This window comes from Scyliorhinus torazame, chromosome 8 (genome assembly GCF_047496885.1).
Source record: "Scyliorhinus torazame isolate Kashiwa2021f chromosome 8, sScyTor2.1, whole genome shotgun sequence".
Classification (NCBI taxonomy): Eukaryota; Metazoa; Chordata; class Chondrichthyes; order Carcharhiniformes; family Scyliorhinidae; genus Scyliorhinus; species Scyliorhinus torazame.
The window spans coordinates 140,793,448-140,935,539 of NC_092714.1; positions in this window are offsets into that span (position 1 = coordinate 140,793,448).

Genomic DNA, 142,092 nt, shown 5'->3' on the forward strand with positions numbered 1-142,092 from the left:
GGTGGTCTGTGACCATCAGCTGTGCATCATACACCTCTGTGCTTAATACACGGGCAGTGTGCATCATTCCGTCATCCTGGCACACTCGGTGATCCCTGACATGTTCAAGGGGCACCCCCCCGCCGGCTGAGGGGTTGGCCCCTGGATAACAGGGGTTAGTCCCTGCGGCCGTGGCTGATGACACCGATCCGGAGGCAACAGACCAATGCCGAGACTCGCTACAACGTTGCCCATACAGCGACCAGGAGTGTGATCGAGCGGTGCTTCGGCCTCCTGATGATTAACTTCAGGTATTGGACTGCTCTGGAGGGACCCTTCAGTACGAGGCTGAGAGGGGTACCCGCATTGTGCCGGCCTGCTGCATTCTCCATAACATCGCACAGCAGAGGGTCGATGTGCTGTCCTCCAGGAGGAAGAGGAAGTATGTCAGGCCTCGTCCGACGAGGAGGATGCGGAGGAGGGGATCGATGAGCAGGACATGGGATCCGGGCTGGCAGGGGAGGCTGCACGACGCTATTGCCAGGGCCAACGCACACAGGACGCTCTGATCGCCTCCAGGATCACCGACTAGGAGGGGGGGCTTCTAGCCAGGGGTACGGACACCACATCCCAGACCCACAACCCCCTTGTGGTAGTCACCACTGTTGTATTATATTGTATATACTGCACTGCATACAAAGGTATTACGGTAAGGCCCCTGTACTACGGTATGGGGGTAGATCCCTGCCTGCTGGATGTGCCCAGTAGGTGGAGTATAAACGTGTGTGCTCTCCGAACGGCAGCCATTTCGGCAGCAGCTGTAGGAGGCCACACATCTCTGTGTAATCAAGCCGGATCGCCTGCAGCTGCATCCTCAAGCAGACAACGCCAAAAAGGACTTCGCACATTGGCTAGCTTGCTTTGAAGCATACATCGGATCTGCGACAGACCCAATCCCAGAAGCACAGAAGCTCCAGATTCTGTACACGCGGCTGAGCTCCGATGTCCTTCCCCTCATCCAGGACGCGCCTACCTACGCAGAGGCCATGGCGCTACTGAAGGAGAACTACGCTCAGCAGACCAACAAGATCTACGCCAGGCACCTCCTGTCCACGCGTCACCAACTTCCCAGTGAGTCTGTGGAAGATGTCTGGTGTGCTCTGCTCGCCCTGGTGAGTGACTGTGATTGCCAGGCCATTTCAGTCGCTGAACATTCTGACCTGCAAATGAGAGACACGTTCGTTACGGGCATAGGGTCGGCCTACATCCGCCAGCGCCTCTTAGAAGGGGCTACGCTTGACCTCGCGGCGACCAAGAAACTAGCGCTCTTGCTCACAGTCGCCTCATGCAACGTACATGTGTATGCCCCCGACCGCACAGCCCACCCCTCCTGGGCAACGTGGACCCCGCCAGCAGCCACCTCATCGTGGACCCCATCAGAGACCGCCCCCAGCCAACTCCACGCCTACGGCGCGCGGCAGCCAGCCAGCCCCGGGAGACCCAAGTGCTACGTCTGTGGACAGACAAAACACCCCCGGCAGCGCTGCCCGACGTGGAGCGCGCTCTGCAAGGCCTGACGCAAGAAAGGACATTTTGTTGCAATATGCGAGGCCCACTCAATCGCCGCTATTGTCCCTGCACCCTCCGCGTGCGGCCAGTGGGCGCCGCCATCTTCCTCGCCACAGACCTTATGCGGCCCGTGGGCGCCGCCATCTTGCTCCCCTCACGACACATGCGGCCCATGGGCGCCGCCACCTTGGTTGCCTCACAACTAATGGGCGGAGCCATCTTGCCTGCCCCAGGACACGTGCGGCCCGAGGGCGCTGCCATCTTGCCTACCTCAGGACATGTGCGGCCCGTGGGCGCTGCCATCTTCCCCACCTCATGACCCCTCACCTCATCGGGCCGCTCATCGCCTGCAACCGCCGTTGATCAGGCGCGTCTCGCCTCCGTCACGATCGACCAGTCCCGACCGCACAACATCGCAACCGCGTCGACAAAGGTGAAGGTCGATGGGCATGAGATATCCTGCCTTCTGGACTCCGGGAGCACTGAGAGCTTCATCCACCCCGATACGGTAAGGCGCTGCTCCCTCACGGTACATCTCATTAACCAAAGAATCTCCCTGGCCTCTGGATCCCACTTTGTGGCGATCCGGGTGTACTGCATCGCCACCCTCACCATCCAGGGCGTAGAGTTCAGCGGCTTCCGGCTTTACGTCCTCCACGACCTCTGCGCTGCCTTGCTACTCGGCCTAGACTTCCAGTGCAACTTCCAGAGCCTAACCCTGAAATTTGGCGGACCCCTACCGCCCCTTACTGTATGCGGCCTCACGACACTTAAGGTCGACCTGCCTTCTCTGTTTGCAAACCCAACCCCGGATTGCAAACCCGTCGCCACCAGGAGCAGACAGTACAGCGCCCAGGACAGGACCTACATCAGGTCTGAGGTCCAGCGGCTGCTGCGGGAAGGTATCATCGAGGCCAGCAACAGCCCCTGGAGAGCCCAAGTGGTAGTTGTGAAAACTGGGGAGAAAAACAGGATGGTCGTTGACTACAGTCAGACCATCAATCGGTACACGCAGCTCGACGTGTACCCCCTCCCATGGACAATCAGATTGCACAGTACCGGGTCTTCTCGACAGTGGACCTGAAATCTGCCTACCACCAGCTCCCCATCCGCAAGGCGGACCGCCCGCACACCGCGTTTGAAGCGGACGGCCGCCTTTACCATTTCCTTGGGGTTCCCTTCGGCGTCACTAACGGGGTCTTGGTCTTCCAACGGGAGATGGATCGAATGGTTGACCGGTACGGACTGCGGGCCACTTTCCCGTACCTGGATAACGTCACCATCTGCGGCCACGACCAGCAGGACCACGACGCTAACCTTTCCAAATTTCTCCGCACCGCCAAACTCCTCAACCTAACCTCCCTCTGGGACTGGGCCAACTCCCTCTGGGACTGGGCCACCTCCCTCTGGGACTGGGCCACCTCCCTCTGTGCCTGCGCAACACTGGCCAGTGCCTGGGCAATGCCACCTACGTTCCCAGCCATGGCCTGCTGTGACTGGGCCATGCTGAGGAGCGCCGCTGAAATGTCCAGGTTGCTCTGGCATATGGCTGCCTGTGAGAGGACAGCCCTGTCCTGGGCCTCGGCCACCGCCTGCAGAAAATGCCCCAGGCCTTGGACATGCTGATCCATAACTGAAACCGTTGACACCAATGCCTCCATCGCAGACGCCAACTGTGCGGTGTCGGCCTAGGTGGCACGCATGGCCAGTACCACACCCTGCTGCTACACGTGGTTAGACTCCTCCACCTGCGCCTGCTCCCCTGGCTGTCTGACTGCATCTGTACTGTGGCTGGGACTGGATGTTCCAGAAGCCCAGGACCCATCTGGGTGGCAGCTGGTTCCTGGGGCTGGCCTGCCCTCCGACCGTCCGGCCCCTCAGCTGCTCCTACCTCCACCTGCTGTACCGGATGTGATTTGCGGTGCGCACCAGATAGTGTCCCAGGAGCCGCTTCACTAATGTGCCGAACCGAGGTGATAGTCTCTGGGATGGTGGAGGGTGTAGGGGACGGCTGGAACGGAAAGTCAGTGTCATCCTTCAACCCGCGCTCCAGGGTGTCCTGAGTCTCGGGCTGGGTATGGTGTCCGGGCTGCTCTCTCCGTCAGTGCTCGGCTGTCTGGGGGGCACCAGCTCTGGCACTGGCTAGGGGCGGGGGACTCCGGATGGACCGGTACCTTCTCCGGCAGGTTCTGTGAGACACAAGACGACATGTATGATGGACAGCGGGCGGGGGAGGGGGGGGGGAGGTGAGGTGGGGGGGGGGAGGGGTGGTGAGGTGGGGGTGGTGAGGTGGAGGGGTGGTGAGGGAGGGGTAATGGGATGAGGTGGGGGGGTGAGGTGGGAGTTTGAGGGAGGGGTGAGGCAGGGGGGTGAGGGGGGTGGCTGCTCACACATGTGCCATGGGCAACCGCAACCACAACTCAGCGGGGTCTCACCTGCTCGTCCGTGACCGCACTCCACCCCGGCGACATCCCTTTCCTCTGGGTCACCGGCCACGTTCAGGGCCCTCTGCTCGGGCATGGTGAGGGGCCGCAGGTCTGGTGGTCGCCCTCCGATCTTCTCCCGCTCCCGGCGGTTGTACCATTGCAGTAAGACCTCATTACTCTTAAACTCCAGTCTCTTTCTAATAAAGACTAATGCACCATTTGCTTTCCAATTGTTAGCTGTGCCAGCACTTTCTATGATCTATGTACAAGACACCCATGTCCCTCTCTCTGAATGGCAACATTTTCCAGTCTCTCATTATTTAAACAATATTCTGCTTTTCTATTTTTCCTTCCAGGGCAGATCATTTCACACTATATTACATCTGGAACCTCCTGTCTACTCATTTAGCCTATTTAGAACCTTTACCAGCATAGTTGTGTACTCCCATCAGCTTACATCTAATGTGACAGGTACGTATGCTTGTAGAAGATACACCGCGTCTGGACTCAATACCAGCAACAAGTTTCACATTAAGTTTTTAAAAATCTGTTTATTGCTGAAAAGAGTGACATGTTGCCAAAGCTTTTGTCTTGCATTAATCATCAGGACAGATGCAAGAATGCCAAATTTCAATTGTTCAAAACAATTTATACTGCCAATTTATTTTTTTATGAATATATATTTATTCTCCTCATTTTCCACTTTTTCATCAAATATACACCTAACAAAAGATAACCAATAATGACAAATACAATAGCAATCCCCAACCAGCATCCCCTTCAATATACAAACTCAAACCTCCCCCTACATCCCATGTAGAAAACAAGAAAGCCTAAGAGAATCCCCTATATGGTAAACAATAAAAATACACTCAGCCCCCCCCCCCCCCCCCCCCATTGTTCGGTGGCCTCCAATTCTTGAAAGTGCAGGATAAAAATGCCCAGGAATTGTGGAACCCTTCCACCCTCCCCCTCAACTCAAACTTCACCTTCCTGAGCGTCAAAAATTCCAGTAGATCTCCCTGCCAAGCCGAGGCACAGGACGAAGAAGCTGACCTCCACCCCAACAGGACTCGCCTTTGGGCAATCAGCAAGGCGAAGGCTAAGATATCTGCCCACGCAGCCGCCTGCAGCCCCGGCTGGTCTGACACCCCGATGGCTTCTAGGGGCCCTGGTTCGAACCTCACATGCACCACCCCCGAGATGGCCTTAAAGACCTCCTTCCAATACCCCTCCAGTTTTGGACAGGAGCAAAACATTTCAACATGGTTTGCGGGGCTCATCCCACAGCACTCATACTCCCTCAAAGAGTAGGCCCATCCTCACCCTCATGAGGTGCGCTCAGTAAGCCTGCATGGAAGTTCCATCCAAGACTATATTTGGAACTGTACATAGTTAAGGCCTACCAATAAAAGTGTTGATGTTTAAACACACAACCTTCAAGTTCTTATCAATCAGCCATCACCACTGCAAAATTAAAAACCCATTTTAAGTACATAATATGACGTGGTGTCATTATATGAAACTTCAGTAGTAGATCAAGTTGGATGTCCGGAATTATCGTCTCTAAGATCAGACCCCTGTCGTACCAAGTGGACATGGAGGGACGGGCTGTTCATAAACATGTGGATCACTTGAGGAGTAGAGAGACGCTCCAGCAGTCAATCTTTCCAACAATAAATGTTTTAAAACCCATAAGCATCAAGTACCTGATCAACTTGTTCTAGACATAACTAATGTCTCCATGGAAGCAAGTAGTAATGTAGCTGCTGTGCCAGAAGAGGTACCCATTATTACAGTTTCTGTCAATGTCGATCCTGTGGGAAGCATCTCAGACTATAGAATTACGCCGCTCTACAAGAAACAGAAAAAACCCTCAAGGACTCGTCCAATTGTCCAACTCATGGATGTAGTGTTTAGTTAGAATTTGGGACTGAGTAACTTAGTTATTGAAGATTGTATAAAGGAGATAAAGGAGAGGATGTGGTGATTTGTGGTGAATGTCCCTTTAAGGACAATACAACAGAGTAACGGTCACCTGGTTTGGGGGACCAATTGGGGCTCAGAGTGGGTTATTACTGAGGGCGGGGGGTCCTCTTAGGCAGGAGACATGTCGGGAGCGAGGTGCAGCCATGAGGTTGTTGCTTTCTTATTAAATAAATCATTTTTCTATTCACAAATGAAGTCTGTGAAAATGCATCATTACTGGGAGAGAGGACTTTTTTGGCTTGTGCAGTAATCGCCAAGCCAGGCAATAGCTTCCTCTGTGGCGAAATGGAGTTTCTCTGAGCCCTCCACTGAATTTTGTCAGGGGGCAGTCTCCATTGATTGGGGTGCACCACAGCTGCAGTCTGGGTTCCCGGCAAGGCCCCATTTGTGCTGATATGCTGCAAGGTTTGTGCCAATTTTGAACTGATTGTTCCTTCGAGACAAACTGAGGACTCAGCTAACTGGAGATGACTGCCAAATGGAAAGCCTAAGCAAGCAGCTTGAGAGAGCAAAAAAATCAGCAAAGTAAACAAGATGCTTTGAAACAAAAACTTGTGAATCTGTTGATCTTTCCATTTCCTGATGCAGTATTGGTTTTGTCGGAGGCAACGCCTGTGGCATGGACTGTAAGAGAAATGAGATGGTCCCTGCATCTCCAGCTATCACTTCCCACACAGCAAGTGGGTGCTTCAAGTTGCCATCATATTTTGGAAGCAGGGGGGAGTAATTTACAGGGGATGAATGTGGAGTATAGGTAACATCAGCACTATAGGGCTATGAAGCATGTCGCCAGCATTAATACGCCATTTATTATGTATATCTGGGGGACTTACAGTGATGGGAATGTGCTGCGAAGTTGCACATCAGTTGGCTCTCCTCCCACAAACCTGGAAAATAGACACTTTTTGCCCCAAGAACACCTGCTGACATCAAACAAAACAGCCCCACACCTCTACCATAACACGGCAGAGTAAAATGCAAAACAGCAACCAATCCAGAGGCATAGATGTTTACAGCATGGAAACAGGCCCTTCAGCCTAGCTTGTCCATGCCGCCCAGTTTCTATTACTAAGCTAGTCCCACTTTTGGCCCCTGTCCCTCTATACCCACTGATGCGACCATCTATTCACTCAAAGACACATGGAGAAGTAAACCGTGGTTTTAATCAGCTTAGAACTGAGCCTGCCTGTGACCGGTACAACACTGAAGGCGGCCCCGCAGGTCAGCAGCTCTTATATTTCCTGTAAAGGGTGTGGAGCCATGGGCGGAGCCCGTACATGCCCCAACATATCCCCTGTGGGTGAAGCCACACAATGGCCCATAGGTAGAGCCCACAGGGTTAATAACATAACACAGTGCACTGGTGAATTATCAGTAATTATACATTCACCACGTTCACCCCTGTTTAAAAATGAAGTCCGGCGGGGGTGGCGGGCTCATAGATTCAGTCGGTCCGGTGCCCGGATCGTACGTTGCGACCGCCGAAGCACTGGTGTTGCAGCCACTTCGGGTGGCTGTGGCAGTGGGTCCGGAGCAGGCACGGACGTGGACTCCGGGAGCGGCTCTTCCGGAGCTTCATTCCTGTGGACCGGTGCGGCAGGTGGGAGGGAGCACGGGAACCATATAGGGGTGGGGGCGCTGAACATGGGAGGTTGGACGGGGCATAGTGTGGGGGATGCAGTAGTGGGAGTGGTGTTGGAGCCTACGGGCGCCTGGTCCTGGAGGGAGACGGTATCTTGTCGGCCATCGGGGTGTTCGACGTACGCATAGTGTGGGTTGGAGTGCAGGAGCTGGACCCTCTCTACCAGTAAGGGCGTGGAATGCCCTGCCTGCAACAGTAGTGGACTCGCCAACACTAAGGACATTCAAATGGTCATTGGATAGCCATATGGACATTGTAGTGCACAATGACTTACGAGAGAGACGAGTAGTGATGAAGTCGATGAGGCTTTATTATGCGAGACTTGTCCCCAGCAGTTCAGCAACAGAATGAAGCGGCGGGGAGAAGCTCGGGTTCTTATACTCCGCCTTCAGGGTGGAGCCAGGAGTCAACAGCCAACCAGGACCCGGGATCTGTCAGCCAATAGCATCACGGCTTCACAGTCCCACATGGCCCCTAATACATACCACCACATTCACCCCTTGTTAAAAAGGAACCCGGCGGGGTGGTGGTTCGCATGGTGGTAGGGGTTTACAAGGCTGGTCCTGGGAGGAAAATTTTGGGCATGTTACTACAGTTTTAGCCCTACACTGGGCTATGTACAAAATTTGTGAAACTATTTACAATATTAGTAAGAGAAAATTTTTTTTTTTTGTTACAATCCAACAACATTCTTGGTGTCACGCCGATGCCACGAGTCGAGCGGGCGGTCTGGTCTTCCTCGTTGATCGCCTCAGCCCCGGTGGTGGTGCAGGTGCTTGTTCAGGCGTTGTCGTCTCCGGGAGCGTTTCGGTGTTCGTTCCTGTTTCACTCCTGGGCGGGCACGGGAGGAGGACCGATCCTCCCGGGAAGGGGGTCGCGGGGTGCGCCGGTGGTAGGGAGGGGATGATCGGTGTCGGGGGGGTGTGCGTGTTGCCGGCGGGCGCCAGGTCCCGCAGGGAGACTGTGTCCTGTCGGCCGTCGGGGTACGCCACGTAGGCGTACTGCGGGTTCGCGTGGAGAAGGTGAACCCTCTCGACCAACGGGTCCGATTTGTGCGCCCGCACATGTTTCCGGAGCAAGATGGGTCCTGGGGCCGACAGCCAGGTCGGCAGCGACGTTCCGGAGGCGGACTTCCTGGGGAAGACAAGGAGGCGCTCATGAGGCGTTTGGTTAGTGGTGGTACACAGCAGCGACCGGATGGAGTGGAGAGCGTCCGGGAGGACCTCCTGCCACCGGGAAACTGGGAGATCCCTGGACCGTAGGGCCAGTAGGACAGTCTTCCAGACTGTGCCGCTCTCCCTCTCTACTTGCCCGTTCCCCCAGGGGTTGTAGCTGGTCGTCCTGCTCGAGGCTACGCCCTTGCTGAGCAGGAACTGGCGCAGCTCGTCACTCATGAAGGAGGACCCCCTGTCACAATGGATATATGCGGGGCAACCGAACAGTGTGAATATGGTGCCAAGGGCTTTAATGACTCTGGCCGCTGTCATGTCGGGGCAGGGGATGGCGAAGGGGGAACGGGAGTACTCGTCCACCATGTTCAGGAAGTATGCGTTGCGGTCGGTGGAGGGGAGGGGCCCTTTGAAATCCAGACTGAGGCGTTCAAAGGGGCAGGAAGCCTTGATCAGGTGCGCTCTATCCGGCCTGAAAAAGTGCGGTTTGCACTCCGCGCAGAGGTGGCAGTTCCTGGTGACTGTACGGACCTCCTCCACAGAGTAGGGGAGGTTGCAGGACTTTATGAAATGGTAGAACCGAGTGACCCCCGGGTGGCAGAGGTCCTCGTGGAGGGCTTGGAGACGGTCTATTTGTGCGTTGGCACATGTGCCGTGGGATAGGGCATCGGACGGCTCGTTCAGCTTTCCGGGACGGTACAAGATCTCGTAGTTGAAGGTGGAGAGCTCGATCCTCCACCTTAAGATCTTGTCATTTTTAATTTTGCCCCGCTGTGCATTATCGAACATGAAGGCTACCGACCGTTGGTTGGTGAGGAGAGTGAATCTCCTGCCGGCCAGGTAATGCCTCCAATGTCGCACAGCTTCCATTTCCACTGAGGAGTGGCGGATTTCTGAGGCGTGGAGGGTTCGGGAGAAAAAGGCCACGTGTCTGCCCGCTTGGTTAAGGGTGGCCAAGAGAGCTTGGTTAAGAGAGCTACGTCGGATGCGTCGCTCTCGACCTGGAAGGGGAGGGACTCGTCGATGACGCGCATCGTGGCCTTTGCGATATCTGCTTTGATGCGGCTGAAGGCCTGGCGAGCCTTTGTCGACAGGGGGAAGGTAGTGGTCTGTATTAGCGGGCGGGCCTTGTCTGCATACTGGGGGACCCACTGGGCGTAATATGAAAAGAACCCCAGGCAACGTTTCAGGGCTTTGGAGCAGTGGGGGAGGGGAAATTCCATAAGGGGGCGCATGCGTTCGGGGTCGGGACCTATTATCCCATTGCGCACTACGTATCCCAGGATGGCCAACCGGTTTGTGCTAAAAACGCACTTTTCCTCGTTGTATGTGAGGTTCAAGGCGTTAGCGGTCTGGAGGAATTTTTGGAGGTTGGCGTCGTGGTCCTGCTGATCGTGGCCGCAGATGGTTACGTTGTCGAGATACGGGAATGTGGCCTGCAACCCATGCTGGTCAACCATTCGGTCCATCTCCTGTCGGAAGACCGAGACCCCGTTCGTGACACCAAATGGGACCCTTAGGAAGTGGTATAGATGCCCGTCTGCCTCGAAGGCTGTGTACTTGCGGTCACCTGGGCGGATGGGGAGCTGGTGGTAGGCGGACTTGAGGTCCACGGTGGAGAAAACCTTATACTGGGCAATCCGATTCACCATGTCGGATATGTGGGGGAGAGGGTACGCATCTAGCTGTGTGTACCTGTTGATGGTCTGGCTATAGTCTATGACCATCCTTTGCTTCTCCCCAGTCTTTACTACTACCACCTGGGCTCTCCAGGGACTATTGCTGGCCTGGATTATGCCTTCCTTCAGCAACCGCTGGACTTCAGACCGAATAAATATCCGGTCCTGGGCGCTGTACCGTCTGCTCCTAGTGGCGACGGGTTTGCAATCCGGGGTGAGGTTTGCAAACAAGGACGGCGGTTCAACCTTGAGAGTTGCGAGGCCGCAGATAGCGAGTGGGGGTATTGGGCCGCCGAATTGAAATGTTAGGCTCTGCAGGTTACACTGGAAATCTAATCCCAGTAATGTGGGCGCGCTGTGTTGGGGAAGGACGTAGAGCCTGTAGTTTTTAAACTCCCTCCCTTGCACCGTTAGGTTCGCGATGCAGAACCCTTTGATCTCTACGGAGTGGGATCCTGCAGCTAGGGAAATCTTTTGCGTACTTGGATGGATGGTCAGAAAACAGCGTCTTACCGTGTCTGGGTGAATGAAATTTTCGGTGCTCCCGGAGTCGATCAAGCATGATGTCTCGTGTCCGTTGATCAGCACCGTTGTTGTCGTCGTCTGGAGCATCCCGGGCCGTGATTGATCCAGAGTAACCGAAGCCAGTCGTGGTCGTAGTGTCGCGGCGTCTTCTTCTTCGGACCCCGTGGAGCCGTCGATGCTGGGGTCCTTTGTTGTCATCCAAGATGGCGGCGTCCATGAATCGCACGCGGCTGGGGGTGGACAAAATGGCCGCCCCCATGGATCGCACGTGGTCGGGGGTGGACAAAATGGCCGCCCCCATGAATCGCACGTGGCTGGGGGGGTCACAAGATGGCGGCGCCCATCCTCCCCTCGTGGTGCCCGGGACCCAAAATGGCGGCGCCTGGGGGTCGCACATGGGGCGCTGGGGGGGGGGGTTGGGGAGCGTTTGGGCTATGCTGGGCTCGTTCTTCTCCGGGGATTGCGGCGACCCCCCGGGACCGGCACACAGCCGCGTAATGGCCCTTCTTGCCGCAGCTTTTACAAATAGCTGCGCGGGCCGGGCAGCGCTGCCGGGGGTGTTTCGTTTGCCCGCAGAAATAGCAGCGGGCCCCCCCGGGATGGTCTGGCGCTTTAACCGCGCAAGCATGTGAGGGGGGGGGTTTGTCGCGACGGGGGTCCACGGAGCCCAAGGGGCTGCCGCGCGGTTGGGGCCGTAGGCGCGGGCGTTTTGCGAGGCCACATCGAGGGAAGCTCCAATGGCCCGTGCCTCTGAGAGTCCTAGCGACTCTCTTTCTAAAAGTCTTTGGCGGATTTGGGGAGAGTTCATACCTGCCACAAACGCATCGCGAATTAGCATGTCCGTGTGTTCGATCGCGTTCACCGGCGGGCAGCTGTAGCCCCGTCCCAAAATTAGCAGCGCGGCGTAGAATTCTTCTAGCGATTCTCCGGGACTTTGCCGTCTCGTTGCGAGTTGGTAGCGCGCGTAGACCTGGTTCACGGGGCGAACGTAGATGCTCTTCAGTAATGCGAGCGTCGTCGGGAAATCCTCTGCGTCTTCTATGAGAGGGTAAATTTCCGGGCTTACCCTCGATTGCAGGACCTGCATTTTCTGGTCTTCTGTGATCCGGCCGGGGGCCGTTCGGAGGTAGCCTTCAAAACATGCTTGCCAGTGTTTAAATACTGCTGCCGAGTTCGCTGCGTGGGGTCTGATCCGCAGGCAATCCGGGGCGATCCGGAGCTCCATAGTCCTTTAAGCTCGCTTAATAAATTGTAGCGCACAATGACTTACGAGAGAGACGAGTAGTGATGAAGTCGATGAGGCTTTATTAAGCGAGACTTGTCCCCAGCAGTTCAGCAACAGAATGAAGCGGCGGGGAGAAGCTCGGGTTCTTATACTCCGCCTTCAGGGCGGAGCCAGGAGTCAACAGCCAACCAGGACCCGGAATCTGTCAGCCAATAGCATCACGGCTTCACAGTCCCACATGACCCCTAATACATACCACCACAAGAGCCCACAGGGTTAATAACATAACACAGTGCACTGGTGAATTATCAGTAATAATACATTCACCACGTTCACCCCCTGTTTAAAAATGAAGTCCGGCGGGGGTGGCGGGCTCATAGATTCAGTCGGTCCGGTGCCCGGATCGTACGTTGCGACCGCCGAAGCACTGGTGTTGCAGCCGCTTCGGGTGGCTGTGGAAGTGGGTCCGGAGCAGGCACAGGCATGGACTCCGGGAGCGGCTCTTCCGGAGCTTCATTCCTGTGGACTGGTGCGGCAGGTGGGAGGGAGCACGGGAACCATATAGGGGTGGGGGCGCTGAACATGGGAGGTTGGACGGGGCATAGTGTGGGGGATGCAGTAGTGGGAGTGGTGTTGGAGCCTGCGGGCGCCAGGTCCTGGAGGGAGACGGTATCTTGTCGGCCATCGGGGTGTTCGACGTACGCATAGTGTGGGTTGGAGTGCAGGAGCTGGACCCTCTCTACCAGTAAGGGCGTGGAATGCCCTGCCTGCAACAGTAGTGGACTCGCCAACACTAAGGACATTCAAATGGTCATTGGATAGACATATGGACAATAAGGGAATAGTGTAGATGGGCTTTAGAGTGGTTTCACAGGTCGGCGCAACATCGAGGGCCGAAGGGCCTGTACTGCGCTGTAATGTTCTATGTTCTACCAGGTGGTCGGTCTTATGGCTCCGAACATGTTTTCGGAGGAGGACTGGACCCGGTGTCATCAGCCAGGGCGGAAGCAAGGCCCCTGAGGTAGCTCCCCTAGGGAAAACAAACAAACGGTCATGAGGAGTCTGGTTTGTGGCTGTGCAAAGGAGGGACCTAATAGAGTGGAGCGCATCGGGGAGGACCTCCTGCCAGTGAGAAACTGGGAGATTCCTGGACCGCAGGCTCAGTAGGACGGTCTTCCAGACCGTCGCGTTCTCTCTCTCCACCTGCCCGTTTCCCCTGGGGTTATAACTGGTAGTCCTGCTCGAGGCGGTGCCCTTACTGAGCAGGTACTGACGCAGTTCGTTGCTCATGAACGACGAGCCCCTGTCGCTGTGGACAGAACTGGGGAAACCAAACAGGATGAAGACACTATGCAGGGCTTTAATTACATTGGGGTGGTCATATCAGGGCAGGGAATGGCAAACGGGAAGCGGGAGAACTCATCTATGATGTTAAGGAAGTACGTGTTGCAGTTATTGGAGGGGATGGGCCCTTTGAAATCGATTCTGAGGCGTTCAAAGGGCCGGGATGCCTTCACCAGGTGGGCCTTATCCAGTTGATAGAAGTGCGGTTTACACTCCACCCAGATTTGGCAGTCTCTGGTTATAGCTGTGACCTCCTCGGTGAAATAGGGCAGGTTGCGGGCCTTGATGTAATGGGCGAGCCGGGTGACCTCCGGGTGGCAGAGGTCATTGTGGATAGCCCGTAGTCGGTCACCTTGCGGGCTGGCGTATGTGCCGCGGAACAGGGCATCTGGGGGCTCATTGAGCTTCCCAGGACAATACACTATATCGTAGTTATAGGTGGAGAGTTTGATTCTCCACCTCAAGATCTTATCATTCTTGATCTTGCCCCTCTGCGTATTGTCAAACATGAAGGCAACCGATCATTGGTCGGTGACGAGGATAAACCTCCTACCAGCGAGGTAGTGCCTCCAGTGCCGCACGGCTTCCACGATGGCTTGGGCTTCTTTTTCGACCGAGGAGTGTCGAATTTCAGAGGTGGTGAGGGTGCGTGAAAAAAACGCTACCGGTCTGCCTGCTTGGTTGAGGGTGGCGGCGAGAGCGACCTCTGAGGCGTCGCTCTCCACCTGGAAGGGGACGGACTCGTCCACCGCGTGCATCGCAGCTTTGGCGATGTCTGCATGGATGCAGATGAAGGCCTGGCGAGCCTCGGCTGCCAGTAGAAAGAGGGTGGCCTTAAATAGTGGGTGGGCTTTGTCCGCATACTGGGGGACCCACTGGGCGTAATAGGAGAAAAATCCAAGCCACCTCTTCAGGGCCTTGGGACAGTGAAGGGATAGGGAGTTGTAGGAGGGGGCGCATACGGTCAGGGTCGGGCCCTAGGACCCCGTTTTCCACGACGTAGCCGAGGATGGCTAGCCTGGTTGTGCGGAAAACGCATTTCTCCTTGTTGTAGGTGAGGTTGAGTTTTTGGGCGGTTTGGAGAAATCGGTGGAGGTTGGCGTCGTGGTCCTGCTGATCATGGACGCAGATGGTGACATTGTCCAAGTACGGAAAGTGGCCCGCAGCCCATACTGGTCCACCATTCGGTCCATCGCTCGTTGGAACACCAAAACCCCGTTCGTGACGCCAAAGGGGACCTGGAGGAAATGGAAAAGGTGACTGTCTGCCTCAAACGCCGTGTAGTGGCGGTCCTCCGGGCGGATTGGGAGCTGGTGGTATGCAGACTTCAGATCCACCGTGGAGAACACGCGGTAGTGCGCGATCTGATTTACCATGTCTGCAATCCGGGGAAGTGGGTACGTATTGAGTTGGATAAACCGGTTAATGGTCTGGCTGTAATCACTCACCATCCGGAACTTTTCCCCAGTCTTGACGACCACCACCTGAGCTCTCCAGGGGCTATTGCTGGCTTCTATAACCCTCTCCCGCAAGAGACGCTGGACCTCGGACCTAATGAACGTCCTGTCCTGCATGCTAGACCGTCTGCTTCTGGTGGCTACTGGCTTGCAATCGGCGGTGAGGTTTGCGAAGGGGGGGGGTCGATTTTTAGGGTCGCGAGGTTACATATGGTGAGCGGGGGCAGGGGCCCCCCGAACTTAAGAGTTAGGCTCCTGAGGTTGCACTGGAAGTCGAGTCCCAAAAGGAGAGGAGCGCAGAGGTCTGGGAGTACATATAGTTGTAAATTAGCGTACTCAGCGCCCTGTATCGCTAGGGTTGCAGTAGTGCACCCTTGGATTTGCACCGAGTGCAACCCAGAGGCGAGGGATATGGTTTGTTGCGTCAGGAATATTGGGAGCGAGCAACGTCTTACCATGTCCTGGTGAATGAAGCTTTCTGTGCTCCCGGAGTCGAAAAGGCAAGGTGTCTCGTACCCGTTAACCCGGACGGCCATCATAGAGCTCCGGAGGTGCTTGGGTCGTGACTGGTCCAGGGTGACCGCACTGAGGTGTGGGTAGCCGGCGGCGTGATCGGAGGTGCTGAGGCGGCCCCGCGATGGCTGTCCGTGTAGGTCGTACGCGTCGAGCGGCGTAGCAGATGGCGGGCAAGATGGCGGCCCCCGTTGTTCGAGCGTGGTGGGCGGTGAGGAAGATGGCGTCCAAGATGGCGGCCCCCATGGATCGCACGTGGCCGGCCGCGTGTGGTAGGATGGCCAAGATGGCGGCCCCATGAGTCGCACATGTTATGCGGAGGCGGAAGCGGCAGACACGCTGCCACCTTGCGGGGTCTGCGGGCCTGTGAGTCTGTGGATCGGGTCTGTGAGTTCGAGTTCTTAGGCCTGGCCAGGCAGACCTTGGCGAAGTGTCCTTTTCACTCGCAGCTGCTGCAGTTCGTGTTGCGGGCCGGGCAGTGCAGTCGGGGGTGTTGGGACTGGCCGCGAAAGTAGCAGGGTAGCCCCCCATAATGGGCGGGCGGCCGCGCAGCACAGGCCTGGGGTAGTCTCGGGTTGGGGGCCCACGAGGGGGTCGCGTGATCAGCCGGGAACGCAGTAAGGCCCTGAAAAGCGGCCTCTAGAGAGGTAGCCAGTTTTACCGTGTCGTCCATGTCCTGGGCCCCTTTTTTGAGCAGGCCCTGTCTCACATAGTTCCATCGGACCCCCGCCACGTAAAAGTCTCGGACGGCGATCTCCATGTGCTGAGTGGCCGTAACGGCCTGGTAGTTACAGTTGCGCGCGAGGGCTTTGAGGTCGCGTAGGTAATCATCTAGCGACTCCCCGGGGCGCTGGTGGCGAGTGGTGAAGACGTGTCGCGCGTATACCTCGTTCACAGGTCGCACATAGAGGCGTTCGAGTAGTGCGAGGGCCTCTGTATAGGAAGCGGCTTCGTCGAGCTGGACAGAAATGCGATGGCTCACCCGTGCGTGGAGGAGGCTCAGCTTCTGTTCGTCAGTGACAGATGGCATAGACGACGTGGCGAGATAGGCCTTGAAGCATCGAAGCCAATGTGAAAACATTTCTTTCGCCTCCGCGGCCTCGAGTGGATCGAGTTCCAGTCTGTCAGGTTTGAGGGCTGATTCCATAGTAGTATTTTAAGCTGATTAAATTGATGCGACCATCAATTCACTCGAAGAGACGTGGAGAAGTAAACTGTGCTTTTAATCAGCTTAGAACTGAGCCTGCCTGTGACCGGTACAGTACTGAAGGCGGCCCCGCAGGTCAGCAGCTCTTATACGTCCTGTAAAGGGGGTGGAGCCATGGGTGGAGCCCGCACATGCCCCAACATATCCCCTGTGGGTGAAGCCACACAATGGCCCATAGGTAGAGCCCACAGGGTTAATAACATAACACAGTGCACTGGTGAATTATCAGTAATTATACATTCACCCTGCCCATGTAACTGTCTGACTGTTTTTTGAATGATAAAATTGTACCCGCCTCTACCACTGCCTCTGGCAGCTCGTTCCAGATGCTCACCACCCTCTGTGTGAAAACCTCTGGTCTCTTTTGTATCTCTCCCCTCTCACCTTAAACTTGTGCCCTCTAGTTCTAGACTCCTCTACCTTTGGGAAAAGATGTCGACTATCTGACTTATCTATGCTCCTCATTATTTTGTAGACCTCTATAAGATCACCCCTAAGCCAGAGGACAAGTGTCAACCAGGAGCGGAAAAAGCCTGGATAAGCAAATGACCAAACCGGCCGACGCACGAGGTGGCGAGACTCGGGCTTCACCAGAGAGAGAGGGACCAGCCCACCACACGAGACCCCCCCCCCCCCCCCCCCCACACACCAGGGGATGAGAGGAGGATGTTTCTTTGAAGAGAATTGAGAGAGCATTGGGACATTCAAGCTGCGGTGGCAACCATGCAGGTGGCCCTGGATTAGGCGGAGAGGTGACTGGAAGCCCAGGAGGAAACCATCAAGGAGCTGGAAAGGGTGCAACAGACCAGGGCGACCTGGAGAAGGAGGTGGCAAAGCTGGTCACGACTCAGGGGAATCGAAAAGGGAAAATCGAGGACCAGGTGAACCGGTTGAGGTGGTAAAACCTCCGAAGCATGGGCATACTGGAAGGGATCGAAGTAAGAACCCAACAGACTATGTGGCCTAAATACTGGGCAACCTGGTGGGAAGGGATAGTTTCCCCAACCCACCAGAAATCGACAGAGCGTACCGGTCACTTCGCCCAAAGCCGGGGACCAGCCGAGGGTGATAATCGCCAAAATGCACCGATACCAGGGCCAGGAACGAATCCTGCGCTGTGGCCGGGATTCTCCTGGACTCGGCGGGGCGGCCCGTGCCGGCGCCAAAGAGCGGCGTGAACCACTCAGGCGTCGGACTGCCCGGAAGTTGCGGAATCCTCCGCACTTCCAGGGGTTAGGCCGGCGCTGGAGGGGTTGGCGCTGTGCCAACTGATGCTGAAGGGCTTCCGCTGGCCGATGCGAGTTGGCGCATGCGCAGGACCGCTGGCATGTTTCTTCTCCGCGCTGGCCGTGGCGGAGCCTTACACAGGCCGGCAGGGAGGGAAAGGGCCTGCCCCGGCTGGATACCAGCGTGCCCCCTCCGAGGGCCCCACTAGCCGCCCTCCAAGCCATGGACCATTTCTAATCCACGCCTGCGGGACTGGCCAAAAACGGGCAGCCTCAGCCCATCAGGGCCCGGAGAATTACCGGGGGGGGGGGGGGGGGGCGCTGCCAACGGCCTCCAACCGGCGCGCTGTGATCCCAGCAGTCGGCGTCGGAGCGGCGGGGCGGGATTCACGCTGCCCCCCCCCGGCGATTCTCCGACGCGGCAGAGGGTCGGAGAATCCCGCCCTGTAACTGGGAAGGCCACTGGATTCGGATTTATCAGGCCATTGGAGCCGACCTGGCCAAGCGCCAGGTAGAATTTAATAGAGCAACGGCCGTGCTGTACAAAAATGGCGTTCGGTTTGGGATGCTGTACCCAACCAAGCTCTGGGTCACGTTCCAAGGCAGGGAGCACTTCTTCAAGGCCCCTGTGGATGCGGACAAGTTCGTCACGGAGAACGGACTAGAGAAGCCGCAGCAGGGGCAGCAATGAAGAGACTCTTAGTGCTCAATGTTTATTTTTTACCTTCTGTACAGCCAACTGTGAACTCTCGCCACATCGCCACATCGACTACTTTGTGCGGGAGTGTGCAGCCTCGTTCTGGGGACGAGAGTGGAAAGAGAGGGAGAAATGAATGAGTGCAACAAATTGTAGAAGGTGAGGGGAACGGTGGACTGGGAGCCCAAGGATTGGGCGATGGGGGGACACACAACCAGCCCTGGGAGGAGGCCACTACATTAGCGAGGTAGCTAGCACCGGGAAGCAAGCAGGAGAGAGGCGCTGCAGCGCATCTCCTGCAAGGGGGAAAGCACCTGGCAAGGGGGGTGGGCAGACCTCGGGAATAGGAGGACAGCTAGGGGAAGAAGCAGGGGGAAGGGAGAAGGGGGGGGGCAGCTATAGGGTATGGGGGGGAAGAAGATAGGAGGAGGGAGACAAAGTCACAGGGGAGAGATGGGTAAAGAAAGACTGAGGGCATCAGTCTGGCTACAACAGGACACCCGTGGCGTCTTGGAACAAAATGGTGCTGTAAGCAACCACTTTGGAGGGTCCCCGAACAAAGCGAAACCCCGGAGTGCAGGAGTCTGACCTCAAGGGAGGAACAGTGCCCAGGCCATTTTGGACTGCCCCCTAAGAAAGGGAAACCAGGTAAGTATGGTTGATCCCACAGGAGCGGGGGGGACAAAAACCCCCATCAGGATAGTCAGCTGGAACATCAGGGGACTTAATGGCCCAATGAAAAGATCCAGAGTCTTCGCCCAGCTGAAGGGAATGGAAGTCGACATAGTCTTCCTCCAAGAGCCGCACCTGAGGGAGAAGGGCTGACTGCGGGTAAGGAAGGGCTGGGTAGGACAGATCTACCACTCCTGCTTTGGGACGAGTGCCAGGAGAGTAGCCATGCTGCTAAATAAGAGGACGATGTTTACTGCGATAAGGACAGTTACGGACCCAGAGAGATGGTAGATCCTAGTCAGCGGTATCCTGGATGGGGCACCGGTGGTCCTGGTGAATGTGTACGGTCCCAACTGGGGTGGCATGGAGTTTGTAAAGAAGACCGTGATGGAAATCCCCCACGTCGACACACACCGACTGCTCATGGGTAAGGAGATTTGAATTGTACAGGACCCATGGACGGACAGGTTGAATCCCAAAACGGGAAAGACCTCCAACATGGCGAAAGAACATTCATGCAACAGATGGGGGTGATGGACCCATGACGATCCACTCACCTAGGGGAGAAGGAGTTCTCCTTCTTCTCCCAAGTACATAATGTCTGTTCTTTAATTTCTTTGTGGGAGAAAAAAAATCGATGCTTCCATAGCTAGTAAGAGCGGAATATTCCGCGATCGTAATCTCTGACCAGCTCCACATTACGTGGATACGAGGTTGGAGACGAGCTGTGCCCAACGACCCCCATGGAGGTTTGACACGGCCCTCCTGGCCGATAAGGCTTTCTGCAAGAAAATATCACAGGCCATAGACGAGTATATTACTAACAATCAGAATGAGGAGGTTTCACCCTTCGCATTCTGGGAGACATTGAAGGCTGTGATCAGGGCTGAAATTATAGTTTACAAAACACGGAGAGATAGGGAAGAGGGGGTGGCTGGGCAACAGCTCGTCGACTCCATACTGCAGGTAGACCGGCAATACTCCGAGGACCCGACCGTTGAGCTCCTGGCGGAGAGGAAAAAGCTATAAATGGACTTTGACCTGCTCTCCAGGAGGAGAGAAGTGCACCGGCTCCGCCAGGCACGAGGGACCCTGTACAAGCACGGAGACAAAGCCAGCCGCCTGCTGGCTCACCAGCTGAGAAAGCAGGCAGCCACGCGGGAAATAGCCCAGATTAGGGACAGCAAAGGCAAACTATTAGCCGAGCTGCAAAAAGTCAACAAAGCATTAGAGACCTTGTACTGGAGGCTGTACACCTCCCAGCCCTCCGCAGGGGACTTTAGCAGTTCCTCGATGGACTGGACATGCCAGTCGTGGGGGAGGTTAGGAGACGGGTACTGGAAGCACCGCTAGAACTGGAGATGTCATGGAGAGTATCAGCTCCACGCAGGCGGGGAAGGCACCAGGACCGGACGGTTTCCCGGCGGACTTCTACAAAAAATTTGCGACAGCTCTGGCCCCGCACCTGCGGGAGATGTTCGCAAACTCACTGGCGAGGGGCACACTGCCATCTACGCTGGCACAAGCTTCAGTCTTGCTGATACCTAAGAAAGACAAAGGCCCAACATAATGCGGTTCCTCCAGACCCATCTCGTTGCTGAACGCAGACATGAAAATACTGGCTAAGATCCTAGCCAAAAGGCTGGAGGACTGCGTACCAGAGGTAGTAGCAGAAGACCAGACGGCTTTGTCAAGAGTAGGCAGCTGACATCTAACATCAGGCGACTGCTGGACGTGTTCATGACCCCATCCGGGGAGAGAATACCTGAGGAGACGGCCTCATCCAGGGAGAGGAAAGGCCTTCGACAGAGTCGAATGGAAGTACCACATAGAGGTACTGGAGTGGTTCAGGCTTGGAACACGGTTCACCGACTGGGTGAAACTCTTGTACAATGCTCCCATGGCGAGATTACAAATACCACCAGCTCTAAGTACTTTCAGCTGCACAAAGGCACAAGGCAGGAATGCCTGTTATCCTGGCTGCTGTTCGCCCTGGCAATTGAACCACTGGGTATCACGCTTAGGGTGGCAAAAAAATCTCCAGAGAGGAGACAGAGAGCACAGAGTCTCGCCCTATGCAAATGACCTGCTCCTATGCATCTCGGACCCACAAAGCAGCATGGAAGGAATCATGGCGCTCTTGAGAGAGTTTGGAGCCTTCTCGGGCTACAAACTTAACCTGAGCAAAAGCGAGACCTTCCCGGGGATACCGCAAGGGGGAGGGACAGAGCTGGAGGAGCTGCCGTTTAAACAAGCCCAATACAAATTCTGCTACTCGGGGATCCACAAGTGGAACCTGACCAGTCTGACGGAGGAAATAAAAATGGACGTTGCAAAGATGAAACACACTCCCACTCTCCCTGGCGGGGAGGGTGCAGACAATCAAAATGAACGTACTGCCCAGGTACCTCTTCCCGTTCAGATCCATTCCGATCTACATCCCCAAGGCCTTCTTCAATTCACCAGACAAACTGATTATGGCGTTTGTATGTTGGGGGTTAGGAGGGGGGGCGGGATTGAGAACACAAGGACCTCAAAGAAAGTACTGCAGAGAATGAGATCCATGGGTGGCTTAGCCCTCCCAAACTTGCATTATTATCACTGGGCGGTGTTGTGTTGGGCGCTCTGGATCCGTGGAACACATACAGGCCACCAACACTTAAAATAGTGCAACACTATTTTATTAAGTCAGAAACTGTTTAACATACTTTCACTGTGGGTTAACACGATATTAGATTGAACTAAAGACCTGTGCCTTGTCCTAACTAGTCTATGCACTCAGCACATGGTGAATATCTGTGCTGCAGGCTGTGAGCTCTGTCCTACTAGGAAGCTATAGCTCGAATGAGCGGGAACTCTGATGCCTCCTGTCTTTATAGTGCGTGTGCTCTCACTGGTGATTGGCTGCGGTGTGTGTGTGTTGATTGGTCCCGTTGTGTGTCCATCAGTGTGTGCATCTGCACCATGATATACTGGTGTATATGATGACAGGCGGCAACTGCGGAGAGGGTAAAGGGGTGGATAAAGGAGCCAGAGGCCGAGTGGGTGCTCATGAAGGAGGGCTCCTGCAGAAGGACCTCCCTCTGGACCCTAGCTACTGCGGCACTCCCATCCCCACCGAACAAATATTCAATGTGTCCAGTGGTGGTAGCAACACTCTGGTCGTGGAACCAAGTGCAACAGCATTTCGGGCTAACTGAGTTGTCCGACAAAGCCCCAATCAGCAACAACCACAGGTTCACCCCGGCGACCATGGACGCCACCTTCAAAAGGTGGAGACAGGATGGGGGACGCTGACAGTTAGGGACTTTTACACCAACAACAGGTTAACAATGCTCGAAGAGCTGACAGAAAGATTCCAGCTGACGGGAAGAAACAAACTTAGGTACCTACAACTCAAAAACTTTATACGAAGGGAAACAAATACGTACCCATGACCACCACAACATTCATTCCGAGAGGACCTGCTGGATGCGGACATCATAGGCAAAGGGAACTGTGGTGATAAGTACGGGAGACTGCTAAAGGGGGGCCAACACCCAACTGGACGAGACAAGGGAGAAGTGGTAGGAGGACTTGGGGTTTAAAATAGGGTGGGGACTCTGGACCCTACACAGGGTCAACTCCACCTCCACATATGTAAGGCTAAGCCGGATGCAGCTAAAAGTGGTACACAGAGCCCACTTAATCAGAACCCGAATCAGCAGGTTCTTCCTGGAGGTGGATGACAAATGCGAACAATGCCAAGGAGGCCCGGCCAACCACGCCCACATGTTCTAGTCTTGCCCCAGACTTGTTGGATTCTGGGCAGCCTTCTTTGAGGCAACGTCTAAAGTGATGGGAATGAGGATGGAGCCATGCCCAAGAGTGGCAGTCTGTGGGGTTTCAGAACAGCCAGATCTCTTCATGGGGAGGAGGGCCGGCGTCCTTGCCTTTGCCTCCCTAGTGGCCCACTGGAGAATCCTGTTCGGCTGGTGGTCAGCAGCACCACCCAAAGCTGCAGACTGGTTGTCCGACCTGTCGGTTCGGAATTCCTGCAGATGAAGAAAATTAAATTCACCATTCAAGGGTTGGAAGAAGGCTTCCACAAAACGTGGGAGTCATTCACTCGGTTGTTCCAAGACCTGTTTGTAGCCAACTACTAGGAAGCCAAAGAACAGGAAGGGGTAGCCATGACACAATATGGAGGGGGGTGGGAGGAAAGGGGAGGGGGGGGGGGCAGGGAACATGGAACCCAACCATGTCCGATAAAGGAAGCATGGCAGGGGAGGGGTGGGGGGTGGCAAGAAAAGAGAAAAAAGGGGAGGGGATGGCAGGGGCAACAGCCAGACCCACAAAACCAGTGGGGAACAAAAAACAGGAAACCACAACCGCCATATAATGCAAGAGAAAGAACAACAATGTATGTTTTGTTTTATAAAGCAGTTGAAACCGACCGATACGTAAACATTTTTCTTTTTTTTTCCTCTGTCTCCTACTGTTTGGCCATACTTAACTTGTTTTGTAGACCACAAAAATCTCAACAAAAACATTTAAAATATATATTACACATCTGGCCTGGGAACATCTTCCTCTGTTCCTTGCATTTAGTAGACGTGTAACTTTCATTTCACACATTAGCTAAGAGCTTAATACAAAAGGAAAATACTGCAGATGCTGGGTTTTGTAAGGGCCACGAATAATCCAGCACGAGTTTTAAGGATACAAAGTAATAACATTTATTTACTATAACATATATACATAACAGTAGCAGTAACTTCCCTTGCTACATACTCCTTTCTGCTGGTTCCTGAACTGGCCAGTTTTATTTATACTAGGAGTTTACTAGTGGTTTCTCCGCCCCCCTCATTGGGGAAGCTCATACTCCCACAGGATTGTGGGATAGTCATTAGTCCCCAGCCAATGGTAAGTAGGCAGGTTATAACATCCCTCCCCCCCAAAGTCCAAGGAATCCACCGAAGACCCTGGCGAAGGAGGGCGTTGGACTCGTTTGGCCGCAGGCCGGACACCATTTGCACGCGGCGCTGGATCAGGCGGCGTGTAACGAGACGGAGACCGGCGCTTCCGTGATGAACGGCGCGGTTGTACATCCACGGCCCGTGGACCCGAGGATTCCCCCTCTGATGCATCCTGTGTCTCCATCTCGGAGTCAGAGTCTGCTGCCTCCGTCATGTCAGCGTCTCTATCTCCATTCGGTCCCGTCACGACCTGCGCAGGCTTCGAGTGAGGCACCAGTGGAAGATTGTGAGGACTACCTTCCCTTGTCTCTGGTCTCTGCAGCTGTTGAAATGAGCTCCGGGGGCGGGGAATCTTTTGAGGGGATGGTCTTCTGGACCGAACGTGGTCTACATGTTTTCGCTGGAGACGACCCTGGGCTTGCACTTGGTAAGATATAGGGCCCGTTTGGCGAAAGATTACACCAGGAACCCATTGGGCACCACCAGCAAAATTCCGAACGAACACTGGGTCACCGGGTGCAAACTGCCTTATCGGCCGATGCCGAGAAAATCCCTGTCCCTGCCGTTCTTGTGTGCGGCGTACTTTTGCGCCAATGTCCGGGAAAACCATACTAAGGCGGGTGCGAAGTCTCCGGCCCATTAGGAGTTCTGCGGGAGCTACTCCAGTCACTGCATGGGGGGTGGTCCTGTACGTAAACAAAAAGCGAGCCAGTCTCGTGTCCATTGATCCGGAAGACTGCTTCTTTAGGCCTCTTTTGAATGTCTGCACTGCGCGCTCTGCCAACCCATTTGAAGCCGGGTGGTAAGGGGCAGTGCGGACATGGCAGATGCCGTTCATCTTCGTGAACCTCGCAAACTCCTCACTCGTGAATGGAGTGCCGTTATCCGTAACCAGCACCTCGGGGAGGCCATGCGTACTAAACGATAAACGCATCTTTTCAATTGTTGCGTAGGACGTTGTCCCCTGCATCTTATGCACCTCTAGCCATTTGGACTGGGCGTCAATTAGTAGAAGGAACATGGATCCTTGAAAAGGGCCTGCGAAGTCTGCATGCAAGCGTGCCCAAGGCCGCCCTGGCCATTCCCAGTGATGTAGGGGCGCGGCTGGCGGAAGCTTCTGATGCTCCTGGCAAATGGAGCAGTTTTGGGCCACCTTCTCAATGTCGGTGTCAAGGCCTGGCCACCAGACATAACTCCGGGCCAACATTTTCATTTTCGTCACGCCTGGATGCCCATTGTGCAAGTCTGATAGTATCAGCTCCTGGCCTTTTTCCGGGACAATCACACGCGTCCCCCACAAGAGGATGCAGTCTTCCACGCTGAATTCTGACAGCTTGGAGGAAAATGCCCGCAACTCGCCTGGGAGCTGTCTATGCTGCCCACCAAACAGGACTATGTGCCGAACCTTTGACAGGACTGGCTCCGTCTGGGTCCACTCACGGATCTGTGATGCCGTGACAGGCAAGGTGTCCATAAAATTTAGGGTTGCAACCACCTCACCGGTCATGGGGGTCGACATGGGGCCGGTCGATAAAGGCAATCGGCTCAGTGCGACAGCATTTGCTATCTGCGTACCTGGTTTGTGCTCCAGAGAATACTCGTATGCAGCAAGCAACAAAGCCCAGCGCTGGATCCGTGCAGAAGCAATGGGCGGTATTGGCTTATCCTCTCTGAATAGCCCCAGCAGGGGCTTATGATCAGTCACGATAGTGAAATGGCGGCCATACACGTACTGGTGGAAGCGTTTCACCGCAAAAACCACTGCCAGGCCCTCCTTCTCGATCTGCGCGTACTTTTTCTCCGCTGCAGTCAATGTGCGGGAGGCGAAAGCTATCGGTCGTTCGGCCCCGTTCTCCATCTTGTGGGACAGGATGGCCCCAATACCATACGGGGATGCATCACATGTGACGAGCAAAGGCTTTCCAGGATCATAGTGGGTTAGTAACCCAGACGACGACAATTGTTGCTTTACCCGCCGGAAAGCGGTTTCTTGCGGCTCACCCCAAACCCAGGTGTGATTTTTCTTTAGCAGAAGGTGCAAAGGGGCCAGCGTAGTTGCCAGATTGGGGAGGAACTTCCCGTAATAGTTTACGAGACCGAGAAAAGAATGAAGATGCGAAGTGTCAGTCGGGGCGGGGGCATGTTGAATTGCACGCACCTTCTCTGCGACGGGGTGCAGACCTTCGCGGTCCACCCGATAACCTAGGTAGACTACTTCCTTTGCCTGAAATACGCACTTTGTGCGACGTAAACGGACTCCAGCCTCCGAAAGGCGTCTAAGGACAGCCTCCAGATTTTCCAAATGTTCCTGCTCCGACGTCCCTGTAATCAAAACGTCATCTAGGTAGACAGCCACACGTGGCAAACCTCTCAAAATGCCCTCCATAACACGTTGAAAAATTGCGCAGGCAGAGGATACTCCAAAGGGCAACCGTGTATATTCATACAGGCCCCGGTGTGTATTAATCGTTACATATGGTTGGGAGGCAGGGTCCAGCTCCAACTGCAGGTAGGCGTGACTCATATCTAATTTTGTGAACGAGAGTCCACCTGCAAGTTTCGCGTAGAGATTCTCTATGCGAGGCATTGGATATCGGTCGAGTCAGGAAACCGTATTCACTGTAAGTTTATAGTCGCCACACAAGCGAACTGTGGCATCTGGCTTCATTACAGGTACAATTGGTGCTGCCCAGTCAGCAAAATGGACGGGCCTGATAATACCCAAACTCTACAAACGAGTGAGCTCCCCTTCTACCTTCTCGAGCAAAGCGTAAGGCACTGGGCGTGCCCGGAAATAGCGCGGCGTGGCTCCTGGTTCAACTTGGATACGGGCTACGGCCCCTTTTATTTTCCCCAAACCAGGCTGGAATACATCTGGGTATCGTCCTAGTACCTCAGTCAACCCTTCAGAAACTGTTTGGAGGATGTGCTGCCATTGCAACCGCAAATGGCGCAACCAGTCCCGACCCAACAGGCTGGGCCCATGGCCGCGCACCACGATAAGTGGGAAACGCCCCTCCTGGCGTCCATAGACAACAGGGGTCATTGTAGTTCCTGCAATGTCCAGTGGTTCCCCCGTGTAGGTGGCCAACCTGGCCTGTGAGTCGGTTAATGTAAGGGTCTGTATACCCTGCTTGATGCGGTCGAATGTCCTCTGGGCGATCACGGAGACCGCTGCGCCAGTATCCAACTCCATCTCAAGCGGGTGGCCATTGACCCGTACTGTCACCTTAATGGGGGCCACACGGGGAGCTGCCACACAATGCAGCTGCAGGCAGTTGTCCTCCGTCTCCACGTCCTCAGGATTAGTTAAAGCTATTCACTTTAACCTTCGTCGCCAGTTTTGTAAGGGCCGCGAATAATCCAGCACGAGTTTTAAGGATACAAAGTAATAACATTTATTTACTATAACATATATACATAACAGTAGCAGTAACTTCCCTTGCTACATACTCCTTCCTGCTGGTTCCTGAACTGGCCAGCTTTATTTATACTAGGAGTTTACTAGTGGTTTCTCCGCCCCCCTCATTCCTTTTTAAAAAAATATTTTTATTCTCCTCCTTTTTCACATTTTCTCCCAAATTTGCACCCAGCAACAATAAACAATAAGCAGTAACGAATATAATGTCAATCCCCATATCAACAACAACATTCCCTTCCTCACACCAACCCTCAAACAACTGCCTGCATGTTAACATAAACAAATAACAAAAAGGAATCAGGAATCACCCATAGTCACCATTAACACATACAGTCCCACTCCCCCCAACCCTCCCAACCCTGCCCCCCACCAACTAATGTTCGATGTTATCCAATTCTTGAAAGTGCATAATGAATAATGCACATGAATTGTAGAACCCAACCATCCTTCCCCTCAGTTCAAACGTAACCTTCTCAAGAGTCAGGAATTCCAGCAGGTCCCCCCACCACGCCACGCCACTGGTTGGAGAGGTCGCCCTCCATCCCAACAGGATCCACCTTCGGGCGATCAATGAGGCGAAGGTTACAACATCTGCCTCCGCACCCGTTCCCAACCCTGGTTGATCCGACACCCCGAATATGGTCTCCCGGGGGCCTGGGTACAGTTTCACGTGCACCACTTTAGAGATTACCCTAAAAACCACCTTCCATAATCCTCTAGCTTTGGACAGGACCAAAACATATGAACTTGATTTGTGGCCCCCCCCACAACGTTCACACACACTTCTACCACCTCAAAGAGCTGGCTCATCCTCGCCCTTGTGAGGTGTGCTCTTTCCACCATCTTCAGCTATATCAGCCCCAACCTCGCGCACGAGGTGGAGGTGTTCAATCTCCGAGCATCTCACACCAGAACCCCTACTCCATACCCTCTCCCAACTCTTCCTCCCACTTTGCTTTGATCACTTCCAGTGGTGCCTTCTCCTCTTCCAAAGTAGCCCCGTAAACCGCTGACACTACCCCCTTCTCCAGTCCCCCTGTCGTCAGCACCTCCTCCAGCAATGTGGAGGCCGGCTCTACCGGGAAGCTCTGCAGCTCCTTTCTGGCAAAATCTCAAACCTGCATGTATCTGAACATTTCCCCCTGCTCCAGCCCATGCTTCGCTCCCAGCTCCTTCAATCCTGCAAACTGACCCCAAGAAACAAATCTTTTAGTGTCTTAATCCCCTTCTCCTCCCATTTCCGAAAATTTCCGTCCCACTTCCCTGGCTCAAATCTGTTGTTCCCTCGAATCTGCATTTCCCTGGCCCTGCCCCCAACCCAAAGTGTTGGCGAAACTGCCTCCAAATTCTCAATGAAGCTATTATTACCGGACTCCCCGAGTATTTCCCTGGGGCTATCGGGAGCGGCGCTGTTGCTAGCGCCTTCAATCCCGACCCCCTACACAAACTCCCCTCCATTCTGACCCACTGGGAATCAACCCTTCTGACCCAGCTCCGCACCTTCTCCACATTTGCTGCCCAGGAATAATACATCAGGTTCGGAAGACCCAAACCCCCTGCCTGCCTTCCCCTCTGGAGCAGCACCTTTCTAACTCGGGGCCACCTTCCTTCCCCATATGAATGAGGTAATCATCCCTTCAATCTGTCTGAAAAATGCCTTTGGCAGGAAAATCGGCAGGCATTGGAAAATAAACTGAAATCGCTGCAACACGTTCATTTTAACCTCCTGTAACCAACCCGCCAGTGACAGAGGGAGACCATCCCACCTTGCCAGATCAGCTTTCACTCTCCTCACCAAACTAGAAATGTTGTACCTGCGGAGCCCCCCCCCCCCACTCCCGGGCAACCTGCACCCCCAGGTACCTAAAGTGAGTCCCTGCCCTACGGAATGGCAGCCCACCCCACCCCTGCCCCCACCCCCGGCTGAGACACCACAAAATACTCACTCTTGTCTAGATTTGATTTGTACCACGGGAAAGACCCAAACACCCGAAGCAGCTCCGATATTCCCCCTATTGACACACTCGGTTCCGACACAAGTCATCAGCATATAAGGACATCCTATCCTCTGTCCCCCCCCCCCCCCCCCCCGCACTATCCCTTTCCATACCCCCGAACTTCTTAACGCGATGGCCAACGGCTCAATCGTGAGTGCAAACAGCAGGGGGGGACACAGGACATCCCTGCCTAGTCCCACGGTGGAGAGAAAAGTATCTCGAGATGATGGTATTTGTGCGGACACTCGCCCTCGGCTCCTTATATAGTAGCTTTACCCAGTCCACAAATATTGGTCCAATCCCAAACCGCTCCAGAACTGCCATCAAGTACCATCATTCTACCCGGTCAAACGCTTTCTCGGCGTCCAATGTCACAACCACCTCTGTTTCCTTCCCCTCTGCCGGTGCCATAACCACGTTCAATACCCTTCTAATTTGAAAAGAGCTGCCTCTCTCTCACAAACCCCGTCTGATCTTCACCTATCACCTTCGGGAGGCACTCCTCTAGCCTACCTGCCAGTACCTTCACCAATACTTTTGCGTCCATGTTTAAAAGTGATATGGGCCTATACGACCCACACTCCGTTGGATCCTTATCTTTTTTAAGCAACAGGGAAATCGATGCCTGCCCCAAAGTTTGTGGTAACACCTCCTTCCCTATCACCTCCCCAAACATCCCCACCATCAGGGGTGCCAGCTTATCCTTGAATTTTTTATAATATTCCACCGGAAACCCATCCGGCCCTGCCACCTTCCCCGACTGCATCCTCCCAATCGCATCCTTTATCTCCTGCTCCACTATCGCTCTTTCTAATGTAGCCTAGTCCCCCTCCCCTAACCTCGGGTACTCCAACCCATCTAGAAATTCCTGCATCCCACGGTCTCCCCCAGGTGGCTCGGACCTGTACAGCCTCTCATAAAATTCCTCAAAAACCTTGTTAATCAGATCCGGAGCACCACCAACTTCCCTGCCCTGTCCCTCACCTGAACAATTTCCCTTACCGCTGCCTCCCTCCGAAGCTGACCCGCTAACATACTTTAACCTTCTCTCAATGCTCGTAAACTGCACACCTTGCTCGCCTCAGTTGGTGCACCGCCTTCCTGGTAGTCAGTCAAAGCTCGCCTGTAGTTCCTTCCTCTTTTCCAACTTCGCTGGGTCCCCATCTTCTGCATTCATCCTATCTACCTCCAGCATCTCATCTATTACCCTCTGCCACTCCAAACTCTCCTCATTGTCCACCCTGGCCTTAAACGAGATCACCTCACTCCTCACCACCGCCTTTAGAGCCTCCCTGATGCACGATCAGTAACTCCAGAAGCGAGATTGGAGACAATTGAAGGCTTTAATACGCTAGATGTTTCCCCCAGCAGCGCAGGTACAGAAGAAAGCTGCTGGGACGGCACGGGCTCTTATACCCCGCCGTGCAGGGCGGAGCTAACATACAGGCTTAACCAATGGGAACAAGTACATTCTCCACCAATGGTATTCCGGCATTACCAGGTACCGTAATCCTTCTAACACAGACTACCACATTCACTCCCTGTTAAAAAAGAGTCCGGCGGGGGTGGTGGCTTCGTATTACAACGTGGTAAAGAGGTAGAAGTTACAGTTATGAAGGTACTGTAATAACTCTGTACAGCGTTTTGCCTTATTACATCTGAACTATTTACAACAGTAATGTACATTTCAAAATGAAGCAATTAGTCGATCGGGGACCCTGGTCGTCCTCTGCGATCGTCGTAGCTTTGGTGGTGATGCCAGTGGAGGTTCGGGCGCCTGTGACTCCGGGAGCATGGTTTTGGCTTCTGTGGCAGCTTCATCAGCCCTAAACGGGGCCGATGGAAGGACCGGCTGACCTGGGAAGGGGGCGGCTGTGGGGTGCACCGGTGGGCGGGAGGGCCTAGACGGGGCCGGTGGAAGAACTGATTCACCTGGGAAGGGGGCGGCGGTGGGGTGCGCCGGTGGGAGGGAGGGTGGGACTGGTGGCGGGGGGGGGGATCCAGCAGGCGCCAGGTCCCGTAGGGAGACCATATCCTGTCGGCCGTCGGGGTACGCCACGTAGGCATACTGAGGGTGGGCATGGTGGAGATGGACCCTCTCGACCAATGGGTCCAATTTGTGCGCCCACACGTGTTTTCGGAGCAGGATGGGTCTGGGAGCTGCCAGCCAGGTCGGGAGCCAACCGGCGCGCCGCGATTCCTTCCCCCGCCGAATATCCGGTGCCGGAGACTTCGGCAACCGGCGGGGGCTGGATTCACGCCAGCCCCCGGCGATTCTCCGACCCGGCAGGGGGGTCGGAGAATGTCGCCCCCAGGTTCCCATCCCCCTGCCACATTAGTTTAAAACCTCCGCAACAGTGTTAGCAAAAGCACCCCCTAGGACATTGGTTCCAGTCCTGCCCAGGTGTAGACCATCCGATTTGTAATGGTCCCACCGCCTACAGAACCGGTTCCAATGTCCCAAAAATCTGAACCCCTCCCTCCTGCACCATCTCTCAAGCCACGTATTCATTCTGACTATTCTTGAATTTCTACTCTAACTGTCTCGTGGCACTGGCAGCAATCCTGAGATTACTACCTTTGAGGTCCTACTTTTTAACTTATCTCCTAATTCCCTAAATTCTGATTGTAGGACCTCATCCTGTTTTTTACCTATATTGTTGGTGCCTTTCTGCACCACGACAACTGGCTGTTAACCCTCCCCCTTCAGTATGTCCTGCAGCCAATCTGAGACATCCCTGACCCGTGCACCCTGGAGGCAACATATCATTCGGGACTCTCGACAGAAACACCTGTCTACTCCCCTTATGATTGAATCCCCTATGATTATAGCCCTGCCAGTCTTTTTCCCGCCCTTCTGTGCAGCAGAGCCAGCCACGGTGCCTTGAGCCTGGCTACAACTGCCTTCCCCTGGTGAGTCATCTCCCCCAAATGTATCCAAAACGGTATACCTGTTTTGGAGGGAGATGGCCGCAGGGGACACCTGCACTGCCTTCCTGCTCTTTCTCTGCCTTTTGGTCACCCATTCCCTGCCTCCCTCACCAATCCTAATCTGCGGTGTGACCAACTCACTGAACGTGCTATCCACGACCTCCACAGCATCGCGGATGCTCCAAAGTGAGACCATTCACAGCTCCAGAGCCGTCAGGCGGTCTAACAGGAGCTGCAGCTAGACACACGTCCCGCACATGAAGGAGTCAGGGGCATCGGCCACATCCCCGAACTCCCACATTGAGCACGAGGAGCATAACACGGGTCTGGGATATCCTGCCATTTTTACACTTTACCTTAACTGATTACAAATATATCAAACAATGAAAAAATGAAAGGAATAAAGATTTTACTTACCAATCACAATACTTACCAACACACGAAGAGTTAAATTTCTCCCAGCTACTGCTAATTGGAGCACATTCCTTACCAGCCAATCAGGTCACTGCTTTGCTGTGATGTCACTCTTCCCGACAGACCCCTGGCCACTGCTCCCGCCGAAAATCTAAAGGACACTTCTCCGGCAGCTGTGTCCCCACCACCCTTCTCGCGCTCTTTCACTGTGTCCCCGCCGCTCTACTCGCGCTCTTTCACCCTGTGTCCCTGTCGCTCTCCTCACGCTCTTTTATCCTGTGTCCCGCCACTCTCCTCGCGCTCTTTCACTGTGTCCCCGCCGCTCTCCTCGCACTCTTTTATCCTGTGTCCCCGGCCCTCTCCTCTCGCTCTTTCACTGTGTCCCCGCCGCACTTCTTGCGCTCTTTCACTGTGTACCCGCCGCTCTCCTCGCGCTCTTTCACTGTGTCCCCGTCGCTCTCCTCGCGCTCTTTCACTGTGTCCCCATCGCTCTCCTCGCGCTCTTTCACTGTGTCCCCATCGCTCTCCTCGCGCTCTTTCACTGAGTCCCCATCGCTCTCCTCGAGCTCTTTCACTGTGTCCCCGTCGCTCTCCTCGCACTCTTTCACAGTGTCCTCGCCGCTCTCCTCGCGCTCTTTTATCCTGTGTCCCCGCCGCTCTCCTCGTGCTCTTTCACTGTGTCCCCACCGCTCTCCTTGCGCTATTTTACTGTGTCCCCGCCGCTCTCCTCGCGCTCTTTCACCCAGTGTCCCCGTCGCTCTCCCTGCGCTCTTTCACCCAGTGTCCCCGTCGCTCTCCAAGCGCTCTTTCACTGTGTCCCCACCGCTCTACTTGCGCTATTTCACTGTGTCCTCGCCGCTCTCCTCGCGCTCTTTCATCCTGTGTCCCCGTCGCTCTCCTCGCACTCTTTCACTGTATCCCCGTCGCTCTCCTCGCGCTCTTTCACTGTGTCCCCGTCGCTCTCCTCGCGCTTTTTCACAGAGTCCCCGTCACTCTCCTCGCACTCTTTCACTGTGTCCCCGTCGCTTTCCTCGCACTCTTTCACTGTGTCCCCGCCGCTCTACTCGCGCTCTTTCACCCTGTGTCCCTGTCGGTCTCCTCACGCTCTTTTATCCTGTGTCCCGCCACTCTCCTCGCGCTCTTTCACTGTGTCCCCGCCGCTCTCCTCGCACTCTTTTATCCTGTGTCCCCGGCCCTCTCCTCTCGCTCTTTCACTGTGTCCCCGCCGCACTTCTTGCGCTCTTTCACTGTATCTCCGCCGCTCTCCTCGCGCTCTTTCACTGTGTCCCCGTCGCTCTCCTCGCGCTCTTTCACTGTGTCCCCATCGCTCTCCTCGCGCTCTTTCACTGTGTCCCCATCGCTCTCCTCGAGCTCTTTCACTGTGTCCCCGTCGCTCTCCTCGCGCTCTTTCACTGTGTCCCCATCGCTCTCCTCGCGCTCTTTCACTGTGTCCCCATCGCTCTCCTCGAGCTCTTTCACTGTGTCCCCGTCGCTCTCCTCGCACTCTTTCACAGTGTCCTCGCCGCTCTCCTCGCGCTCTTTTATCCTGTGTCCCCGCCGCTCTCCTCGTGCTCTTTCACTGTGTCCCCACCGCTCTCCTTGCGCTATTTTACTGTGTCCCCGCTGCTCTCCTCGCGCTCTTTCACTGTGTCCCCATCGCTCTCCTCGCGCTCTTTCACTGTGTCCCTGTCGCTCTCCTCGCACTCTTTCACTGTGTCCTCGCCACTCTCCTCGCGCTCTTTCATCCTGTGTCCCCGCCGCTCTCCTCGTGCTCTTTTACTGTGTCCCCACCGCTCTCCTCGCGCTCTTTCACTGTGTCCCTGTCATTCTCCTCGCGCTCTTTCACCGTGTCCTCGCCGCTTTCCTTGCGCTCTTTCATCCTGTGTCCCCGCTGCTCTCCTCGCGCTCTTTCACTGTGTCCCCATCGCTCTCCTCGCGCTCTTTCACTGTGTCCCCGTCGCTCTCCTCGCACTCTTTCACTGTATCCCCGTCGCTCTCCTCGCGCTCTTTCACTGTGTCCCCGTCGCTCTCCTCGCGCTTTTTCACAGTGTCCCTGTCACTCTCCTCGCGCTCTTTCACTGTGTCCCCGTCGCTTTCCTCGCACTCTTTCACTGTGTCCCCGCCACTCTACTCGCGCTCTTTCACCCTGTGTCCCTGTCGCTCTCCTCACGCTCTTTTATCCTGTGTCCCGCCACTCTCCTCGCGCTCTTTCACTGTGTCCCCGCCGCTCTCCTCGCACTCTTTTATCCTGTGTCCCCGGCCCTCTCCTCTCGCTCTTTCACTGTGTCCCCGCCGCACTTCTTGCGCTCTTTCACTGTGTCTCCGCCGCTCTCCTCGCGCTCTTTCACTGTGTCCCCGTCGCTCGCCTCGCGCTCTTTCACTGTGTCCCCATCGCTCTCCTCGCGCTCTTTCACTGTGTCCCCATCGCTCTCCTCGCGCTCTTTCACAGAGTCCCCATCGCTCTCCTCGAGCTCTTTCACTGTGTCCCCGTCGCTCTCCTCGCACTCTTTCACAGTGTCCTCGCCGCTCTCCTCGCGCTCTTTTATCCTGTGTCCCGCCGCTCTCCTCGTGCTCTTTCACTGTGTCCCCACCGCTCTCCTTGCGCTATTTTACTGTGTCCCCGCTGCTCTCCTCGCGCTCTTTCACCCAGTGTCCCCGTCGCTCTCCTTGCGCTCTTTCACCCAGTGTCCCCGTCGCTCTCCAAGCGCTCTTTCACTGTGTCCCCACCGCTCTACTTGCGCTATTTCACTGTGTCCCCGTCGCTCTCATCACGCTCTTTCACTGTGACCCCACCGCCCTCCTCCCGCTATTTTACTGTGTCCCCGCCGCTCTCCTCGCGCTCTTTCACCCAATGTCCCCGTTGCTCTCCTCGCGCTCTCTTATCCTGTGCCCCCACCACTCTCCTCGCGCTCTTTTATCCTGTGTCCCCGCCGCTCTCCTCACGCTCTTTCACTGTGTCCCCGCCGCCCTCCTCGCGCTCTTTTATCCTGTGTCCCCGTCGCTCTCCTCGCGCTCTTTCACTGTGCCCCCGCTGCTCTCCTCGCGCTCTTTCACAGTGTCCCCGCCGCACTCCTCGCGCTTTTTCACAGTGTCCCCGTCGCTCTCCTCACGCTCTTTCACTGTGACCCCACCGCCCTCCTCCCGCTCTTTCACTGTGTCCCCGTCGTTCTCCTCGCGCTCTTTCACTGTGTCCCCGCCCCTCTCCTCGTGCTCTTTCATCCTGTGTCCCTGTCGCTCTCCTCACGCTCTTTTATCCTGTGTCCCCGCCACTCTCCTCGCGCTCTTTCACTGTGTCCCCGCCGTTCTCCTCGTGCTCTTTTATCACGTGTCCCCGGCCCTCTCCTCTCGCTATTTCACTGTGTCCCCGCCGCTCTTCTTGCGCTCTTTCACTGTGACCCCGCCGCTTTCCTCGCGCTCTTTCACTGTGTCCCCGTCGCTCTCCTCGCGCTCTTTCACTGTGTCCCCATCGCTCTCCTCGCGCTCTTTCACTGTGTCCCTGTCGCTCTCCTCGCATTCTTTCACTGTGTCCTCGCCGCTCTCCACGCGCTCTTTCATCCTGTGTCCCCGCCGCTCTCCTCGTACTCTTTCACTGTGTCCCCATCGCTCTCCTCGCGCTCTTTCACTGTGTCCCTGTCGCTCTCCTCGCACTCTTTCACTGTGTCCTCGCCGCTCTCCACGCGCTCTTTCATCCTGTGTCCCCGCCGCTCTCCTCGTACTCTTTCACTGTATCCCCGTCGCTCTCCTCGCGCTCTTTCACCGTGTCCTCGCCGCCTTCCTCGCGCTCTTTCACTGTGTCCCCGTCGCTCTCCTCGCACTCTTTCACTGTATCCCCGTCGCTCTCCTCGCACTCTTTCACAGTGTCCTCGCCGCTCTCCTCGCGCTCTTTTATCCTGTGTCCCGCCGCTCTCCTCGTGCTCTTTCACTGTGTCCCCACCGCTCTCCTTGCGCTATTTTACTGTGTCCCCGCTGCTCTCCTCGCGCTCTTTCACCCAGTGTCCCCGTCGCTCTCCTTGCGCTCTTTCACCCAGTGTCCCCGTCGCTCTCCAAGCGCTCTTTCACTGTGTCCCCACCGCTCTACTTGCGCTATTTCACTGTGTCCCCGTCGCTCTCCTCACGCTCTTTCACTGTGACCCCACCGCCCTCCTCCCGCTATTTTACTGTGTCCCCGCCGCTCTCCTCGCGCTCTTTCACCCAGTGTCCCCGTTGCTCTCCTCGCGCTCTCTTATCCTGTGCCCCCACCACTCTCCTCGCGCTCTTTTATCCTGTGTCCCCGCCGCTCTCCTCACGCTCTTTCACTGTGTCCCCGCCGCCCTCCTCGTGCTCTTTTATCCTGTGTCCCCGTCGCTCTCCTCGCGCTCTTTCACTGTGCCCCCGCTGCTCTCCTCGCGCTCTTTCACAGTGTCCCCGCCGCTCTCCTCGCGCTATTTCACTGTGTCCCCGTCGCTCTCCTCGCTCTCTTTCACTCTGTCCCCGTCGCACTCCTCGCGCTTTTTCACAGTGTCCCCGTCACTCTCCTCGCACTCTTTCACTGTGTCCCCGTCGCTCTCCTCGCGCTCTTTCACTGTGTCCCCGTCGTTCTCCTCGCGCTCTTTCACTGTGTCCCCGCCCCTCTCCTCGTGCTCTTTCATCCTGTGTCCCTGTCGCTCTCCTCACGCTCTTTTATCCTGTGTCCCCGCCAATCTCCTCGCGCTCTTTCACTGTGTCCCCGCCGTTCTCCTCGTGCTCTTTTATCACGTGTCCCCGGCCCTCTCCTCTCGCTATTTCACTGTGTCCCCGCCGCTCTTCTTGCGCTCTTTCACTGTGACCCCGCCGCTTTCCTCGCGCTCTTTCACTGTGTCCCCGTCGCTCTCCTCGCGCTCTTTCACTGTGTCCCCATCGCTCTCCTCGCGCTCTTTCACTGTGTCCCTGTCGCTCTCCTCGCACTCTTTCACTGTGTCCTCGCCGCTCTCCACGCGCTCTTTCATCCTGTGTCCCCGCCGCTCTCCTCGTACTCTTTCACTGTGTCCCCACCGCTCTCCTCGCGCTCTTTCACTGTGTCCCTGTCGTTCTCCTCGCGCTCTTTCACCGTGTCCTCGCCGCCTTCCTCGCGCTCTTTCACTGTGTCCCCGTCGCTCTCCTCGCACTCTTTCACTGTATCCCCGTCGCTCTCCTCGCGCTCTTTCACTGTGTCCCCGTCGCTTTCCTCGCACTCTTTCACTGTGTCCCCGCCGCTCTACTCGCGCTCTTTCACCCAGTGTCCCCGTTGCTCTCCTCGCGCTCTCTTATCCTGTGCCCCCACCACTCTCCTCGCGCTCTTTTATCCTGTGTCCCCGCCGCTCTCCTCACGCTCTTTCACTGTGTCCCCGCCGCCCTCCTCGCGCTCTTTTATCCTGTGTCCCCGTCGCTCTCCTCGCGCTCTTTCACTGTGTCCCCGCTGCTCTCCTCGCGCTCTTTCACAGTGTCCCTGTCGCTCTCCTCACGCTCTTTTATCCTGTGTCCCGCCACTCTCCTCGCGCTCTTTCACTGTGTCCCCGCCGCTCTCCTCGCACTCTTTTATCCTGTGTCCCCGGCCCTCTCCTCTCGCTCTTTCACTGTGTCCCCGCCGCACTTCTTGCGCTCTTTCACTGTGTACCCGCCGCTCTCCTCGCGCTCTTTCACTGTGTCCCCGTCGCTCTCCTCGCGCTCTTTCACTGTGTCCCCATCGCTCTCCTCACGCTCTTTCACTGTGTCCCCATCGCTCTCCTCGCGCCCTTTCACTGAGTCCCCATCGCTCTCCTCGAGCTCTTTCACTGTGTCCCCGTCGCTCTCCTCGCACTCTTTCACAGTGTCCTCGCCGCTCTCCTCGCGCTCTTTTATCCTGTGTCCCCGCCGCTCTCCTCGTGCTCTTTCACTGTGTCCCCACCGCTCTCCTTGCGCTATTTTACTGTGTCCCCGCCGCTCTCCTCGCGCTCTTTCACCCAGTGTCCCCGTCGCTCTCCTTGCGCTCTTTCACCCAGTGTCCCCGTCGCTCTCCAAGCGCTCTTTCACTGTGTCCCCACCGCTCTACTTGCGCTATTTCACTGTGTCCTCGCCGCTCTCCTCGCGCTCTTTCATCCTCTGTCCCCGTCGCTCTCCTCGCACTCTTTCACTGTATCCCCGTCGCTCTCCTCGCGCTCTTTCACTGTGTCCCCGTCGCTCTCCTCGCGCTTTTTCACAGTGTCCCCGTCACTCTCCTCGCGCTCTTTCACTGTGTCCCCGTCGCTTTCCTCGCACTCTTTCACTGTGTCCCCGCCGCTCTACTCGCGCTCTTTCACCCTGTGTCCCTGTCGGTCTCCTCACGCTCTTTTATCCTGTGTCCCGCCACTCTCCTCGCGCTCTTTCACCGTGTCCTCGCCGCCTTCCTCGCGCTCTTTCACTGTGTCCCCGTCGCTCTCCTCGCACTCTTTCACTGTATCCCCGTCGCTCTCCTCGCGCTCTTTCACTGTGTCCCCGTCGCTTTCCTCGCACTCTTTCACTGTGTCCCCGCCGCTCTACTCGCGCTCTTTCACCCAGTGTCCCCGTTGCTCTCCTCGCGCTCTCTTATCCTGTGCCCCCACCACTCTCCTCGCGCTCTTTTATCCTGTGTCCCCGCCGCTCTCCTCACGCTCTTTCACTGTGTCCCCGCCGCCCTCCTCGCGCTCTTTTATCCTGTGTCCCCGTCGCTCTCCTCGCGCTCTTTCACTGTGTCCCCGCTGCTCTCCTCGCGCTCTTTCACAGTGTCCCTGTCGCTCTCCTCACGCTCTTTTATCCTGTGTCCCGCCACTCTCCTCGCGCTCTTTCACTGTGTCCCCGCCGCTCTCCTCGCACTCTTTTATCCTGTGTCCCCGGCCCTCTCCTCTCGCTCTTTCACTGTGTCCCCGCCGCACTTCTTGCGCTCTTTCACTGTGTACCCGCCGCTCTCCTCGCGCTCTTTCACTGTGTCCCCGTCGCTCTCCTCGCGCTCTTTCACTGTGTCCCCATCGCTCTCCTCACGCTCTTTCACTGTGTCCCCATCGCTCTCCTCGCGCCCTTTCACTGAGTCCCCATCGCTCTCCTCGAGCTCTTTCACTGTGTCCCCGTCGCTCTCCTCGCACTCTTTCACAGTGTCCTCGCCGCTCTCCTCGCGCTCTTTTATCCTGTGTCCCCGCCGCTCTCCTCGTGCTCTTTCACTGTGTCCCCACCGCTCTCCTTGCGCTATTTTACTGTGTCCCCGCCGCTCTCCTCGCGCTCTTTCACCCAGTGTCCCCGTCGCTCTCCTTGCGCTCTTTCACCCAGTGTCCCCGTCGCTCTCCAAGCGCTCTTTCACTGTGTCCCCACCGCTCTACTTGCGCTATTTCACTGTGTCCTCGCCGCTCTCCTCGCGCTCTTTCATCCTGTGTCCCCGTCGCTCTCCTCGCACTCTTTCACTGTATCCCCGTCGCTCTCCTCGCGCTCTTTCACTGTGTCCCCGTCGCTCTCCTCGCGCTTTTTCACAGTGTCCCCGTCACTCTCCTCGCGCTCTTTCACTGTGTCCCCGTCGCTTTCCTCGCACTCTTTCACTGTGTCCCCGCCGCTCTACTCGCGCTCTTTCACCCTGTGTCCCTGTCGGTCTCCTCACGCTCTTTTATCCTGTGTCCCGCCACTCTCCTCGCGCTCTTTCACTGTGTCCCCGCCGCTCTCCTCGCACTCTTTTATCCTGTGTCCCCGGCCCTCTCCTCTCGCTCTTTCACTGTGTCCCCGCCGCACTTCTTGCGCTCTTTCACTGTATCTCCGCCGCTCTCCTCGCGCTCTTTCACTGTGTCCCCGTCGCTCTCCTCGCGCTCTTTCACTGTGTCCCCGTCGCTCTCCTCGCACTCTTTCACTGTATCCCCGTCGCTCTCCTCGCGCTCTTTCACTGTGTCCCCGTCGCTTTCCTCGCACTCTTTCACTGTGTCCCCGCCGCTCTACTCGCGCTCTTTCACCCAGTGTCCCCGTTGCTCTCCTCGCGCTCTCTTATCCTGTGCCCCCACCACTCTCCTCGCGCTCTTTTATCCTGTGTCCCCGCCGCTCTCCTCACGCTCTTTCACTGTGTCCCCGCCGCCCTCCTCGCGCTCTTTTATCCTGTGTCCCCGTCGCTCTCCTCGCGCTCTTTCACTGTGTCCCCGCTGCTCTCCTCGCGCTCTTTCACAGTGTCCCTGTCGCTCTCCTCACGCTCTTTTATCCTGTGTCCCGCCACTCTCCTCGCGCTCTTTCACTGTGTCCCCGCCGCTCTCCTCGCACTCTTTTATCCTGTGTCCCCGGCCCTCTCCTCTCGCTCTTTCACTGTGTCCCCGCCGCACTTCTTGCGCTCTTTCACTGTGTACCCGCCGCTCTCCTCGCGCTCTTTCACTGTGTCCCCGTCGCTCTCCTCGCGCTCTTTCACTGTGTCCCCATCGCTCTCCTCGCGCTCTTTCACTGTGTCCCCATCGCTCTCCTCGCGCTCTTTCACTGAGTCCCCATCGCTCTCCTCGAGCTCTTTCACTGTGTCCCCGTCGCTCTCCTCGCACTCTTTCACAGTGTCCTCGCCGCTCTCCTCGCGCTCTTTTATCCTGTGTCCCCGCCGCTCTCCTCGTGCTCTTTCACTGTGTCCCCACCGCTCTCCTTGCGCTATTTTACTGTGTCCCCGCCGCTCTCCTCGCGCTCTTTCACCCAGTGTCCCCGTCGCTCTCCTTGCGCTCTTTCACCCAGTGTCCCCGTCGCTCTCCAAGCGCTCTTTCACTGTGTCCCCACCGCTCTACTTGCGCTATTTCACTGTGTCCTCGCCGCTCTCCTCGCGCTCTTTCATCCTGTGTCCCCGTCGCTCTCCTCGCACTCTTTCACTGTATCCCCGTCGCTCTCCTCGCGCTCTTTCACTGTGTCCCCGTCGCTCTCCTCGCGCTTTTTCACAGTGTCCCCGTCACTCTCCTCGCGCTCTTTCACTGTGTCCCCGTCGCTTTCCTCGCACTCTTTCACTGTGTCCCCGCCGCTCTACTCGCGCTCTTTCACCCTGTGTCCCTGTCGGTCTCCTCACGCTCTTTTATCCTGTGTCCCGCCACTCTCCTCGCGCTCTTTCACTGTGTCCCCGCCGCTCTCCTCGCACTCTTTTATCCTGTGTCCCCGGCCCTCTCCTCTCGCTCTTTCACTGTGTCCCCGCCGCACTTCTTGCGCTCTTTCACTGTATCTCCGCCGCTCTCCTCGCGCTCTTTCACTGTGTCCCCGTCGCTCTCCTCGCGCTCTTTCACTGTGTCCCCATCGCTCTCCTCGCGCTCTTTCACTGTGTCCCCATCGCTCTCCTCGAGCTCTTTCACTGTGTCCCCGTCGCTCTCCTCGCGCTCTTTCACTGTGTCCCCATCGCTCTCCTCGCGCTCTTTCACTGTGTCCCCATCGCTCCCCTCGAGCTCTTTCACTGTGTCCCCGTCGCTCTCCTCGCACTCTTTCACAGTGTCCTCGCCGCTCTCCTCGCGCTCTTTTATCCTGTGTCCCCGCCGCTCTCCTCGTGCTCTTTCACTGTGTCCCCACCGCTCTCCTTGCGCTATTTTACTGTGTCCCCGCTGCTCTCCTCGCGCTCTTTCACTGTGTCCCCATCGCTCTCCTCGCGCTCTTTCACTGTGTCCCTGTCGCTCTCCTCGCACTCTTTCACTGTGTCCTCGCCACTCTCCTCGCGCTCTTTCATCCTGTGTCCCCGCCGCTCTCCTCGTGCTCTTTCACTGTGTCCCCACCGCTCTCCTCGCGCTCTTTCACTGTGTCCCTGTCGTTCTCCTCGCGCTCTTTCACCGTGTCCTCGCCGATTTCCTTGCGCTCTTTCATCCTGTGTCCCCGCTGCTCTCCTCGCGCTCTTTCACTGTGTCCCCATCGCTCTCCTCGCGCTCTTTCACTGTGTCCCCGTCGCTCTCCTCGCACTCTTTCACTGTATCCCCGTCGCTCTCCTCGCGCTCTTTCACTGTGTCCCCGTCGCTCTCCTCGCGCTTTTTCACAGTGTCCCTGTCACTCTCCTCGCGCTCTTTCACTGTGTCCCCTTCGCTTTCCTCGCACTCTTTCACTGTGTCCCCGCCACTCTACTCGCGCTCTTTCACCCTGTGTCCCTGTCGCTCTCCTCACGCTCTTTTATCCTGTGTCCCGCCACTCTCCTCGCGCTCTTTATCTGTGTCCCCACCGCTCTCCTCGCACTCTTTTATCCTGTGTCCCCGGCCCTCTCCTCTCGCTCTTTCACTGTGTCCCCGCCGCACTTCTTGCGCTCTTTCACTGTGTCTCCGCCGCTCTCCTCGCGCTCTTTCACTGTGTCCCCGTCGCTCGCCTCGCGCTCTTTCACTGTGTCCCCATCGCTCTCCTCGCGCTCTTTCACTGTGTCCCCATCGCTCTCCTCGCGCTCTTTCACTGAGTCCCCATCGCTCTCCTCGAGCTCTTTCACTGTGTCCCCGTCGCTCTCCTCGCACTCTTTCACAGTGTCCCCACTGCTCTCATTGCGCTATTTTACTGTGTCCCCGCTGCTCTCCTCGCGCTCTTTCACCCAGTGTCCCTGTCGCTCTCCTTGCGCTCTTTCACCCAGTGTCCCCGTCGCTCTCCAAGCGCTCTTTCACTGTGTCCCCACCGCTCTACTTGCGCTATTTCACTGTGTCCCCGTCGCTCTCCTCACGCTCTTTCACTGTGACCCCACCGCCCTCCTCCCGCTATTTTACTGTGTCCCCGCCGCTCTCCTCGCGCTCTTTCACCCAGTGTCCCCGTTGCTCTCCTCGCGCTCTCTTATCCTGTGCCCCCACCACTCTCCTCGCGCTCTTTTATCCTGTGTCCCCGCCGCTCTCCTCACGCTCTTTCACTGTGTCCCCGCCGCCCTCCTCGTGCTCTTTTATCCTGTGTCCCCGTCGCTCTCCTCGCGCTCTTTCACTGTGCCCCCGCTGCTCTCCTCGCGCTCTTTCACAGTGTCCCCGCCGCTCTCCTCGCGCTATTTCACTGTGTCCCCGTCGCTCTCCTCGCTCTCTTTCACTCTGTCCCCGTCGCACTCCTCGCGCTTTTTCACAGTGTCCCCGTCACTCTCCTCGCACTCTTTCACTGTGTCCCCGTCGCTCTCCTCGCGCTCTTTCACTGTGTCCCCGTCGTTCTCCTCGCGCTCTTTCACTGTGTCCCCGCCCCTCTCCTCGTGCTCTTTCATCCTGTGTCCCTGTCGCTCTCCTCACGCTCTTTTATCCTGTGTCCCCGCCACTCTCCTCGCGCTCTTTCACTGTGTCCCCGCCGTTCTCCTCGTGCTCTTTTATCACGTGTCCCCGGCCCTCTCCTCTCGCTATTTCACTGTGTCCCCGCCGCTCTTCTTGCGCTCTTTCACTGTGACCCCGCCGCTTTCCTCGCGCTCTTTCACTGTGTCCCCGTCGCTCTCCTCGCGCTCTTTCACTGTGTCCCCATCGCTCTCCTCGCGCTCTTTCACTGTGTCCCTGTCGCTCTCCTCGCACTCTTTCACTGTGTCCTCGCCGCTCTCCACGCGCTCTTTCATCCTGTGTCCCCGCCGCTCTCCTCGTACTCTTTCACTGTGTCCCCACCGCTCTCCTTGCGCTCTTTCACTGTGTCCCTGTCGTTCTCCTCGCGCTCTTTCACCGTGTCCTCGCCGCCTTCCTCGCGCTCTTTCACTGTGTCCCCGTCGCTCTCCTCGCACTCTTTCACTGTATCCCCGTCGCTCTCCTCGCGCTCTTTCACCGTGTCCTCGCCGCCTTCCTCGCGCTCTTTCACTGTGTCCCCGTCGCTCTCCTCGCACTCTTTCACTGTATCCCCGTCGCTCTCCTCGCACTCTTTCACAGTGTCCTCGCCGCTCTCCTCGCGCTCTTTTATCCTGTGTCCCGCCGCTCTCCTCGTGCTCTTTCACTGTGTCCCCACCGCTCTCCTTGCGCTATTTTACTGTGTCCCCGCTGCTCTCCTCGCGCTCTTTCACCCAGTGTCCCCGTCGCTCTCCTTGCGCTCTTTCACCCAGTGTCCCCGTCGCTCTCCAAGCGCTCTTTCACTGTGTCCCCACCGCTCTACTTGCGCTATTTCACTGTGTCCCCGTCGCTCTCCTCACGCTCTTTCACTGTGACCCCACCGCCCTCCTCGCGCTCTTTTATCCTGTGTCCCCGTCGCTCTCCTCGCGCTCTTTCACTGTGCCCCCGCTGCTCTCCTCGCGCTCTTTCACAGTGTCCCCGCCGCACTCCTCGCGCTTTTTCACAGTGTCCCCGTCACTCTCCTCGCACTCTTTCACTGTGTCCCCGTCGCTCTCCTCGCGCTCTTTCACTGTGTCCCCGTCGTTCTCCTCGCGCTCTTTCACTGTGTCCCCGCCCCTCTCCTCGTGCTCTTTCATCCTGTGTCCCTGTCGCTCTCCTCACGCTCTTTTATCCTGTGTCCCCGCCACTCTCCTCGCGCTCTTTCACTGTGTCCCCGCCGTTCTCCTCGTGCTCTTTTATCACGTGTCCCCGGCCCTCTCCTCTCGCTATTTCACTGTGTCCCCGCCGCTCTTCATGCGCTCTTTCACTGTGACCCCGCCGCTTTCCTCGCGCTCTTTCACTGTGTCCCCGTCGCTCTCCTCGCGCTCTTTCACTGTGTCCCCATCGCTCTCCTCGCGCTCTTTCACTGTGTCCCTGTCGCTCTCCTCGCATTCTTTCACTGTGTCCTCGCCGCTCTCCACGCGCTCTTTCATCCTGTGCCCCCGCCGCTCTCCTCGTACTCTTTCACTGTGTCCCCATCGCTCTCCTCGCGCTCTTTCACTGTGTCCCTGTCGCTCTCCTCGCACTCTTTCACTGTGTCCTCGCCGCTCTCCACGCGCTCTTTCATCCTGTGTCCCCGCCGCTCTCCTCGTACTCTTTCACTGTATCCCCGTCGCTCTCCTCGCGCTCTTTCACCGTGTCCTCGCCGCCTTCCTCGCGCTCTTTCACTGTGTCCCCGTCGCTCTCCTCGCACTCTTTCACTGTATCCCCGTCGCTCTCCTCGCACTCTTTCACAGTGTCCTCGCCGCTCTCCTCGCGCTCTTTTATCCTGTGTCCCGCCGCTCTCCTCGTGCTCTTTCACTGTGTCCCCACCGCTCTCTTTGCGCTATTTTACTGTGTCCCCGCTGCTCTCCTCGCGCTCTTTCACCCAGTGTCCCTGTCGCTCTCCTTGCGCTCTTTCACCCAGTGTCCCCGTCGCTCTCCAAGCGCTCTTTCACTGTGTCCCCACCGCTCTACTTGCGCTATTTCACTGTGTCCCCGTCGCTCTCCTCACGCTCTTTCACTGTGACCCCACCGCCCTCCTCCCGCTATTTTACTGTGTCCCCGCCGCTCTCCTCGCGCTCTTTCACCCAGTGTCCCTGTTGCTCTCCTCGCGCTCTCTTATCCTGTGCCCCCACCACTCTCCTCGCGCTCTTTTATCCTGTGTCCCCGCCGCTCTCCTCACGCTCTTTCACTGTGTCCCCGCCGCCCTCCTCGCGCTCTTTTATCCTGTGTCCCCGTCGCTCTCCTCGCGCTCTTTCACTGTGCCCCCGCTGCTCTCCTCGCGCTCTTTCACAGTGTCCCCGCCGCTCTCCTCGCGCTATTTCACTGTGTCCCCGTCGCTCTCCTCGCTCTCTTTCACTCTGTCCCCGTCGCACTCCTCGCGCTTTTTCACAGTGTCCCCGTCACTCTCCTCGCACTCTTTCACTGTGTCCCCGTCGCTCTCCTCGCGCTCTTTCACTGTGTCCCCGTCGTTCTCCTCGCGCTCTTTCACTGTGTCCCCGCCCCTCTCCTCGTGCTCTTTCATCCTGTGTCCCTGTCGCTCTCCTCACGCTCTTTTATCCTGTGTCCCCGCCACTCTCCTCGCGCTCTTTCACTGTGTCCCCGCCGTTCTCCTCGTGCTCTTTTATCACGTGTCCCCGGCCCTCTCCTCTCGCTATTTCACTGTGTCCCCGCCGCTCTTCTTGCGCTCTTTCACTGTGACCCCGCCGCTTTCCTCGTGCTCTTTCACTGTGTCCCCGTCGCTCTCCTCGCGCTCTTTCACTGTGTCCCCATCGCTCTCCTCGCGCTCTTTCACTGTGTCCCTGTCGCTCTCCTCGCACTCTTTCACTGTGTCCTCGCCGCTCTCCACGCGCTCTTTCATCCTGTGTCCCCGCCGCTCTCCTCGTACTCTTTCACTGTGTCCCCACCGCTCTCCTCGCGCTCTTTCACTGTGTCCCTGTCGTTCTCCTCGCGCTCTTTCACCGTGTCCTCGCCGCCTTCCTCGCGCTCTTTCACTGTGTCCCCGTCGCTCTCCTCGCACTCTTTCACTGTATCCCCGTCGCTCTCCTCGCGCTCTTTCACTGTGTCCCCGTCGCTTTCCTCGCACTCTTTCACTGTGTCCCCGCCGCTCTACTCGCGCTCTTTCACCCAGTGTCCCCGTTGCTCTCCTCGCGCTCTCTTATCCTGTGCCCCCACCACTCTCCTCGCGCTCTTTTATCCTGTGTCCCCGCCGCTCTCCTCACGCTCTTTCACTGTGTCCCCGCCGCCCTCCTCGCGCTCTTTTATCCTGTGTCCCCGTCGCTCTCCTCGCGCTCTTTCACTGTGTCCCCGCTGCTCTCCTCGCGCTCTTTCACAGTGTCCCTGTCACTCTCCTCACGCTCTTTTATCCTGTGTCCCGCCACTCTCCTCGCGCTCTTTCACTGTGTCCCCGCCGCTCTCCTCGCACTCTTTTATCCTGTGTCCCCGGCCCTCTCCTCTCGCTCTTTCACTGTGTCCCCGCCGCACTTCTTGCGCTCTTTCACTGTGTACCCGCCGCTCTCCTCGCGCTCTTTCACTGTGTCCCCGTCGCTCTCCTCGCGCTCTTTCACTGTGTCCCCATCGCTCTCCTCGCGCTCTTTCACTGTGTCCCCATCGCTCTCCTCGCGCTCTTTCACTGAGTCCCCATCGCTCTCCTCGAGCTCTTTCACTGTGTCCCCGTCGCTCTCCTCGCACTCTTTCACAGTGTCCTCGCCGCTCTCCTCGCGCTCTTTTATCCTGTGTCCCCGCCGCTCTCCTCGTGCTCTTTCACTGTGTCCCCACCGCTCTCCTTGCGCTATTTTACTGTGTCCCCGCCGCTCTCCTCGCGCTCTTTCACCCAGTGTCCCCGTCGCTCTCCTTGCGCTCTTTCACCCAGTGTCCCCGTCGCTCTCCTCGCGCTCTTTCACTGTGTCCCCGTCGCTTTCCTCGCACTCTTTCACTGTGTCCCCGCCGCTCTACTCGCGCTCTTTCACCCAGTGTCCCCGTTGCTCTCCTCGCGCTCTCTTATCCTGTGCCCCCACCACTCTCCTCGCGCTCTTTTATCCTGTGTCCCCGCCGCTCTCCTCACGCTCTTTCACTGTGTCCCCGCCGCCCTCCTCGCGCTCTTTTATCCTGTGTCCCCGTCGCTCTCCTCGCGCTCTTTCACTGTGTCCCCGCTGCTCTCCTCGCGCTCTTTCACAGTGTCCCTGTCGCTCTCCTCACGCTCTTTTATCCTGTGTCCCGCCACTCTCCTCGCGTTCTTTCACTGTGTCCCCGCCGCTCTCCTCGCACTCTTTTATCCTGTGTCCCCGGCCCTCTCCTCTCGCTCTTTCACTGTGTCCCCGCCGCACTTCTTGCGCTCTTTCACTGTGTACCCGCCGCTCTCCTCGCGCTCTTTCACTGTGTCCCCGTCGCTCTCCTCGCGCTCTTTCACTGTGTCCCCATCGCTCTCCTCGCGCTCTTTCACTGTGTCCCCATCGCTCTCCTCGCGCTCTTTCACTGAGTCCCCATCGCTCTCCTCGAGCTCTTTCACTGTGTCCCCGTCGCTCTCCTCGCACTCTTTCACAGTGTCCTCGCCGCTCTCCTCGCGCTCTTTTATCCTGTGTCCCCGCCGCTCTCCTCGTGCTCTTTCACTGTGTCCCCACCGCTCTCCTTGCGCTATTTTACTGTGTCCCCGCCGCTCTCCTCGCGCTCTTTCACCCAGTGTCCCCGTCGCTCTCCTTGCGCTCTTTCACCCAGTGTCCCCGTCGCTCTCCAAGCGCTCTTTCACTGTGTCCCCACCGCTCTACTTGCGCTATTTCACTGTGTCCTCGCCGCTCTCCTCGCGCTCTTTCATCCTGTGTCCCCGTCGCTCTCCTCGCACTCTTTCACTGTATCCCCGTCGCTCTCCTCGCGCTCTTTCACTGTGTCCCCGTCGCTCTCCTCGCGCTTTTTCACAGTGTCCCCGTCACTCTCCTCGCGCTCTTTCACTGTGTCCCCGTCGCTTTCCTCGCACTCTTTCACTGTGTCCCCGCCGCTCTACTCGCGCTCTTTCACCCTGTGTCCCTGTCGGTCTCCTCACGCTCTTTTATCCTGTGTCCCGCCACTCTCCTCGCGCTCTTTCACTGTGTCCCCGCCGCTCTCCTCGCACTCTTTTATCCTGTGTCCCCGGCCCTCTCCTCTCGCTCTTTCACTGTGTCCCCGCCGCACTTCTTGCGCTCTTTCACTGTATCTCCGCCGCTCTCCTCGCGCTCTTTCACTGTGTCCCCGTCGCTCTCCTCGCGCTCTTTCACTGTGTCCCCATCGCTCTCCTCGCGCTCTTTCACTGTGTCCCCATCGCTCTCCTCGAGCTCTTTCACTGTGTCCCCGTCGCTCTCCTCGCGCTCTTTCACTGTGTCCCCATCGCTCTCCTCGAGCTCTTTCACTGTGTCCCCGTCGCTCTCCTCGCACTCTTTCACAGTGTCCTCGCCGCTCTCCTCGCGCTCTTTTATCCTGTGTCCCCGCCGCTCTCCTCGTGCTCTTTCACTGTGTCCCCACCGCTCTCCTTGCGCTATTTTACTGTGTCCCCGCTGCTCTCCTCGCGCTCTTTCACTGTGTCCCCATCGCTCTCCTCGCGCTCTTTCACTGTGTCCCTGTCACTCTCCTCGCACTCTTTCACTGTGTCCTCGCCACTCTCCTCGCGCTCTTTCATCCTGTGTCCCCGCCGCTCTCCTCGTGCTCTTTCACTGTGTCCCCACCGCTCTCCTCGCGCTCTTTCACTGTGTCCCTGTCGTTCTCCTCGCGCTCTTTCACCCAGTGTCCCCGTCGCTCTCCTTGCGCTCTTTCACCCAGTGTCCCCGTCGCTCTCCAAGCGCTCTTTCACTGTGTCCCCACCGCTCTACTTGCGCTATTTCACTGTGTCCTCGCCGCTCTCCTCGCGCTCTTTCATCCTGTGTCCCCGTCGCTCTCCTCGCACTCTTTCACTGTATCCCCGTCGCTCTCCTCGCGCTCTTTCACTATGTCCCCGTCGCTCTCCTCGCGCTTTTTCACAGTGTCCCCGTCACTCTCCTCGCGCTCTTTCACTGTGTCCCCGTCGCTTTCCTCGCACTCTTTCACTGTGTCCCCGCCGCTCTACTCGCGCTCTTTCACCCTGTGTCCCTGTCGGTCTCCTCACGCTCTTTTATCCTGTGTCCCGCCACTCTCCTCGCGCTCTTTCACTGTGTCCCCGCCGCTCTCCTCGCACTCTTTTATCCTGTGTCCCCGGCCCTCTCCTCTCGCTCTTTCACTGTGTCCCCGCCGCACTTCTTGCGCTCTTTCACTGTATCTCCGCCGCTCTCCTCGCGCTCTTTCACTGTGTCCCCGTCGCTCTCCTCGCGCTCTTTCACTGTGTCCCCATCGCTCTCCTCGCGCTCTTTCACTGTGTCCCCATCGCTCTCCTCGAGCTCTTTCACTGTGTCCCCGTCGCTCTCCTCGCGCTCTTTCACTGTGTCCCCATCGCTCTCCTCGCGCTCTTTCACTGTGTCCCCATCGCTCTCCTCGAGCTCTTTCACTGTGTCCCCGTCGCTCTCCTCGCACTCTTTCACAGTGTCCTCGCCGCTCTCCTCGCGCTCTTTTATCCTGTGTCCCCGCCGCTCTCCTCGTGCTCTTTCACTGTGTCCCCACCGCTCTCCTTGCGCTATTTTACTGTGTCCCCGCTGCTCTCCTCGCGCTCTTTCACTGTGTCCCCATCGCTCTCCTCGCGCTCTTTCACTGTGTCCCTGTCGCTCTCCTCGCACTCTTTCACTGTGTCCTCGCCACTCTCCTCGCGCTCTTTCATCCTGTGTCCCCGCCGCTCTCCTCGTGCTCTTTCACTGTGTCCCCACCGCTCTCCTCGCGCTCTTTCACTGTGTCCCTGTCGTTCTCCTCGCGCTCTTTCACCGTGTCCTCGCCGCTTTCCTTGCGCTCTTTCATCCTGTGTCCCCGCTGCTCTCCTCGCGCTCTTTCACTGTGTCCCCATCGCTCTCCTCGCGCTCTTTCACTGTGTCCCCGTCGCTCTCCTCGCACTCTTTCACTGTATCCCCGTCGCTCTCCTCGCGCTCTTTCACTGTGTCCCCGTCGCTCTCCTCGCGCTTTTTCACAGTGTCCCTGTCACTCTCCTCGCGCTCTTTCACTGTGTCCCCGTCGCTTTCCTCGCACTCTTTCACTGTGTCCCCGCCACTCTACTCGCGCTCTTTCACCCTGTGTCCCTGTCGCTCTCCTCACGCTCTTTTATCCTGTGTCCCGCCACTCTCCTCGCGCTCTTTCACTGTGTCCCCACCGCTCTCCTCGCACTCTTTTATCCTGTGTCCCCGGCCCTCTCCTCTCGCTCTTTCACTGTGTCCCCGCCGCACTTCTTGCGCTCTTTCACTGTGTCTCCGCCGCTCTCCTCGCGCTCTTTCACTGTGTCCCCGTCGCTCGCCTCGCGCTCTTTCACTGTGTCCCCATCGCTCTCCTCGCGCTCTTTCACTGTGTCCCCATCGCTCTCCTCGCGCTCTTTCACTGAGTCCCCATCGCTCTCCTCGAGCTCTTTCACTGTGTCCCCGTCGCTCTTCTCGCACTCTTTCACAGTGTCCTCGCCGCTCTCCTCGCGCTCTTTTATCCTGTGTCCCGCCGCTCTCCTCGTGCTCTTTCACTGTGTCCCCACCGCTCTCATTGCGCTATTTTACTGTGTCCCCGCTGCTCTCCTCGCGCTCTTTCACCCAGTGTCCCTGTCGCTCTCCTTGCGCTCTTTCACCCAGTGTCCCCGTCGCTCTCCAAGCGCTCTTTCACTGTGTCCCCACCGCTCTACTTGCGCTATTTCACTGTGTCCCCGTCGCTCTCCTCACGCTCTTTCACTGTGACCCCACCGCCCTCCTCCCGCTATTTTACTGTGTCCCCGCCGCTCTCCTCGCGCTCTTTCACCCAGTGTCCCCGTTGCTCTCCTCGCGCTCTCTTATCCTGTGCCCCCACCACTCTCCTCGCGCTCTTTTATCCTGTGTCCCCGCCGCTCTCCTCACGCTCTTTCACTGTGTCCCCGTCGCTCGCCTCGCGCTCTTTCACTGTGTCCCCATCGCTCTCCTCGCGCTCTTTCACTGTGTCCCCATCGCTCTCCTCGCGCTCTTTCACTGAGTCCCCATCGCTCTCCTCGAGCTCTTTCACTGTGTCCCCGTCGCTCTTCTCGCACTCTTTCACAGTGTCCTCGCCGCTCTCCTCGCGCTCTTTTATCCTGTGTCCCGCCGCTCTCCTCGTGCTCTTTCACTGTGTCCCCACCGCTCTCATTGCGCTATTTTACTGTGTCCCCGCTGCTCTCCTCGCGCTCTTTCACCCAGTGTCCCTGTCGCTCTCCTTGCGCTCTTTCACCCAGTGTCCCCGTCGCTCTCCAAGCGCTCTTTCACTGTGTCCCCACCGCTCTACTTGCGCTATTTCACTGTGTCCCCGTCGCTCTCCTCACGCTCTTTCACTGTGACCCCACCGCCCTCCTCCCGCTATTTTACTGTGTCCCCGCCGCTCTCCTCGCGCTCTTTCACCCAGTGTCCCCGTTGCTCTCCTCGCGCTCTCTTATCCTGTGCCCCCACCACTCTCCTCGCGCTCTTTTATCCTGTGTCCCCGCCGCTCTCCTCACGCTCTTTCACTGTGTCCCCGCCGCCCTCCTTGCGCTCTTTTATCCTGTGTCCCCGTCGCTCTCCTCGCGCTCTTTCACTGTGCCCCCGCTGCTCTCCTCGCGCTCTTTCACAGTGTCCCCGCCGCTCTCCTCGCGCTATTTCACTGTGTCCCCGTCGCTCTCCTCGCTCTCTTTCACTCTGTCCCCGTCGCACTCCTCGCGCTTTTTCACAGTGTCCCCGTCACTCTCCTCGCACTCTTTCACTGTGTCCCCGTCGCTCTCCTCGCGCTCTTTCACTGTGTCCCCGTCGTTCTCCTCGCGCTCTTTCACTGTGTCCCCGCCCCTCTCCTCGTGCTCTTTCATCCTGTGTCCCTGTCGCTCTCGTCACGCTCTTTTATCCTTTGTCCCCGCCACTCTCCTCGCGCTCTTTCACTGTGTCCCCGCCGTTCTCCTCGTGCTCTTTTATCACGTGTCCCCGGCCCTCTCCTCTCGCTATTTCACTGTGTCCCCGCCGCTCTTCTTGCGCTCTTTCACTGTGACCCCGCCGCTTTCCTCGCGCTCTTTCACTGTGTCCCCGTCGCTCTCCTCGCGCTCTTTCACTGTGTCCCCATCGCTCTCCTCGCGCTCTTTCACTGTGTCCCTGTCGCTCTCCTCGCACTCTTTCACTGTGTCCTCGCCGCTCTCCACGCGCTCTTTCATCCTGTGTCCCCGCCGCTCTCCTCGTACTCTTTCACTGTGTCCCCACCGCTCTCCTTGCGCTCTTTCACTGTGTCCCTGTCGTTCTCCTCGCGCTCTTTCACCGTGTCCTCGCCGCCTTCCTCGCGCTCTTTCACTGTGTCCCCGTCGCTCTCCTCGCACTCTTTCACTGTATCCCCGTCGCTCTCCTCGCGCTCTTTCACCGTGTCCTCGCCGCCTTCCTCGCGCTCTTTCACTGTGTCCCCGTCGCTCTCCTCGCACTCTTTCACTGTATCCCCGTCGCTCTCCTCGCACTCTTTCACAGTGTCCTCGCCGCTCTCCTCGCGCTCTTTTATCCTGTGTCCCGCCGCTCTCCTCGTGCTCTTTCACTGTGTCCCCACCGCTCTCCTTGCGCTATTTTACTGTGTCCCCGCTGCTCTCCTCGCGCTCTTTCACCCAGTGTCCCCGTCGCTCTCCTTGCGCTCTTTCACCCAGTGTCCCCGTCGCTCTCCAAGCGCTCTTTCACTGTGTCCCCACCGCTCTACTTGCGCTATTTCACTGTGTCCCCGTCACTCTCCTCACGCTCTTTCACTGTGACCCCACCGCCCTCCTCCCGCTATTTTACTGTGTCCCCGCCGCTCTCCTCGCGCTCTTTCACCCAGTGTCCCCGTTGCTCTCCTCGCGCTCTCTTATCCTGTGCCCCCACCACGCTCCTCGCGCTCTTTTATCCTGTGTCCCCGCCGCTCTCCTCACGCTCTTTCACTGTGTCCCCGCCGCCCTCCTCGCGCTCTTTTATCCTGTGTCCCCGTCGCTCTCCTCGCGCTCTTTCACTGTGCCCCCGCTGCTCTCCTCGCGCTCTTTCACAGTGTCCCCGCCGCTCTCCTCGCGCTATTTCACTGTGTCCCCGTCGCTCACCTCGCTCTCTTTCACTCTGTCCCCGTCGCGCTCCTCGCGCTTTTTCACAGTGTCCCCGTCACTCTCCTCGCACTCTTTCACTGTGTCCCCGTCGCTCTCCTCGCGCTCTTTCACTGTGTCCCCGTCGTTCTCCTCGCGCTCTTTCACTGTGTCCCCGCCCCTCTCCTCGTGCTCTTTCATCCTGTGTCCCTGTCGCTCTCCTCACGCTCTTTTATCCTGTGTCCCCGCCACTCTCCTCGCGCTCTTTCACTGTGTCCCCGCCGTTCTCCTCGTGCTCTTTTATCACGTGTCCCCGGCCCTCTCCTCTCGCTATTTCACTGTGTCCCCGCCACTCTCCTCGCGCTCTTTCACTGTGTCCCCGCCGCTCTCCTCGCACTCTTTTATCCTGTGTCCCCGGCCCTCTCCTCTCGCTCTTTCACTGTGTCCCCGCCGCACTTCTTGCGCTCTTTCACTGTGTACCCGCCGCTCTCCTCGCGCTCTTTCACTGTGTCCCCGTCGCTCTCCTCGCGCTCTTTCACTGTGTCCCCATCGCTCTCCTCGCGCTCTTTCACTGTGTCCCCATCGCTCTCCTCGCGCTCTATCACTGAGTCCCCATCGCTCTCCTCGAGCTCTTTCACTGTGTCCCCGTCGCTCTCCTCGCACTCTTTCACAGTGTCCTCGCCGCTCTCCTCGCGCTCTTTTATCCTGTGTCCCCGCCGCTCTCCTCGTGCTCTTTCACTGTGTCCCCACCGCTCTCCTTGCGCTATTTTACTGTGTCCCCGCCGCTCTCCTCGCGCTCTTTCACCCAGTGTCCCCGTCGCTCTCCTTGCGCTCTTTCACCCAGTGTCCCCGTCGCTCTCCAAGCGCTCTTTCACTGGGTCCCCACCGCTCTACTTGCGCTATTTCACTGTGTCCTCGCCGCTCTCCTCGCGCTCTTTCATCCTGTGTCCCCGTCGCTCTCCTCGCACTCTTTCACTGTATCCCCGTCGCTCTCCTCGCGCTCTTTCACTGTGTCCCCGTCGCTCTCCTCGCGCTTTTTCACAGTGTCCCCGTCACTCTCCTCGCGCTCTTTCACTGTGTCCCCGTCGCTTTCCTCGCACTCTTTCACTGTGTCCCCGCCGCTCTACTCGCGCTCTTTCACCCTGTGTCCCTGTCGGTCTCCTCACGCTCTTTTATCCTGTGTCCCGCCACTCTCCTCGCGCTCTTTCACTGTGTCCCCGCCGCTCTCCTCGCACTCTTTTATCCTGTGTCCCCGGCCCTCTCCTCTCGCTCTTTCACTGTGTCCCCGCCGCACTTCTTGCGCTCTTTCACTGTATCTCCGCCGCTCTCCTCGCGCTCTTTCACTGTGTCCCCGTCGCTCTCCTCGCGCTCTTTCACTGTGTCCCCATCGCTCTCCTCGCGCTCTTTCACTGTGTCCCCATCGCTCTCCTCGAGCTCTTTCACTGTGTCCCCGTCGCTCTCCTCGCGCTCTTTCACTGTGTCCCCATCGCTCTCCTCGCGCTCTTTCACTGTGTCCCCATCGCTCTCCTCGAGCTCTTTCACTGTGTCCCCGTCGCTCTCCTCGCACTCTTTCACAGTGTCCTCGCCGCTCTCCTCGCGCTCTTTTATCCTGTGTCCCCGCCGCTCTCCTCGTGCTCTTTCACTGTGTCCCCACCGCTCTCCTTGCGCTATTTTACTGTGTCCCCGCTGCTCTCCTCGCGCTCTTTCACTGTGTCCCCATCGCTCTCCTCGCGCTCTTTCACTGTGTCCCTGTCGCTCTCCTCGCACTCTTTCACTGTGTCCTCGCCACTCTCCTCGCGCTCTTTCATCCTGTGTCCCCGCCGCTCTCCTCGTGCTCTTTCACTGTGTCCCCACCGCTCTCCTCGCGCTCTTTCACTGTGTCCCTGTCGTTCTCCTCGCGCTCTTTCACCGTGTCCTCGCCGCTTTCCTTGCGCTCTTTCATCCTGTGTCCCCGCTGCTCTCCTCGCGCTCTTTCACTGTGTCCCCATCGCTCTCCTCGCGCTCTTTCACTGTGTCCCCGTCGCTCTCCTCGCACTCTTTCACTGTATCCCCGTCGCTCTCCTCGCGCTCTTTCACTGTGTCCCCGACGCTCTCCTCGCGCTTTTTCACAGTGTCCCTGTCACTCTCCTCGCGCTCTTTCACTGTGTCCCCGTCGCTTTCCTCGCACTCTTTCACTGTGTCCCCGCCACTCTACTCGCGCTCTTTCACCCTGTGTCCCTGTCGCTCTCCTCACGCTCTTTTATCCTGTGTCCCGCCACTCTCCTCGCGCTCTTTCACTGTGTCCCCACCGCTCTCCTCGCACTCTTTTATCCTGTGTCCCCGGCCCTCTCCTCTCGCTCTTTCACTGTGTCCCCGCCGCACTTCTTGCGCTCTTTCACTGTGTCTCCGCCGCTCTCCTCGCGCTCTTTCACTGTGTCCCCGTCGCTCGCCTCGCGCTCTTTCACTGTGTCCCCATCGCTCTCCTCGCGCTCTTTCACTGTGTCCCCATCGCTCTCCTCGCGCTCTTTCACTGAGTCCCCATCGCTCTCCTCGAGCTCTTTCACTGTGTCCCCGTCGCTCTCCTCGCACTCTTTCACAGTGTCCTCGCCGCTCTCCTCGCGCTCTTTTATCCTGTGTCCCGCCGCTCTCCTCGTGCTCTTTCACTGTGTCCCCACCGCTCTCCTTGCGCTATTTTACTGTGTCCCCGCTGCTCTCCTCGCGCTCTTTCACCCAGTGTCCCTGTCGCTCTCCTTGCGCTCTTTCACCCAGTGTCCCCGTCGCTCTCCAAGCGCTCTTTCACTGTGTCCCCACCGCTCTACTTGCGCTATTTCACTGTGTCCCCGTCGCTCTCCTCACGCTCTTTCACTGTGACCCCACCGCCCTCCTCCCGCTATTTTACTGTGTCCCCGCCGCTCTCCTCACGCTCTTTCACTGTGTCCCCGCCGCCCTCCTCGCGCTCTTTTATCCTGTGTCCCCGTCGCTCTCCTCGCGCTCTTTCACTGTGCCCCCGCTGCTCTCCTCGCGCTCTTTCACAGTGTCCCCGCCGCTCTCCTCGCGCTATTTCACTGTGTCCCCGTCGCTCTCCTCGCTCTCTTTCACTCTGTCCCCGTCGCACTCCTCGCGCTTTTTCACAGTGTCCCCGTCACTCTCCTCGCACTCTTTCACTGTGTCCCCGTCGCTCTCCTCGCGCTCTTTCACTGTGTCCCCGTCGTTCTCCTCGCGCTCTTTCACTGTGTCCCCGCCCCTCTCCTCGTGCTCTTTCATCCTGTGTCCCTGTCGCTCTCCTCACGCTCTTTTATCCTGTGTCCCCGCCACTCTCCTCGCGCTCTTTCACTGTGTCCCCGCCGTTCTCCTCGTGCTCTTTTATCACGTGTCCCCGGCCCTCTCCTCTCGCTATTTCACTGTGTCCCCGCCGCTCTTCTTGCGCTCTTTCACTGTGACCCCGCCGCTTTCCTCGTGCTCTTTCACTGTGTCCCCGTCGCTCTCCTCGCGCTCTTTCACAGTGTCCCCATCGCTCTCCTCGCGCTCTTTCACTGTGTCCCTGTCGCTCTCCTCGCACTCTTTCACTGTGTCCTCGCCGCTCTCCACGCGCTCTTTCATCCTGTGTCCCCGCCGCTCTCCTCGTACTCTTTCACTGTGTCCCCACCGCTCTCCTCGCGCTCTTTCACTGTGTCCCTGTCGTTCTCCTCGCGCTCTTTCACCGTGTCCTCGCCGCCTTCCTCGCGCTCTTTCACTGTGTCCCCGTCGCTCTCCTCGCACTCTTTCACTGTATCCCCGTCGCTCTCCTCGCGCTCTTTCACTGTGTCCCCGCCGTTCTCCTCGTGCTCTTTTATCACGTGTCCCCGGCCCTCTCCTCTCGCTATTTCACTGTGTCCCCGCCGCTCTTCTTGCGCTCTTTCACTGTGACCCCGCCGCTTTCCTCGCGCTCTTTCACTGTGTCCCCGTCGCTCTCCTCGCGCTCTTTCACTGTGTCCCCATCGCTCTCCTCGCGCTCTTTCACTGTGTCCCTGTCGCTCTCCTCGCACTCTTTCACTGTGTCCTCGCCGCTCTCCACGCGCTCTTTCATCCTGTGTCCCCGCCGCTCTCCTCGTACTCTTTCACTGTGTCCCCACCGCTCTCCTTGCGCTCTTTCACTGTGTCCCTGTCGTTCTCCTCGCGCTCTTTCACCGTGTCCTCGCCGCCTTCCTCGCGCTCTTTCACTGTGTCCCCGTCGCTCTTCTCGCACTCTTTCACTGTATCCCCGTCGCTCTCCTCGCGCTCTTTCACCGTGTCCTCGCCGCCTTCCTCGCGCTCTTTCACTGTGTCCCCGTCGCTCTCCTCGCACTCTTTCACTGTATCCCCGTCGCTCTCCTCGCACTCTTTCACAGTGTCCTCGCCGCTCTCCTCGCGCTCTTTTATCCTGTGTCCCGCCGCTCTCCTCGTGCTCTTTCACTGTGTCCCCACCGCTCTCCTTGCGCTATTTTACTGTGTCCCCGCTGCTCTCCTCGCGCTCTTTCACCCAGTGTCCCCGTCGCTCTCCTTGCGCTCTTTCACCCAGTGTCCCCGTCGCTCTCCAAGCGCTCTTTCACTGTGTCCCCACCGCTCTACTTGCGCTATTTCACTGTGTCCCCGTCGCTCTCCTCACGCTCTTTCACTGTGACCCCACCGCCCTCCTCGCGCTCTTTTATCCTGTGTCCCCGTCGCTCTCCTCGCGCTCTTTCACTGTGCCCCCGCTGCTCTCCTCGCGCTCTTTCACAGTGTCCCCGCCGCACTCCTCGCGCTTTTTCACAGTGTCCCCGTCACTCTCCTCGCACTCTTTCACTGTGTCCCCGTCGCTCTCCTCGCGCTCTTTCACTGTGTCCCCGTCGTTCTCCTCGCGCTCTTTCACTGTGTCCCCGCCCCTCTTCTCGTGCTCTTTCATCCTGTGTCCCTGTCGCTCTCCTCACGCTCTTTTATCCTGTGTCCCCGCCACTCTCCTCGCGCTCTTTCACTGTGTCCCCGCCGTTCTCCTCGTGCTCTTTTATCACGTGTCCCCGGCCCTCTCCTCTCGCTATTTCACTGTGTCCCCGCCGCTCTTCATGCGCTCTTTCACTGTGACCCCGCCGCTTTCCTCGCGCTCTTTCACTGTGTCCCCGTCGCTCTCCTCGCGCTCTTTCACTGTGTCCCCATCGCTCTCCTCGCGCTCTTTCACTGTGTCCCTGTCGCTCTCCTCGCATTCTTTCACTGTGTCCTCGCCGCTCTCCACGCGCTCTTTCATCCTGTGTCCCCGCCGCTCTCCTCGTACTCTTTCACTGTGTCCCCATCGCTCTCCTCGCGCTCTTTCACTGTGTCCCTGTCGCTCTCCTCGCACTCTTTCACTGTGTCCTCGCCGCTCTCCACGCGCTCTTTCATCCTGTGTCCCCGCCGCTCTCCTCGTACTCTTTCACTGTATCCCCGTCGCTCTCCTCGCGCTCTTTCACCGTGTCCTCGCCGCCTTCCTCGCGCTCTTTCACTGTGTCCCCGTCGCTCTCCTCGCACTCTTTCACTGTATCCCCGTCGCTCTCCTCGTACTCTTTCACTGTATCCCCGCCGCTCTCCTCGCACTCTTTCACTGTATCCCCGTCGCTCTCCTCGCACTCTTTCACAGTGTCCTCGCCGCTCTCCTCGCGCTCTTTTATCCTGTGTCCCGCCGCTCTCCTCGTGCTCTTTCACTGTGTCCCCACCGCTCTCCTTGCGCTATTTTACTGTGTCCCCGCTGCTCTCCTCGCGCTCTTTCACCCAGTGTCCCCGTCGCTCTCCTTGCGCTCTTTCACCCAGTGTCCCCGTCGCTCTCCAAGCGCTCTTTCACTGTGTCCCCACCGCTCTACTTGCGCTATTTCACTGTGTCCCCGTCGCTCTCCTCACGCTCTTTCACTGTGACCCCACCGCCCTCCTCCCGCTATTTTACTGTGTCCCCGCCGCTCTCCTCGCGCTCTTTCACCCAGTGTCCCTGTTGCTCTCCTCGCGCTCTCTTATCCTGTGCCCCCACCACTCTCCTCGCGCTCTTTTATCCTGTGTCCCCGCCGCTCTCCTCACGCTCTTTCACTGTGTCCCCGCCGCCCTCCTCGCGCTCTTTTATCCTGTGTCCCCGTCGCTCTCCTCGCGCTCTTGCACTGTGCCCCCGCTGCTCTCCTCGCGCTCTTTCACAGTGTCCCCGCCGCTCTCCTCGCGCTATTTCACTGTGTCCCCGTCGCTCTCCTCGCTCTCTTTCACTCTGTCCCCGTCGCACTCCTCGCGCTTTTTCACAGTGTCCCCGTCACTCTCCTCGCACTCTTTCACTGTGTCCCCGTCGCTCTCCTCGCGCTCTTTCACTGTGTCCCCGTCGTTCTCCTCGCGCTCTTTCACTGTGTCCCCGCCCCTCTCCTCGTGCTCTTTCATCCTGTGTCCCTGTCGCTCTCCTCACGCTCTTTTATCCTGTGTCCCCGCCACTCTCCTCGCGCTCTTTCACTGTGTCCCCGCCGTTCTCCTCGTGCTCTTTTATCACGTGTCCCCGGCCCTCTCCTCTCGCTATTTCACTGTGTCCCCGCCGCTCTTCTTGCGCTCTTTCACTGTGACCCCGCCGCTTTCCTCGCGCTCTTTCACTGTGTCCCCGTCGCTCTCCTCGCGCTCTTTCACTGTGTCCCCATCGCTCTCCTCGCGCTCTTTCACTGTGTCCCTGTCGCTCTCCTCGCACTCTTTCACTGTGTCCTCGCCGCTCTCCACGCGCTCTTTCATCCTGTGTCCCCGCCGCTCTCCTCGTACTCTTTCACTGTGTCCCCACCGCTCTCCTCGCGCTCTTTCACTGTGTCCCTGTCGTTCTCCTCGCGCTCTTTCACCGTGTCCTCGCCGCCTTCCTCGCGCTCTTTCACTGTGTCCCCGTCGCTCTCCTCGCACTCTTTCACTGTATCCCCGTCGCTCTCCTCGCGCTCTTTCACTGTGTCCCCGTCGCTTTCCTCGCACTCTTTCACTGTGTCCCCGCCGCTCTACTCGCGCTCTTTCACCCAGTGTCCCCGTTGCTCTCCTCGCGCTCTCTTATCCTGTGCCCCCACCACTCTCCTCGCGCTCTTTTACCCTGTGTCCCCGCCGCTCTCCTCACGCTCTTTCACTGTGTCCCCGCCGCCCTCCTCGCGCTCTTTTATCCTGTGTCCCCGTCGCTCTCCTCGCGCTCTTTCACTGTGTCCCCGCTGCTCTCCTCGCGCTCTTTCACAGTGTCCCTGTCGCTCTCCTCACGCTCTTTTATCCTGTGTCCCGCCACTCTCCTCGCGCTCTTTCACTGTGTCCCCGCCGCTCTCCTCGCACTCTTTTATCCTGTGTCCCCGGCCCTCTCCTCTCGCTCTTTCACTGTGTCCCCGCCGCACTTCTTGCGCTCTTTCACTGTGTACCCGCCGCTCTCCTCGCGCTCTTTCACTGTGTCCCCGTCGCTCTCCTCGCGCTCTTTCACTGTGTCCCCATCGCTCTCCTCGCGCTCTTTCACTGTGTCCCCATCGCTCTCCTCGCGCTCTTTCACTGAGTCCCCATCGCTCTCCTCGAGCTCTTTCACTGTGTCCCCGTCGCTCTCCTCGCACTCTTTCACAGTGTCCTCGCCGCTCTCCTCGCGCTCTTTTATCCTGTGTCCCCGCCGCTCTCCTCGTGCTCTTTCACTGTGTCCCCACCGCTCTCCTTGCGCTATTTTACTGTGTCCCCGCCGCTCTCCTCGCGCTCTTTCACCCAGTGTCCCCGTCACTCTCCTTGCGCTCTTTCACCCAGTGTCCCCGTCGCTCTCCAAGCGCTCTTTCACTGTGTCCCCACCGCTCTACTTGCGCTATTTCACTGTGTCCTCGCCGCTCTCCTCGCGCTCTTTCATCCTGTGTCCCCGTCGCTCTCCTCGCACTCTTTCACTGTATCCCCGTCGCTCTCCTCGCGCTCTTTCACTGTGTCCCCGTCGCTCTCCTCGCGCTTTTTCACAGTGTCCCCGTCACTCTCCTCGCGCTCTTTCACTGTGTCCCCGTCGCTTTCCTCGCACTCTTTCACTGTGTCCCCGCCGCTCTACTCGCGCTCTTTCACCCTGTGTCCCTGTCGGTCTCCTCACGCTCTTTTATCCTGTGTCCCGCCACTCTCCTCGCGCTCTTTCACTGTGTCCCCGCCGCTCTCCTCGCACTCTTTTATCCTGTGTCCCCGGCCCTCTCCTCTCGCTCTTTCACTGTGTCCCCGCCGCACTTCTTGCGCTCTTTCACTGTATCTCCGCCGCTCTCCTCGCGCTCTTTCACTGTGTCCCCGTCGCTCTCCTCGCGCTCTTTCACTGTGTCCCCATCGCTCTCCTCGCGCTCTTTCACTGTGTCCCCATCGCTCTCCTCGAGCTCTTTCACTGTGTCCCCGTCGCTCTCCTCGCGCTCTTTCACTGTGTCCCCATCGCTCTCCTCGCGCTCTTTCACTGTGTCCCCATCGCTCTCCTCGAGCTCATTCACTGTGTCCCCGTCGCTCTCCTCGCACTCTTTCACAGTGTCCTCGCCGCTCTCCTCGCGCTCTTTTATCCTGTGTCCCCGCTGCTCTCCTCGCGCTCTTTCACTGTGTCCCCATCGCTCTCCTCGCGCTCTTTCACTGTGTCCCTGTCGCTCTCCTCGCACTCTTTCACTGTGTCCTCGCCACTCTCCTCGCGCTCTTTCATCCTGTGTCCCCGCCGCTCTCCTCGTGCTCTTTCACTGTGTCCCCACCGCTCTCCTCGCGCTCTTTCACTGTGTCCCTGTCGTTCTCCTCGCGCTCTTTCACCGTGTCCTCGCCGCTTTCCTTGCGCTCTTTCATCCTGTGTCCCCGCTGCTCTCCTCGCGCTCTTTCACTGTGTCCCCATCGCTCTCCTCGCGCTCTTTCACTGTGTCCCCGTCGCTCTCCTCGCACTCTTTCACTGTATCCCCGTCGCTCTCCTCGCGCTCTTTCACTGTGTCCCCGTCGCTCTCCTCGCGCTTTTTCACAGTGTCCCTGTCACTCTCCTCGCGCTCTTTCACTGTGTCCCCGTCGCTTTCCTCGCACTCTTTCACTGTGTCCCCGCCACTCTACTCGCGCTCTTTCACCCTGTGTCCCTGTCGCTCTCCTCACGCTCTTTTATCCTGTGTCCCCGTCGCTCTCCTCGCACTCTTTCACTGTATCCCCGTCGCTCTCCTCGCGCTCTTTCACTGTGTCCCCGTCGCTCTCCTCGCGCTTTTTCACAGTGTCCCCGTCACTCTCCTCGCGCTCTTTCACTGTGTCCCCGTCGCTTTCCTCGCACTCTTTCACTGTGTCCCCGCCGCTCTACTCGCGCTCTTTCACCCTGTGTCCCTGTCGGTCTCCTCACGCTCTTTTATCCTGTGTCCCGCCACTCTCCTCGCGCTCTTTCACTGTGTCCCCGCCGCTCTCCTCGCACTCTTTTATCCTGTGTCCCCGGCCCTCTCCTCTCGCTCTTTCACTGTGTCCCCGCCGCACTTCTTGCGCTCTTTCACTGTATCTCCGCCGCTCTCCTCGCGCTCTTTCACTGTGTCCCCGTCGCTCTCCTCGCGCTCTTTCACTGTGTCCCCATCGCTCTCCTCGCGCTCTTTCACTGTGTCCCCATCGCTCTCCTCGAGCTCTTTCACTGTGTCCCCGTCGCTCTCCTCGCGCTCTTTCACTGTGTCCCCATCGCTCTCCTCGCGCTCTTTCACTGTGTCCCCATCGCTCTCCTCGAGCTCTTTCACTGTGTCCCCGTCGCTCTCCTCGCACTCTTTCACAGTGTCCTCGCCGCTCTCCTCGCGCTCTTTTATCCTGTGTCCCCGCTGCTCTCCTCGCGCTCTTTCACTGTGTCCCCATCGCTCTCCTCGCGCTCTTTCACTGTGTCCCTGTCGCTCTCCTCGCACTCTTTCACTGTGTCCTCGCCACTCTCCTCGCGCTCTTTCATCCTGTGTCCCCGCCGCTCTCCTCGTGCTCTTTCACTGTGTCCCCACCGCTCTCCTCGCGCTCTTTCACTGTGTCCCTGTCGTTCTCCTCGCGCTCTTTCACCGTGTCCTCGCCGCTTTCCTTGCGCTCTTTCATCCTGTGTCCCCGCTGCTCTCCTCGCGCTCTTTCACTGTGTCCCCATCGCTCTCCTCGCGCTCTTTCACTGTGTCCCCGTCGCTCTCCTCGCACTCTTTCACTGTATCCCCGTCGCTCTCCTCGCGCTCTTTCACTGTGTCCCCGTCGCTCTCCTCGCGCTTTTTCACAGTGTCCCTGTCACTCTCCTCGCGCTCTTTCACTGTGTCCCCGTCGCTTTCCTCGCACTCTTTCACTGTGTCCCCGCCACTCTACTCGCGCTCTTTCACCCTGTGTCCCTGTCGCTCTCCTCACGCTCTTTTATCCTGTGTCCCGCCACTCTCCTCGCGCTCTTTCACTGTGTCCCCACCGCTCTCCTCGCACTCTTTTATCCTGTGTCCCCGGCCCTCTCCTCTCGCTCTTTCACTGTGTCCCCGCCGCACTTCTTGCGCTCTTTCACTGTGTCTCCGCCGCTCTCCTCGCGCTCTTTCACTGTGTCCCCGTCGCTCGCCTCGCGCTCTTTCACTGTGTCCCCATCGCTCTCCTCGCGCTCTTTCACTGTGTCCCCATCGCTCTCCTCGCGCTCTTTCACTGAGTCCCCATCGCTCTCCTCGAGCTCTTTCACTGTGTCCCCGTCGCTCTTCTCGCACTCTTTCACAGTGTCCTCGCCGCTCTCCTCGCGCTCTTTTATCCTGTGTCCCGCCGCTCTCCTCGTGCTCTTTCGCTGTGTCCCCACCGCTCTCATTGCGCTATTTTACTGTGTCCCCGCTGCTCTCCTCGCGCTCTTTCACCCAGTGTCCCTGTCGCTCTCCTTGCGCTCTTTCACCCAGTGTCCCCGTCGCTCTCCAAGCGCTCTTTCACTGTGTCCCCACCGCTCTACTTGCGCTATTTCACTGTGTCCCCGTCGCTCTCCTCACGCTCTTTCACTGTGACCCCACCGCCCTCCTCCCGCTATTTTACTGTGTCCCCGCCGCTCTCCTCGCGCTCTTTCACCCAGTGTCCCCGTTGCTCTCCTCGCGCTCTCTTATCCTGTGCCCCCACCACTCTCCTCGCGCTCTTTTATCCTGTGTCCCCGCCGCTCTCCTCACGCTCTTTCACTGTGTCCCCGCCGCCCTCCTTGCGCTCTTTTATCCTGTGTCCCCGTCGCTCTCCTCGCGCTCTTTCACTGTGCCCCCGCTGCTCTCCTCGCGCTCTTTCACAGTGTCCCCGCCGCTCTCCTCGCGCTATTTCACTGTGTCCCCGTCGCTCTCCTCGCTCTCTTTCACTCTGTCCCCGTCGCACTCCTCGCGCTTTTTCACAGTGTCCCCGTCACTCTCCTCGCACTCTTTCACTGTGTCCCCGTCGCTCTCCTCGCGCTCTTTCACTGTGTCCCCGTCGTTCTCCTCGCGCTCTTTCACTGTGTCCCCGCCCCTCTCCTCGTGCTCTTTCATCCTGTGTCCCTGTCGCTCTCCTCACGCTCTTTTATCCTTTGTCCCCGCCACTCTCCTCGCGCTCTTTCACTGTGTCCCCGCCGTTCTCCTCGTGCTCTTTTATCACGTGTCCCCGGCCCTCTCCTCTCGCTATTTCACTGTGTCCCCGCCGCTCTTCTTGCGCTCTTTCACTGTGACCCCGCCGCTTTCCTCGCGCTCTTTCACTGTGTCCCCGTCGCTCTCCTCGCGCTCTTTCACTGTGTCCCCATCGCTCTCCTCGCGCTCTTTCACTGTGTCCCTGTCGCTCTCCTCGCACTCTTTCACTGTGTCCTCGCCGCTCTCCACGCGCTCTTTCATCCTGTGTCCCCGCCGCTCTCCTCGTACTCTTTCACTGTGTCCCCACCGCTCTCCTTGCGCTCTTTCACTGTGTCCCTGTCGTTCTCCTCGCGCTCTTTCACCGTGTCCTCGCCGCCTTCCTCGCGCTCTTTCACTGTGTCCCCGTCGCTCTCCTCGCACTCTTTCACTGTATCCCCGTCGCTCTCCTCGCGCTCTTTCACCGTGTCCTCGCCGCCTTCCTCGCGCTCTTTCACTGTGTCCCCGTCGCTCTCCTCGCACTCTTTCACTGTATCCCCGTCGCTCTCCTCGCACTCTTTCACAGTGTCCTCGCCGCTCTCCTCGCGCTCTTTTATCCTGTGTCCCGCCGCTCTCCTCGTGCTCTTTCACTGTGTCCCCACCGCTCTCCTTGCGCTATTTTACTGTGTCCCCGCTGCTCTCCTCGCGCTCTTTCACCCAGTGTCCCCGTCGCTCTCCTTGCGCTCTTTCACCCAGTGTCCCCGTCGCTCTCCAAGCGCTCTTTCACTGTGTCCCCACCGCTCTACTTGCGCTATTTCACTGTGTCCCCGTCACTCTCCTCACGCTCTTTCACTGTGACCCCACCGCCCTCCTCCCGCTATTTTACTGTGTCCCCGCCGCTCTCCTCGCGCTCTTTCACCCAGTGTCCCCGTTGCTCTCCTCGCGCTCTCTTATCCTGTGCCCCCACCACGCTCCTCGCGCTCTTTTATCCTGTGTCCCCGCCGCTCTCCTCACGCTCTTTCACTGTGTCCCCGCCGCCCTCCTCGCGCTCTTTTATCCTGTGTCCCCGTCGCTCTCCTCGCGCTCTTTCACTGTGCCCCCGCTGCTCTCCTCGCGCTCTTTCACAGTGTCCCCGCCGCTCTCCTCGCGCTATTTCACTGTGTCCCCGTCGCTCTCCTCGCTCTCTTTCACTCTGTCCCCGTCGCGCTCCTCGCGCTTTTTCACAGTGTCCCCGTCACTCTCCTCGCACTCTTTCACTGTGTCCCCGTCGCTCTCCTCGCGCTCTTTCACTGTGTCCCCGTCGTTCTCCTCGCGCTCTTTCACTGTGTCCCCGCCCCTCTCCTCGTGCTCTTTCATCCTGTGTCCCTGTCGCTCCCCTCACGCTCTTTTATCCTGTGTCCCCGCCACTCTCCTCGCGCTCTTTCACTGTGTCCCCGCCGTTCTCCTCGTGCTCTTTTATCACGTGTCCCCGGCCCTCTCCTCTCGCTATTTCACTGTGTCCCCGCCGCTCTTCTTGCGCTCTTTCACTGTGACCCCGCCGCTTTCCTCGCGCTCTTTCACTGTGTCCCCGTCGCTCTCCTCGCGCTCTTTCACTGTGTCCCCATCGCTCTCCTCGCGCTCTTTCACTGTGTCCCTGTCGCTCTCCTCGCACTCTTTCACTGTGTCCTCGCCGCTCTCCACGCGCTCTTTCATCCTGTGTCCCCGCCGCTCTCCTCGTACTCTTTCACTGTGTCCCCACCGCTCTCCTTGCGCTCTTTCACTGTGTCCCTGTCGTTCTCCTCGCGCTCTTTCACCGTGTCCTCGCCGCCTTCCTCGCGCTCTTTCACTGTGTCCCCGTCGCTCTCCTCGCACTCTTTCACTGTATCCCCGTCGTTCTCCTCGCGCTCTTTCACCGTGTCCTCGCCGCCTTCCTCGCGCTCTTTCACTGTGTCCCCGTCGCTCTCCTCGCACTCTTTCACTGTATCCCCGTCGCTCTCCTCGCACTCTTTCACAGTGTCCTCGCCGCTCTCCTCGCGCTCTTTTATCCTGTGTCCCGCCGCTCTCCTCGTGCTCTTTCACTGTGTCCCCACCGCTCTCCTTGCGCTATTTTACTGTGTCCCCGCTGCTCTCCTCGCGCTCTTTCACCCAGTGTCCCCGTCGCTCTCCTTGCGCTCTTTCACCCAGTGTCCCCGTTGCTCTCCAAGCGCTCTTTCACTGTGTCCCCACCGCTCTACTTGCGCTATTTCACTGTGTCCCCGTCGCTCTCCTCACGCTCTTTCACTGTGACCCCACCGCCCTCCTCCCGCTATTTTACTGTGTCCCCGCAGCTCTCCTCGCGCTCTTTCACCCAGTGTCCCCGTTGCTCTCCTCGCGCTCTCTTATCCTGTGCCCCCACCACTCTCCTCGCGCTCTTTTATCCTGTGTCCCCGCCGCTCTCCTCACGCTCTTTCACTGTGTCCCCGCCGCCCTCCTCGCGCTCTTTTATCCTGTGTCCCCGTCGCTCTCCTCGCGCTCTTGCACTGTGCCCCCGCTGCTCTCCTCGCGCTCTTTCACAGTGTCCCCGCCGCTCTCCTCGCGCTATTTCACTGTGTCCCCGTCGCTCTCCTCGCTCTCTTTCACTCTGTCCCCGTCGCACTCCTCGCGCTTTTTCACAGTGTCCCCGTCACTCTCCTCGCACTCTTTCACTGTGTCCCCGTCGCTCTCCTCGCGCTCTTTCACTGTGTCCCCGTCGTTCTCCTCGCGCTCTTTCACTGTGTCCCCGCCCCTCACCTCGTGCTCTTTCATCCTGTGTCCCTGTCGCTCTCCTCACGCTCTTTTATCCTGTGTCCCCGCCACTCTCCTCGCGCTCTTTCACTGTGTCCCCGCCGTTCTCCTCGTGCTCTTTTATCACGTGTCCCCGGCCCTCTCCTCTCGCTATTTCACTGTGTCCCCGCCGCTCTTCTTGCGCTCTTTCACTGTGACCCCGCCGCTTTCCTCGCGCTCTTTCACTGTGTCCCCGTCGCTCTCCTCGCGCTCTTTCACTGTGTCCCCATCGCTCTCCTCGCGCTCTTTCACTGTGTCCCTGTCGCTCTCCTCGCACTCTTTCACTGTGTCCTCGCTGCTCTCCACGCGCTCTTTCATCCTGTGTCCCCGCCGCTCTCCTCGTACTCTTTCACTGTGTCCCCACCGCTCTCCTCGCGCTCTTTCACTGTGTCCCTGTCGTTCTCCTCGCGCTCTTTCACCGTGTCCTCGCCGCCTTCCTCGCGCTCTTTCACTGTGTCCCCGTCGCTCTCCTCGCACTCTTTCACTGTATCCCCGTCGCTCTCCTCGCGCTCTTTCACTGTGTCCCCGTCGCTTTCCTCGCACTCTTTCACTGTGTCCCCGCCGCTCTACTCGCGCTCTTTCACCCTGTGTCCCTGTCGCTCTCCTCACGCTCTTTTATCCTGTGTCCCGCCACTCTCCTCGCGCTCTTTCACTGTGTCCCCGCCGCTCTCCTCGCACTCTTTTATCCTGTGTCCCCGGCCCTCTCCTCTCGCTCTTTCACTGTGTCCCCGCCGCACTTCTTGCGCTCTTTCACTGTGTCTCCGCCGCTCTCCTCGCGCTCTTGCACTGTGTCCCCGTCGCTCTCCTCGCGCTCTTTCACTGTGTCCCCATCGCTCTCCTCGCGCTCTTTCACTGTGTCCCCATCGCTCTCCTCGAGCTCTTTCACTGTGTCCCCGTCGCTCTCCTCGCACTCTTTCACAGTGTCCTCGCCGCTCTCCTCGCGCTCTTTTATCCTGTGTCCCCGCCGCTCTCCTCGTGCTCTTTCACTGTGTCCCCACCGCTCTCCTTGCGCTATTTTACTGTGTCCCTGCTGCTCTCATCGCGCTCTTTCACTGTGTCCCCATCGCTCTCCTCGCGCTCTTTCACTGTGTCCCTGTCGCTCTCCTCGCACTCTTCCACTGTGTCCTCGCCACTCTCCTCGCGCTCTTTCATCCTGTGTCCCCCCCACTCCTCGTGCTCTTTCACTGTGTCCCCACCGCTCTCCTCGCGCTCTTTCACTGTGTCCCTGTCGTTCTCCTCGCGCTCTTTCACCGTGTCCTCGCCGCTTTCCTTGCGCTCTTTCATCCTGTGTCCCCGCTGCTCTCCTCGCGCTCTTTCACTGTGTCCCGATTGCTCTCCTCGCACTCTTTCACTGTGTCCCCGTCGCTCTCCTCGCACTCTTTCACTGTATCCCCGTCGCTCTCCTCGCGCTCTTTCACTGTGTCCACGTCGCTCTCCTCGCGCTTTTTCACAGTGTCCCCGTCACTCTCCTCGCGCTCTTTCACTGTGTCCCCGTCGCTTTCTTCGCACTCTTTCACTGTGTCCCCGCCGCTCTACTCGCGCTCTTTCACCCTGTGTCCCTGTCGCTCTCCTCACGCTCTTTTATCCTGTGTCCCGCCACTCTCCTCGCGCTCTTTCACTGTGTCCCCGCCGCTCTCCTTGCACTCTTTTATCCTGTGTCCCCGGCCCTCTCCTCTCGCTCTTTCACTGTGTCCCTGCCGCACTTCTTGCGCTCTTTCACTGTGTCTCCGCCGCTCTCCTCGCGCTCTTTCACTGTGTCCCCATCGCTCTCCTCGAGCTCTTTCACTGTGTCCCCGTCGCTCTCCTCGCACTCTTTCACAGTGTCCTCGCCGCTCTCCTCGCGCTCTTTTATCCTGTGTCCCCGCCGCTCTCCTCGTGCTCTTTCACTGTGTCCCCACCGCTCTCCTTGCGCTATTTTACTGTGTCCCTGCTGCTCTCATCGCGCTCTTTCACTGTGTCCCCATCGCTCTCCTCGCGCTCTTTCACTGTGTCCCTATCGCTCTCCTCGCACTCTTCCACTGTGTCCTCGCCACTCTCCTCGCGCTCTTTCATCCTGTGTCCCCCCCACTCCTCGTGCTCTTTCACTGTGTCCCCACCGCTCTCCTCGCGCTCTTTCACTGTGTCCCTGTCGTTCTCCTCGCGCTCTTTCACCGTGTCCTCGCCGCTTTCCTTGCGCTCTTTCATCCTGTGTCCCCGCTGCTCTCCTCGCGCTCTTTCACTGTGTCCCGATTGCTCTCCTCGCACTCTTTCACTGTGTCCCCGTCGCTCTCCTCGCACTCTTTCACTGTATCCCCGTCGCTCTCCTCGCGCTCTTTCACTGTGTCCACGTCGCTCTCCTCGCGCTTTTTCACAGTGTCCCCGTCACTCTCCTCGCGCTCTTTCACTGTGTCCCCGTCGCTTTCTTCGCACTCTTTCACTGTGTCCCCGCCGCTCTACTCGCGCTCTTTCACCCTGTGTCCCTGTCGCTCTCCTCACGCTCTTTTATCCTGTGTCCCGCCACTCTCCTCGCGCTCTTTCACTGTGTCCCCGCCGCTCTCCTTGCACTCTTTTATCCTGTGTCCCCGGCCCTCTCCTCTCGCTCTTTCACTGTGTCCCTGCCGCACTTCTTGCGCTCTTTCACTGTGTCTCCGCCGCTCTCCTCGCGCTCTTTCACTGTGTCCCCGTCGCTCTCCTCGCGCTCTTTCACTGTGTCCCCATCGCTCTCCTCGCGCTCTTTCACTGTGTCCCCATCGCTCTCCTCGCGCTCTTTCACTGAGTCCCCATCGCTCTCCTCGAGCTCTTTCACTGTGTCCCCGTCGCTCTCCTCGCACTCTTTCACAGTGTCCTCGCCGCTCTCCTCGCGCTCTTTTATCCTGTGTCCCGCCGCTCTCCTCGTGCTCTTTCACTGTGTCCCCACCGCTCTCCTTGCGCTATTTTACTGTGTCCCCGCTGCTCTCCTCGCGCTCTTTCACCCAGTGTCCCCGTCGCTCTCCTTGCGCTCTTTCACCCAGTGTCCCCGTCGCTCTCCAAGCGCTCTTTCACTGTGTCCCCACCGCTCTACTTGCGCTATTTCACTGTGTCCCCGTCGCTCTCCTCACGCTCTTTCACTGTGACCCCACCGCCCTCCTCGCGCTATTTTACTGTGTCCCCGCCGCTCTCCTTGTGCTCTTTCACCCAGTGTCCCCGTTGCTCTCCTCGCGCTCTCTTATCCTGTGCCCCCACCACTCTCCTCACGCTCTTTCACTGTGTCCCCGCCGCCCTCCTCGCGCTCTTTGATCCTGTGTCCCCGTCGCTCTCCTCGCGCTCTTTCACTGTGTCCCCGTCGCTCTCCTCACGCTCTTTCACTGTGTCCCCGTCGCTCTCCTCGCACTTTTCACTGTGTCCCCGTCGCTCTCCTCGCACTCTTTCCCTGTGTCCTCGCCGCTCTCCTCGCGCTCTTTTATCTTGTGTCCCCGCCGCTCTCCTCGCGCTCTTTCACTGTGTCCCCACCGCTCTCCTCGCACTCTTTTATCCTGTGTCCCCGGCCCTCTCCTCCCGCTCTTTCACTGTGCCCCCGTCGCTCTCCTCGCACTCTTTCCCTGCGTCCCTGTCGCTCTCCTCGCGCTCTTTCACTGTGTCCCCGTCGCTCTCCTCGCGCTCTTTCACTGTGTCCCCGTCGCTCTCCTCACGCTCTTTCACTGTGTCCCCGTCGCTCTCCTCGCACTTTTCACTGTGTCCCCGTCGCTCTCCTCGCACTCTTTCACTGTGTCCCCGTCACTCTCCTCGCGCTATTTTATCCTGTGTCCCCGCCGCTCTCCTCGCACTCTTTCACTGTGTCCCCACCGTTCTCCTTGCGCTATTTTACTGTGTCCCCGCCGCTCTCCTCGCGCTCTTTCACCCAGTCTCCCCGTCGCTCTCCTCGCGCTCTTTCACCCAGTGTCCCCGTCGCTCTCCAAGTGCTCTTTCACTGTGACCCCACCGCCCTCCTCGCGCTATTTTACTGTGTCCCCGCCGCTCTCCTCGCGCTCTTTCACCCAGTGTCCCTGTCGCTCTCCTCACGCTCTTTTATCCTGTGTCCCCGCCACTCTCCTCGCGCTCTTTCACTGTGTCCCCGCCGCTCTCCTCGTGCTCTTTTATCCCGTGTCCCCGGCCCTCTCCTCTCGCTATTTCACTGTGTCCCCGCCGCTCTTCTTGCGCTCTTTCACTGTGACCCCGCCGCTCTCCTCGCGCTCTTTCACTGTGTCCCCGTCGCTCTCCTCGCGCTCTTTCACTGTGTCCCCATCGCTCTCCTCGCGCTCTTTTATCCTGTGTCCCCGGCCCTCTCCTCTCGCTCTTTCACTGTGTCCCCGCCGCACTTCTTGCGCTCTTTCACTGTGTCTCCGCCGCTCTCCTCGCGCTCTTGCACTGTGTCCCCGTCGCTCTCCTCGCGCTCTTTCACTGTGTCCCCATCGCTCTCCTCGCGCTCTTTCACTGTGTCCCCATCGCTCTCCTCGAGCTCTTTCACTGTGTCCCCGTCGCTCTCCTCGCACTCTTTCACAGTGTCCTCGCCGCTCTCCTCGCGCTCTTTTATCCTGTGTCCCCGCCGCTCTCCTCGTGCTCTTTCACTGTGTCCCCACCGCTCTCCTTGCGCTATTTTACTGTGTCCCTGCTGCTCTCATCGCGTTCTTTCACTGTGTCCCCATCGCTCTCCTCGCGCTCTTTCACTGTGTCCCTGTCGCTCTCCTCGCACTCTTCCACTGTGTCCTCGCCACTCTCCTCGCGCTCTTTCATCCTGTGTCCCCCCCACTCCTCGTGCTCTTTCACTGTGTCCCCACCGCTCTCCTCGCGCTCTTTCACTGTGTCCCTGTCGTTCTCCTCGCGCTCTTTCACCGTGTCCTCGCCGCTTTCCTTGCGCTCTTTCATCCTGTGTCCCCGCTGCTCTCCTCGCGCTCTTTCACTGTGTCCCGATTGCTCTCCTCGCACTCTTTCACTGTGTCCCCGTCGCTCTCCTCGCACTCTTTCACTGTATCCCCGTCGCTCTCCTCGCGCTCTTTCACTGTGTCCCCGTCGCTCTCCTCGCGCTTTTTCACAGTGTCCCCGTCACTCTCCTCGCGCTCTTTCACTGTGTCCCCGTCGCTTTCTTCGCACTCTTTCACTGTGTCCCCGCCGCTCTACTCGCGCTCTTTCACCCTGTGTCCCTGTCGCTCTCCTCACGCTCTTTTATCCTGTGTCCCGCCACTCTCCTCGCGCTCTTTCACTGTGTCCCCGCCGCTCTCCTTGCACTCTTTTATCCTGTGTCCCCGGCCCTCTCCTCTCGCTCTTTCACTGTGTCCCTGCCGCACTTCTTGCGCTCTTTCACTGTGTCTCCGCCGCTCTCCTCGCGCTCTTTCACTGTGTCCCCGTCGCTCTCCTCGCGCTCTTTCACTGTGTCCCCATCGCTCTCCTCGCGCTCTTTCACTGTGTCCCCATCGCTCTCCTCGCGCTCTTTCACTGTGTCCCCGTCGCTCTCCTCGCGCTCTTTCACTGTGTCCCCATCGCTCTCCTCGCGCTCTTTCACTGTGTCCCTGTCGCTCTCCTCGCACTCTTTCACTGTGTCCTCGCTGCTCTCCACGCGCTCTTTCATCCTGTGTCCCCGCCGCTCTCCTCGTACTCTTTCACTGTGTCCCCACCGCTCTCCTCGCGCTCTTTCACTGTGTCCCTGTCGTTCTCCTCGCGCTCTTTCACCGTGTCCTCGCCGCCTTCCTCGCGCTCTTTCACTGTGTCCCCGTCGCTCTCCTCGCACTCTTTCACTGTATCCCCGTCGCTCTCCTCGCGCTCTTTCACTGTGTCCCCGTCGCTTTCCTCGCACTCTTTCACTGTGTCCCCGCCGCTCTACTCGCGCTCTTTCACCCTGTGTCCCTGTCGCTCTCCTCACGCTCTTTTATCCTGTGTCCCGCCACTCTCCTCGCGCTCTTTCACTGTGTCCCCGCCGCTCTCCTCGCACTCTTTTATCCTGTGTCCCCGGCCCTCTCCTCTCGCTCTTTCACTGTGTCCCCGCCGCACTTCTTGCGCTCTTTCACTGTGTCTCCGCCGCTCTCCTCGCGCTCTTGCACTGTGTCCCCGTCGCTCTCCTCGCGCTCTTTCACTGTGTCCCCATCGCTCTCCTCGCGCTCTTTCACTGTGTCCCCATCGCTCTCCTCGAGCTCTTTCACTGTGTCCCCGTCGCTCTCCTCGCACTCTTTCACAGTGTCCTCGCCGCTCTCCTCGCGCTCTTTTATCCTGTGTCCCCGCCGCTCTCCTCGTGCTCTTTCACTGTATCCCCACCGCTCTCCTTGCGCTATTTTACTGTGTCCCTGCTGCTCTCATCGCGCTCTTTCACTGTGTCCCCATCGCTCTCCTCGCGCTCTTTCACTGTGTCCCTGTCGCTCTCCTCGCACTCTTCCACTGTGTCCTCGCCACTCTCCTCGCGCTCTTTCATCCTGTGGCCCCCCCACTCCTCGTGCTCTTTCACTGTGTCCCCACCGCTCTCCTCGCGCTCTTTCACTGTGTCCCTGTCGTTCTCCTCGCGCTCTTTCACCGTGTCCTCGCCGCTTTCCTTGCGCTCTTTCATCCTGTGTCCCCGCTGCTCTCCTCGCGCTCTTTCACTGTGTCCCGATTGCTCTCCTCGCACTCTTTCACTGTGTCCCCGTCGCTCTCCTCGCACTCTTTCACTGTATCCCCGTCGCTCTCCTCGCGCTCTTTCACTGTGTCCACGTCGCTCTCCTCGCGCTTTTTCACAGTGTCCCCGTCACTCTCCTCGCGCTCTTTCACTGTGTCCCCGTCGCTTTCTTCGCACTCTTTCACTGTGTCCCCGCCGCTCTACTCGCGCTCTTTCACCCTGTGTCCCTGTCGCTCTCCTCACGCTCTTTTATCCTGTGTCCCGCCACTCTCCTCGCGCTCTTTCACTGTGTCCCCGCCGCTCTCCTTGCACTCTTTTATCCTGTGTCCCCGGCCCTCTCCTCTCGCTCTTTCACTGTGTCCCTGCCGCACTTCTTGCGCTCTTTCACTGTGTCTCCGCCGCTCTCCTCGCGCTCTTTCACTGTGTCCCCATCGCTCTCCTCGAGCTCTTTCACTGTGTCCCCGTCGCTCTCCTCGCACTCTTTCACAGTGTCCTCGCCGCTCTCCTCGCGCTCTTTTATCCTGTGTCCCCGCCGCTCTCCTCGTGCTCTTTCACTGTGTCCCCACCGCTCTCCTTGCGCTATTTTACTGTGTCCCTGCTGCTCTCATCGCGCTCTTTCACTGTGTCCCCATCGCTCTCCTCGCGCTCTTTCACTGTGTCCCTGTCGCTCTCCTCGCACTCTTCCACTGTGTCCTCGCCACTCTCCTCGCGCTCTTTCATCCTGTGTCCCCCCCACTCCTCGTGCTCTTTCACTGTGTCCCCACCGCTCTCCTCGCGCTCTTTCACTGTGTCCCTGTCGTTCTCCTCGCGCTCTTTCACCGTGTCCTCGCCGCTTTCCTTGCGCTCTTTCATCCTGTGTCCCCGCTGCTCTCCTCGCGCTCTTTCACTGTGTCCCGATTGCTCTCCTCGCACTCTTTCACTGTGTCCCCGTCGCTCTCCTCGCACTCTTTCACTGTATCCCCGTCGCTCTCCTCGCGCTCTTTCACTGTGTCCACGTCGCTCTCCTCGCGCTTTTTCACAGTGTCCCCGTCACTCTCCTCGCGCTCTTTCACTGTGTCCCCGTCGCTTTCTTCGCACTCTTTCACTGTGTCCCCGCCGCTCTACTCGCGCTCTTTCACCCTGTGTCCCTGTCGCTCTCCTCACGCTCTTTTATCCTGTGTCCCGCCACTCTCCTCGCGCTCTTTCACTGTGTCCCCGCCGCTCTCCTTGCACTCTTTTATCCTGTGTCCCCGGCCCTCTCCTCTCGCTCTTTCACTGTGTCCCTGCCGCACTTCTTGCGCTCTTTCACTGTGTCTCCGCCGCTCTCCTCGCGCTCTTTCACTGTGTCCCCGTCGCTCTCCTCGCGCTCTTTCACTGTGTCCCCATCGCTCTCCTCGCGCTCTTTCACTGTGTCCCCATCGCTCTCCTCGCGCTCTTTCACTGAGTCCCCATCGCTCTCCTCGAGCTCTTTCACTGTGTCCCCGTCGCTCTCCTCGCACTCTTTCACAGTGTCCTCGCCGCTCTCCTCGCGCTCTTTTATCCTGTGTCCCGCCGCTCTCCTCGTGCTCTTTCACTGTGTCCCCACCGCTCTCCTTGCGCTATTTTACTGTGTCCCCGCTGCTCTCCTCGCGCTCTTTCACCCAGTGTCCCCGTCGCTCTCCTTGCGCTCTTTCACCCAGTGTCCCCGTCGCTCTCCAAGCGCTCTTTCACTGTGTCCCCACCGCTCTACTTGCGCTATTTCACTGTGTCCCCGTCGCTCTCCTCACGCTCTTTCACTGTGACCCCACCGCCCTCCTCGCGCTATTTTACTGTGTCCCCGCCGCTCTCCTTGTGCTCTTTCACCCAGTGTCCCCGTTGCTCTCCTCGCGCTCTCTTATCCTGTGCCCCCACCACTCTCCTCACGCTCTTTCACTGTGTCCCCGCCGCCCTCCTCGCGCTCTTTGATCCTGTGTCCCCGTCGCTCTCCTCGCGCTCTTTCACTGTGTCCCCGTCGCTCTCCTCACGCTCTTTCACTGTGTCCCCGTCGCTCTCCTCGCACTTTTCACTGTGTCCCCGTCGCTCTCCTCGCACTCTTTCCCTGTGTCCTCGCCGCTCTCCTCGCGCTCTTTTATCTTGTGTCCCCGCCGCTCTCCTCGCGCTCTTTCACTGTGTCCCCACCGCTCTCCTCGCACTCTTTTATCCTGTGTCCCCGGCCCTCTCCTCCCGCTCTTTCACTGTGCCCCCGTCGCTCTCCTCGCACTCTTTCCCTGCGTCCCTGTCGCTCTCCTCGCGCTCTTTCACTGTGTCCCCGTCGCTCTCCTCGCGCTCTTTCACTGTGTCCCCGTCGCTCTCCTCACGCTCTTTCACTGTGTCCCCGTCGCTCTCCTCGCACTTTTCACTGTGTCCCCGTCGCTCTCCTCGCACTCTTTCACTGTGTCCCCGTCACTCTCCTCGCGCTATTTTATCCTGTGTCCCCGCCGCTCTCCTCGCACTCTTTCACTGTGTCCCCACCGTTCTCCTTGCGCTATTTTACTGTGTCCCCGCCGCTCTCCTCGCGCTCTTTCACCCAGTCTCCCCGTCGCTCTCCTCGCGCTCTTTCACCCAGTGTCCCCGTCGCTCTCCAAGTGCTCTTTCACTGTGACCCCACCGCCCTCCTCGCGCTATTTTACTGTGTCCCCGCCGCTCTCCTCGCGCTCTTTCACCCAGTGTCCCTGTCGCTCTCCTCACGCTCTTTTATCCTGTGTCCCCGCCACTCTCCTCGCGCTCTTTCACTGTGTCCCCGCCGCTCTCCTCGTGCTCTTTTATCCCGTGTCCCCGGCCCTCTCCTCTCGCTATTTCACTGTGTCCCCGCCGCTCTTCTTGCGCTCTTTCACTGTGACCCCGCCGCTCTCCTCGCGCTCTTTCACTGTGTCCCCGTCGCTCTCCTCGCGCTCTTTCACTGTGTCCCCATCGCTCTCCTCGCGCTCTTTTATCCTGTGTCCCCGGCCCTCTCCTCTCGCTCTTTCACTGTGTCCCCGCCGCACTTCTTGCGCTCTTTCACTGTGTCTCCGCCGCTCTCCTCGCGCTCTTGCACTGTGTCCCCGTCGCTCTCCTCGCGCTCTTTCACTGTGTCCCCATCGCTCTCCTCGCGCTCTTTCACTGTGTCCCCATCGCTCTCCTCGAGCTCTTTCACTGTGTCCCCGTCGCTCTCCTCGCACTCTTTCACAGTGTCCTCGCCGCTCTCCTCGCGCTCTTTTATCCTGTGTCCCCGCCGCTCTCCTCGTGCTCTTTCACTGTGTCCCCACCGCTCTCCTTGCGCTATTTTACTGTGTCCCTGCTGCTCTCATCGCGTTCTTTCACTGTGTCCCCATCGCTCTCCTCGCGCTCTTTCACTGTGTCCCTGTCGCTCTCCTCGCACTCTTCCACTGTGTCCTCGCCACTCTCCTCGCGCTCTTTCATCCTGTGTCCCCCCCACTCCTCGTGCTCTTTCACTGTGTCCCCACCGCTCTCCTCGCGCTCTTTCACTGTGTCCCTGTCGTTCTCCTCGCGCTCTTTCACCGTGTCCTCGCCGCTTTCCTTGCGCTCTTTCATCCTGTGTCCCCGCTGCTCTCCTCGCGCTCTTTCACTGTGTCCCGATTGCTCTCCTCGCACTCTTTCACTGTGTCCCCGTCGCTCTCCTCGCACTCTTTCACTGTATCCCCGTCGCTCTCCTCGCGCTCTTTCACTGTGTCCCCGTCGCTCTCCTCGCGCTTTTTCACAGTGTCCCCGTCACTCTCCTCGCGCTCTTTCACTGTGTCCCCGTCGCTTTCTTCGCACTCTTTCACTGTGTCCCCGCCGCTCTACTCGCGCTCTTTCACCCTGTGTCCCTGTCGCTCTCCTCACGCTCTTTTATCCTGTGTCCCGCCACTCTCCTCGCGCTCTTTCACTGTGTCCCCGCCGCTCTCCTTGCACTCTTTTATCCTGTGTCCCCGGCCCTCTCCTCTCGCTCTTTCACTGTGTCCCTGCCGCACTTCTTGCGCTCTTTCACTGTGTCTCCGCCGCTCTCCTCGCGCTCTTTCACTGTGTCCCCGTCGCTCTCCTCGCGCTCTTTCACTGTGTCCCCATCGCTCTCCTCGCGCTCTTTCACTGTGTCCCCATCGCTCTCCTCGCGCTCTTTCACTGAGTCCCCATCGCTCTCCTCGAGCTCTTTCACTGTGTCCCCGTCGCTCTCCTCGCACTCTTTCACAGTGTCCTCGCCGCTCTCCTCGCGCTCTTTTATCCTGTGTCCCCGCCGCTCTCCTCGTGCTCTTTCACTGTGTCCCCACCGCTCTCCTTGCGCTATTTTACTGTGTCCCTGCTGCTCTCATCGCGTTCTTTCACTGTGTCCCCATCGCTCTCCTCGCGCTCTTTCACTGTGTCCCTGTCGCTCTCCTCGCACTCTTCCACTGTGTCCTCGCCACTCTCCTCGCGCTCTTTCATCCTGTGTCCCCCCCACTCCTCGTGCTCTTTCACTGTGTCCCCACCGCTCTCCTCGCGCTCTTTCACTGTGTCCCTGTCGTTCTCCTCGCGCTCTTTCACCGTGTCCTCGCCGCTTTCCTTGCGCTCTTTCATCCTGTGTCCCCGCTGCTCTCCTCGCGCTCTTTCACTGTGTCCCGATTGCTCTCCTCGCACTCTTTCACTGTGTCCCCGTCGCTCTCCTCGCACTCTTTCACTGTATCCCCGTCGCTCTCCTCGCGCTCTTTCACTGTGTCCCCGTCGCTCTCCTCGCGCTTTTTCACAGTGTCCCCGTCACTCTCCTCGCGCTCTTTCACTGTGTCCCCGTCGCTTTCTTCGCACTCTTTCACTGTGTCCCCGCCGCTCTACTCGCGCTCTTTCACCCTGTGTCCCTGTCGCTCTCCTCACGCTCTTTTATCCTGTGTCCCGCCACTCTCCTCGCGCTCTTTCACTGTGTCCCCGCCGCTCTCCTTGCACTCTTTTATCCTGTGTCCCCGGCCCTCTCCTCTCGCTCTTTCACTGTGTCCCTGCCGCACTTCTTGCGCTCTTTCACTGTGTCTCCGCCGCTCTCCTCGCGCTCTTTCACTGTGTCCCCGTCGCTCTCCTCGCGCTCTTTCACTGTGTCCCCATCGCTCTCCTCGCGCTCTTTCACTGTGTCCCCATCGCTCTCCTCGCGCTCTTTCACTGAGTCCCCATCGCTCTCCTCGAGCTCTTTCACTGTGTCCCCGTCGCTCTCCTCGCACTCTTTCACAGTGTCCTCGCCGCTCTCCTCGCGCTCTTTTATCCTGTGTCCCGCCGCTCTCCTCGTGCTCTTTCACTGTGTCCCCACCGCTCTCCTTGCGCTATTTTACTGTGTCCCCGCTGCTCTCCTCGCGCTCTTTCACCCAGTGTCCCCGTCGCTCTCCTTGCGCTCTTTCACCCAGTGTCCCCGTCGCTCTCCAAGCGCTCTTTCACTGTGTCCCCACCGCTCTACTTGCGCTATTTCACTGTGTCCCCGTCGCTCTCCTCACGCTCTTTCACTGTGACCCCACCGCCCTCCTCGCGCTATTTTACTGTGTCCCCGCCGCTCTCCTTGTGCTCTTTCACCCAGTGTCCCCGTTGCTCTCCTCGCGCTCTCTTATCCTGTGCCCCCACCACTCTCCTCACGCTCTTTCACTGTGTCCCCGCCGCCCTCCTCGCGCTCTTTGATCCTGTGTCCCCGTCGCTCTCCTCGCGCTCTTTCACTGTGTCCCCGTCGCTCTCCTCACGCTCTTTCACTGTGTCCCCGTCGCTCTCCTCGCACTTTTCACTGTGTCCCCGTCGCTCTCCTCGCACTCTTTCCCTGTGTCCTCGCCGCTCTCCTCGCGCTCTTTTATCTTGTGTCCCCGCCGCTCTCCTCGCGCTCTTTCACTGTGTCCCCACCGCTCTCCTCGCACTCTTTTATCCTGTGTCCCCGGCCCTCTCCTCCCGCTCTTTCACTGTGCCCCCGTCGCTCTCCTCGCACTCTTTCCCTGCGTCCCTGTCGCTCTCCTCGCGCTCTTTCACTGTGTCCCCGTCGCTCTCCTCGCGCTCTTTCACTGTGTCCCCGTCGCTCTCCTCACGCTCTTTCACTGTGTCCCCGTCGCTCTCCTCGCACTTTTCACTGTGTCCCCGTCGCTCTCCTCGCACTCTTTCACTGTGTCCCCGTCACTCTCCTCGCGCTATTTTATCCTGTGTCCCCGCCGCTCTCCTCGCACTCTTTCACTGTGTCCCCACCGTTCTCCTTGCGCTATTTTACTGTGTCCCCGCCGCTCTCCTCGCGCTCTTTCACCCAGTCTCCCCGTCGCTCTCCTCGCGCTCTTTCACCCAGTGTCCCCGTCGCTCTCCAAGTGCTCTTTCACTGTGACCCCACCGCCCTCCTCGCGCTATTTTACTGTGTCCCCGCCGCTCTCCTCGCGCTCTTTCACCCAGTGTCCCTGTCGCTCTCCTCACGCTCTTTTATCCTGTGTCCCCGCCACTCTCCTCGCGCTCTTTCACTGTGTCCCCGCCGCTCTCCTCGTGCTCTTTTATCCCGTGTCCCCGGCCCTCTCCTCTCGCTATTTCACTGTGTCCCCGCCGCTCTTCTTGCGCTCTTTCACTGTGACCCCGCCGCTCTCCTCGCGCTCTTTCACTGTGTCCCCGTCGCTCTCCTCGCGCTCTTTCACTGTGTCCCCATCGCTCTCCTCGCGCTCTTTCACTGTGTCCCTGTCGCTCTCCTCGCACTCTTTCACTGTGTCCTCACCGCTCTCCTCGCGCTCTTTCATCCTGTGTCCCCGCCGCTCTTCTTGCGCTCTTTCACTGTGACCCCGCCGCTCTCCTCGCGCTCTTTCACTGTGTCCCCGTCGCTCTCCTCGCGCTCTTTCACTGTGTCCCCATCGCTCTCCTCGCGCTCTTTCACTGTGTCCCTGTCGCTCTCCTCGCACTCTTTCACTGTGACCTGGCCGCTCTCCTCGCGCTCTTTCATCCTGTGTCCCCGCCGCTCTCCTTGTGCTCTTTCACTGTGTCCCCACCGCTCTCCTCGCGCTATTTCACTGTGTCCCTGTCGTTCTCCTCGCGCTCTTTCACCGTGTCCTCGCCGCTTTCCTCGCGCTCTTTCACTGTGTCTCCGTCGCTCTCCTCGCACTCTTTCACTGTGTCCCTGTCGTTCTCCTCGCGCTCTTTCACCGTGTCCTCGCCGTTTTCCTCGCGCTCTTTCACTGTGTCTCCGTCGCTCTCCTCGCACTCTTTCACATGTGTCCTCGCCTCTCTCCTCGCTCTCTTTCACTGTGTCCCCGTCGCTCTCCTCACGCTCTTTCACTGTGTCCCCGTCGCTCTCCTCGCACTTTTCACTGTGTCCCCGTCGCTCTCCTCGCACTCTTTCACTGAGTCCCCGTCACTCTCCTCGCGCTATTTTATCCTGTGTCCCCGCCGCTCTCCTCGCACTCTTTCACTGTGCCCCCACCGTTCTCCTTGTGCTATTTTACTGTGTCCCCGCCGCTCTCCTCGCGCTCTTTCACCCAGTGTCCCCGTTGCTCTCCTCGCGCTCTCTTATGCTGTGCCCCCACCACTCTCCTCGCACTCTTTTATCCTGTGTCCCCGCCGCTCTCCTCCCGCTCTTTCACTGTGTCCCCGCCGCCCTCCTCGCGCTCTTTTATCCTGTGACCCCGTCGCTCTCCTCGCGCTCTTTCACTGTGTCCCCGCTGCTCTCCTCGCGCTCTTTCACAGTGTCCCCGCCGCTCTCCTCGCGCTCTTTCACTGTGTCCCCGTCGCTCTCCTCGCGCTATTTCACTGTGTCCCAGTAGCTCTCCTCGCGCTCTTTGACTCTGTCCCCGTCGCACTCCTCGCGCTTTTTCACAATGTCCCCGTCACTCTCCTCGCACTCTTTCACTGTGTCCCCGTCGCTCTCCTCGCGCTCTTTCACTGTGTCCCCGTCGCTCTCCTCGTGCTCTTTCACTGTGTCCCCGCCCCTCTCCTCGTGCTCTTTCACCCTGTGTCCCTGTCGCTCTCCTCACGCTCTTTTATCCTGTGTCCCCGCCACTCTCCTCGCGCTCTTTCACTGTGTCCCCGCCGCCCTCCTCGTGCTCTTTTATCCCGTGTCCCCGGCCCTCTCCTCTCGCTATTTCACTGTGTCCCCGCCGCTCTTCTTGCGCTCTTTCACTGTGACCCCGCCGCTCTCCTCGCGCTCTTTCACTGTGTTCCCGTCGCTCTCCTCGCGCTCTTTCACTGTGTCCCCATCGCTCTCCTCGCGCTCTTTCACTGTGTCCCCGTCGCTCTCCTCGCACTCTTTCACTGAGTCCCCGTCACTCTCCTCGCGCTATTTTATCCTGTGTCCCCGCCGCTCTCCTCGCACTCTTTCACTGTGCCCCCACCGTTCTCCTTGTGCTATTTTACTGTGTCCCCGCCGCTCTCCTCGCGCTCTTTCACCCAGTGTCCCCGTTGCTCTCCTCGCGCTCTCTTATGCTGTGCCCCCACCACTCTCCTCGCACTCTTTTATCCTGTGTCCCCGCCGCTCTCCTCCCGCTCTTTCACTGTGTCCCCGCCGCCCTCCTCGCGCTCTTTTATCCTGTGACCCCGTCGCTCTCCTCGCGCTCTTTCACTGTGTCCCCGCTGCTCTCCTCGCGCTCTTTCACAGTGTCCCCGCCGCTCTCCTCGCGCTCTTTCACTGTGTCCCCGTCGCTCTCCTCGCGCTATTTCACTGTGTCCCAGTAGCTCTCCTCGCGCTCTTTCACTCTGTCCCCGTCGCACTCCTCGCGCTTTTTCACAATGTCCCCGTCACTCTCCTCGCACTCTTTCACTGTGTCCCCGTCGCTCTCCTCGCGCTCTTTCACTGTGTCCCCGTCGCTCTCCTCGCGCTCTTTCACTGTGTCCCCGCCGCCCTCCTCGTGCTCTTTTATCCCGTGTCCCCGGCCCTCTCCTCTCGCTATTTCACTGTGTCCCCGCCGCTCTTCTTGCGCTCTTTCACTGTGACCCCGCCGCTCTCCTCGCGCTCTTTCACTGTGTTCCCGTCGCTCTCCTCGCGCTCTTTCACTGTGTCCCCATCGCTCTCCACGCGCTCTTTCACTGTGTCCCTGTCGCTCTCCTCGCACTCTTTCACTGTGTCCTCGCCGCTCTCCTCGCGCTCTTTCATCCTGTGTCCCCGCCGCTCTCCTCGTGCTCTTTCACTGTGTCCCCACCGCTCTCCTCGCGCTCTTTCACTGTGTCCCTGTCGTTCTCCTCGCGCTCTTTCACCGTGTCCTCGCCGCTTTCCTCGCGGTCTTTCACTGTGTCCCCGTCGTTCTCCTCGCACTCTTTCACTGTATCCCCGTCGCTCTCCTCGCGCTCTTTCACTGTGTCCCTGTCGCTCTCCTCGCGCTTTTTCACAGTGTCCCCGTCACTCTCCTCGCGCTCTTTCACTGTGTCCCCGTCGCTTTCCTCGCACTCTTTCACTGTGTCCCCGCCGCTCTCCTCGCGCTCTTTCACCCTGTGTCCCTGTCGCTCTCCTCACGCTCTTTTATCCTGCGTCCCGCCACTCTCCTCGCGCTCTTTCACTGTGTCCCCGCCGCTCTCCTCGCACTCTTTTATCCTGTGTCCCCGGCCCTCTCGTCTCGCTCTTTCACTGTGTCCCCGCCGCACTTCTTGCGCTCTTTCACTGTGTCCCCGCCGCTCTCCTCGCGCTCTTTCACTGTGTCCCCGTCGCTCTCCTCACGCTCTTTCACTGTGTCCCCATCGCTCTCCTCCCGCTCTTTCACTGTGTCCCCGTCGCTCTCCTCGCGCTCTTTCACTGAGTCCCCATCGCTCTCCTCGAGCTCTTCCACTGTGTCCCCGTCGCTCTCCTCTCACTCTTTAACAGTGTCCTCACCGCTCTCCTCGCGCTCTTTCATCCTGTGTCCCCGCCGCACTTCTTGTGCTCTTTCACCGTGTCCCCACCGCTCTCCTCGTGCTCTTTCACTGTGTCACTGTCGTTCTCCTCGCGCTCTTTCACCATGTCCTCGCCGCTCTCCTCGCGCTCTTTCACTGTGTCACTGTCGTTCTCCTCGCGCTCTTTCACTGTGCCCCCGTCGCTCTCATCGCACTCTTTCACTGCGTCCCTGTCGCTCTCCTCGCGCTCTTTCACTGTATCCCGTCGCTCTCCTCGCGCTCTTTCACTGTGTCCCCGTCGCTCTCCTCACGCTCTTTCACTGTGTCCCCGTCGCTCTCCTCGCACTGTTCACTGTGTCCCCGTCGCTCTCCTCGCACTCTTTCCCTGTGTCCTCGCCGCTCTCCTCGCGCTCTTTTATCTTGTGTCCCCGCCGCTCTCCTCGCGCTCTTTCACTGTGTCCCCACCGCTCTCCTCGCACTCTTTTATCCTGTGTCCCCGGCCCTCTTCTCTCGCTCTTTCACTGTGTCCCCGCCGCACATCTTGCGCTCTTTCACTGTGTCCCCGCCGCTCTCCTCGCGCTCTTTCACTGTGTACCTGTCGCTCTCCTCGCGCTCTTTCACTGTGTCCCCATCGCTCTCCTCGTACTCTTTCACTGTGTCCCCATCGCTCTCCTCGCGCTCTTTCACTGTGTCCCTGTCGTTCTCCTCGTGCTCTTTCACCGTGTCCTCGCCGCTCTCCTCCCGCTCTTTCACTGTGTCCCCGTTGCTCTCCTCGCGCTCTTTCACTCTGTCCCCGTCGCTCTCCTCGCGCTCTTTCACTGTGTCCCCGTCGCTCTCCTCGCACTCTTTCACTGCGTCCCTGTCGCTCTCCTCGCGCTCTTTCACTGTGTCCCCGTCGCTCTCCACGCGCTCTTTCACTGTGTCCCCGTCGCTCTCCTCACGCTCTTTCACTGTGTCCCCGTCGCTCTCCTCGCACTTTTCACTGTGTCCCCGTCGCTCTCCTCGCACTCTTTCACTGTGTCCTCGCCGCTCTCCTCGCGCTCTTTTATCTTGTGTCCCCGCCGCTCTCCCACTGTGTCCCCACCGCTCTCCTTGCGCTATTTCACTGTGTCCCCTTCGCTCGCCTCATGCTCTTTCACTGTGTCCCCACCGCTCTCCTCGTGCTATTTTACTGTGACCCCGCCGCACTCCTCGCACTCTTTCACCCTGTGTCCCCGTCGCTCTCCTCACGCTCTTTTATCCTGTGTCCCCGCCGCTCTCCTCACGCTCTTTCAATGTGTCCCCGCCGTTCCACTCGCACTCTTTTATCCTGTGTCCCCGGCCCTCTCCTCGCGCTCTTTCACTGTGTCCCCGCCGCTCTCCTCGCGCTCTTTCACAGTGTCCCCGTCGCTCTCCTCGCGCTCTTTCACTATGTCCCCGTCGCTCTCCTCGCGCTCTTTCACTATGTCCCCGTCGCTCTCCTCGCACTCTTTTACTGTGTCCCCGCCGCTCTCCTCGCGCTCTTTCACTGTGTCCCCGCCGCTCTCCTAGCGCTCTTTCACTGTGTCCCCGTCGCTCTCCTCGCGCTCTTTCACTGTGTCTCCGTTGCTCTCCTCGCACTCTTTCACTATGTCCCCGTCGCTCTCCTCGCGCTCTTTCACTGTGTCCCCATCGCTCTCCTCACGCTCTTTTATCCTGTGTCCTCGCCGCTCTCCTCACGCTCTTTCACTGTGTCCCCGTCGCTCTCCTCGCCCTCTTTCACAGTGTCCCTGTCGCTCTCCTCGCACTCTTTCACTGTGTCCCCGTCGTTCTCCTCGCGCTCTTTCACTGTGTCCCCGACGCTCTCCTTGCGCTCTTTCACTGTGTCCTCGCCGCTTTCCTCGCGCTCTTTCACTGTGTCCCCGTCGCTCTCCTCACGCTCTTTCACTGTGTCCCCGCCGCTCTCCTCGCGCTCTTTCACTGTGTCCCCGCCGCTCTCCTCGCGCTCTTTCACTGTGTCCCCGTCGCTCTCCTCACGCTCTTTCACTGTGTCCCCGCCGCTCTTCTCGCGCTCTTTTACCCTCGGGTCTGTGGGATGGAGGTTGGTGCCGGGGCACAGTACTGCCAACTCACCTGGCCGCCCTGAGGAGGTTGTGCAGTTTCTTCCGACACTACTGGCCTGTCCAGATGGTGTTGCTCATGGTGCTGCACCTAGGCACGGAGTACGCTGGTGGCTGGCAGCCTCCTTACTGAGCGGGGGTACAGGGTGGCCTGCCTCTCCTCCACAGCATCCACTGAGGGTCTTGAGCTCGGTGTCCGTAAAACGGGTGCTGCTTTCCTCGCTGCTACCTTGTTGGCTGGGATGGTGTGTGTGGGGAGTGTAGTGTGTATATATGGCTGCAGCTTGTCAGCCTCCTGAGAGTCAATGATGGACCCGGCGAATCTCACACCGTTTCTCAATGGGATTGATTGTGTTCCACATGGCACTAGACCTAGCCCCTTAACAATCGCTGAAGCGGTCCAGGTGTGGCGCCAATTTTACTCTTGTGGAAGCCCACGAATCCTGCCCCGGCGTCAACACTTAGTCTCAGGAATGGAGAAACCCGCTGCATGACTTCTGACTTATCATCCTCCCCCTTTAGGATACCCTGCAGCCATTCAGCAACTTTTCTGACCCTGGCCCCAGGGAGGCAATACTTCATCCTGGAGTCACGTCTGCGGCCGCAGGAACGGCTGTCTGTTCCCCTAACTAATGAATCCGTATCACTATCACTCCTCCTTCCTTCTTCCTACCCTCCTGTACAGTCAGGCTGCTTGTGGTGCTGGAAGCTTGGCTCTCACTCCACTCCCTTGAGGAACCAGCATCCACATCAGCTTCCAAAGCGGCAAACCGATTCGAGAGCAGGACCTTAGGGAACTCCTGCACTACCTGCCTGTTTCTCTTGGACAGCCTGGTGCTCGCCCTTCTTTCCTCCAGTCCCTTGAGTTGCAGTGTCACTGCCTCTCTAAATATGCTGTCCACGTAACTCTCAGCTTTGTGGATGTGCCACAGTATCTCCATTCACTGCTCAAGCTCCGAAACCTGGAGCTTACGTTTCTGCAGTTGGGAGAACTTCCTGCACACGTGGTCATCGCGGATGCTGGTAGGGTCCTTGACTTCCCACATAAGACAGGTCACATATTTCATTTGACACCTTCATGTCTTAAACTTAAACGTACTTTGTCTTACTTGCGAACTTGTCAAATTATTTAGTCTTACTGCTTACCAATCAGATCTTTCCTTTGTAGCCTCTACACCTGCAGCAGGGCAAGACCACTCTCAATCTATCAGTTCTTGGTTTCATTTTGAATTATCCAGCTCTTTTTTTTGTACTTAATGTGGGTCATACTTGCTTGCTCTTAAGTATTGTCAGAGTGCTGGCCCTCCTCTCCCTCAGCAACTCACTGCCTGTGAAGGACCTGTCGGAGATCAAAGACACGAGTTAGTGCTTCCAAGGGAAGAGGATACAAACTCGACACAGTGCATATAAAAGATCCATGTATTTTGATAATTTACACAAATTACTGTTAACATTACTCACCTTAGTTTAAACAAAATCAAACACTTCCTCGAATTGAACACTGTCGGATTTAAATAAGCATTTGGAACGTAGTAACTCAAACTCTTTCCAAATAAATGGTCCAGCTTAACTTGGTACTGAGATGAAACAGAAAGGTTGTGCTTCATTCTAAAAGTCTGTTTTTGTTAGTTAGCTGTTTCCAAACATGCAGTATTAAAGTGTTATCACTAAAGGGCTCAAGCTTCATCACGTCATTCCACGGTCACCAAATATAAGTAAGATTTATGGGGGTCCCTCGCCACCATCGCAAATCACAGGTTCGAGAGATTTAACTACAAGCCAAGAAAGAACACTTTAAATATGAATTCAGAAAGTTTATTAACCATTAAAAATGTAACAAGTCCGGAGGATAAAAAGCAAAATATCAATTAACAGCAATTAGCAGTAATTAACAGTAAGAGGAGAAAGCTTAACTTTAACAATTGAACAGACCTTTCACCACCCTTCTCAGACCAGGTCGTAAAGTAATAACTCCGAAATACATGAAATGAAATGAAAATCGTGACAAGTAGGCTTCAATGAAGTTACTGTGAAAAGCCCCTAGTCGCCACATTCCGGCGCCTGTTCGGGGAGGCTGGTACAGGAATTGAACCGTGTTGCTGGTCTGCCTCGGTCTGCTTTAAAAGCCAGCAATTTAGCCCAGTGTGCTAAACCAGACAGCTCTCAGCATCTCTCCATAAACATCACTGCCTCTACCCATCCTTACCAAAATGGCCTCTCCAAACCCTTTTTATACCTTAAGTATTGAAAGCCCACCGCTAAACCCGAGGTAAGCAGCCATGCAGAAACAGTGGTTTAGAAAAGCGCAAAGAGGTTTATTACTAGTTTTGTAAGGGTCACGAAGAATCCAGCACGAGTTTTAAGGATACAAAGTAATAACATTTATTTACTATAACATATGTACATAACAGTAGCAGTAACTTCCCTTGCTAAATACTCCTTCCTCCTGGTTCCTGAACTGGCCAGCTTATTTATACTAGGAGTTTACTAGTGGTTTCTCCGCCCCCCTCATTGGGGAAGCTCATACTCCCACAGGATTGTGGGATAGTCATTAGTCCCCAGCCAATGGTAAGTAGGCAGGTTATAACATCCCTCCCCCCCAAAGTCCAAGGAATCCACCGAAGACCCTGGCGAAGGAGGGCGTTGGACTCGTTTGGCCGCAGGCCGGACGCCATTTGCACGCGGCGCTGGATCAGGCGGCGTGTAACGAGACGGAGACCGGCGCTTCCGTGATGAACGGCGCGTTTGTACATCCACGGCCCGTGGACCCGAGGATTCTCCCTCTGATGCATCCTGTGTCTCCATCTCGGAGTCAGAGTCTGCTGCCTCCGTCATGTCAGCGTCTCTATCTCCATTCGGTCCCGTAACGACCTGCGCAGGCTTCGAGTGAGGCACCAGTGGAAGATTGTGAGGACTACCTTCCCTTGTCTCTGGTCTCTGCGGCTGTTGAAATGAGCTCCGGGGGCGGGGAATCTTTTGAGGGGATGATCTTCTGGACCGAACGTGGTCTACATGTTTTCGCTGGAGACGACCCTGGGCTTGCACTTGGTAAGATATAGGGCCCGTTTGGCGAAAGATTACACCAGGAACCCATTGGGCACCACCAGCAAAATTCCGAACTAATACTGGGTCACCGGGCGCAAACTGCCGAATCGGACGATGCCGAGAAAATCCCTGTCCCTGCCGTTCTTGTGTGCGGCGTACTTTTGCACCAATGTCCGGGAAAACCATACTAAGGCGGGTGCGAAGTCTCCGGCCCATTAGGAGTTCTGCGGGAGCTACCCCAGTCACTGCATGGGGGGTGGTCCTGTACGTAAACAAAAAGCGAGCCAGTCTCATGTCCATTGATCCGGAAGACTGCTTCTTTAGGCCTCTTTTGAATGTCTGCACTGCGCGCTCTGCCAACCCATTTGAAGCCGGGTGGGAAGGGGCAGTGCGGATATGGCGGATGCCGTTCATCTTTGTGAACCGAGCAAACTCCTCACTCGTGAATGGAGTGCCATTATCCGTGACCAGCACCTCGGGGAGGCCATGCGTACTAAATGATAAACGCATCTTTTCAACTGTTGCGCAGGACGTTGTCCCCTGCATCTTATGCACCTCTAGCCATTTGGACTGGGCGTCAATTAGTACAAGGAACATGGATCCTTGAAAAGGGCCTGCGAAATCTGCATGCAAGTGTGCCCAAGGCCGCCCTGGCCATTCCCAGTGATGTAGGAGCACGGCCGGCGGACGCTTCTGATGCTCCTGGCAAATGGAGCAGTTTTGGGCCACCTTCTCAATGTCGGTGTCGAGGCCTGGCCACCAGACATAACTCCGGGCCAACATTTTCATTTTGGTCACACCTGGATGCCCATTGTGCAAGTCTGATAGTATCAGCTCCTGGCCTTTTTCCGGGACAATCACATGCGTCCCCCACAAGAGGATGCCGTCTTCCACGCTGAATTCTGACAGCTTGGAGGAAAATGCCCGCAACTCGCCTGGGAGCTGTCTATGCTGCCCACCATACAGGACTATGTGCCGAACCTTTGACAGGACTGGCTCCGTCTGGGTCCACTCACGGATCTGTGATGCCGTGACAGGCAAGGTGTCCATAAAATTTAGGGTTGCAACCACCTCACCGGTCGTGGGGGTCGACATGGGGCCGGTCGATAAAGGCAATCGGCAAAGTGAGTCGGCATTTGCTATCTGCATACCTGGTTTGTGCTCCAGAGAATACTCGTGTGCAGCAAGCAACAAAGCCCAGCGCTGGATCCGTGCAGAAGCAATGGGCGGTATTGGCTTATCCTCTCTGAAAAGTCCCAGCAGGGGCTTATGATCAGTCACGATAGTGAAATGGCGGCCGTACACGTACTGGTGGAAGCGTTTCACCGCAAAAACCACTGCCAGGCCCTCCTTCTCGATCTGCGCATACTTTTTCTCCGCTGCAGTCAATGTGCGGGAGGCGAAAGCTATCGGTCGCTCGGCCCCGTTCTCCATCTTGTGGGACTGGACGGCCCCAATACCTTACGGGGATGCATCACATGTGACGAGCAAAGGCTTTCCAGGATCATAGTGGGTTAGTAACCCAGACGATGACAATTGTTGCTTTACCCGCCGGAAAGCGGTTTCTTGCAGCTGACCCCAAACCCGGGTGTGATTTTTCTTTAGCAGAAGGTGCAACGGGGCCAGCGTAGTTGCCAGATTGGGGAGGAACTTTCCGTAATAGTTTACGAGACCGAGAAAAGAACGAAGGTGCGAAGTGTCAGTCGGGGCGGGGGCATGTTGAATTGCACGCACCTTCTCTGCGACGGGGTGCAGACAAAGAACAAAGAACAAAGAACAAAGAAATGTACAGCACAGGAACAGGCCCTTCGGCCCTCCAAGCCCGTGCCGACCATACTGCCCGACTAAACTACAATCTTCTACACTTCCTGGGTCCGTATCCTTCTATTCCCATCCTATTCATATATTTGTCAAGATGCCCCTTAAATGTCCCTATCGTCCCTGCCTCCACTACCTCCTCCGGTAGTGAGTTCCAGGCACCCACTACCCTCTGCGTAAAAAACTTGCCTCGTACATCTACTCTAAACTTTGCCCCTCTCACCTTAAACCTATGCCCCCTAGTAATTGACCCCTCTACCCTGGGGAAAAGCCTCTGACTATCCACTCTGTCTATGCCCCTCATAATTTTGTATACCTCTATCAGGTCGCCCCTCAACCTCCTTCGTTCCAGTGAGAACAAACCGAGTTTATTCAATCGCTCCTCATAGCTTATGCCCTCCATACCAGGCAACATTCTGGTAAATCTCTTCTGCACCCTCTCTAAAGCCTCCACATCCTTCTGGTAGTGTGGCGACCAGAATTGAACACTATACTCCAAGTGTGGCCTAACTAAGGTTCTATACAGCTGCAACATGACTTGCCAATTCTTATACTCAATGCCCCGGCCAATGAAGGCAAGCATGCCGTATGCCTTCTTGACTACCTTCTCCACCTGTGTAGCCCCTTTCAGTGATCTGTGGACCTGTACTCCTAGATCTCTTTGACTTTCAATACTCTTGAGGGTTCTACCATTCACTGTATATTCCCTACCTGCATTAGCCCTTCCAAAATGCATTACCTCACATTTGTCCAGGTTAAACTCCATCTGCCATCTCTCCGCCCAAGTCTCCAGACAATCTAAATCCTGCTGTATCCTCAGACAGTCCTCATCGCTATCCGCAATTCCACCAACCTTTGTGTCGTCTGCAAACTTACTAATCAGACCAGTTACATTTTCCTCCAAATCATTTATATATACTACAAAGAGCAAAGGTCCCAGCACTGATCCCTGTGGAACACCACTGGTCACAGCCCTCCAATTAGAAAAGCATCCCTCCATTGCTACCCTCTGCCTTCTATGGCCTAGCCAGTTCTGTATCCACCTTGCCAGTTCACCCCTGATCCCGTGTGACTTCACCTTTTGTACCAGTCTACCATGAGGGACCTTGTCAAAGGCCTTACTGAAGTCCATATAGACAACATCTACTGCCCTACCTGCATCAATCATCTTAGTGACCTCCTCGAAAAACTCTATCAAGTTAGTGAGACACGACCTCCCCTTCACAAAACCGTGCTGCCTCTCACTAATACGTCCATTTGCTTCCAAATGGGAGTAGATCCTGTCTCGAAGAATTCTCTCCAGTAATTTCCCTACCACTGAAGTAAGGCTCACCGACCTTCGCGGTCCACCCGATAACCTAGGTAGACTACTTCCTTTGCCTGAAATGCGCACTTTGTGCGACGTCAACGGACTCCAGCCTCCGAAAGGCGTCTAAGGACAGCCTCCAGATTTTCCAAATGTTCTTGCTCCAACGTCCCTGTAATCAAAACGTCATCTAGGTAGACAGCCACACGTGGTAAACCTCTCAAAATGCCCTCCATAACACGTTGAAAAATTGCGCAGGCAGAGGATACTCCAAAGGGCAACCGTGTATATTCATACAGGCCCCGGTGTGTATTAATCGTTACATATGGTCGGGAGGCAGGGTCCAGCGCCAACTGCAGGTAGGCGTGACTCATATCTAATTTTGTGAACGAGAGTCCACCTGCAAGTTTCGCGTAGAGATCCTCTATGCGAGGCATTGGATATCGGTCGAGTTGGGAAACTGTATTCACTGTAAGTTTATAGTCGCCACACAAGCGAACTGTGGCATCTGGCTTCATTACAGGTACAATTGGTGCTGCCCAGTCAGCAAAACGGACGGGCCTGATAATACCCAAACTCTACAAACGAGTGAGCTCCCCTTCTACCTTCTCGAGCAAGGCGTAAGGCACTGGGCGCACCCGGAAATAGCGCGGCGTGGCTCCTGGTTCAACTTGGATACGGGCTACGGCCCCTTTTATTTTCCCCAAACCAGGCTGGAATACATCTGGGTATCGTCCTAGCACCTCAGTCAACCCTTCAGAAACTGTTTGGAGGATGTGCTGCCATTGCAACCGCAAATGGCGCAACCAGTCCCGACCCAACAGGCTGGGCCCATGGCCACGCGCCACGATAAGTGGGAAACTCCCCTCCTGGCGTCCATAGACAACAGGGGTCATTGTAGTTCCTGCAATGTCCAGTGGTTCCCCCGTGTAGGTGGCCAACCTGGCTTGCGAGTCGGTTAATGTAAGGGTCTGTATACCCTGCTTGATGCGGTCGAATGTCCTCTGGGCGATCACGGAGACCGCTGCGCCAGTATCCAACTCCATCTCAAGCGGGTGGCCATTGACCCGTACTGTCACCTTAATGGGGGCCACACGGGGAGCTGCCACACAATGCAGCTGCAGGCAGTCGTCCTCCGTCTCCACGTCCTCTGGAGTAGTCGCCGCAGGTTCATCCACATGGAAAGTACGGCCTCTTGGCTGGTCCCAGTTTCGGCCCCTGGGCTGGTCCCAGTTTCGGTCGGAACGACAGCGCCTCTGGCGTCCCCAGGACCGCCGTCCACGACGGGGTCGGCGCCTACAAGTCTGACACGGACATGGCTCCTCATCCATTGGCTCTGGAGAAGGCTCCCTTCGGGGAGGAATGTCCGATGGCCACTGGCGTCGGTCCGGACGTTGCCTCGCCCAAGGTACCGCAGGAGTGCGGGGGGACGTTTTCGGACGGAAAGGGTTGCCCCCAAGGCATTCACTTCCATTCCCTGTAGCTCCTGTACTCCTCGCTCTGCGCTCTCTCAGGACAAGACTATTTGAATGGCCTGTTGAAAAGTCAATGTTGGCTCCGCTAACAACTTTCTCTGGGTGGCTGCATTATTAATACCGCAAACCAAACGGTCGCGTAACATTTCTGACAAGGTCTCACCATAGTCTTAGTACTCCGCAATCCTGCGTAGCCTGGATAGAAAATCGGCAAGGGATTCTCCAGGGGTCCTCTCAGCAGTATTAAACCAGTAACGCTGGACTATCGTGGACGGGGTTGGGTTAAAGTGTTGCCCCACTATATTCACAAGTTCATCAAACGTTTTGGTGTCCGGCGCAGCTGGGTACGTAAGGCTCCTAATCACCCCAAACGTATGCGGGCCGCAGGCGGTGAGCAATATGACCACCTGGCGCTCGTTTTCGGTGATATTGTTTGCCCGGAAATAGTAACGCATCCGTTGTGTGTACTGGTTCCAGCTTTCCAGCGCAGCATCAAAAACATCCAAACGTCCGTACAGAGGCATGGTTTAATAGAAAAAAACTTCCAACCTGTATCCAATAAAAATCCAGGGAGGTGGCTTCAGCAGTGTAGACAGCTATTCACTTTAACCCTCGTCGCCAGTTTTGTAAGGGTCACGAAGAATCAAGCACGAGTTTTAAGGATACAAAGTAATCACATTTATTTACTATAACATATATACATAACAGTAGCAGTAACTTCCCTTGCTACATACTCCTTCCTCCTGGTTCCTGAACTGGCCAGCTTATTTATACTAGGAGTTTACTAGTGGTTTCTCCGCCCCCCTCATTGGGGAAGCTCATACTCCCACAGGATTGTGGGATAGTCATTAGTCCCCAGCCAATGGTAAGTAGGCAGGTTATAACAACTAGTTACAATCTAACACCACCACTCCCTGGAGGGACTCGGGTTTTAGACTAGAGGTACTACTCCTGTTAAGGGGAATTCCCACCCCGTTATCGGGAAGTTCCTATTCCCTGGAGGGCAGGGGAAACCTGATGGTCCCAATCCCATTGCCTCGGCTGGTGTTATAATGCATGCACCCCTCCCCCCCCCCCCCCCCCCCACCCCCACCCCCCCAAGTCAGGAGACGTGTCCCTGTCCATCGACACCTGTCCTGGACCTCGGGTCTGTTTAGATCGGGGTCGATGCGCCAGCGTGGTCTGTGTCGGCTTGGGGGGTGGGTGTACTGTACCGGAGTATGGCGCATGCGTGATGATCGCCGAGGCAAAGGTGGCGTTGCAGGCATGGAAGCCTGTGCTAGTGCAGGTGTCTCGGGCGGGGCAGCATGCCCATCTTGGTCCCTGACTCAGAGTTTAGTGGATCCTTGTCCAACATCTCAACGTCCTCAGTTGGGTGTTTTTTGTCTGTGGCCACAGCCAGACCTTGGCCGGTGGTGATAGCAATACAGGCGGTAGGGTCAGCGGTGAAGCTGGTGGAGCTGAGACCACAGTAGGCTGCTTGGCGGGGACGTCTGGCAAGTGGCTCCGAAGGTGATGCACATAGCAATTAGATTCCCGCCCTTGGGCCCTGACCTTGCAGGATACCGGCCCGGCATTCACCAAGATGACACTTGGGACTCAACCGGCCACACTGCTGAAGTTTTGGACATGCACGGCATCGGCGGGGACAAACGGGCGGGCCAGCGGATGGCAACCTTCGATGATCTCGGACTGGTCCTGGTTCTGGCGGACCCTCCTGCCCAGATCGGGGATGACCAAGTTCAGGCGGGTGCGGAGTCGATGGCCCATCAAGATGGCGCATCAAGGTGGCCCATCATCCATACCTCATTGAATGGCTCTAACTTCCCGACATGTGGCATGGTGATTGTGATAAACCACTGTTACACCTTTATTAGGTGATGTAAGGTAGGACCTGTACTACAGGTTCGCCGGTAGTCCCTGCCTGCTGGCTCTGCCCAGTAGACAGAGTATAAATATGCCTGTCCTCCATTCAGTAGCCATTTCACCAGCTGCTGTGGGAGGCCACACATCTTAGAGGAATAAAGCCTCAGTTGTATCCAACTCTAGTCTTTGTTCAATTGAGCGTGCCTCAGTGATAGCTTCCAGTGGGCCTGACGAGGCAGCTCCACTGAATCCTCATTGCCAGTGTTAGGTGAAGTTAATTGGAAGGATGTGAGGGACGGGAATGAGGCACGACATGAGGCCTCATGTATACGGGCAGTGCCGGCTCGCCATCCTCACCGGCTGCCTCCTGTTCCTTTGAGGCTGCTCCTCGATCAATTCCAGCTCATAGAGCCTCAGTGCATCCCCCAGGACTGAGGCGACTAGGAGGAAGGCCACCATTGCTGGTTGAATTCCAATATGCCATTATCTGCAGGGGGTGAAAGGCCGACATGTTAGCATGGTGCATACCCTGTAGAGGGTGCCATCTCCGCTACTCCACTACTGGGCCGATATCTGGGGTTTGAATATCTGTGTGTGTCTCTCTCCAGCCGGCACTGAAACTTCAGAGGCCAGGGGATGTCACACTGGGACACTTCCACTGAAGAGAGCACTGACTCAAGCCTGCCGTTTATTCCTAACCGACAGCCTGAGACTTATATCACACAGATCTCCGGACCCCTACCAATACCCAGGTGATTCTCTCTCTTGCCGGTGGTACAACACCCACCCGGTTCCTACTCCACTAGAGTAGCTTTCCCAAGAGAGAGAATAGGACACTGCTGTTTATTTCCTAACCAGCAGTCTGTCCTGAGTGAATCGCTCAAGATGACCCTCGATTCTTGAACCCGGAATTAAGGTGAGGAGTATTTTAACAATGACTTGGTCAGAGGTCGCTGGTGAAAGATTGAAGAATTTAAACGACTCCAATTGTCATCAAATCAAGGTTTATTGTAAAACCCAGGTCAAAATCATCAAACAGAAGAAACACAATACAATCTTATGCTCTAATATACACTATGTCTATTCAAAAGTAATCTAGCGGACACAACGAAAATTCTTATGCTTACACAGCTTTTAGCAATATCACAAGGCACAAAAACAAGTTCCCTTCCCCAAAGCCTCAACCACTATTAAAGTCAAGGGAGTTTCGTAAGCTGCTGCGGAGTACTTACGGTCACAGGCTGCAGAGGTCAAGTCAGGGGTGCAGAGGTCGAGTCACGAACGAAGAGACCCCTACTCGAAAACACAGCCCCTTTTATATAGTTATACCTGGCTTTGTTCTGTGATCGGCCAGCCCCTTTTGCATTGAAAAGGTAAGTTTTAAAGTTCCCGCTGGTCCCGCCCCCTTTGAGCCGGTCAGACCTGTCGAGATGGGAGTACCTCCCCTAGGTCCGCCTCCAGTCTGTTTTTTTGAGATAACGAGGTTGAGCTCCCTTGAAGATTTTCAAAGACTTCCATCTGCTCCGGAGATGCTGCTATGTTGATGGGGTGTTGATTGGATTCTGCTCTGGTGGAGGCCAGGTCATTTACATTTGCATGGGGCTATGACCATCCCATTGTCCTGCTTGCATGCAAGCCTCCTGTGTATTCCCGTGCCCCTTTGTCTGTGTCTTGATGTTATCTTGTTGTCTGGCTCCTTCTTCCTTGTAGCTCCTAGGGGGGTGTTTGTAAATATTTATGTGCTTATGTTCCCACTCAGCTCAGCGGGCCAAGCCTGCTGGGAAAACTGGTTCTGTTCCCTTGCCTGGAAAGTCAGTTTACAGTCTCTGAGTTTCTCCAAAAGGGCCGAATTGCCCGAAAACCTTACAACCCCCGTGCCCAAACAGTTCCACCGGGCTACATGGTGGCCCCGATTGGCACTGTGGACCCTGCCCCTGCATGTCCCTCTCCCCCACCTCCGCACCCCTGGCCCCATTGGTGCCAGACACCGAGGGGTACTGTCAGCTGGTGCTGTCCTTGCCATCAGTACGCTCCTGTCTTTCGTCCCCGTAGGGGTTACTGTGGGCGTTGCACTTGGGTGGGCCGCATGATGTCTCGCCGGCAGCTGGCGGCCGGTTGGGGGTGGGGTGTGGTATGGCGGAGTGTTGGGGGTGGTATGGTGGAGGGCTGGGGTGCGAGGGGGTGATGGGTGGGGGCCCCCATACGGCCAGTGTCACGATGGGTGGTCAGTGGGGTGCGCAACAAGATGGCTGTCTTGCTGGCCATGGCATTGGCGGTCCGTGCCTGGACACCCCGGTCCCGTGGGGCATCACCCCAGTCCATCCCCCGGTCAGCCCCCCCCCCCGACACCACTCCCACCCCTCCCCCCACCTAGCCAGCCCATCCAGTGACAGGACTGGCAGCCCACAATCGTGCCTCTGCATGTCCTACTTCCTCTCCCCCTCATCAGCTGAGTTTAAAAATAAATTTAGAGTACCCAATTCTTTGTTTCCCAATTAAGGAACAAGATGGTGTAGCCAATCCACCTACCCTGCACATCTTTGGGTTGTGGGGGTGAGACCCATGCAGACACAGGGAGAATGTGCAAACTGCACACGGACCGTGACCTGGGGTTGGGATCAGTGCTGACCACTGCAGCACCGTGCCGCCCCCGTTTCCTGATTTTGAAAAGCGCAGGTGAACCTCGCCGTCGGGAATACCCCCCGCGGAGGCAGAGGATCATAGAGACTACAGAGAATACCAGGTCGGGCCTGCTAATTATATGCTAACGGCATTTATTGTGCATGCGGAGTGAAATGCATTAACGCTGCTGTCAAGGTGCCGGAGAATTGCGATTTGGCGAGTACCCAATGTCGGCCACAATTTTGGCGTCAAGACCAATTCTCCGCCCAATCGCCTTTCCCAATTTTGGCGTCGGCCGATGGAGAATCACCGCCCATTGCCTTTGTTTTAAGACAATGCTTCTTCTCAAACTATCTCTTATTTTAAGGTAGGCTTGGGTCTCGACCAATAGTTGGTCAACACAGCTGTCTGTCGTCTGGAGTTGTGGTACGTTAGACAAGGGCCTATTCAGTTCTCCTTCCAGTCAAGGTTAACATTCATGTTATCTTTTTATTCTGTGGCTTAAAAAACACACATTAATCTTTTTTCCCACAGCACTTTAAAAGTCTGTATTAATAATCAAGTGATAATAATATGCTTTTAATTACAAAAGTCATAAACATTTGTGTACCAAATTACATTTCCAGGCTTTCTAACGTATCTATTAATGAATTACTGATTCTTTAATTGTCTCACAATTAAGGTTGTCTATTTAACTAACCTGGCTGGCTTCCAATCACACTTGTTTTTAAAAAAAATTAAAATGGCTTCCATTAGTTTTAGCAGAAAATTCTGAAGAACATATTAATTTAAACGACAAAATGACTTCCGGTTGCGGCGATGCACTGCTAAGCCGCACGTTTTGGCAGCTCCCGTTCTAACGGACTTTTGGGCTCTTTTCGGGAGCCCCAACGGAATTTTTTTTAGACCAAGCCCAGTGTGGGGTTGTCATGATATTCAAACACACACATCATGATGGACACACTAACAGGCAAATCAGAGTACACAACACCACAACCAATCACAGACAAGAACACCAACCACATAAAAAGCACGAGCACGACACCTGGAGGTCGGTAGGTCTGGGGAGAAGGAAGCATGAAAGAGCTGTTGAAACACCACAAGCAGGGAGCCCCCCACGTGCAGAGTGCAAAGACCAAGTTGTAAATAGTGAGTTTAAATAAACAAGTGTTGTACCATATGCAACTGTGTTGGCTCTTCTGTGTGTTAGAACACCCAACACCACATGGTACAGGAGTGGATCGATACCTGCCTACCAACCTGCCATTCTGGACATGGACCACACCGGCAAACCGCAGCCGATGCAAGTCACGGGGAACCTAGGCACCAACTGGAAGCTCTACAGGCAGCGATTTGACCTGTACATCCGTGCCACCGAAAAACAGAATGTCTCGGATGATTCGAAGATTGCAATGCTCCTCTTCTACGCAGGCCCCCACCCAAATGATGTCTTTAATTCACTGGTGTTCGAGGAAGGCGAAAACCAGGCCAAATATGACACGGTCATCCTCAAAATGGACCAGCACTTTCAAACTGAAGTAAACGAAACTTTCGAAAGATACATCTTTCAGCAACGCCTGCAAGGTAAGGAGGAGCTTTTTCAACCCTTTTTGACGCACCTCCGGATTCTAGCGCAGTCCTGCGGTTACGGCACCACCACAGAGTCCATGATCAGGGACCAGATTGTTTTTGGCGTTGCCTCCAGTGGCCTACGCCAGCAGCTTCTTAAAATAAAGAGCCTCACCTTAGCGTCTGCTGTGGAAGCCTGTGTCCTCCATGAAAATGCGACCTGCCGTTTTGCCCGATTCCAGGCGTCCGAGTTGGCACGGAGGGGGTCCCCAGCCGTCGAATCGGCAAGCCAGGCCGCCCACGACGTTGAACGCATCCAGGCCGTCGATTTCTTCCCGCCCCACGGCCCGGACGACAGCGGCCGCTTCCCGCGCTTTTCGCGGTCTCCCGCGCAGGTGCGCGCCAAGAATAACGGCCACAACGAGGGACGCACTGCGCAGGCGCGCCCACCGCAAGATCGCACTGCGCATGCGCAGTGGCGCAACGAACGCCGTGACGTCATGACGTGCAGCAAGTGTGGAGGTCTACACTTAAAAGGGCAATGTCCTGCAAAATACCAACAGTGCAACAGATGTGCCATGATAGGCCACTACGCAGCCCGCTGTCGTGCGGCTCAACCCATGGATCCGGCGCATCCTCGACAACCTCGCACACGAGTCAGGACCGTCCAGCCCACGCATCAAGACTTCCAGTTAAGTGATGCAGATGACCAGGATGACTTCAGAGTTGCCGTCATTGATGTCAACAAGGTCAATGCCATCAATCCAGACGATGAGTGGTGTGCCACCCTGACGGTCAACCGATCGCGCGTCGCCTTCCGTCTGGACACCGGCGCATCCGCCAACCTGATTGCTTACTCTGCAGTCCAGGCCATGAAGGTCAAACCACTCATCACACCATCCCGGCTTAAGATGGTTGACTATAACGGGAACGTTATCCCGTCCGTAGGATCTTGCCAGCTACAGGTGACTCACAAGGGGTACACGGCCACACTCCCCTTCGAAGTTGTGGGCTCATCAAAGGACTCGTTACTGGGCGCACAAGCGTGTAAGGTCCTTCACCTGGTACAGCGCATCATGTCTCTCTCTCCAGATGAGATATCCGACTTCCCGGATGCTGAGTTCCACGCGAATCTCCATTCCCTCCTCGCTCACAACCAGGAGGTTTTTGAAGGCATGGGGACATTGCCACACACGTACAAGATTCGACTCAGACCGGACGCCATCCCTGTCGTTCACGCACCTCGCAGGGTTCCTGCGCCTCTCAAAGACCGCCTCAAGGCACAACTGCAGATTCTTCAGGACCAAGGGGTCCTATCCAAGGTCACGGAGCCCACGCCATGGGTCAGCTCCATGGTCTGTGTAAAGAAGCCCTCTGGCGAGCTCCGTATATGTATAGATCCAAAAGATCTGAACAACAACATCATGCGGGAACACTATCCCATCCCAAAACGAGAAGACCTCACCAGCGAGATGGCGCGAGCCAACATATTCACTAAATTGGATGCGTCCAAAGGATTCTGGCAGATCCAACTGGACCCGGCCAGCCGAAGACTATGCACATTCAACACCCCTTTTGGCAGATTCTGCTACAACCGGATGCCATTCGGCATCATTTCGGCATCTGAAGTATTCCACCGCATTATGGAGCAGATGATGGAAGGCATCGAAGGGGTACGTGTATATGTGGACGATATCATCATTTGGTCCACCACTCCGCAGGAACACATGCATCGTCTTCGACGTGTCTTCACCCGCATACGGCAAAATGGCCTGCGTCTCAACCGTGCGAAGTGTGCTTTCGGCCAGACGGAGCTGAAATTCCTCGGGGACCACATCTCAAGGTCCGGGGTCCGTCCCGATGCAGACAAGGTTAGCGCCATCACAGCCATGCCACGACCGGCTGACAAGAAGGCTGTCTTAAGATTCCTGGGCATGGTCAACTTCCTTGGGAAGTTCATTCCCAACCTGGCTTCTCATACAACAAACATGCGCCATCTCGTAAAAAAATCGACGGAATTCAACTGGCACCAGTCGCATCAGCAGGAATGGGAGGAGCTCAAGCACAAACTGGTCACGGCACCAGTGCTGGCCTTCTTTGACGCGACTCGCCCTACAAAGATCTCAACAGACGCCAGCCAATCTGGTATTGGAGCGGTACTCCTGCAAAAAGACAGCACGTCATCATGGGCCCCGGTTGCGTATGCCTCACGAGCCATGACCCCTACCGAACAGCGCTACGCGCAAATCGAAAAAGAATGCCTGGGCTTGTTAACTGGACTGGACAAGTTCCACGACTATGTGTATGGCCTGCCACGATTCACGGTCGAAACTGACCACCGCCCCCTGGTCAACATCATTAACAAAGACCTGAACGACATGACTCCTCGCCTCCAGCGCATCTTACTCAAACTCAGGAGGTACGATTTTGAACTGATCTACACTCCGGGGAAGGAACTCATAGTGGCGGACACTCTTTCCCGAGCAGTGAGCACACCACCAGATGCGGAGGGGTTCGTGCGTCAAATTGAGGCACACGTGACTCTGACAGCAGCAAATATGCCAGCTGATGATCCTTGTCTGGCCCACATACGCGCAGAGACGGCGACTGACCCTCTGCTGCAGCGAGTGATGCGCCACATGACGGAAGGGTGGCTAAAAGGGCAGTGCCCCCAGTTTTACAATGTGCGAGATGATCTCACCAATATAGACGGGGTCCTTATGAAATCGCATAGGATCGTCATTCCACACAGTGTGCGCCAGATGATTCTTCGTCAACTACACGAAGGCCACTTGGGTGTCGAAAAATGCAGACGAAGGGCCCGGGCGGCGGTATATTGGCCGGGTATTAATGAAGACATAGCCAACATGGTGCTCAACTGCACAACCTGTCAGAGGTTTCAGCCGGCGCAACCTCCGGAAACACTTCTACCACACGAGATGGTGACGTCCCCCTGGGCGAAGGTGGGTGTTGACCTATTTCACGCGCTCGGCAGAGATTACATTGTTATTATAGACTACTTCTCAAACTACCCGGAAGTCATGCCTCTCCATGATCTGACGTCGTCCGCAGTCATTGGGGCCTGCAAGGAAACGTTTGCTCGCCATGGCATTCCAAGGACTGTCATGTCAGACAATGGACCTTGTTTTGCCAGCCGTGAATGGTCGTCCTTTGCCGCAGCATATGGTTTCACTCATGTGACATCCAGCCCTCTGCATCCACAATCGAACGGGAAGGCTGAAAAGGGTGTCCACATCGCAAAGCGGCTCCTGTGCAAGGCGGCTGATGCCGGATCGGACTTTAACCTTGCCTTGCTGGCCTATCGATCGGCCCCGTTATCCACGGGCCTCTCGCCAGCGCAGCTACTAATGGGTCGCTCCCTCAGGACGACGGTACCTTCCGTCCTGGCACCGACAACAGACCATGAGGCGGTTCTTCGGGACATGCAACTGCAGCGTGATCGCCAGAAAGGTCGGTACGACACACGAGCGACGGACCTGCCCCCCCTGTCCTCCGGAGACAAAGTACGCGTCCATCAACCGTATGGTGGCTGGTCAGCACCGGCCGAAGTCCTCCGACAAGTGGCTCCCCGCTCGTTCCTGGTTCGCATGCCGGATGGTTCCGTGCGTCGCCGCAATCGGCGCGCCCTTCGCCGACTTCCACGTTCACAGCCACACAACACGCCGGATCCTCAACAGGCTTCCGAGGATGACTTTGTGGAGCTGCCGCACATCACGCCCTTTCCATCGCCACCCATGGCCATGCCTGCACAGCAGCCGGTGGTTCTTGATCCACCCTTAAGGCGGTCAACCCGAATTCGTCGCAAACCCATTAGAATGGACTTATAATACAGTTCATATGTTTAATAAGTTGGACAATTTTACATGATAACCTGTTGTTGTTTATCGTTCCAGATGTCGTCTGACTGGACAACTGTTCAAAATTTTTTTTCTTCTTCTCTCGTTCGCATTTCTGTTATGTTATGGTACAACTGGATTCATGTGACGCACTCGACATCGCCCCATGTACATAGTTCCGTCATAGACACATGCTGCACACGACACACACACACTCTTAGATGCACTCACGTCACGATCATATTTATTACCACGTAGGCACATATCTTTGTAAAAAGGGGGGATGTCATGATATTCAAACACACACATCATGATGGACACACTAACAGGCAAATCAGAGTACACAACACCACAACCAATCACAGACAAGAACACCAACCACATAAAAAGCACGAGCACGACACCTGGAGGTCGGTAGGTCTGGGGAGAAGGAAGCATGAAAGAGCTGTTGAAACACCACAAGCAGGGAGCCCCCCACGTGCAGAGTGCAAAGACCAAGTTGTAAATAGTGAGTTTAAATAAACAAGTGTTGTACCATATGCAACTGTGTTGGCTCTTCTGTGTGTTAGAACACCCAACACCACAGGGGTGACGAAGGAAGATCCCCCCCCCCCGTGTGTGTATGGAAAGGACCAGTGGTAGTGGCCAGATTGCGAAGGATCCTTTGGAGCAGCGGCAGAGAAGAGAAGGGAGAAGCAAGATGGCGGCGGATGGAGCCCAGACGGCATGGGGCCTGGACCAGCAGGAATTCCTCCGATGATGTGTGGAGGAACTAAAGAAAGAGGTGCTGGCGCTGATGTTATTGGCAATTGAGGGACTGAAGGAAACACAAAAGGTCCAGGTGATAGAGCTCCGTAGAGTGAAGGCAAAGGCAGCCGAGAATGAGGATGAGATACAGGGCCTGGTGGTAAAAACGGAGACGCATGAGGCGCATGCGTAAGAGGTGCATCGAAAGGCTGGAAGCCCTGGAGAACAGCTCGAGGAGGAAGAACCTACGGATATTAGGTCTCCCCGAAGGAGCAGAGGGAGCTGATGTTGGGGCTTATGTGAGCACGATGCTCCATACGCTAATGGTAGCTGAGGCCCCAACGGGCCCCCTGGAGGTGGAAGGAGTGCACCGGGTCCTTGTGAGACGACCAAAGGCGGGTGAAATACCAAGGGCGATAGTGGTGAGATTCCACCGCTTCATGGACAGAGAGTCGGTCCTGAGCTGGGCCAAGAAGGTACGGAGTAGCAAGTGGGAGAATGCGGTGATACGAGTGTATTAGGAATGGAGTGCGGAGGTGGCGAGAAGGAGGGCGAGTTTTAATCGGGCCAAGGCGGTGCTTCACAGGAAGAAAATAAAATTTGGGATGCTGCAGCCAGCGCGATTGTGGGTCACGCATCAGGGCAAGCACTGCTACTTCGAAACGGCAGATGAGGCATGGACCTTCATTCAAGAAGAGAAACTGGACTAGATCTGAGAGTTTGATGTTGGGGGGGAAGCAACGAAGTGGTGGTACAGGAATGTAAAGTGGGGAAAGGGGAGGTTTATTATACAGCAATGTTGGATGGGGAATTTCTCTCCCCCTGATGGGGGGACACGAAGAAATGTGGGCGCCGGTTGGAAAAAGGGACAGAGAGGAGGAGGGGGAATGAGGGAGCTGCGCCATAGGGGGCGGGGCCGATAGGAAAGCACGAGGTTTTCCCGCGTTAGGGGGATGATGGCGGGAAGATAGGCGCAGGAAGGAAGAGAGCCCCACACGCAGGGAGGTCAAAGAGAGAACGGGGGAAGCCGGGGTCAGCTAGAGTTAGCTGACTTTCGGAAGCATTATCATAGATTATCATAGAATTTACAGTGCAGAAGGAGGCCATTCGGCCCATCGAGTCTGCACCGGCTCTTGGAAAGAGCATCCTACCCAAGGTCAACACCTCCACCCTATCCCCATAACCCAGTAACCCCACCCAACACTAAGGGCAATGTTGGACACTAAGGGCAATTTATCATGGCCAATCCACCTAACCTGCACATCTTTGGACTGTGGGAGGAAACCGGAGCACCCGGAGGAAACCCATGCACACACGGGGAGGATGTGCAGACTCCGCACAGACAGTGACCCAAGCCGGAATCAAACCTAGGACCCTGGAGCTTTGAAGCAATTGTGCTATGCACAATGCTACCGTGCTGCCCCGTGCTTATGGGGGGAGTAACCATGCTAGAGGGGGATCTAGAGGTGGGGGGGGGGACTAACTGGGTTGCTGCTGCTGAGTGCAAGGGGGAGCTGGAGCTGGCAAGAGAAGAGGTGGTCGGGACGGGAAGGCGCCGCCTGGGGGACAGATGGGTGCGCGGGACCTGGACGGGGGGATGGCCCAGAAAAGGGGATGGCTAGTCGGCATGGGGGGGGGGGGGAGCGGCCCCCCAATCCGGCTGATCCCATGGAATGTGAGAGGCCTAAATGGGCCGATTAAGAGGGCCCGGGTGTTCGCGCACTTAAAGAGACTGAAGGCGGACGTAGTCATGCTCCAGGAGACGCACCTGAAGGTGGCAGATCAGGTTAGGTTAAGAAAAGGATGGGTGGGACAGGTATTCCACTCAGGGTTGGACGCGGAAAACAGGGGGGGTGGCGATACTGGTGTCGTTCGAGGCTAAGAATATAGTGGTGGGTAACGGGGGCAGGTATGTGATGGTGAGTGGTAGATTGCAGGGAGAGGCGGTCGTGCTGGTGAATGTATATGCCCCGAACTGGGATGACGCGGGATTCATGAAGCGGATGCTGGGACGTATCCCGGACCTGGAGGTGGGAAGCTTGGTAATGGGGGGGGGACTTCAACACTGTGCTGGATCCAGGGCTAGACCGGTCTAGATCCAGGACCGGGAGAAGGCCGGCAGCGGCCAAGGTGCTTAGGGGATTTATGGAACAAATGGGGGGAGTGGATCCGTGAAGGTTTGCTAGGCCGTTGGCTAAAGAGTTTTCCTTTTTCTCCCACGTCCACAAGGTATATTCCCGAATAGACTTCTTTGTTATGAGTAGGGCACTGATCTCGAAGGTGGCAGGAACGGAGTATTCGGCCATAGCCGTTTCAGACCACGCCCCGCATTGGGTGGATCTGGAACTAGGAGAGGAGAGGGAGCAGCGCCCACTCTGGCGACTGGATGTGGGACTATTGGCAGATGAGGGGGTCTGTGGAAGGGTGCGGGGGTGGATTGAGAGATACCTGGAGGTCAATGACGATGGTGAGGTTCAGGTGGGGGTAGTATGGGAAGCGCTGAAGGCGGTGGTTAGAGGAGAGCTGATCTCCATTAGAGCCCACAAGGAGAAACAAGAGGGCAAAGAAAGAGAGAGATTAGTGGGGGAGATTTTGAGGGTGGATAAAAGATATGCGGAGGCCCCAGACGAAGGACGAGATAGAGAAAGGCGAAGACTTCAGACGGAGTTTGACCTGCTGACCACAGGAAAGGCAGAGGCACAGTGGAGGAAGGCACAGGGGATGCGATAAGAGTATGGGGAAAAGGCTGCTGGCCCATCAACTTCGTAAGAGGATAGCGGCGAGAGAGATTGGGGGAGTTAGGGATGAAACGGGAACTATGGAGCAGAGAGCAGGGAAGGTAAGCGAGGTGTTTAAGACCCTTTATGAGAGGCTATATAAGTCCCAACCCCCGGGGGGTAAGGAGGGAATGCTACATTTTCTGGATCAACTAAGGTTCCCGAGGGTGGAGGAGCAGGAGGTGGCAGGTCTGGGGGCGCCAATCGAGGTGGATGAGGTGGCTAAGGGACTGGGGAACATGCAGGCAGGGAAGGCCCCGGGACCAGATGGGTTTCCAGTGGAATTCTACAGGAAATATGTGGACCTGTTGGCCCCGCTGCTGGCAAGAACCTTTAACGAGGCCAGGGAAGGTGGGATACTACCCCCGACAATGTCGGAGGCGATGATATCACTAATTCTGAAGCGGGATAAAGATCCGCTGCAATGCGGGTCATACAGGCCTATCTCACTCCTAAATGTAGACGCCAAACTGCTGGCAAACGTGCTGGCGACAAGGATAGAGGATTGCGTCCCGGGGGTGGTGCATGAAGACCAGACAGGGTTTGTAAAGGGGAGACAACTGAATGTTAACGTTCGACGGCTGCTGGGGGTGATATGATGATGACGCCCCCAGCGGAGGGAGAGGCAGAGATAGTGGCGGCAATGCATGTGGAGAAGGCATTCGATAGGGTGGAGTGGGACTATTTGTGGGAGGTGCTGAGGAGGTTTGGGTTCGGGGAGGGGTTTGTTAGATGGGTCAGACTCCTATATGGGGCCCCAGTGGCAAGTGGGCAAGTGTAGTCACAAACCAGCAAAGATCGGGGTATTTTCGGCTACACAGGGGAACAAGACAGGGGTTCCCCCTGTCCCCATTACTGTTCGCGTTGGCAATTGAACCACTGGCCATAGCGTTGAGGGACTCTAAGAAATGGAGGGGAGTGGTTAGAGGGGGAGAGGAGCATCGAATGTCACTCTATGCTGACGACTTACTGCTATATGTTGCGGACCCTGTAGAGGGGATGTCAGAGGTTCTGCAGATACTGAGGGAGTTTGGAGATTTCTCAGGATACAGGCTAAATATGGGGAAGAGCGAGCTTTTTGTAATACACCCCGGGGACCAGGGAAGAGGAATAGATGCTCTGCCGTTAAGGAGAGTGGAAAGGAGCTTTCGATATCTGGGGATCCAGGTAGCCAGGAACTGGGGAAATCTACACAGACTTAATCTGACGCGACTGGTGGAACAGATGGAGGAGGACTTCAAGAGGTGGGATATGTTGCCGCTCTCATTGGCGGGCATAGTGCAGGCGGTGAAAATGATGGTCCTCCCGGGGTTTCTTTTCGTGTTTCAGTGTCTCCCCATTCTGATCACAAAGGCCTTTTTCAAAAAAATAGACAGGAGCATTATGAGCTTTGTGTGGGCAGGGAAGACCCCGAGGGTAAGGAGGGGGTTCCTGCAGCGCAGTAGGGATAGAGGGGGACTGGCGCTGCCGAGCCTGAACGACTACTACTGGGCCGCCAATGTGGCGATGGTTTGTAAGTGGATGAGGGAGGGAGAGGGGGCGGCGTGGAAGAGGCTGGAGATGGCGTCCTGTAAAGGAACGAGCCTAAAGGCGCTGGTGATGGCGCCGCTGCCGTTCCCCCCGAAAAGATATACCACAAACCCAGTGGTGGTGGCAACCTTGAGGATCTGGGGGCAGTGGATGTGACACAGGGGGGTGACGGGTGCCTCGGTGTGGTCCCCGATTAGGAATAACCACAGGTTTGTTCCAGGAAGGATGGACGGGGGATTCCAGAGTTGGCAACGAGTAGGAATTAGGAAACTGAGGGACCTGTTTGTAGACGGGACGTTTGCAAGCCTGGGAGCGCTGGAGGAAAAATATGAGTTGCCCCCGGGGAATATCTTCAGATATATGCAAGTGAGGGCGTTTACGAGGCAACAGGTGAGGGAATTTCCGCTGCTCCCGACACAGGGGATCCAAGATAGAGTGATTTCCGGGGTATGGGTCGGGGAGGGCAAAGTGTCCGAAATATATCAGGAGATGAGAGACGAGGGGGAGGCGATGATAGAGGAGCTGAAGGGAAAATGGGAAGAAGAGCTGGGGGAGGAGATTGAGGAGGGGCTATGGGCTGATGCCCTAAGCAGGGTAAATTCCTCGTCTTTGTGCGCCAGGCTTAGCCTGATTCAATTTAAGGTTCTACACAGAGCACATATGACGGGAGCAAGACTGAGCAGGTTCTTCGGAATGGAGGACAGGTGTGGGAGGTGCTCGGGAAGCCCGGCGAACCACACACACATGTTCTGGTCGTGTCCGGCATTGGATGAGTACTGGGGGGCGTGGCAAGGGTGATTTCAAAGGTGGTGAAGGTCCGGGTCAAGACAGGCTGGGGGTTAGCGATATTTGGAGTAGCGGAAGAGCCGGGAGTGCAGGAGGCGAAAGAGGCCAATATTCTGGCCTTTGCGTCCCTAGTAGCCCGGCGCAGGATTTTACTCATGTGGAAGGAAGCGAAACCCCCGGCGTGGAGGCCTGGATAAACGACATGGCAGGGTTCATAAAGCTGGAACGAATAAAATTTGCGTTGAGAGGATCGGCTCAGGGGTTCTTCAGGCGGTGGCAACCGTTCCTTGACTATCTCGCGGAACGTTAAGGGAAGATAGAGTGACAGCAGCAGCAACCCGGGGGGGTGGAAGTGGGGGGGAGGGGGGGGGGAGCACTATTTTTTTTTGTTAATTTGTTAGTTCACTATATTATTTAAATAATGTTATTTACTAGTTATTGTATTATTTTTCTGTTGATTTGTAAAAACGGAAAAATTTTGTCTGAAAAATGTAATAATATATATATATTTTTTAAATAAAAAAATTTAAACGACAAAATGAGAGTCACATCAAAACTAGTGACTTTCAACCTACCAAAACAAGGCATGAGGATACAAACTCAACACAGTGCATACAGTGATATTTCAAATAGTAGTGACACCAGTTCAACTGAGTGACCAATGTAAAATCAGCTCTCTGGGTCAATCTCATCTCTTCACTGGCAGTGGGCACGATTGGCGCCAACCTAAAAATTGCCAGTGTTCCTCCTCCATCAATATCAGGGTGGCCAGGACTGCAGGTTATGGGTTATTTATTGGGAATTGTTGGCTCTCTTCTATGGTGAGAAAAAGCACAGTTATGAGAATGTTTGTGGAGGGTACCTGTGAGTGAAAGAGTTTAATAGAATGAGGGTGAGTGTGAGAGTTGGTTGTTCGGATGAACATTTACGGATGTACCTGGAGAGAAAGGAAGATGTAAATTGCAGGGAACATGGGTCAGAGGAGCGCTGTGTGGAGAATAGTGGGGAGGTAAGAAAGTGATGGCTGCCAGCTAAGAGTGGTATGACACTCATCCTTCCTGACACATTGAGCCTATTAAACCTTCCCCAGGTCCTGAGCACCACACTCCTGCTGCTCCCAGCCACACCTGTTTAATCGAGAGGAACGGGCATGCCTTGTCAAACCCTCATCACCTCCAGGGAAGAGTTCCAGAAGCTGGGGGGAAGCTTTCCCACCTCTTCCTTCCATGTCCCTGACTGCAGTTGCCTTCAAAAGCAAGGTTTCCTGCACCAATTCTGACTCCCGTCAAGATCCCATTAAATGAAGTGCCTCCATTCCCGGAGTGCATTATTATCTCACACCGAGTGGTTGGTTGAGAGATGCTAGTACCTTGGCTGAATTGAAGACAAAACCCGCCTATTGAGCAAGTGCGTTCCTGAATCGCTCTTCGCCTCCCCATTGTGTACAAGTCCGTCAAGGAAAGATGTCACCCAAGCTTTGGCGAGCAATATTTTTTAAATTCAGCCTGGTCGCGGAACAGAATTGGTGGTGAGGAAACAGGGGGTGGGATTTTCTAGGCCCTCTGAAGGCGACCCCGACAAAAAGGCCGCAGATTTCAGCCGGACCAGAAGATCCCGCCAGCGGTCAATGGCTGGCTGCCGCCTCCGACGCGGGAAAACACCCAGCGGGCGGCGGAAAGTCGCAGCAAGAGTTTGTGGCTAGAGGTGAAGACAGTTTTGGTCTTTGTACTGTTTCATTGAAGAAATTATGACTCAAGCCAGGACTGGATGTCAAATGAGCATTGGATGCATGTCAGAGTGCATGTGGAGGTTGACCCCATGTTTGTTGCTGATATTTTGTAGGGGCATGTAAATGTGGAAAAGGAGGGAACAAATAAAGTTAGATTGTGGAGGAATCAGTAACAACAGTTTCCTCAGTGCAGGCATGAACAGAAGCCATTACTGGAGATGTCCTGTCATCATTAGAGTGGTAAGTCCTATTTATTTATCCATGGGATGTGGGTGTGACTGGCAGCATCTACTTCACAACCTTAATTGCCCTGGAGAAGGGAGCTGTGGCAGGTGAGTGCAGGACTTGCTAGGCCATTTCAGATCACAGTTAAGAGTCAACCACTTTGCTTGAAGTCACACCCAGTCCAGACAGAGTAAGGAGGCACATTTTCTTCCCTGATGTAGTTTCATAGTACAATTATTGATGTTAGTTTATTATTCCATATTTAATTAATTAACTGAATTTAAGTTCTCTAACTATTGTGGTGGGATTTGAACTTGTATCTCTGGATCATTATTCCTGGATTACTTGCTCAGTAACATTACTGCTACATAACACTATCTGTGGAATTCACCGTCGACGGGATCCTCCAGTTTCCTGACAGCGTGGGGGTGGCCATAATGGGAAACCCCATTGGCCGGCTATGGGAACGGAGAATCCTGTTGCCAGTGGAGGTGCGCTGCACAGGAAAACTCGACTGGCGGACCATAATACGCCGCTCTATATATCTGCAAGAGTTGAACCAAATAAGGGTCGTCCCATTGAGCTTGACAATCAGGAAGAAACATTGGGTGCAATTCTCCAGCAAGCTTTCTAAGTGTGGTCACGAGCGGGAATTACCGTGAGCTTCCCGGCGCTCGACTCAGTGAGGCCGGCAACACTATTCAATGTTAATTGATCCACTTAATGAGGCCTCACGGGCTTCTCGTCAAAAATGATGGCTCGCCAGCTGATTTGCCGGGACCGTGCTTGCCAGCCCGTCACAAACAAGGTCGAGCAGCACGTAAGCAGCACTTGCTCAGCCAGCCCCAGCCAGCTCGCAACAATGGCGCCATGGAGACGAGCTCCAAGATTCAGGGATGCTGATTTGGGGAGGTTCTTAGATGCAGTGGAGGACAGGAAGGATGTCCTATTCCCCCGAGGGTCCCGGAGACTGAGCTGCGAGCTATAGGGCAGCTAGTGCTGCCTGGGACGAGGTGGTGGCAGCTGTGAGCTTGGGGAGTGTGACCAGGAGGACTGGCCTCCATTGCCGAAAAAAGGTCAACGACATACATCGAGCAACATGAGTGAGTAGACCCCCCCCCCCCCCCCCCCCCCAAGGATGTGCAAACTTCACATGGACAGCGACCCAGAGCCGGGATCGAAACTTGGGTGAATTGCCACTGAACCACAATTGGCAATTCCATATTCACGATAGTCTTCAGCCGCACGGTCAAAGGCCTCGGTCGTCGGTGGGGGTTATGGGTGGTCGTTGGGGCAGACAGGCAGGGACAAGAGTTAGCCCCGGATTGGGTAAACATGATCCAGGGGTTGGCATGGTGGTGATGCGAGCGGCTCTTCCCCCCCCCCCCCCCCCCCCCCGCCCCCCCACCCCCCCCAGCGCATCCTCCTCCACCCTCCTAGGGCGGTCCACCCCTGTGGAGCGTCTCCCACCCCCAGCCGAGGGTTCCTCACTCCCCCCGCCAAGCACGGGGGCGGAAATCCCAGCGCCCCTGGGCTCTTTGCCAGTGAGCAAAGATGGCTGCTCACCTACTCGGCTCCCCACAGAAGCTTTTCCGCCAGGTTCACGTTTTTCAAAAGGAGTACTAATCGGTGCCAGTGTGAGCACTTACTACTGGGAGGCCGCTGAATGACAGGAGGCCGTTGGATATGGGGTGGCTCTTTAATTGTAATGATAATTGGGCTTTAGTGATGATAATTAGTTTCTCGCCACTCTACGGCGAGATCCCAATTTTGCCTGCGGGAGCGGGCCGATTCCATTGCAAACTGTTTGGCGCCTGGTGCGGTTCTCGTTTTCTGCCTCTCCCGCTATTCACGGGTCTCATTTCGCTTGGGAGGGAGCGTAATGAAGCCGGAGAATCGCACCCATTAACTCTTCTGAGATGGCTTGGCTTCTGTGCAGACTCTAGGAGTGGTACTTCGTTACTGTTGTTCCTGTGTGAAGTTCCAATCTCTTTCGTCGAATACATGACTGATCTCAGTGAGAGATCCATGTTCTACATCGTGCATTAGCACATTCCATCTGTTAACCCTTTAGACAACACCTCCTGTGATGAATGGTTACTGTTTTACTGTACCCTTATCATCATGTAAGGTGATATCCCCTTTAAGACCGGGCTTGGAACCCTGGGGGACTCCGCCCACCAGGGAGTCGTATATAATGGCTGCTCTGTAGGCGGCACCCAGTAAGCACCCGTCTCGGCATCAGGCTAGTTCTCAGCTTATTAAAGCCTTCTTTACCGTTCTACTCTCTTGCGTCGTTACTGAGGGTACTGCAATTTAATAAGCTGAACTACGTTAGGATGGACGTAGGTCTCAAGCCAGAGAAGCTCCACCTGGAAGCACGGACACGGGAAGCAAAATAAATTTTTAAGTACTGGCTCTGCTGCTTTGAGGCCTACCTGGACTCCTCGGAGACTCCCGTCCTCGGGCCACGCAAGCTGCGCCTACTCCACACTCGGGTGAGTCACAGAATCTCCGCCACAATTGAGAAGGCGACTACTTACGACGAGGCGGTCGAGATCCTACGCAAGCGGTTCGTCAAACCCATAAACGAGGTATATGCCCGGCATCTGCTCTTTACCTGCCGGCAGCGCTCAGGGGAAACGCTAGACGAATTCGTGGAAAAGCTCACTGCGCTCGTCAGGAATTGCAATCATCAGGATGTGACTGGGGAAGTCCATATGAACCTGCACATCCGAGACGCTTTCGTTCGACCTATATCCGGCAACGACTCCTCAAATGGAGCAAAAGACCTCCATGACACGGTAACGCTCGCCACCTCGCTGGAAGTGGCCCGCCACAATCTAGGCACATACCCCACGGACCTTGCGAGCCCCCTCGGACTTCCTCAGACTCAGCCACGCACCGTGCTATTTCTGTGGGTAGGGCCAGCACCCACGTCCATGCTGCCCAGCCCATTCTGCCATCTGCAGCGACTGTGGGAAGGAGGGGCACTTTGCGAGGGTCTGCCTGGCCAGGCCCAAGGCCCAGAAACAAAAAGCTCACCAGGCCCAAAAATCAAGCTCGCAGGCCCTGCAACGCGGCTGCGCACTGACCGGACACGCCCCTTTCTGACGCTTCATCTGCCTCGTGCGAATCATGGGTGTAGCCATCTTGGCAGTGGCCATCTTCTCGACCCGACATGTGGGACCGACGGCGGTGGCCATTTTGTGAATCCGACTCTGCTGAGGACTCGGGCTACCCGCAACTGGGACGATCACCCTCAACCAAACGCGGCCAAAGCATCTGCAGAACTCTATAATGAAGGTCCAGGTCAATGGGTGCGACAATCCCTGCCTCTTCGACTCCGGGAGCACGGAGAGCTTTATCCACCCAGAAACAGTAAGGCGCTGCTCCTTGCGCACCCATCCCGCGTCCCAAACCATAGCGCTCGCCTCCGAGTCCCACTCGGTCCAAATCAAGGGATATATTGTGGACCTCTCGATCCAGGGTGCCGAATACGCTCGTTTCAAACTTTATATCCTCCCCCACCTCTGCGTCCCCCCCTGCTGCTCGGACTGGATTTCCTGTGCAGCCGCCGAAGCCTGACACTGAAGTTCGGCAGACCTTTGCCCCCCCTCACGGTATGCAGCCTTGCAACACTGAAAGTCGCACCCCCCTCTCTATTCGCGAACCTCACTCCCGACTGTAAGCCCCGTCGCCACCAGGAGCCGGCGGTACAGTGCCCAAGATATGACTTTCATCAAGTCAGAGGTCCAGCGTTTACTGGGAGAGGGGGTCATCGAGGCTAGCAACAGCCCCTGGAGAGCGCAAGTGGTGGTAGTACGGTCCGGGGAAAAGAAACGGATGGTCGTGGACTATAGCCAGACCATAAACCGCTTCACGCAGCTCGATGCGCCCCCCCTTCCTCGCATAGCAGAAATAGTCAATCGGATCGCTCAATACCTGGTATTTTCCACTGTCGATCTCAAATCCGCCTACCCCAGCTCCCTATCCGACTGAAAGACCGCCCCTATACTGCTTTCGAAGCAGCTGGCCGGCTCTTCCACTTTCTCAGTGTCCCCTTCGGCGTCACAAATGGTGTCACTGCCTTCCAGAGGGCGATGGACCAAATGGTGGACCAGTACGTCTTGCAGGCTACATACCCGTACTTGGACAATGTCACCATCTGTGGCCATGAGCAGAAGGATCATGACGCGAACCTGGAAAAGTTCCTCCAGACCGCCCGAGCCCTCAACCTGACCTATAACAAGGGAAAATGCGTTTTCCACACAACCCGACTAGCCATCCTCGGCTCCGTCATGGAAAATGGGGTCCTAGGTCCTGACCCCGACTGCATACGCCCCCTGAAGGAACTTCCACTCCCCCGTAGCCTCAAGGCCCTCAAATGGTGCTTGGGGCTTTTACGCCCAGTGGGTCCCCAAATATACGGACAAAGCCCGCCCACTCATAAAGACAACGACATTTCCCCTGACGGCTGAGGTCCGGTCGGCCTTTAGCCTTATCAAGGCCGACATCATCAAGGCCACTATGCACACGGTGGACGAAACCTTCCCTTTCCAGGTAGAGAGCGATGTGTCAGACATTGCCCTGGCTGCTACCCTCAACCAGGCAGGCAGGCCAGTAGCCTTCTTCTCCCGGACCCTCACCGCCTCCGAGATTCGGCACTCTGCAGTCGAAAAGGAGGCACAAGCCATTGTGGAGGTCGTGCGGCACTGGAGGCACTACCTAGCCAGTAGGAGGTTCACCCTCATTACCGACCAACGGTCGGTAGCCTTCATGTTTGATAACTCACAACGGGGCAAAATTTAAAATGATAACATTTTGAGGTGGAGAGCTTGTACAATATCAAGTATCGTCCAGGGGAGCTCAATGAGCCCCCAGATGCCCTGTCTTGCGGCACGTGCGCCAACGCGCAGGAGGATCACCTGCGGGCCATCCATAATGACCTCTGTCATCCGGGGGTTACCCGGCTCGCCCACTTTCTCAAGTCCCGCAAACTACCTTACTCCACCAAGGAGGTCAAGACCATGACCAGGGCCTGCCAGATCTGCGCGGAGTGCAAACCACACTTCTACCGGCCAGACAAGGCTCACCTCGTAAAGGCCTCGGGGCCCTTTGAGCGACTAAGCGTGGACTTCAAAGGTCCCCTCCTGTCCACCAACCGCAATACCTGCTTCCTAACCGTCATCGACGAGTTCTCCCACTTCCCATTCACCGTCCCCTGTCCCGACATGACCTCGGCCACCGTGATTAAGTCACTGCACAGCATCTTCACCCTGTTTGGTTTCCCTGCTTATATAATGTGATGAATGGTTACAGTGTTACTGTACCTTATCATCATGTAAGGTGATGTCCCCTTTAAGACCGGGCTTGGAACCCTGGGGAATCCGCTTCCGGCTCCGCCCACCAGGGAGTCGTATATAATGGGCCGCTCTGTAGGCGGCACCCAGTAAGCACCCGTCTCGGCATCAGGCTAGTTCTCAGCTTATTAAAGCCTTCTTTACCGTTCTACTCTCTTGCGTCGTTATTGAGGATACTGCAACCTTCCCACCCAAAATACGCCATCCATTAACAACAATATGAAACTTTCAGTGGAATTCTCAAAAGTACCAGGTTCGGACTGAAAAGCGCCGTGTTTATCCCAAGAAACACAGTCGGGTTTTCTGTCCAGATCTTCTGACACTTTGGCCAGGATTCTCCGATTCGAGATCGCCCTGCCACTCAGTCAAAACGCCATTCACTGCAGCGGGACCAGAGAATCCCATCAGCTTGAACGGACAGAGAATCCCAGCCTTAAAAAATCGGGAGGCGTATTTTGCTTTCACTCTGGCGAGGAAGGTCTCATAGAGCCGGTAAGCCTGGCTACACAAGGCACCCGGATCTGTGCCAGATGTATTTTCCACTCTCCCCACAAGCCTCTGAGAGACCCCCTTCCCAACGCAGAACTATTGAGAGGCACTCTTTTCCCCATCACTACGTGCGTTCTCTGGTGCGCAGCGACCACACATAAGGCAAAGCTCCCTCCCCTCCAATGGAGAAGGGTTTACCCCCTCTTAGTACCTCTCCTCTCTGCCCCTGGCTTTGTCCCCTATGCCAGGGCAGTGACAGGAGGCACTGCCCAGGATAGGTCCTCAATCTCTGGGCGTTCTGGCACCTCGGCACCCCTGGCATGGTCAGCATGACATGTTTTCAATTTTGAAAACCAGTAGTGACCCCCACCAGTGTGATAATATCTAAAACGGCCAGGGAGAGGCAATATCTAAAGCATCCAGAAGCAATGACATTAAGCAGTGTAATGATGTTAATTTCCATGTATTCAAATGTATTTTAGGTTCACGCTGATTACGTTGCCGGTGGGGAGTGGGGAAGATGTCAAACTGAGATCTCGCCACTGCAAATCCTGATACGGTCCTCATGCAAAAGTTTGTGGTCATTAAAGGGTTTTGTGCCTGCGAGATCTGTCTTTAACTGTTTATGTTATATTTCATGGAACTCCCTTTTAAAAACGACGGGTTCTCCCCAGTTCCAACACCTCCTCTTCCCCTTCCCAAGTCACAATCTCCCACAGTATTCTCTGCCCTTAGAGAAGATGTTTGGGAGACATGTGGGTTTTCTTCTTAATTTTGGATGACATCAGCAGAATGGGACAGCAACTTTGCAGCATTGCTGGAAAGCAGAGTGTAGAGTCCAGAGCTAGTGAACTGCATGGACAATAAGAACTGTTCAACTTTTCAACTAAAGACTGATGCAAGAGAGAAGACCGAAGAGCATTGGCCTTTGGACACCCTGAGGACCTTGTTGCTACCTCAAAGCTCTCAGGGGAAGACCTTCAGAGGAGGAATGATCTTAAACTCCAGGGACATCTGTCACAGCCACATCATTCGCTGCCACATCAAAGACTGAAAAGACATTGAAAATCCATGATACCAATGAATTTGGACAATAAAGGAGAAAAAAATGACAAATTTCCCATAAGCCTTTCAGGAAAAGAAGATATGATGATTCTCCAATGATATTTCAGAAGAACTGTCTATTTTCTGCAGGCAGTGGTAAAGGATTTACAGGCCACAATATAATGGCCATGTTAACCAGGAGTACAAATCCCATAATGGGCGCTAAATTGTGTGAGAGGCCCAAAATGGGAGTTGTGCTAAGTTTTTGGTTTTTAATCTTCCCAGTCCCCTTCTGATGACATGGTCAGGAGGTGTGTGAGCCTGATTGGCATATTTTACCATAAATTTACATTTAATTATAGCACTAACACCCACTTCCGCTCTCTCCTCATCGTCTCGCCCAGCCGCCGTCACATCACGCCGGTATCAATCTATTTGTTTTCAAAAACGAAAACCACTTGTGATGTCCACGCTGATAACACATAGGTAAATATAGCCCCCAGGTGGTGCGGGACATGGCCAGTCAGTGCCCTGGCAATGCCAGGGGAAGGTCCTCTGTGGTCTCTAGTTAAAATAGCCTCATTCTGTAACTAAGTTTCAGATTCAGGCTAAAATACATGCCAAAGACTTCGAGAATGGTCTCAAAGTCCAGGGTGACTTCTTCACTCCCTGTCTGAGGCGAATGCTGTCTTCTACTAGACCTGCAACTTAAAGAAAGGAACTGGCTTGATGCTTATGCTCCTTAGCATGAAGACCTGGTGCTGCCCGATGGGGAAGGAAATGGCATTTCCATACTCCCTTTTTTTTTTTGGCACCTCTGCAGGCCCTCAAGATAGTCCGTCAAACGGGAGAGGTATGGGGCAGGACTGCTCACCGGGTATGGTCATTGTTGTTGCTTTGCATCAAGTCATAAGAATGAGCTGCTATCGAGTATTCCTTCACTTTGTGTGATTCCTTCAATAACATTATGTATTTTTTAGATTGATGTCTCCACCGCTGCCACCATGTTTGTCGATGGCCTTCCTCAACTGTGAAGTTTGTTATTGGACAGAGTAGCCATAATCTGGTACTTGATTAACACTTGTTTATTAATGTTACTTCTAAATACATTACAGAGTTGGCATGATGCTCCTGAGTATGGTTTCTCTCTCTCTCTCTCACTCACCTACTACACGATCCCATAACCTATTCAACGGAGGTACTAACCCATTTCCAGTAGGTACTAGCACCAGGAGTCATCTCTGGTCTGAAATCTTTTGAGATTAAATGATTATCCTACTTGCAAAAGCTGTAATTCCACATTTGCTGCATGATCTCAAATTCCTGGCTGGGAAAAAAATAACAGCTCGTGTAATGTTCCGTAGGAACAGAGTTGACACTAGGATATATGTGAGGATACCTAGTGGCTAACCAGTCAGTTACATTGATCGATCCAGTCAGTCATAACCTACATGGAAATCCTTCCCAAAGTTAAACTAAGAAGGCCGACCGGATCCTGCTCACAAATTGTATTGGAATTCCAGCCAAACAAAATCTATAAACCATGGAAGTGTTATGGGCCAGGGTTTGGAGAACCACAAAGTGTATCATGGAGTTCACCTGACCCACAACTTTGATTGTGGTATGGGGAGCACACGGCCCACTCTACAGGTGTGGTACAGCAGAAATGGAAAAGTATTTTTTAAAGCAAAACAATGTTTATTCTATGAACTCAAGTTAACCTTTTTAAAACATACAGTGAACATCTCAGCAACCATTAATTCAAATACAACCCCCCAAAGAATACAACACCTAAGTAATGCTTAACAACTTCCCAAATAACATCCAGAAGACAAAAGAAACACTTTTTAACAGAAGCACATTAGGTTTACATTCACTGCTGAGAACATTTATAATTCTGAATTCACCAAATGATCAACAGATAGTCTCTTGATGGCAAAGAGAACAGCAGTACACCTGCTTGGTCTGGCTTCAGCTCCAACACTGAAAACAAAACTATAAAACACCCTGCAGCAAACAGCCTAAAACAAAAATAAAAAGCTGACAGTCAGCCCAGCTCCACCCACACTCTGACATCACTGATAAACACCCATTTCTTAAAGGTACATTTCTTAAACACCTATTTCTTAAAGGTACTCTCCCAATGACAGAAGAAAATGGGTTGGAGGCAGAACAAAGCAGAAGGCAATAAATAATATAATAATCTTTATTCATCTCACAAGTTGGGCTTACATTAACACTGAAATGAAGTTACTGTCAAAATCTCCTAGTCACCACACTCTGGTGCCCGTTCGGCTACACAGAGGGAGAATTCAGGATGTCCAATTCACCTAAAGCAATTATAACAAATAGAACCAGGCCATTCGGCCCACAGGTGTATGCCAACGTTGGTACTCCACACCAGCCTTCTCCCATTCTTGGTTGCCAACTCACCCCTGGGAAATTCAGCCAGAGGCAGATCCACACCAATGGGCCATCCTGATTTGGTTTTCTGCCACTCGTAGTGCCCCACCTGCACCCCGCTTCCCCCGCCAAACCTGGGGAAGATTCCACACGATGGAGTTTAATATTCTCACCACTCTCTCGGCAAAGAAGTAGAAGTCGTGTTAATGTTCAGTCTGCCAGATCCTGCTATTGGATGCTTGCTTTTTACATAATGCAACATTCTGATGCCTGTGTTGAAAGTGCACTTATGCAGCATACAGTCACCCAGCAAACTAACAGTTGATTATATGCTGACAGGTAAGTTACTGTTATTGAATCTCTGTCAGCAGCTTTGGATGTGGAGCGAAACAGAGAAAGCACCAGGGATCCAAGAAGGAAGGTCCATCCCTCGCCCTCCTGTCTCGGGGAACACAGACCTTTCTGGTGACACCTACATCCTGCGGACCAGATATACAGTTTGGAATAATACATTTTTCACAATGATATTTGCTCCAGTTTGATCAACTTAATATTCAAGAAGTGTCTGCATGCGTCAAGGCAAAACTAAATCACTGAGTTTAATAATACAAGATTTGCAATAATTAGAGTGATATTTGGAAAGCCTTTTAGATTTAAAGAGCAATTTAATATGCAGAGTAATATTTTCCCATCTTTCTCAATAAGCAATTTAAATTGCTCAAACTTTGCGTTATATGTTAATTATTTGAACATGAAAATGAATGCTACATTTCTTAAAGGGATTTATTCAAATTTGTGCTTTTCAGTTGTTTATGATTCTGCTTGCCACCCTGAATTTTGATGAGCGAATTGTAAAGCTCTCGTAGTGCATTATATCATCTTGAAACATGAATGATTAGTCGTTGAAACACTGGCAAATCTGCCTTTACCCTTAGTTCACCTGAAGCAGAATGTTTCAAGGAATGCAATGTATTCCTGGTGTCCTTCGTATGGAGGTGGGGACTTTCAGATATACCCTTGGATTTTTCTGCAATTATACTGAAGTATGTTGATGATTTCACCTAATCCAGATATCCATGAGCATAGTAGGCTGAATCCATGAGCACCCGTGGGACTGTGGGGCCAGAAATACCACTGCTGGGTGGAGCATCATTCTTGGGACACTGTTTTCAACGTTGGACATTGAACAAAGAACAAAGAACAAAGAAAAGTACAGCACAGGAACAGGCCCTTCGGCCCTCCAAGCCCGTGCCGACCATGCTGCCCGACTAAACTACAATCTTCTACACTTCCTGGGTCCGTATCCCTCTATTCCCATCCTATTCATGTATTTGTGGAGGTGAGTTTGGGGCCCCAAGGAGGTTGCCCATCCCCAGGAGCCAGATATTCCATTCGGTTCATTAAAAACCTTGTTAAAGATAAGTAAAGGATGCCGACTGGGATGCTTCAATTTCTTGACGTGACGGCAGGCTGGTCAACTGCCTTAAGACGGTTATTAAATGGCAGGCCGGATTGGCAATTTTCCAGGTAGGCCTGCAGGCCCTTCTTATCTGTCCGGGGATTGGGAGTGTGGGGTGGGGGGGTACAGCCAAAGACCACCTTGTAGCGGGATTCCTTCCCTAGCCCACAGTGGTCTGGGCTGCTCTTTTTGTTTTTTTTATTTTTAATTTGTTTAAAAAGTGGATTAGGGGAAAATCTTCTGAAACGCTCTCTCAGCACCTGCAGCCAAGTGCCCCTCTGAAGTTGCTGTTGGACATTTGATTGTGCCTCCACCTTCGAGAGCCCACCCACCACCCTTAATTGGACAGGAAACCTGACTCCACGCCAATTAAGGGCTCCCCGATATGAGAATCTTAGCTTTACTCAGTTTCACCCTGGAGTTCGGTTGCTGACCTGAAAACAAACCCAGTTCTGGTTTTGGGCTTCCATGCGGATATGTCAGCCTTGGTACTGAGGCTGTTTGATGGAAGGAATGTCAAAGTTGTGAGAGCACCATAACATAGAACATACAGTGCAGAAGGAGCCCATTCGGCCCATCGAGTCTGCACCGACCCACATTAAGCCCTCACTTCCACCCTATCCCCGTAACCCAATAACCCCTCCTAACCTTTTTGGACACTACGGGCAATTTAGCATGGCCAATCCACCTAACCTGCACGTCTTTGGACTGTGGGAGGAAACCGGAGCACCCGGAGGAAACCCACGCAGACACGGAGAGAACGTGCAAACTCCGCACAGACAGTGACCCAGCGGGGAATCGAACCTGGGACTCTGGCGCTGTGAAGCCACAGTGCTTATCCACTTGTGCTACCGTGCTGTCCCTGTGCTACCGTGCTGCCCCAAACCTCCAGGTTTGCCTCCCAAGTCGGAAGCCATCCTGACTTGGACACGTTCCACCACAATTCCTGGGCGGGATTCTCCACTCCCGCGCCGGTCGCGAGAATCGCCTGGGTCGCCGAATTTTCCCGCGACGCTGGTCCGACGCCCTCCCGCGATTCTCCCAAGCGGCGAGATCGGCCCCGTCAAGTTCCACGTGGCGCAGGCCGGAGAATCACCCGAGACACCCAAAATGCCGATTCCCCGGCCACCCCTGCTATTCTCAGGCCCAGATGGGCCGAGCGGGCAGGCCAAAACGGCGGGTTCCCCCCGGCGCCGTCCACACCTGGTCGCTGGCGGCGGGAACAGCGCGGGAATGCTGGGGGGGCGGCCTGCGGGGGGGGGGGGGAGGGGGGAATCCCGCACCATGAGGGGGGATCCTGCACCGGGGGGGGGGGGGGGGGGGCCCTCATATGGGGTCTGGCCCGTGATTGGTGCCCACCGATCGTCGGGCCATCCTCTGAAGGAGGACCTCCTTCCGCAGCAACGCAAGATCCGTCTGACGTCTTCTTGCGGGGCGGACTCGGAGAGGACGGCAACCACGCATGCGCGGGTTGACGCTGGCCAACCCGCGCATGCACGGGTGACGCCAGTTATGCGGCGCTGGCCGCGTGATGTTTGTGGTGCCGCCTTTATGTGGCGACAAGGCCTGGCGCGTGTAAATGGCGCGGCCCCGCTCCTAGCCCATTATCGGGCCCTGAATCGGTCGGGATAGGGGCCATTTCGTGCCGTCGTGAACCTCGACGGCGTTCATGACGGCGTGGGCACTTCGGCGCGGGAGTGGAGAATCCCGCCCCCTATGTTGCAGTTGATCCGTATTCTGGAATTTTTGGCCCCATACCATTCATAGCACTGTCATGACAACAAGTGCAGATTGAAGATGTCCACTGTCACTTGTTAGCAACCAACAAGGCCTCGTTAACAATTTTAACTTTGTTGCATTTTTGTTTTAATACTAATGATTTGCTGAGGTGAGGAAAACTCAGTAGAAGTCTGGAAAGAGCGTGGGTGACATTTGACTCCAGCTTTTATGAATGAAAATTCAAATTTTCCCTATTTATTCTCATGATCAAAGTGTCGCAGGTAAGGGTGGTACTTATTGCCCACCCCTAGTTACACTGAGACGGTGATGGGGTTGCTTCCTGGATCACTGCAAGTTATTCTCTGGCACCATTTGATACAACTTTGTAAAAAATAAACAGTCTGGAAAACATAGCATCACAGAGTTTGTTCTTGGACAGCAAGAGGCCTCCTAAAAAGGCATCCAATGAAGGTGGGCAGGGAACGCACAGTGGCATATTTGTAAAGATCAGCAAAAAAATCAGAGAGAGGACTTCCGGTGACAGCCATGATGTGAGTGGTTGCACACAGGTAGCTCTTGCTCGAAGGCACAGGAAAGAGCTCTTTTTACCCGATATTGGGTGGAATTCTGGTGAAAAGGGATAGTTGGAGATTGAGGGAGTAGTTTCCCCCAGGAGTGGCATGTCTGCTGGTTATCAAACACAGCAGAAGACAGCGAGAGACCTGGCCAAAGAGTTGGGGGAAACCTGTGGCGCAGCAGCCGGTGTAAGGATGGCAATAGGGAAAGGGCTGATGCAAGGTGGGAAACGCCAGATGGAGCAGTTGATGGCTTTGATTAAGGAGGAATTCCGCCAACTGAGGAAGGAAATGCGGGAGGATCACTCACGGTAAGGCGCTGCTTCCTCGCGCTACACCCCGTTACCCAGAGAATCTCCCTGGCCTCCGGATCCCATTCCGTGGAAATCCGGGGATACTGCATCGCCACCCTCACCGTCCAGGGCGTAGAGTTCAGCAACATCCGACTCTACGTCCTCCCCAACCTGTGCGCTGCCCTGTTACTCGGCCTGGACTTCCAGTGCAACCTCCAAAGCCTAACTCTAAAATTCGGCGGACCCCTACCACCCCTCACTGTATGCGGCCTTGTAAGGTCGACCCACCTTCCCTGTTTGCAAACCTCACCCCAGATTGCAAACCCTTCGCAATCAGGAGCAGACGGTACAGTGCCCAGGACAAGATCTTCATCAGGTCTGAGGTCCAGCGGCTACTGCGGGAAGGCATCATTGAGGCCAACAACAGCCCCTGGAGAGCCCAAGTGGTAGTAGTTAAGACTGGGGAGAAACACAGGATGGTCATTGACTACAGTCAGACCATCAATCGGTACATGCAGCTCGACGCGTACCCCCTCCCACGCATATCTTATATGGTCAATCGGATTGCACAGTACCGGGTCTTTTCTACTGTGGACCTGAAAGCTGCCTACCACCAGCTCCCCGTCCGCAAGGCGAACCGCCAATACACTGCGTTCGAAGCAGATGGCTGCCTTTACCATTTCCCTAGGGTTCCTTTCGGCATCACTAACGGGGTCTCGGTCTTCCAACGTGAGATGGACCGAATGGTTGACTGGTACCGTCTGCGGGCCACCTTCCCATACCTAGATAACGTCACCATCTGCGGCCATGACCAGCAGGACCACGACGCTAACCTTCTCAAATTTCTCCTTAACCTCACGTACAATAAGGAGAAGTGCGTGTTCCGCACCACCCGCTTAGCCATCCTTGGCTATGTTGTGGAAAATGGAGTTCTAGGGTTCGACCCTGACCGCATGCGCCCCCTCATGGAACTCTCCCTCCCCCACTGCTCCAAGGCCCTGAAACGCTTCCTGGGGTTTTTCTCCTTGTGGTAGTCACCACTGATGTATATATTGTATATATAGGATGTTGATATAGGTGCTTTACGGTAAGGCCCCTGTACTGCAGGTATGGGGGTAGATCCCCGCCTGCTGGCTCCGCCCAGTAGGCGGAGTATAAATGTGTGTCTCCCAGCACAGCAGCCATTTCGTCAGCTGCTGTCGGAGGCAACACATCTCAGTATAATAAAGCCTCGATTACATCCTACTCTCATTTTTGTGTAATTGATCGTGCATCAATTTATTACACTGACTTCTTCAGAAAATGGACCTCCGCATCAAGCCGGATTGCCTGCAGCTGCATCCGCAAGCAGACAACGCCAAAAAGGACTTTGAACATTGGCGAGCCTGTTTTGAAGCGTACATCGGGTCTGTGCCAGACCCAATTCCAGAAGCTCAGAAAATCTAGATCCTTTACACGCGGTTGAGCTCCAACGTCTTTCCACTTGTCCAGGACGCGCCGACCTACGCAGACGCCATGGCACTACTGAAGGAAAACTACGCTCAACGGACGAACACACTCTACGCCAGGCACCTCCTCTCCACGCGGCGTCAACTTCCCGGTGAGTCGGTGAAGAAGATTTCTGATGCGCTCTGCTCCCCCTAGTTCGAGACTGTGACTGTCAGGCTGTTTCGGCCATGGAACACTCAAATTTGCTAATGAGAAACACATTTGTTATGGGCATAGGGTCTGACTACATCCGCCAGCGCCTCTTAGAGGGGGCCACGCTCGACCTCACAGCGACCAAAAAACTAGCGCTTTCACTTACGGTCGCATCACGCAACATTCAGGCCTATGCCTCCGACTGCGCAGCCCCCCCCCCTGTGCATTGTGTACTCCGCAGACCACTGCCCCATCGTGGACCCCATCAGCGACCACCCTCAGCCAATCCCACGCCTGTGCCGCGCGGCTGCCAACCAACCCCGGGGGGCCCCAAATGCTACTTCTGTGGGCAGTCAAAACACCCCCGACAGCGCTACCCGCGCGGAGCGCCCTCTGCAAGGCCTGTGGCAAGAAGGGACATTTTGCTGCAGTGTGCCAGGCCCACTCAATCACCGCTATTGTACCGGCACCCCCCACGTGCAGCCAGTGGGCGCCGCCATCTTCCCCTCCTAGGACCACGTGCGGCCAGTGGACGCTGCCATCTTGCCCGACTCGCAACACGTGCGGCCCGTGGGCGCCGCCATCTTGTTCCTCCCAGGACCAACGGGCGCTGCCATCTTGCTTCCCCCACGACACGTGTGGCCCGTGGGCGCTGCCATCTTACCCGACTCGACCCATGCCCGTCGGGCACCTCATCCGGCCGCTCATCGCCTGCAACCACCAACAGCCAGCCACATCTCGCCTCGGTCACGATTGACCAGTCTCGACCACACAACCTCGCGACTGCTTCAACTAAAGTGAAGATCAACGGGCACGAGATCTCCTGCCTGCTGGACTCCGGGAGCACTGAGAGCTTCATTCATCCCGATACGGTAAGGCGCTGCTCCCTCGCGGTACACCCCGCTAACCAGAGAATCTCCGTGGCCTCCGGGTCCCACTCCGTGGTGATCCAGGGGTACTGCATCGCCACTCTCACTGTCCAGGGCGTGGAGTTCAGCGGCTTCCACCTCTACGTCCTCCCCAACCTCTGCGCTGCCTTGCTACTCGGCCTGGACTTCCAGTGCAACCTCCAAAGCCTAACTCTAAAATTCGGCGGACCCCTACCACCCCTCACTGTATGCGGCCTTGTAAGGTCGACCCACCTTCCCTGTTTGCAAACCTCACCCCAGATTGCAAACCCTTCGCAATCAGGAGCAGACGGTACAGTGCCCAGGACAAGATCTTCATCAGGTCTGAGGTCCAGCGGCTACTGCGGGAAGGCATCATTGAGGCCAACAACAGCCCCTGGAGAGCCCAAGTGGTAGTAGTTAAGACTGGGGAGAAACACAGGATGGTCATTGACTACAGTCAGACCATCAATCGGTACATGCAGCTCGACGCGTACCCCCTCCCACGCATATCTTATATGGTCAATCGGATTGCACAGTACCGGGTCTTTTCTACTGTGGACCTGAAAGCTGCCTACCACCAGCTCCCCGTCCGCAAGGCGGACCGCCAATACACTGCGTTCGAAGCAGATGGCTGCCTTTACCATTTCCCTAGGGTTCCTTTCGGCATCACTAACGGGGTCTCGGTCTTCCAACGTGAGATGGACCGAATGGTTGACTGGTACCGTCTGCGGGCCACCTTCCCATACCTAGATAACGTCACCATCTGCGGCCATGACCAGCAGGACCACGACGCTAACCTTCTCAAATTTCTCCTTAACCTCACGTACAATAAGGAGAAGTGCGTGTTCCGCACCACCCGCTTAGCCATCCTTGGCTATGTTGTGGAAAATGGAGTTCTAGGGCTCGACCCTGACCGCATGCGCCCCCTCATGGAACTCTCCCTCCCCCACTGCTCCAAGGCCCTGAAACGCTTCCTGGGGTTTTTCTCCTTGTGGTAGTCACTACTGATGTATATATTGTATATATAGGATGTTGATATAGGTGCTTTACGGTAAGGCCCCTGTACTGCAGGTATGGGGGTAGATCCCCGCCTGCTGGCTCCGCCCAGTAGGCGGAGTATAAATGTGTGTCTCCCAGCACAGCAGCCATTTCGTCAGCTGCTGTCGGAGGCAACACATCTCAGTGTAATAAAGCCTCGATTACATCCTACTTTCGTCTTTGTGTAATTGATCGTGCATCAATTTATTACACTGACTTCTTCAGAAAATGGACCTCCGCATCAAGCCGGATCGCCTGCAGCTGCATCCGCAAGCAGACAACGCCAAAAAGGACTTTGAACATTGGCTAGCCTGTTTTGAAGCGTACATCGGGTCTGTGCCAGACCCAATTCCAGAAGCTCAGAAAATCTAGATCCTTTACACGCGGTTGAGCTCCAACGTCTTTCCACTTGTCCAGGACGCGCCGACCTACGCAGACGCCATGGCACTACTGAAGGAAAACTACGCTCAACGGACGAACACACTCTACGCCAGGCACCTCCTCTCCACGCGGCGTCAACTTCCCGGTGAGTCGGTGAAGAAGATTTCTGATGCGCTCTGCTCCCCCTAGTTCGAGACTGTGACTGTCAGGCTGTTTCGGCCATGGAACACTCAAATTTGCTAATGAGAAACACATTTGTTATGGGCATAGGGTCTGACTACATCCGCCAGCGCCTCTTAGAGGGGGCCACGCTCGACCTCACAGCGACCAAAAAACTAGCGCTTTCACTTACGGTCGCATCACGCAACATTCAGGCCTATGCCTCCGACTGCGCAGCCCCCCCCCTGTGCATTGTGTACTCCGCAGACCACTGCCCCATCGTGGACCCCATCAGCGACCACCCTCAGCCAATCCCACGCCTGTGCCGCGCGGCTGCCAACCAACCCCGGGGGGCCCCAAATGCTACTTCTGTGGGCAGTCAAAACACCCCCGACAGCGCTACCCGCGCGGAGCGCCCTCTGCAAGGCCTGTGGCAAGAAGGGACATTTTGCTGCAGTGTGCCAGGCCCACTCAATTACCGCTATTGTCCCGGCACCCCCCACGTGCAGCCAGTGGGCGCCGCCATCTTCCCCTCCTAGGACCACGTGCGGCCAGTGGACGCTGCCATCTTGCCCGACTCGCAACACGTGCGGCCCGTGGGCGCCGCCATCTTGTTCCTCCCAGGACCAACGGGCGCTGCCATCTTGCTTCCCCCACGACACGTGTGGCCCGTGGGCGCTGCCATCTTACCCGACTCGACCCATGCCCGTCGGGCACCTCATCCGGCCGCTCATCGCCTGCAACCACCAACAGCCAGCCACGTCTCGCCTCGGTCACGATTGACCAGTCTCGACCACACAACCTCGCGACTGCTTCAACTAAAGTGAAGATCAACGGGCACGAGATCTCCTGCCTGCTGGACTCCGGGAGCACTGAGAGCTTCATTCATCCCGATACGGTAAGGCGCTGCTCCCTCGCGGTACACCCCGCTAACCAGAGAATCTCCGTGGCCTCCGGGTCCCACTCCGTGGTGATCCAGGGGTACTGCATCGCAACTCTCACTGTCCAGGGCGTGGAGTTCAGCGGCTTCCACCTCTACGTCCTCCACAACCTCTGCGCTGCCTTGCTACTCGGCCTGGACTTCCAGTGCACCTCCAGAGCCTAACCCTGAAATTCGGCGGGACCCTACCACCCAAAGAACAAAGAAATGTACAGCACAGGAACAGGCCCTTCGGCCCTCCAAGCCCGTGCCGACCATGCTGCCCGACTAAACTACAATCTTCTACACTTCCTGGGTCCGTATCCCTCTATTCCCATCCTATTCATGTATTTGTCAAGATGCCCCTTAAATGTCACTATCGTCCCTGCTTCCACCACCTCCTCCGGTAGCGAGTTCCAGGCACCCACTACCCTCTGCGTAAAAAACTTGCCTCGTACATCTACTCTAAACCTTGCCCCTCTCACCTTAAACCTATGCCCCCTAGTAATTGACCCCTCTACCCTGGGGAAAAGCCTCTGACTATCCACTCTGTCTATGCCCCTCATAATTTTGTAGACCTCTATCAGGTCTCCCCTCAACCTCCTTCGTTCTAGTGAGAACAAACCGAGTTTATTCAACCACTCCTCATAGCTAATGCCCTCCATACCAGGCAACATTCTGGTAAATCTCTTCTGCACCCTCTCTAAAGCCTCCACATCCTTCTGGTAGTGTGGCGACCAGAATTGAACACTATACTCCAAGTGTGGCCTAACTAAGGTTCTATACAGCTGCAACATGACTTGCCAATTCTTATACTCAATGCCCGGCCAATGAAGGCAAGCATGCCGTATGCCTTCTTGACTACCTTCTCCACCTGTGTTACGGGGTAAATCCCTGCCTGCTGGCTCCGCCCAGTAGGCGGAGTATAAATGTGTTCCATTCTGGTAGCAGCTGCAGGAGGCCACACATCTCTGCTTAATAAAGCCTCGATTATTCTCTACTCTCGTCTCGTAGTAATTGATAGTGCATCAAGGTGGAGGAGCAGGAGAATACCTCGAGAAGGCAGAACCTGTGAATAGGGGGCCTGCCTGAAGCCGTGGAAGATGCTGGCGGGGCTGGTGGCAGAAAAGGTGCTCGATACGGCCCCTGAAGCGGACCAAGCGCACAGGTCTCTGAGGCACAGCCGAGAGCTGGGGAACTGCTGCTGGCGGTGATCGTGAGACTCCACAAATTTGTGGCGAGCAAGAAGATTTTGTGTTGGGCCTGGGAGAAGCATACCTGCGAATGGGAGGGGAAAAGGTCTGAATTCATCAAAGGACATCAGAGTTGAGTTGGTGAAGCGGCGGAGAGGGTTCAACAAGGCCAAGGTGGTGCTGTACCGGCGGCGGATCTGGTTCGGGGTGCTCTACCCGGTGAAATTATGGGTGACGTTCGGAGGCCGGGAGTATTATTTCGAGACCCCAGAAGCGGCCGAAGACTTCATTAAGGAGCATAAATCGAGACAATGCTTGGGAACCGGGGTGCTGGCACTTCGTAATGGTTGGGAACATGTTTGAAGTGGGGGGAGGGATGAGGGGGTTTTCGTCCCCTCTCGTGTGGAGGGGGTGCTTTTTTCGGTTTGCTGATTAGTGTTGGGATTGTAAGGGGTGGTAGGGGTGAAGAGTTTACGTGGGGATGGATGTTCTCATCCACCCCCTCCTGTTTTATGGGACTGTTTGTGTTTAGCATTTGTTTGTTTGCTTTTGGGGGAGGCGGCTTGGAGTTCAAGAGGAGTCTTTGTTTGGGTGGGGGAGGGTAAGGCCAGGGGCGGAGAAGGATGCCATCTGGGATGGGCTAGGTATAGGGTGGAATTGAGGGGGCTACAGTTAAGTGGGGAAGATGACGGACGGTAGCGGGGATTGGAGGCCTAAGCACCCGGTAAGGCTGGTAACATGGAACGTCCGGGGACTGAATGGGCCGGTTAAAAGGTCGCGGGTGTTCGCGTACCTCAGGAGCCTGAAAGCGGGGGTGGGCTTTCTGCAAGGGACGGCTGTTTAGCACAGGGCTAAATCGCTAGCTTTGAAAGCAGACCAAGGCAGGCCAGCAGCACTGTTCGATCCAAGATTCCCGTAACAGCCTCCCTCAACAGGCGCCGGAATGTGGCGACTAGGGGCTTTTCACAGTAACTTCATTTGAAGCCTACTTGTGACAATAAGCGATTTTCATTTAATTTAATTTCATTTCAAAGGTGGTGAGCCGGGAGATTTTGGTTGTGGTGGAGGGGACAGAGTATGCGGGGATTGTTATCTCTGACCATGCACCCCTCTGGCTGGAGATTCGGTTTAGATTGGGACGAGAGCAGAGGCCGGGGTGGAGGTTTGACTCGGGGTTGTTGGTGGATGGAGGTTTTTGTGATAAGGTGCTGGTGGCGATGAAGGAGTATGTGGAGTTGAATCAGAATGTGGAGGTGTCGGTGGCCATTTTTGGAAAGCACTGAAGGCAGTCGTCCGGGGGGAAATTATTTTGTTTAAGGCTCGTGCGGATAGTGAAAGGAGGGAGGAACATGACCATCAAGTGAGCGAGATAGTGGATGTGGACAGGGAATATTCGAGCGTGCCCACCACGGAGGGAGTGGCGAGGAGGAAAAGATTGCAGGGGCAGTTTGACAAATTGACAACGGGGACGGCGGTAGGGCAAGAGGGGTGCAATACGAGTTTGGGGAGAAGGCGAGCCGCATGCTGGCGCACCAGCTGCGGAATCGCGTCCATGGAAATATTGAAGAAATGGACTGGGGCTGGGGATGTGGTGTCAGAGCCAGGGAAGATAAATGAGGCATGAAGAGAGTACTACCAGAGATTGTACGAGACGGACCTGGGGGGAGAGGAGGAGGGACATGGGGTGGAGGGGAGGGGGGCATGGGGTGGGGGGGGCGGGGTGTTTCTGGACAAGCTGAAATTTCCCCAGGTGGAGGAAGCAAAGAGGCAGGCTTTGGAGGAGCCCCTGGGGCGGAGGGAGGTGCTGGATAGTATCAGGGGTATGAAGTCGGGGGAAGGCCCCTGGACTGGATGAGAACCCGGTGGAATTTTAATACAAATTTGCGACGGACCTGGCACCACATCTGTTGGGGGCATTGAATGAAGCACTGGAGAAGGGGGAGCTGCCAGAGACAATGATGCAGGCAGTAATCAAGCTAATGTTGAAAAAAGGAGGTAGGCAGAAAGCGGGTAATTATAGGCCAGTGAGCTTAACTTCGGTAGTAGTGAAGATGCTGGAATCTATCATCAAGGAAGAAATAGCGAGGCATCTGGATGGAAATTGTCCCATTGGGCAGATGCAACATGGGTTCATAAAGGGCAGGTTGTGCCTAACTAATTTAGTCGAATTTTTTGAGGACATTACCAGTGCGGTAGATAACGGGGAGCCAATGGATGTGGTATATCTGGATTTCCAGAAAGCCTTTGACAAGGTGCCACACAAAAGGTTGCTGCATAAGATAAAGATGCATGGCATTAAGGGGAAAGTAGTAGCATGGATATAGGATTGGTTAATTAATAGAAAGCAAAGAGTGTGGATTAATGCGTGTTTCTCTGGTTGGCAATCAGTAGCTAGTGGTGTCCCTCAGGGATCAGTATTGGGCCCACAATTGTTCACAATTTACATAGATGATTTGGAGTTGGGGACCAAGGGCAATGTGTCCAAGTTTGCAGACGACACTAAGATGAGTGGTAAAGCAAAAAGTGCAGAGGATACTGGAAGTCTGCAGAGGAGTTTGGATAGGTTAAGTGAATGGGCTAGGGTCTGGCAGACGGAATACAATGTTGACAAATGTGAGGTTATCCATTTTGGTAGGAATAACAGCAAAGGGATTATTATTTAAATGATAAAATATTAAAACATGCTGCTATGCAGAGAGACCTGGGTGTGCTAGTGCATGAGTCGCAAAAAGTTGGTTTACATGTGCAACAGGTGATTAAGAAGGCAAATGGAATTTTGTCCTTCATTGCTAGAGGGATGGAGTTTAAGACTAGGGAAGTTATGCTGCAATTGTACAAGGTGTTAGTGAGGCCACACCTGGAGTATTGTGTTCAGTTTTGGTCTCCTTGCCTGAGAAAGGACGTACTGGCACTGGAGGGTGTGCAGAGGAGATTCACTAGGTTAATCCCAGAACTGAAGGGGTTGGATTACGAGGAGAGGTTGAGTAGACTGGGACTGTGCTCGTTGGAATTTAGAAGGATGAGGGGGTATCTTATAGAAACATATAAAATTTTGAAGGGAATAGATAGGATAGATGCGGGGAGGTTGTTTCCACTGGCGGGTGAAAGCAGAACTAGGGTGCATAGCCTCAAAATAAGGAGAAGTAGATTTAGGACAGAGTTTAGGAGGAAATTCTTCACCCAAAGGGTTGTGAATCTATGGAATTCCTTGCCCAGTGAAGCAGTTGAGGCTCCTTCATTAAATGTTTTTAAGATAAAGATAGATAGTTTTTTGAAGAATAAAGGGATTAAGGGTTACGGTGTTCAGGGTGGAAAGTGGAGCTGAGTCCACAAAAGATCAGCCATGATCTCATTGAATGGCGGAGCAGGCTCGAGGGGCCAGATGGCCTACTCCTTATGTACTCCTAGTTCTTATGTTCTTATGTTCTAATTCCGAAAAAGGGGAAGGACCCGATGGAATGTGGGTCGTATAGGCCCCTATCACTATTGAACACGGATGTGAAAGTATTGGCTAAGCTGTTGGCGGGGAGGATGGAGGATTGTGTCCCGGGGGTGGTTGCAGAAGATCAAACAGGCTTCGTGAAGGGCAAGCAGCTTGCGAGTAATTTAAGATGGCTGTTGAATGTGGTGATGAATCTGTCGGGGGCTCTGGTACCGGAGGTGGTGGTGTCCATGGACGCGGAAAAGGCATTTGATCAGGTGGCGTGGCGGTACTTGTTCGAGGTTCTGGGAAGGTTTGGGTTTGTGCCAAGATTTGTGGCATGGGTGCGGTTGCTGTATGTGGCACATGGGCGAATGTGAGGAAGAATAATGTGAGCTCACAAAGCTTTGACTTACACAGGGGTACGAGGCAGGGGTGCCCGCTGTCGCATTGCTGTTTGCGCTGGCCATAGAAAAGCTGTTGCCGATGGCTCCCAGGGGGTCGGCGGGGGATAATGAGGGGACAGAGGGAGCACCGGGTGTTACTCTATGCCGATGACATCTTGCTGTATGTTTCTGATCCGTTGGAGAGTATGGGAAGGATTATGGGCCTGTTGGGGAGGTTTGGAAGGTTCTCTGGGTACAAGCTGATCGTAGAGAAAAGTGAGGTTTTCCTGGTGAATGAGCTGGGTCGGCAGGCTAATTTAGGGGGAGTGCTATTTACGGTAGCAAAGGATAGGTTTAGGTATTTGGGGATTCAGGTAGTAAGAGAATGGACGGGGCTCCATAAGTGGAACTTTAAGAAGCTGGTGGAGGAAGCCAAGGAGGATCTTAGGATCCCTGCAGTTGACATAGTATACACTGCAGTTGACATTGGCGAAGATGGTCCAAGTCGTGAAATGAATATTCTGCCGAGGTTCTTGTTTATTTTTCAGGCTCTCCTGACCTTTATATCAAAGGCCTTTTTAGGAATTTAGACACTATTATTTTGGCCTTTGTATGGGCGATGTAGCCACGTAAAATGGCTGCGTCCCGATTAATTTGGCCAAAACCCGATTTAAAATGGCTAACCGGAAAGGCTGCTGGGAAAAGCAGGTAACAAGACAGAAACGGACAGCTGCAGACAGAATAGCATATTTGGCTCTGGGGAAGTTGGCCCAGATCGATACTCATGGCTATTAACAGCCCATCCACCCAGACATCTGCAGTTTAATCAGCTATCCCCGGGAACAATTGCAACATATTAGCAATTGAATACCGGGCCAGACCTGTCGGCGCCTGCAGTGGCCGAAACAAAGGCAGGTGAACGACCACCCCCCGATCGGGGAATCGCCTCGCAATTGGACGTATCGAACCCAGTGATTGGGAACAAGTCCAATCACTTGGGACTCAGGGTCAAGGGCCGCCCTGGGAGGCGGGAAGCCCTTGGGCCTTATAAAGTGAGGGGCCAAGTTCAGATCTATCTCTCTCTCCCTTCTTCGCCTGCTCGAGACCTCCGCAAGAACAGCAACCGGCAACCGCAAGTTTGAGTCCAGCAATCGCTATCTGATAAAGACTCCTAGCCATCGACCTGTAGCAGCTTTTTGAATCCTGCGGGCCAGATCTGATTGGATAAGCCATTTGTTTCCCTGACCTGGTGGGCTCTTCCTAAAGTTAAGTATTGGCCAGTAGTGATAGGTTTATTATATAGATAGTAGGATTATTGTGTAAACATTACTTGTTGCATATAATAAATGACCGTTGATTTCAATCTTACTAAGCGGTGTGCTGACTTATTAATCATAACTTGAACTTGAACCACGTGGCGGTATCAGAAAGATACCTGGGGACTCGTGAGCAAAGGTGACGTAATCAGAGCTAATAAAGTAAGGCTAAAAAGAGCAACGTAATTGGCGACTCCGCCGGGACCCAACATAGAAGTGGAAAACCACTCCGGGAGAACCCCAACAATTTGAATAGAATCCAATCGGAAAACAAAAACAAAAAAAACCACAAGTGTTCAAGCGGTTCTGGTTAATAATTCACAATTCGGAAGTGTGTGTATGCATGCGTAACTAACAGGGTTATAAGGTAAAACTGATAGATTTTGTTGCGTCAACACTGTCGGAAGCCGGTATTTTCGGAAATTAGCACAAGCCGTACCCGCATCTACGACACCACCTTAGCCCCCTGTTCCAAATTTGAACGTAACGAGCAGATAAGCGAGATGGCCAAGCAGGCAATGCAGCGCCTCATGAACCCCGAGGAATTTGCGGTCGCATCGATCAGCAGCGTTAGAGTGGGACAGTGTCCCCTTTGGGAAGTGGAAATTCGCAAATTTCTGCAGGGCAAAGGATGGCCCATGTGGAATGATTTCTGCAATAATGACGATTCAGGTCCCGGAAGCATAGGACATACTTGGTGGGAGAACCTGAGTGAGATTCACAGAAAGAGTTTAGCAAAAGCACGCAAGCCGATGGCAATTGTGTCCTGTCTGGCACAATTGCGAGGCACAGAGGAGGTCGTCAGGACGCTCCGCAAAGAAATAGAAGGCATACATCGTATGAGTAAAATCGATGTATGCGAGGTTGAGAAAGAGAACTTGGAATTAAAAAGGAAATTAGCAGCAAAGGACGAAGAGGTGGCTGATGCGAAACGAGGTCACCAGTCTTGTCTGGCGCACTTGAGTAGTTTCCAGTCCCAGTATGAAAAGGCTTATCAGGACACGCAGCATGCAGTCCTGGTAAAGAAAGAAACGGAAAAGCAGGTAGAGACGCTCCAGAAACAATGCAGTGATCTCAAGGCAGCCTTGAGAGCGCTCCACGCTGCAACCATGGAACAAAGGCAGAGTACCTTGGACCATGCAAAGTGCAGAAAGCACATTGCAGACCTGCAAGCAATGCTTTCTGTCCAAAAGGGATTCCAAGACCCTTTTGGGGAAGGTTTAGACCAGGAAGACGGCCCTGATTGGGAAGAACTGCAAGAGACAGCGCAGAGATATGTTCAGGGAGCATGTGCGCAGGGAAAACCCCAAAGGAGGAGAGCACCCCCACCCCCCACACAGCAGATAATACAGGCTCCCGTGAACCCTGTAACAACCCACCGCACCGTCACAGCAGACGTGACGGAAGTCTTATATTCCACCCCCCTCACAGTGACCCAATTACGGGACGCGTGTGCGAAAATCACACCGTTCCTCCCCGCTTCAGACCCACACTATTTCTTTGCCAACGTCAAACACCAGGCGACCATGTACGGCCTGGATGAAAAGGAGCAGGTAAAGCTCACGGTCCTCAGCTTAGACCCATCGGTCGCAGCAGCCCTTCCCGACCCACAGAATGTAGGAGGAGACACCCTTGCAGAAATGCATACCGCGATCCTGGATGCGATCGGGTACAACCGGGGCGACCCCGTAGACGGTCTAAATAAATGTAGACAGAAAAAGTCTGAACACCCCACAGCGTTCGCAGGACGCTTGTGGATTCACTTTGAAGCCGTTTTCGGCAACGTAGACCGTGCCCATTTGTCCGCAGACAACATGGCCAAATGGACCCGCACCCTTATCTCCCATGCCACGGAAGCAGGACAGAATGCCTGCAGTAATTATGACCCCTCGGAGGAGGCTCATAATGAGAAGTGGGTGGTCAAAAGATTGTCCCGCGTTTGGGAACAAGCGGCTTACGGTAAACCAGCAGCTAGAATCCTCGAGGAAAACCAAGCCGCCACAGACGTGCAGGCAGTAAGAACCACTCTCCACAACCCCACCTGGGTAAACGAGGGAAAGAGCAGCCCCCCAGCAAAACCGCAAGAATGCTACAATTGCGGACAGTTGGGACATTTTGCCAAAGAATGCAAGGCTCCTAAAAAACCACAGAGAGCCCAACAGACCGGCACTCTCAATAAGAAAAAGGCAGAGCCCATACATAGCGTTAGCGCCCAGTCCGATCAGACAGACTTGACCGGAACGGACTGACGGTGTACAGGCTCCCCCAGCTGGGTCTGCGATACCCTTTGGGATAGGTCAGGACGACCCGTAGTCGCAGCAAAGGTTAGGGGACAGCCGATCGAACTTCTCTGGGACACAGGAGGGTCCCGCACAACCTTAAATTCCTCCACCCTTGGTAAGGACATGTGGCCCACCACAGCCACTATCACCCTCAGCGGCTTCACAGGCCACTCACAACAGGGACATATCACGACCCCTGTACCCATCCAGATCGGAACTATTAATACGAAACACCCCGTAGTGTTAGTCGACCTGCCCCCGACAGCAGAGCACATTTTAGGGATCGACTTTATGAACTCTCACCACCTCTCTTTCGATCCAGTCAACCAGTGTGTCTGGAAGATGGCGAAATCCGCTAGAGCCCCCGCAACGCTCAATATAGGGGACGATATGAACAAAATTAGCGCAGTAGGCGCGTTTTGGTTCAACCCCACCACACTCAGCACGGACTGACAGGTTAGGGCAGTCCTGCAAAAGAACAGGGTAGCATTTGCAACCCACAAACACGACAGTGGACGGATGACCGGTTCCGTACAGATAACCGGACCGGACCTAAGACCCCAGAAACAGTACGGATTCCCCCTAGAAGCAGAGGGAGAAATCCTAAAGGTTATAGAAAGTTTATTAGAGCAAGGCGTCCTAAGATCGGTAGCCTCAACTAATAATGCCCCAATTTGGCCAGTAAGGAAACTCGACGGATCATGGCGCTTGACCATTGATTATCGGGAACTCAATAAAGTCACCCCCGCAGCAGCCCCCACCGTTGCAACAAGTTCCGAGACCATGCTCAAACAGGGACTCCATGCCCGATATTTCACGGTTTTAGACTCAGTAATGGGTTCTGGTCCATTCCATTGGCAAAGGCGTGCCAGTATAAATTTGCCTTCACTTTCAGAGCGCAGCAGTACACGTGGACATGCCTGCCACAAGGCTTCCACAACTCCCCCTCCATTTTCCACCGACAGCTGGCAAATGGACTAGCAAAATGTTCCCGCCCCGAATGCCTGGTACAGTACGTAGACGATCTACTACTGCAGACAGACACAAAGGAAGAGCACATTAAGCTTCTGTCCGAACTCCTGGAATTACTACACTCCATTGGCTGTAAAGTCAACCCCAAAAAGGCCCAGATATTGAAAGAAAAGGTGATATATTTGGGTACTATCATCACACACGGCAAACGCGAGATCGAGCACAAAAGAATTGACTCGATCGCTAAATTGCCCCTTCCCCAACTCGTTTCAGCCCTCCGGTCGTTTTTAGGACTGGTTGGCTACTGCCGAAACCACATTGACGGTTTCGCCAGCAAGGCAGCGCCCCTCTCAGACCTCCTAAAGAAAGGAGCCCCCTGGGAATGGCTTCCACAGCATACGGATGCTGTGGAATCGTTAAAACAGGCACTCATAGCAGCCCCCGCACTACCCGCTTTCCCCTTACGCCATAGAGGTAGCGACTACAGACCGCACCCTTTCAGCCGTGCTCCTGCAGGAACGGCACGACCAGCTAAGACCCGTAGCTTATGCCTCCCGAATTTTAGATGCTGTGGAGCAGGGATTTTCAGCCTGTGAGAGGCACCTGCTCGCAGTTTTCTGGGCAGTCCAGTACTTTTCCTACATTACCGGACTGAACCCCATCACCATCTTGACCGAACACACCCCCACCCAACCTTTACTAGACGGACGACTTAAAGACGGTACCGTCAGCCAAATCCGCGCTGCTAGGTCGACTCTTCTCTTACAAGGACGGGACATCACAGTAAAACGGACAAAGACTCACACATACTTAGCGGACAATCTACAGTACCCCGGAACCCCCCATGAGTGTGAAATCATCTCGCCCCACCATAATACAGGCCCCTTTATAGCCAAAACACCCCCCAGAAAACTAGCCACTCCATCTCCAGAACCCCCCTCACCCGGACACATGTGACTCCATTCGGATTTATGTGGATGGATCTTCCACGATCCTGGATGGGCAACGCATAACAGGTTGTGGGATTTCTGTGGAGGACGCGCAGGGACGCGCCCTCGAGGAAATCGCATTAAAATTACCCGGACACTTAGGCGCGCAGGCAGCAGAGCTTGCGGCCATTGCTTACATTGTAGAGCACCCAGATTCCTTCCCCAGCCCAGCAGACAGATATTCAGACAGTCTATACGTCTGCAACAGCCTCACTGAATTTCTGCCCCTCTGGGAAACGAGAGGATTTGTTTCCACGGATGGGAAACCCCTCCCCTCAGCCCCATTACTCTGCCATATTCTGGAAAAAGCCAAGAACAGGACTTTTGGCATTATAAAAGTCCGCAGCCACCATCGGTCCTCCTCCCCCCCCCCCCCCCCCCCCCCCCGGAAATGTAAACGCCGACGCGCTGGCTAAGGCAGGATCCAGGCATGGGTACTTTTGGAAGCCCCCCGAGAGCGCCCCAGTGAGTGCGCCAGTGAGTTCAGGTCGCGCAGACTAGGATCGAGGATCTAGTAGAGGCCCAGAAGCAGGATAGCGCTCTCACTGAAATCGTGAAAGGGAAGTTTCCAGCCTCATACGAAAGTTTCAGAAATATCATAACCACACATGACGGTGTGGTGCTAAAGGACACCCTTTATGTAGTTCCTGAGCAGGATAGGAATCAAATGATCTGTTTATTCCATGATGGTCATGGACACCAGGGAATCGAACCCACCACAGCCCACCTCAAACAGCTTTGTTGGTGGCCTAATCTTAAAGAGGATGTTTCCCATTACATCGGGAATTGCCTCATCTGCGCTCAGAACAACCCAGATAGATATGCCAAAAAGGCACAACTCAGCCACACCCGACCCGTTAACGGCCCCTGGACTAACCTCCAGATCGATTTTATAGGTCCATTGCCCCCTTGCAGGAATGGCTATAAATATGTT